This window comes from Sorex araneus, chromosome 7, assembly GCF_027595985.1.
Source record: "Sorex araneus isolate mSorAra2 chromosome 7, mSorAra2.pri, whole genome shotgun sequence".
In the NCBI taxonomy this organism is placed as follows: domain Eukaryota; kingdom Metazoa; phylum Chordata; class Mammalia; order Eulipotyphla; family Soricidae; genus Sorex; species Sorex araneus.
The window spans coordinates 75909167-76041637 of record NC_073308.1 but is presented as its reverse complement, the minus strand read 5'-3'; the positions used below and the strand labels follow the sequence as shown (position 1 = coordinate 76041637).

The following is a 132471-nucleotide window of genomic DNA, read 5'->3' as shown; positions in this document are numbered from 1 at the left end:
CGACGGTGAGTCCGGCCCGGGGACCCGGCAGGGCCCCGTCCCGCTGGCCACGTCGCCAGGTCCCCGGTGCAGGCCGCAGTGCCTCCACGCGTGGTGTCCAGGACGGGTGCAGGGCTCTGGTCACTGGGACTCGGGAGCGCGTGGGCCTGGGAAGTGCCACCCAGGTCTCTCTCGGCAGAGCAGGGGGAAGGGCTGGCGGAACCCGCACTTGTGTGAGGCGAACTCGGGCTGCCCAGACCCTCCTGCCTCCGCATCCCCGAGTCTGGTCCCCCGGGGGCTGCAGACGGGGCGAGCGCACACCCTGTGGGCCCGTGCCCCCGCCACTGTCACTCAGACTCTGCCCGCCTTGGGCCCTTCACGCGTCCAGGGTGCCGTGAGGTCAGAGGGTCCCCAGGGGCCGCCCGGGGCACTGTGAGGTCAGGGGTCCATGCACCCCGGGGGCGTCCCCGCGGCCCTCACAGCCACCGTGCCTCCCGCAGGGCACCCCTCCCGCAGCTGCGGAGCATGGCGGAGGCGGCAGTGCGGACCCTGCGATTCATGTTCGGCTCCCTGGAGAGGTGAGGGACCCACCCACCCGAGGAGGGCAGCGGGCCTCGGGCTGACCCTGGAGAGGCGAGGGACCCACCCACCCGAGGAGGGCAGCGGGCCTCGGGCTGACCCTGGAGAGGCGAGGGACCCCCGAGAGGGCAGCGGGCCTCGGGCTGACCCCTGGAGAGGTGCGGGACCCCCGCGAGGGCAGCGGGCCTCGGGCTGACCCCTGGAGAGGTGCGGGACCCCCGCGAGGGCAGCGGGCCTCGGGCTGACCCCTGGAGAGGTGCGGGACCCCCGCGAGGGCAGCGGGCCTCGGGCTGACCCCTGGCTCTCGTCGCGCAGTGCCTTTGCCCAGGCTGAGAACGCCGCGCACCTGGACCACCTCTTCGCCCTGTTCTTCCAGAGGGCGCTCCAGCCCGAGGCGCAGCGCTGCGGGGCCGTGCTTCTGGACACGCTCCCCGGGGCCCACTGGCTGCCCCTCCCTCAGGACATCAAGGTGACCCCACGGTGCACGGCCTACCCGTCGTGTCCCGTCCCCGCCTGCCCTTCTGCTTTCCGCTCGGGGTCCGAGGGGCGTCTGGCTGGGGGGCCAGGAGGCCCGCAGCCGTGAGCTCAGGGGCTTCTCGGGCTGTGCCGGGGTCTGGGCCGTGTCCAGCCAGCGGTGTGCACCTGACCGCGTGGGGCTAAAGCCCAGCGGGGGCCCGTGGGTGCTGGACTGCCACTCAGGGTCTCACACGCGACGTGATCTCTCGCTTGCGCGCCCCTTAGCCCAGAAACCGCCTCTGGGGTCCGCCCTCAGATTTAGCTTCGCCCGCACTCGGGACACTCTCCGGAAATCATTATTAGTTGCTGTGTGTGCTTTGCTTTTGAGACTTGGCGACTTTGACCTCGTCACACAAGGGGTTTCACGATTGTGCTTCCAGTTAGGCTGCAGGCCTGCAGAATGACGGACAGCATTCTCGAGGGGCGCGGGGAAGGGCAGTCTGGGCGTCTGCAGGGCTCGGGGTCCCTGTGGCTCCAGGGGTCAAGCTGGACTGGCCTCACGCAGGGCCAGCAGTGTAGCCCCTGCATCCTCAGCTGTGTATCGCTGAGACACACGCCCGTGCTGGCAAATTCTCCCTTGGAGCGAGCGTGAGAGCTGCCCTGTCCCTCCGGGCTCAGGTGGTCTCCGCGGTGGGTCTGGACTGTCCCCTCCCCCAGCTGCCTGCTGCCCTCCAGCCTTCCCTGCCGAGTGGCGCAGTGGCAGCCAGCTCCTTGACACGACCCTCCTGGTCTGGAGCTGCTCCTCACCCCCGTCCCCACCAGGCGGGGCTCGAAGCCACCTGTGGGCAAAGCTGGCTGGGCTGTTTCCTGCGTGGACAGCCCGGGCCCCGAGTGGTCCCCTGGAGCCAGGAGCAAACCTGAGCAGAGCCGGGTGTGCTTCAGACCAGAAGGCAAAGCCGCGTGTCTCGTGACTAGATCTCCTACTGGAATTTCCCGGGATTTCACGCCCAGGGAACTCGGGTTCCGCAGAGCCCTCGAGAGGGACTGGAGGCGCCTCTGTTCTGGGGGGGGACATGGTTCCTCCCCGGCCCTGCCTGCTGAGCTCTCTGCCCTGCCCTTCCTGAGGGCCGAGAACTGTCTTTCCGGGGCCTGGAGAGATGGTGTGGTGGGGAAGGGCTTGCCTTGGCCGTGCCTGGCGCGGAGTCAATCCCCGGCCTCCCATACGGTCCCTCAAGTACCACCAGGAGTGGTACTGAGTGCAGAGCACCTGGGCACCGCTAAGCGTAGCCACCACCCCCAAAACACAGTCGCCTTATTCCATGCTCTCTGGGTCACTTTCCTGGGCACACTGGGGTAAGGCAGAGAACAGGCACGTTCCTTCCTCTGAGAAATGCAGAGTCTGTTGTTGTTGCTGGGAACGGGGCTCGTTAAACAGCCCGAGACTGGCGGTTGTAAGAGACTGGCGGTTGTAAGGGGGCTGTCGGTGCTTTTCACAAGAAGCCGTAGCCACACAAGGAGGGCCTAGGGGGTTGGCACGGTGAGTGAAGAGCCCCGAGCCGCAGAGCGCAGCAGGCGTCTCTGTGAGCCCCCGGTGAGCCCGCACGGCCAAGAGCAGAACAAAGCTGCGGGTTCTTGCCCACGAACAGCGTGTGTGCGCCAAGCGTTGCTGGCAGAGTGGCACTGTCGGGGCATCCAGACTACTCTGCCCCTCATGGGTTTCTGTTTGCAAGTTCTGAATGCTTCAGGGCTGAATGAGTGCGGGGGGGGGGGGGGGGGGGGGGGGAAGCGTTTGATTTCCATAGAAACAAAAGCGAATTTGAAGCGAGAGATTTTCCTAGCACCTCTGCAGGGAGGCTGCCCCCTGCGGTTCTGGGCTTGCTGCCTTCCCACTTTTAAGCCCAATGAAGCTGCAGAGGCAATGAACACACACCCCGGGGGGCGAGGAAGGGCAGAGGCGGGAGCTTTCCAAGAGTGCAGTGCAGAAATATGCCCTGTACAGACGTGACTCAAAGTACAGCGCATGCAGTCAGATGGCGTTCACACGCGAAGAATTTGAATAAGTTTAAAGGCTTTTCTCAATACTGGAAAGTAGTTTTAACCTCGTTAGAGAGAAGTCAGTTTGGCAATTCTGGAAACTGCATTTTTAAAAACCTTTACATTAAAAAAAAAAAGTTCTGATGTAACTGCAAAGCTTAAAACAAGATGTTCCATTTCAAGACTTGCCTTAAGTAACACGAAGGTGAGCAGTGGCTGTTCCAGCCCGTCTCCCCTGGAACACACCTCGCTCACCTCTGCCTATTCACGGGAGGAGCCCATGACACGTAGCTCCTTCTCTCCCCACAGGTCTAAGTAAGTTTCAACAAAAACGCTCTTGCATCACACACACAAAGATACATGCCTGTTCCAGTCATAAAGTGATTTATATATAAGTGCTTTTACACACCAGTATTCAAAAGTTGGCAGTGTGCTTCAAATGTTGACGTGACTTTTGTTCTTTCACAGGTGGAATTAGACGCTGTATTAAGTGACTTGGAAGCTGCAGATTTTGCAGAATTGGTGAGCAGAGGGGTGAAGCTGTCTTGAGTTCTTATTTTGAAAATTATTCATTGTTCTAAATAGTTTTAAGATAGACATACCTTAGATCTCCACTTCCACCAACAATCTACTTTGCTTGCCTTCAGATTTTGTTCTACATTGAACATATTTGTTTCATAATGGGCATTTGAAATTATATTTAGTATATATTTGGTATTATATGTACATAACAGGTGATACATATAATTGACATAATGAGAAATGCATGACATTCATAACACATATTCATGTAGAATGAAACTTCAGACATAGGACGTATGTGTACCACTAAGTAAAAGACCTGGCTGGGGCCATAGTACAGCAGGTATGGCACTTGCCTTGCACACAGCTGACCTGGGTTCCTTCCCCAACACTTCGTTCGTCAAGTGCCACCAGGAGTGATACCTGAGTGCAGAGTCGGGAGTTAGGAAGAACAACACATGTGTATTCCATCGCTTAAATACCATGCACTGGCCCGAATCACCTGTTGCGATTTGTGCCTTCAGAAATAGTGTGGTAGCAGTGTTTCATGTGAAGAGAAGAGAGGCTCCTGCCTGACTCGATTTGTCTCGCTCTTGGAAAACAAGTTGTGTGTTCTCTACCCTGCAATGCCTCTGGCCAGCCTTCTAAGGATCACAAGTAGGGGCCGCAGCCAGAGCACAGCGGGGCGGGCACTTGACTTGCATGCGACCAGCTGGATCCAGCCCTGGCACCACACGTGGTTGAGCCCACCAGCAGAAAGTTTATGGAAAGTCTATGAAGTTCCATCCTGAAGAACTGTTGACTCCTTTCTGGCGGCTGTGCCCAGCTGGTCCCTGAGGAAGCGAATGCGTGTACGTGTTTGTATGCACACATGCACCCTGTGATTCTCTCCACAGTCCGAGGATGAGTGTGACATGAGGCGGCTCTACACAATTGTGGGGACTTCACTATTTTACAAGGTGGGTTGAATTCTTTAATATTGTTCTGTCTGTGTTTTAGGTACATCAGCCTGCTGTCCCATCAGGCTGAAAGCAGACCTTCCCCACACTCAGAGCCCGGCAAATCACTCAAGCCAGAACCACAGTACAGCAGAGGCACCTGCCTTGCATGCAGCTGACCCTGGTTCAATACCTGGCACCCCTTATGGTCTCTGAGCACTCAAGAGTGAGCCCTGAACACAGAGCCCTGAATGGGGTCCAGCCCTCTCCCGCAGACAGGCATTCATTCGGGTGGGGGGCTCCTCCCTACGTGCTGCCAGGAGGAAACAGCTTATTTATTCGGATGGAAGTGGAATGTCTGGGCTGACACTCTGCCTTGGCCCTCAGTGAACTGAGCTCTGCCTCTGCCCAGGGTCACCTTCTCTGCAGCCACCTGCCCAGGGACCACCTCCTGGAGGTCACCGGCTACTGCCACCACGTGGGGCTGCTGCCTCTGGCCGCAAAGCGGAGGGTCGGCCAGCTGGTGGTCTGGAGAGAAGTCTTCCCCGGGCGTCACCTGCAGCCCGCCACGGACACTGAGGCCGACTCGCCCCGGGAGCCCGATGGCAGGAGCTTCCTGCTGGTCGTCGGCCTGGTACGTTCCCTCCGCTGCTTTCTGGGAGTTGATTGATTGCACCATTTGCTGACCAATTAAGCAAACTTTTAAAAAGGAACACAATCATTTCAAATGGTTGTCAGAGAGCAGACTCAGGCACTGGCGTGTTGGGCCAAGGAGCACTCGGGGGCAAGTGCCTTGTGAGCACCTGGGGCCAGGTGTCACTCCGAGCTCTGCCTTCCCAGCCCTGGTGGTCCCCATGCGCGGCAGGCGGTGTCTACTCAAGGGAAGAATCCCCCCGGTTTCTCCTCGTGGGGGAGTGTTCACAAACACAGGCCCAGACTTTAGCAGGTGCTTGAGAGCTCCCGTTCCCACCTGCCTGGAGAAACACATGGAGAGAGCATCGGGCAGGGTGAAGAATGGGGGGATGAGAAGGCACCCGCTCCCGGGGCCCCACGGCTGCGTGTCCACACCAGCCAGTAGCTCGGCCGGGCCCCATGGGTGCCTCCGAAGAGGCCAGGCCAGAGGGAGTGCCAGGGCCGGGGACTGTGCGTGTGCCATGGCTGCCCCAGAGACATGTCCAGGGCCAGCTCCTCTGTCCTCTCCTGCAGGGTCATTGCTTGCTCTCGGTGCTTCTGGAGGCCGGCGGCTGTGCATCCCCGGCCGTGGACAGCCCTGGCCCCGACTGTGTCTACGTGGACCAGGCCCGCGCCACGCTGCGCCAGCTGGAGGCACTGGAGGCCCGCATCAGCCAGCAGCTGGCAGCCATGCCCGGCCCGGCCTTGTCCTGCGCAGACTGGCTCCTGGCCGGGCCCCATGAGAGTGCCACCCTGACCCCAGGGGCCGCCAGGGCCGCCGCGTCACCCACGTGCCGAAGGACGCTCTTCGGGGACTGCTCGGCCAAGACGCGGAGCAGCGCGGGTGCAGAGTGGGCGGACCCGAGCCCCCAGCCCACACCGGAGGCAGAGGAAAGCGGGACTTTGCCCCAGGTGCGTCCCGGGGCCAGGGCAGGGGCCTCTGGGCAGTCTGCCAGCCCCGCCGGCCCACAGATGGCCGAGAGGGAACAGAGGGAATGCCGCATGACTCCACCCAACCGGGTATCCTCTGGGCCCACCGTGTCACAGCGCACCTGCGCCCCACTGGACAGGTCAGCTCTCCATCACGCAGGAGAGCTGCGTGATGGGCACTCAGGGTTTTTCCAGGTCTTGGCTGTGGTGCTAAGTGCAGAGATGGACACAGGTGTGCACTGGACTTCGCCAGGGAAGGTTGTGTGCTTTGGGGTCAGATGTCCAGAGTGGTATGGCTGGGTACACAGAACCAGGTGCACGCGACACCACCACTAGCAGCACTGTAAATCACACACGGCCTGGGTCAACCTTGGCACCCCCAAGAGTGATTCTTGAGTGCGGAGTCAGGAGTAAGCCCCGAGCACTGCCAGGTGCAGCCCCAAGTCAAAAACTGAGTGAGTGGGGCGGGAGTGATGCAGCACCACTGGCAGGACTCTTGCCTTGCATGTGCCGACCCGGGCAGCCCACCTACCCCCGGAGTACCGCCAGGAGTGACCCCCAAGCATTGCCATGCGGTGCCAGCGGGCATACAGGTGTCTGCCTGTACCTCTGGGTGTTTGCGCTGCCTCCAGCAGGGGGCAGTCGGGAAGTGCCAGCCCTGCAGCCTGTTTGCCACGCAGTGAATGTGGCCCGATTCTGTGGCAGAGCTTCGGGTGGGGGTCGGTGCCAGGATGAGGGATGAATCGTCACCGAGGCCAGCTTTCCCGCCCGCAGGGGTGATGCATGCCGTGGGCAGGGCAGCTGGGTGCCGTGAGCAAGGCCCAGGAGCGTGGGGGCTGTGGCAGCGACTCGCTCTGCCGTGGGCTCCCCTTTGTGGCTGCACCGCGGCCGACGGCCGATGCCGCTGTGTTTCTCAGGCCCCGAGGAAGAAGCCCGCCCTCCTGAGCCCATTTCAGCTCGGGCCCTTGAAGAAGGACCCCTCGGAGAAGGCCCCGGGACTGGACAGCGCCCTGAAGTAAGCCCGTCCGTCCTGCTCTGGGGGCCGGGAGTCAGTGTGGCTGCAGGCGGCCGACATCCCGGCCCTCGCTCCTCCTGCCCCTCGCTCTCTCCCAGGCTGACCTCGGGCCCCGAGAACACCCTTTTCCACTACGTCGCCTTGGAGACTGTGCAGGGAGTCTTCGTCACCCCCACCCACGAGCAGGTCGCCCAGCTCGGCGGCGCCGTGCACCCCCAGCTCCTCCGGAACTTCCACCGCTGCTGCCTGGCTATCAGGGCCGTGTTCCAGCAGGCACAGGCAGAGGTGAGTGGCCGCCGCTGGCCTCAGGGTGGCCGGTACGGCCAGTGCTGGCCTTTGTTTTCTTGCTTTTTTGATTTCTTGGGGGTGTTCGGGGCTGACTCCTGGCTCTGCGCTCAGGGCTCGAACCCAGGTCAGCCACATGCAAGGCCTGCCCCTCGCCCCATCTCTTGGCCGGCTCTTCCTCCCGCCCTCACCTGCCAGGTCTCTGCTGCTGCTGCTGTGTGTTCCCCTGGCGGGGGTGCCCCGGCTCCACTCCAGGACACGCCAGGCCTGTGCTTCCCCGACAGGACAGTCGCCCGCGTGTTTGGGTTCGGTACCTGCCTGGAAAGTGACGTCTTCCGGTTGGCACCAGCAGCCCTTCCTGCCTGGCCTCTGTGCTGGGTACTCGGAGCCAGCTGGCCTGGGGCACCACAGGGGCACAGACATGAGACATGTGGAGCTCAGAGGGGAGTCCTGGGGTGCTGTGGCCAGCTCTGTGCCGGCCGGGCTGGTCCAGGGCAGCACGAGGGTGCTGGCGCTGAAGGGGCCCAGTGCCGCCTCATGAGGGTCCCCTGAAGCCACACCCCTCAGGGACACACCCGCAGTGGCTACATCATGCCTGTGACACGTACCAGGAGCCTGGCCTGGGCAGCTGGATCCTGAGTGCCAGGAAGCCTGGGTCCCTGCAGGCCTCTCGGCATGCCCACGTCCACCCCCACGGCTCCTGGAACCCTGTTCCCATGGATGTGATGGAAATTCTGTAAGGGCCTATCCCACACAGGAGCTGAGCACCACCAGGAGTCAGCCCCGAGCTCAGCTGGGAGTCAGCTCTGACCCTGAGCACAGAGCCGGGAGTCAGCCCGAGCACTGACGAGGAAGCAGTGTCCTCCCACGTGGCCCCTTGGTGGGGCAGATGGGAACGCGGGGGGCCCGCGGGGCAGGTGCTGAGCTGTGGGGAGACACGTGTGACTCTGCAGGAGAGGAGAGCGTCAGCTGGAGGCGGCCCCCTGGCCACAGCCCCCCGGAGCCCCTGGCCGCACCCCGTGAAGGAGCACGGCCTGCTGTTCGAGTGCCCCCCAGAGGACGGGCTGCACCCCAGGAAGGACCCCCCGGCGCTTGCGTACTGGGTGGTGGGGTAAGTAAGGGGCCGGGGGGTTTCCTGCCATTTGCTTCTCCCGTCCCTTGTCTCGTGCATCACCCCGGGGCTCTGGGACCTGCTACTGACCTTCGCCCCTTGTGGGGTCCGCGGGCCACTGTGGCCTCTGCCCCTCAGGAGCTCCCGCCGGCGTCTCCAACGGCATCAGCCTGAGGTCAGGGGCTGCCTGTTGGGTGGCTGCGATGCGGCCACTGTCCAGCACATGGTCACTGCCAGATGCACAGCAGTGTGACCAGAGGCTGGCAAGGGTTCGGGGCGCGGGCAAGTGGACGTGGGTCAGAGGCAGCCCCAGTGTCCGTCAGCCGGCCAAGGCAGCAGCCTCCCGCAGGGACCCTGGATGAAGGCTGTGACTGAGGGGGGGAGGGGCGTGGACAGATCCAGGCTGGGCAGTGGGAGACATTAAGCCCAGATCAGAGGGCTCGGAGATACCAAGGTGGAACATTCTAGAAAAGGGTGGCACGACAGAGACCCGCCCCCCAAAGAAAGGGACCACGAGAGCCAGCCGGGTGGCTTCTGGTCTGCCGACACAGGGACCGGCCTCCAGACAGCAGAGCAGCTCCAAAGGACCCAGGCTCCTGGGGGGCGGGGGGACGGGGAGTCGCCCCGTACTCACCTTCCCTGAGGAGCGTCACGCCCAGCACCACAGAGCCCCGTACTCAGCTCAGCTTCCCTGAGGAGGCGACGCCCGGCACCACAGACAGATGCCCTAGCGACCAGCACGCGCCCCGCGGCGCCCGGTCACGACGGTCCTGAGGAGGGGGCCGCGCGCCTGCGCTCGGGGCCCGGGGTGTGGTCGGAGAGACCCTCCTTGCTCGGCCCTGAGCCGCCCGTTCCCCCGCAGGAGGCGCCTGCTCCAGCCCGAGCCGCGCGAGCTGTACGTGTGCTTCCACGACTCGGTCGCGGAGGTCGCCGTGGAGATGGCCTTCAAGCTGTTCTTCGCGCTCGCCCTGTAGCCGCCCGCCGCGCCCGTCTCTGCCCGGGAGGCTTCCTGTCTCTCCCGGATAAACGCGGGCGCACGCCCTCCCTAACGCGTTGTTCTGTGCCTGCGCTTCGTCTCTCCTCAGGGGCGTGGGGAGGGGCGGGCACACCCGCAGGCTCGGGGCTGGCTCCCGGCTCCGTGCTCGGAGATCACGCCCGGTGGGGTCTGCGAGCGTCTGTGGTGCCAGGCGCGTGACGGCCGGTGCCTTCGCCGTCCCGCTGGACTGTCCTTACGGCCGCAGCGGCCCTCGCGGATGGCCCGGGCCTGCCCCTGCCCACCGCCCTCGCGCACTCCGGGGTGAGCCCGGCACCTGTTGCGAGCCCTGCAGCCGTGTGGCTGAAGGCGCAGCGGCCCCGGCACTGAGTGCTCAGCCCTGCCGGCCCCGAGCACTGCTGGGCCCCGAAACCCCGGCCCGGCCGGGCGGCGCGACGGCCTGGCGGCTGCCCGCGAGACACCAACTCGGCCCTCCCGAGCGGCCCGTGCCGGCTCCCCGGTGGGAGGCGCGGAAGCGGCGACTCTCGGCCGGGACTGCGGGAGGCCGCCTCGGCGCTGGGCTCCTCGGGCAGCGCGAGCCCGCCAGGGCCGGGCACGTGGCCTCACAGCACGGGGGGACACGGCCGGCCGCTCCGGGCCGCGGGCCTGCTCCTGGCGGGGCGGGGCGCGCCGGGCTCGGTCCCTTCCGCCCGACTCCGCGGCTGCGCCTGGCCCGCCCCCTCCTGAGGCGCGAGGCGCGGGGAGACCCGGCCCGGCCTCCCGCGCCCTCGGCACACGGCGCCGCGCGGCTGCTCCGGGCTGTCGCGAGCGGGCCTGGGCGTCCCGGGGCCCTCCTGGGACCCCCGCGCGGCTCTGCCTCAGGGCTGAGGGCGCCGCCGGAGCCTGCCCGAGCCCGTGGGCCACGCGGCCGCCTGCCCGCCGGCGACCGTCAGCGAGGCCCGTAGTCTAGACGGCAGGTCCCGCGCCTCAGGGCACAGAACCGGCACCGAGATGGCGGCGGGCCGCGCGGGCGGGGGAGAGACAGCGCCCGCCACAGGGCACGCGGCCGGCCGCGGGGAGGGGCGTCTGCGGTGGGCAGAGCCCGCAGCTCCCCGCCCTCCCGGGCCCGAGGGCGACCCTCGCTGCGCCCCCGCGGGCAGCCCCCGGACGGCCGGAGCCGCGGGAGGGACCCCGGCGGGGAGGGCGGGGGCGGGCGCCCGGCCGCCCACGTGGCGCCCCCCGCGGGAGCTCTGGAGGGGCGCCGCGGGACAGACGGACAGAAGGCCCTCCCGGACCAGCGACGCCCGCAGCACGCGGGGAAGGCGCGGGCCAGGGGTCACGTGGTGCCGGGAGGGCGGGGAGGCGCCTGCGCAGCGCCGGCCCAGCGGCGCCCACGCTCTCGCGGCGTCTCCCCCACAGTCTCGCGGCGTCTCCACGGTCTCGCGCCATCGCTCCCATCGTCTCGCGTTGTCGTCCACGATCCCACGTTACTTCCCTCCGGTCTCGCGGCATCTCCCCACCGCGGCCTCGCCTTGTCTCCCACGGTCTCGCGCTGTCCCCGCGGTCTCGCGGCACCTCCCCCGAGTCTCGCGCGGTCTCGGGCGCCTTTCCCGCCGGCCTGAGGCGGTTTGTGGCGCGGCGGCCATGCAGCACGACCCCCCGAAGCGGCGGCCCGAGGCGCGCCTGCTGGACGTGTCGTCCTTCGCCAGGGACCTGCTGGCGGGCGGCGTGGCGGCCGCCGTGTCCAAGACGGCCGTGGCGCCCGTGGAGCGCGTGAAGCTGCTGCTGCAGGTGCAGGCGTCGTCGCGGCAGATCCGGCCCGAGGAGCGCTACAAGGGCATGCTGGACTGCCTGCTGCGGATCCCGCGCGAGCAGGGTGGGCGCCGCGGGGACCCCCGGGAAGGGCAGGGCGGGTAGGGGCGAGGGGGCGGGAGCGCCGGCCCGCAGGGGCCCTGCGTCCCCGGCGTCCCCGGCGCCCCCGCGGGCCGCGGTCAGCGCTCCCACCGGCCGGGCCCCGCCCCTCCGACTCCGGACACTGCGCGCCGTGTTCGGCTCGATGCAGGAGAAGCAGCGGTGGAACCTCGGGCCGAGCTCCTGCGGAGACACATGTGCGCCTCACTCACCCGGCGGTGCTCAGGGGTCACTCCTGGCCCTGCACTCAGGAATCACCCCCGGCGCTGCTCAGCGGACCCTGTGGGATGCTGGGATTCGAACCCGGGTCGGCCGCGTGCAAGGCAAACGCCCTCCCCGCTGTGCTATGGCTCCAGCCCCACTGTGGGTTATTCTGATGGGCTCAGAGGTCTTTGGGTGCAACTTCTAGGGGGTAAAGTGAGGCGCTCTGATGCCTCCTTGCTTTTTTTTCCTTTTCCTTTTTTTTGTTTTTTTAAAATTTTATTGAATCACCAGGGCTGGAGCGATAGCACAGCGGTTGGGCATTCACCTTTCACAAGGCCAACCCGAGTTTGATTCCTCCGCCCCTCTCGGAGAGCCCGGCAAGCTACTGAGAGTATCGCACCCTCAGGGCAGAGCCTGGCAAGCTACCCGTGGTGTATTGGATATGCCAAAAACAGTAACAACAAGTCTCACAATGAGAGACGTTACTGGTGCCCACTCGAACAAATTGATGAGCAACGGGGTGACAGTGACATTGAATCACCATGACAACAGTTACAAAGCTTTCAGGCTTAAGTCTCAGTCATATAATGATCAAACACCCATCCCTTCACCAGTGCCCCTGCCCCTGTTCCCCCACCAAGAACCCCAATATAGCCCCCTCTCACCCCATCCTGCAACTGAGTGGCCAATGATCTTCACTTTATTCTGTCTGTACTTTGGATACATTCAATATTTCAACAGAGAACTCACTATTATTATTATTTGGAATTTTCCCCCAACAACCAAACCTGTTGAAAAGGCATCATTTGATAGCTTGTTTTCCATTCCTGAGAATGAAGATTATAGGAGCTCGCTTTGGATTTCTTTGTTTTAGCTCAGTTTACAGCTTTGGATTTCTGTTGTTTTAGCTCAGCTCATAGTCTAGATGCATTTCTGTAAGTCTCTGGGTGCCAAGATGGGTTAGTAGGCCTCCCAGATCATAGTCTTTAAGGAGCAGAGGGGCCGTGTCGTGCGCAGCGGCTCCGGATCTCATCTGGGCCGAGGGCGTGCCGCTAACACCCCCATCCCGTGATCTCTTGCACGCCACGTCACTACAAGCAAGTACCTCTGGGTTGTGAGTCCTAGAAAATGGCGGACGCCACGTGGACGCTGGTGCTGCTGCCGCTGCTGTCTTCCCCATAGAAAGAAAGCGTTGGGAGAGAGAATCCTTCCCCCTCCCCGGCGGCAAGCGGTCGTAGCTCAGCTCACAGTCTAGATGCATTTCTATAAGTCTCTGGGCGCCAAAATGGGTCAGTAGCCCTCCAGATCATAGTCTTTAAGGAGCAGAGGGGCCGTGTCATGCACGGCTGCTCTGGATCTCATCTGGGCCGAGGGCGGCCTCCTTGCTTTCAAGAGACTCCGTGCCTGGCGGGGTTTTCCGAGATCCACCTCTCTCCTGCTGTCAGGCGCCCCCCAGCCTTTCCTGGTCCCTGCATCCTGGCCTCTCCCCGATCCCCTCTGCTCCACTGACTCATCTCAGGATTCAGTGCCCTTTTATTTGGGAGAGTCTGCTCTCAGCAGCAAGTCAAAGGCTTGGCTGTTCGCTGTTGGCAGAGAGAGACGCTGGCCTCTGTTTCACTCCTGAGCCTGTGAGGAGGCGTTTGCCTCACTCGTCAGCCTTTGTTTGATTCTCACCAGAGAGTCTCCCTTTGTCCCCAGAGGCTGTGGCTCACCAGCTCTGGACATGCAGTCATCCTCGTCCGTGTGACCTGGAGCAACCCTCTTCATCCCCTCCTAGCCTCAGTTCCCAGGAAAAGATTGAGAAACTGGGGCCAGAGTTCCCAGTCAGCACACCGGGACAGTGAGACAGAGAAAGCCACGGTGCACATACTAATCCACGTGGACATACTAGGCATATATTATGTTGTTATGATGTTTTCCATAGGTCTTTGGACATTCAAAGGTTTGGGGGGATTAACATAATTGAGATGTTCATAATGCTTTTTTTTTTTTTGTCTTCAGTGGAAACATAAACTTAATTTTTTTCATGGAGGAAAAACAACACTTTAGACCTATCAAATAGCTAAATCTTCGAAAACTGTTTGGATTGTTTTAACAATAAAATGTGGGGGGCTGGAGTAAGCACGTACCTTGCTTGAAGCTGCCAGCCCAGCTTCAGCACCGTGTGTCTCTGAGTACACCAGATGCAGCCCTGAAGACCCTGTGAGCTACTGCCAGTGCCCATGAGTCCCTCACCCCAGCAGCTGGGGTCCACCCAGTGCCTGGGCACCCCATACCCCAGGGCCCACCCAGCCTCCCAGGGCACAAGCGTTTCAGCATCATATGAAACCGCTGGCCTGATTGAGAACCACTGGGAGACGCCCCCCTGCCAAATGGTAAAGTAGAAATTTAAGTTTATAATGTTTCCTTTGTAGGTTTCTTCAGTTACTGGCGTGGCAATTTGGCAAATGTTATTCGGTATTTTCCCACACAAGCTTTAAACTTTGCTTTTAAGGACAAATACAAACAAATTTTTATGTCTGGAGTTAACAAGGAGAAACAGGTACGTGCATTTTACTCTGACTGGGTCGCGTCGTGCATTTTACTCTGACTGGGTCGCGTCGGCTTTGGCGCTGTGTTGGCGGGAGTTACTGAGGCAGCACAGGAGTCCTCATCCCGACCCTGGCTGTGACCACAGGCCCAGGGTGCTCAGAGTCAGGGTCACCCTCTGTCACTCAGGCGTGGGCACGGCACAGTGCAGATGCTTTTCTCCAGGTGATCACTCGGGCTCTGACAGTCCAATCCTGGCCACCTCTGGCAGAGGTGGGCAAGTTTGTGAGTCTCTTCCCCGCTTCCATTTCCGTCCTCTGCAGAGCGGGTTTGTCAGTGAGCCCACGTGTCCCGAGACCAGCAGGGCGTCTGTGCAGGCCACCACAGCCTGTGGCCTCTCCCGAGTGGCCCGGGAAAAGTGTGGACAGGTGCTGCTCCAAGCCTGCTGTCCAGGGTCGTGTGGGCCAGGGCTGCGGGGGAGCCCAGGCCCGCAGCCCTCAGAGCGACCCTGCCGGCCCTGAGCACCACAGGGGAGCCCCAAGCGAGCAGATGGAAAGCAGAAAGGAAGAGCAGGAAGGAAGAGTCCCGGCCAGGAGAGAACAGTGTCCCCGCCCCTGAGGCCCAGCGCAGACGGCCGACTCCCGGGAAGACCTGACTGGCCCCCCACAGCCGTGCCGGACTCCAGTGCCTCCACCCCCTCCCCTGAGCGGCAGAGAAGAGCGTGGACCCTACGGCTGCTGCCCGGTCCATTCCTGCCCCTTTCGCATCAGTACTGAACGGGTGATCTTTGGGTTGTTTAAGTCGATTCCTATTAGAGCAATGGAGAAACGTGAAAGTATGGCTTCCCCACTCCAAACAGGCACGACTGGCCTCCATAAGCTTTAGTCCAGACTAACTCCTGTTGGGGCTGGCGCGATTGGACAGTGCGGAGGGCACTTGTCCTGCCAGCCTGTACCATGCTCAGTCCCAGGGCCCTGCCAGGAGTGACCCTGGGCGCAGAGCCAGGTCAGAACCAGTAACTTTGAGTGCTGCCAGGTGCCGCCCCAAAACAAAACCCCAGCATTTTGTTATTCAAAAATAAATGCAAACCGATGGTTACTTTGTACTCCCTCCTAACATGGCCTACTCTTCATGGGCCTGAACTAGGGCTTTTACATTTTTTCCATTTGCAATTCTTTTTGCCCAAGAAATTTGTGTGTGGTAGATATAGGTATGCAAATTAAACATCTACTGATAATCATAAATGTATTTTAGAACTAACCTCCTGCAGCCCCACGTTCAGTAGAGCCCACAGTTCAGAACGAGAATGGAAACTGCCAGAGAGGCTCAGGCAGCCAGAGCCCTGCCAGTGCCGGGAGAGCCTGTCCTTCGTGCCTGGCAGAAACCGTTGGCGCATCTGACATAACAGTATCTCAGATGGTGCCCGCCTAGGAACCGTGTTCGTGTTGTTTCAGTTCTGGAGGTGGTTTCTGGCTAACCTGGCTTCTGGTGGTGCTGCCGGAGCAACATCCTTGTGTGTGGTCTATCCCCTGGACTTCGCCCGGACCCGCCTGGGAGTGGACGTCGGGAAAGGTATGGGGCTCAGGGTACTGGCTCTTCTCTCCCTGTGTGGATGGTGTGCCGTGTCTTGAAGAGTTAAGCTGGGTTAAATGTTTGGGACAGTCTGGGTAGTCAGAATGGTAAGAGTTATGGACTCAGAGACGACTCACCTTTCCCTTAAAAAGAAGGCAGGGTTATGGGGCCAGAGCGATAGTACAGCGGGGAGGGCGTTTGCCTTGCGCACGGCCTACCAGAGTTCAGTCCCCAGTTTTCCATATGGTCGCCTGAGCATTGGCAGGAGTAATTCCTGAGTGCAGAGCCAGGAATAACTCCTGAGCAGTGCCGGTGTGACCCAAAAAGTCAAAAACTTAAAGAAAAGAGAACTAGGCTAAGAATGTGGCTTTCTGGACTGGCCTTCCTGACAGACTTGTGAGAACGGGAGTGATGGACCATGAGTGGTTAGCTAAAAGTGCCATGGAAAAATCTGCATAATCTGTCATTTTGGATGCCTGATCAGGGAGAGTATGAAGGGGGCAGTAGTGAGAGCAGGGAGAAACAGACATTGGGCCAGTCGTGTAACTGGAGTCTAGGTTTCCTCATTACTGCCAAGAAGGTGAAACTGACTCTTGGAATTATCTTGACGGGCTGGTAAGAGTTTTTTGGCAGGGTGCTAGGAAGAGCCTGGCAGTCAGGTGCTTGCCTTCTAGATGGCTGAGTCCAGTTTGGTTTCCCCAGCATCACACATCCAGGAATGACCCCTGAGCACAGAGCCAGGCGTAAGCTCTGTACACAGCTGGATGTGACCCAAGAGCAAAACTATTTTTGCAATATGTCAAGGAGTTCTAGGTCAGGAGAAAATAAGACTAAAACCAACACAGAGGAATGCTACCTCATCTGAATTGTTAATGATCCTTTAAGTCACAGGCTTCACTGTATCGCGTCCCACCAGGCTGTGTCTTTTACAAGACGCTCCACCCTCAGAAGATTGCAACTCACGGCAGGGTGCTGGCCTGCATGTTTTAGCAATTGAGTCTTTTTAAGTTATGTATTTGGTTTCCTAGACAGGTCGCTGTCTGAAGCTCCAGCGGCGAGCAGACCCCCAGGCCGCGAGTGCGGGCGGCATAAGCTTAGCTCTCAGTGCAGGGAAGCCTTCGCGGGGACCCAGAGCCACTGTCACGTGCTCTGAGGCAGCTTTCCGTCTTCAGCTCTGTTTACTGGAGCAAACTGTGGACACTTGAATTCCAAAGCACTTTCCAATTTCACCACGTAACTTCCATTGACTTCATTACGTTGTATAATCCAGTCAGATTACTTTTTAAAATTTTTTTTCAAATACTACCTGAGAATTCGTAATTCTTTAAAGGAATTTTGTTTGTAATCCTTTTAGTTAGAAATATTTTTACATGTCAGTTTTTATATTTGAATCTGTAGAATTTTGTTTAATGTACCTTGAACTAATATGTAATATCGCTGATCAGTTTTTAATGGCTTTGTTGTAGGGCCTGAGGAGCGACAGTTCAAGGGTCTCGGGGACTGCATCCTGAAAATAGCAAGATCAGACGGCATTGGGGGCCTGTACCGGGGCTTTGGGGTCTCGGTTCAGGGCATCATTGTGTATCGAGCCTCTTACTTTGGAGCTTATGACACAATTAAGGTGATTTGGAACTTGAGTGGGTCGTGAGTGGGACGGGGCTGTTTCCGTAATCGGTCAAGTGCCCAGCCTCCGTGTGTGCTGCATCATGGAACACAGACTAGATGGTGGAAGGGCAGGTTTCCCAGCTCAGAGACAGAGACACACGGTTCATTCTGCTGCAGGTGAAAGGCAGACTCCTCACTCACGGTCCACAAGAAGGCCGCGCTTTCACTCGGGTGTGGGAACGAGCAGGAGGCCAGGCCTTCGCCAGTGTGTGGACAGCTGCACTAGCTGCCCAGCCCTGCTGTTCGCGATGAGTGCACTGGCCATGCTGGCGTGGGGCAGAAGGATACTCCTGGCTCAGTGCTCAGAGGACAGTTCAGTACCAAGGGTCAAACTGGGCCTGGCCATGTGTGAGGAGACGCCTTAACCCTCCACACTCTCTCTCCAACCCCCAAAAGAAAAAACTTAAATAACACTCCTATAAGTAAGGAGAGATTGCCGTGATGGCCCTGCTCCTACCCTGCAGTCCTCGGGACCTTCCTGCGTGCTTTCTACCTCCCGAGTACTCGGGCAGCTTTGAGTCGCTGCTCTGAAGAGGCCTCCTCGGGCCCGTTCTGGGCCGTGCGCCGGGACGCCACTGTGTCCTCCAGAGAGCTTGAGGCTGACGTCAGTGTCACTAAGATCAGGCTTGAGGGAGGAGAGGAGGGTCCATTCGTGGAGTGGGTCTGGTGGTCCCGTGCACACTGAGCACCGCCAGGTGCGCCCCCTCCCTCAGGCCTACACAAAGGGAGGAAAATGCCCTGGCCTGCGTATCCTGCACCTGGAACCCCGTCTCTGGCACACAGGTGGCACACTCTGACGCTGCACCCACAACTCTCGTCTCTGGCGTGTTTGAGGCTGAGTGAATAAAGTCAGCGCGTTTCTTCCCCCATGCCCCTGCCCGACTGTGTTCCATGGCAGGGGCCACCTGGCCAGAAGCTGCTCCCAGCAGGCAGTCTGCCATCCCCCAGCTCTGAGGGGGAGCCGTCGCTGCCCCCGCCACTGTCACAGCACACAGGTCCTTCGAGCAGCGCCTTGCATGTCCTCCTCGCTCAAGGCTGTGCAGTGTCTCCATCTTCCACAGTGGGTCGCTGCTTCCAGTTGGAGCGTAAGGGCTTGAGCCCTTGGGCCATGTTTGCCCAAGGGCATCTCCTCTGATGTTTAGGAGAGTCTGAAAGCTTAGATGCTTACTTGGTACCTTCTTCTCTTCCAGGGCGTACTGTTCTTATCCAAGGAAACCCCCTTTCTGGTCTCCTTTCTTATTGCTCAAGTTGTGACCACATGCTCCGGGATACTCTCTTATCCCTTTGACACAGTGAGACGACGCATGATGATGCAGGTATTTCACCAAATTGGGTTTTGTTATTTTTGTTTGGGGAGCACGCCCGGCTCTGCGATCAGCGATCAGGGGGCCACGCGTGGTGCCGGGGAAGCCCCTACCCACCGTGCTGTCACTCGGGCCCTTGATTCTCTGTCAGCGGAAGTGAGGTTCCCAGCAGCCCTGGCGTTCGGGTTGGGAGGACTCGGAGGCCCGGGGCTGGCCTGACAGCCCTCTGCAGATCAGGCCTTCCTAGGGTCCTTTTTGCCACTCACGCCTGCGTGGCGTGTGCTGGGGCGTGGAGGCCGTGACGGCACAGGGCAGGACTGAGCGCACCCGTGGCCCGGCTCTGCACGGGCTGTGCCGGAGCGCCAGGAGTGCAGTGCTGGCTGGCTCTGGCACGGCCTCCAGCACGAGCGGGCACCGCATAGGCCCCAGCGGGCACCGCACAGGCCCCAGCGCTTGCTGGGGAGTCGCCCCAGCCCAGGTGACACGTTCTCCAGAGGCAAGTAGAAACCCCGCCAGGGTTCTCAGCCTGGAATCCGCCTCTGGTGACCATGTCACTGTCTGCCCATTCCGCTCTCCGTGTGGTGCTGGAGAGTCCCGCTCTCTCCCGCCTCGCTCGCCTCTGTGGACGGGCCCTGGGCGAAGCCACTGCACTCGGGCTTCTCCAGCCGGTCAGTTCCTCGGGCCCGTGGACTAAGGCCGCACCTGAAGGGCCCTTCCCCATTGGCCTGTGTGTGACCTGCACTTTTCACTGCCTCCCTCCCTCCCTCCCTTGCTCCTTTCTCACTGGCTCTAGTTTAACGCAGAAACATTTTTGTGGGGGGTGGGGTGGGTCTGGGTTGTACCTGGCCATCGTAAGTACTCCTTGCTCTGCTCAGAGGGCCGTAAGCCGTGCTCGGAGTGCAAACTGGGGTGTGGTGCAGGCAGACACCGCACCCCACAGACAGTCTCTCCACCCCCTCCATTGAAAACCTTTGAATGGAAGATTTCAATTTGCGTATAGGATGGATTTCGCAGATGGTACTGAAGTATATTAAATTTCTGGTTTTGATCACTGTTCTTTGGCTATAAGGAAATACTCGTGTTCTAGACCATCACACTTGTATTTTAAGACAAAATGTGGTATCTGCAGCGTGCGTCAGAGTAAGTGAGAAAGTGTCATGTGGGCCTGCGGGCTTTCACGCGCAGGTGTGCAGGGCGGCCAGTGGAGTCTGAGGCACCCCCCACCCCCCGCTGGCTCCCCTGGCTGGAGCGCAGTCGCCATGCCTGGGCTTGGCTCTCAGTTCCCTTCTGAGCAGATGCCCGCGCGGGGTGGGGGCCTCCAGGTACAGCTCAGGGCTTCGAGAGGAGCCTGTGGGCGCCCTGCTGAGCCCCCCGGCACCTTGGGATCTCCCTGTGCTGTCTGTGCAGCCTGTGACCCCACCAGACCCGATTCCAGACGCGGCCTGCGCTACACACTGAAGGGCTTGGTGGTGCTCGCAGTGCCTCCTGCCTACGGGACAGTGCTCAGTGCGCTGAGCTCCCTCGCCGGACAGGGAGTCCTCAGGAAGTAACAGCGTCTCCCCGCCCCCTGCTCTTCGTCAGTGCTTTACGTTTCCTTCTCCTGCCTTTCTGCATGAGCCATTTTCTTGTGTTGTAGTGAGTGTAGGAACGTCCTGCTTTGTGCCTTTCCTTACGAGGAATGCCTTGAACGTTACACCATGTAGTCTGAGCTGTGGGGTCTCGCAGTAATCCCCTAATAGCGTTGTCTCTCTCTGCTCCCCCACCCCACCAGCTTTATTGATTTGTTTCTAATCGGTAAAGTGTTACAGCATTTCAGAGGTATGGCAGCACGTTCTGTGTGCCAACATCGAAGTTCCAGGGCCAGCCCAGCACGGAAAGACCCTCTGCCAGTTCCTCTCATTCACCCACGGCAGCCTTTCGCTGAGTCTCGGAGTCGTGGGGGGCTGGGTAGTTTGTTTCCTTTCTTGTTTTGGAACCACACTCCATGGTGCTCTGGGCTGACTCCTGGCAAGCTCAGGGGACCATAGTGGGGGCCAGGAAGGAACCAGTTTGGGCAGAGTCAAGGTACATGCTCGCCCTGCTGTACTCTCGCTCCTGTCCCTTGACTTTGGGTAGTTTGCTTGAGTTCTTACACACTTCACACCCAGACAGTTCCTGTGGCTTCAGTGACAGTGGCTGGTGATTTCCCTCCACGGCCCTCTGGGACTCCTGTCACAGGCACAGTCTCCTATAGCATGATGTTGAGTCATCCTGCTTTCTCTTTCTCTAGCATATTGTCATATGGAACTAAATGTTTATTGGATGTTTAGTAGAACTCACCTAAAGAAGCCATAGAGAAGTGTAGTTTTCTTTGAGATCATAAATGATGGATTGATTTTCTTTAACGAATGTAGTATTTCCATTTTTCGTAGGCTTTTTGTAAATTATACCTTATGTAATTTTTCAGTTCCAATTTTTAAAAATAATTTGATGTTTTGACTTTTGTTCTTCCTGTTGTGCTATAATTCTATTTTAAAAGTTTGCTCCCTATAAGTGGGTTGCTCATTACTTGCAGCCTTTTCTTTCTGACATTTCCTGATTACTATTCTTCACCACGCAAAGAAAATCTTAGAAATTTATTAAGGGACCCTCAAGCAAAAATACAGTGGATAGGTTGCTTGCATTGTATGTGGCCAACCCAGGTTTGATCCCCAGCATCCCTTATGGTCTCCCTAGCACCACTAGAAGTAATTCCTGAGCCTAGAGCCAGGATTAACCCGAGCATTGCTGGGTGGGAGGGGGAACTTAAGGACTTGTGGTTATCCTTAGGTTTTTAATATTTCTCTGAGGTGTATTTTTATGTAAGCGATTATCTTTTTCAAATTGCTTTTTTGCTACTGTTTCAGCATAGTAAGGCACCATAGTCTGATGCCATCCTCTGGAATGTGTCAGTATGGTCCGTTTTCACTGGACCTTAAAACTAGGAATACTCGGGACTGGAGAGCGAGGACAGTGGGTAAGGCACTTGCCTTGCCTGTCATAGACCCACATCCCAAGCTGTGCCAGCAGTGATCCCTGAGCACAGAGTCAGAAGTAAACTGTGAGCCATCCCGGGTGTGTCCCAAAGGTGTTACAGCAGTCAGTGTAGCCCATTGTCTCCAGAGCTTTAATTCAGGGTCAGGCGTGTCCATCCTAGGGCTTTTCTGTTTGAGCAGCGAGATGCTGAGGCAAGCATGTGTTTGTGTTTCTGCAGAGCGGAGAGGCTGAGCGGCAGTACAGAGGCACCCTGGACTGCTTTGTGAAGATGTACCAGCAGGAGGGTTTCGTTGCATTTTTCCGGGGGGCCTTCTCCAATATCCTTCGTGGTACAGGAGGTGCTTTGGTATTAGTGCTATATGATAAAATTAAAGAATTTCTTCATATTGATACTGGGGGTAGCTCATCAGGAGAATAAATTGAGAAATGCATAAATTTAACTTGAAGAACAGCAAATCACATAGCTGCTGTTTGTATACATTTTGATGTAGTGTTATTACTATCAGCATTTATGCAAAGTGATAATTCTGAAATCGGATTTTTGTCAAGAATTTAAATACTGAAAATTAGAAAAATGTGGACTTTCTACTGTTACTTTAATGAGACGTTTTGCTTATAGGTAGTAATGTGTTCTGTTCACTTAATATCCTTCTCTTTGTGATAAAAATTTAAATGTGCATTAAACTTAAATAAAAGTTTTACAATACTGTTCTTTTAACACGTCTGTTTTGGTAATTAAATGACTTTAGATCAAATGGACAAAGTGTATGTATATATGTATGTTCACACTACGTGTTCTTTTCTGTGTACTTGGAACTAGCTCAGGGTGAGGCCATTGAGGGGATGTGCATTGCGTCACTGAATACAATAGCCAGTATAGGGAAACAACCCAGAGGTCCAGTGATGAATGAAGAAAGGAGTTGTATGTGGAATACTATGCAGCCATAAGAAAAGGTGAAGCCATGCAGTGCACTGCAACCTGGTCAGAACTGGAGGGGTCCTGTGAGCAACAGGGCTGGAGCACGTGGTCCCATCCCTGGCGCAGCACAGCCTCTGAGCACAGCTGGGAGAGCCCTGAAGGCCCCCGTCCCCCTGCACCTCTGGCCCTAGCACGGAACCAGGCAGCAACGTGGACTGAACACACGCCTGAACACTGGGCAGTCTAGAAGGAAGTGGACACTGGATGTCGTCCTAGACCCATCAGCCTCCCTGGAGTAAGTAGGGAAGAAACAGGAACTCTGAACGGCTGTCACTGAGAGTGAGGAAACAGGCACCGTCGTAGAAAGCCTCCCCCAGAAGAAAGTGCCCGGCCCGGTCACGTTGCTAGTGAAGTGTACAAAACATTTCAGGGGCGATAAGACCCAGCCTTCACGGCGTCCCCCAGAGTTGGCGGAGGGGCAGCAGCAACACCCTCAGTCATTTAGGAGGCCAGCCTAGAGTGCGTCAGCCAGTGCGGTTGGCACACGCCAGAGCCAGCGCCGCAGCAGGTCCGCCGAGAGACACGGGCTGCGGCCAGCATCAGGGTGGCAAGACGCAGTCCTGGCTCTCACGGGACAGAAACAAAACCAGTGGGACGAATGACAAACTAAGAGTTAGGGAAGAGAACTGTACTGGCCCCTGCAACCTCTCCCCGCTCGCTCCCTCTCTCTCCCTCTCCCTCTCCCTCTCTCTCTCTCTCTCTCTCTCTCTCGCCCTCTCTCTCTCTCTCTCTCTCTCTCGCCCTCTCTCTCTCTCTCTCTCGCCCTCTCTCTCTCTCCCTCTCTCTCTCTCTCTCTCTCGCCCTCTCTCTCACCCTCTCTCTCTCTCTCTCCCTCTCTCTCTCCCTCTCTCTCTCTCCCTCCCTCTCTCTCTCCTAACAAATTCCTTTAAAAACTATTTTTGCTTCCCTTCAAAATTAAATGAGGGGGCGGGGGCCACCAGGCACTGGGGATGGCCCGCATTGGCCCGCTGCTACCAGACCTGACCTCCCTGCTCTCCCTCGAACCACCCCCACCCCCACCCACGGGGGAAAGGTGTTAAGCCCCAAGCTGTGTTTGGAACCTGCCAGCAGCCCAGCTTCTTCCCTCTTCGGTACCTTGCAGGTTCCAAGTGCCGTGCCCAGGCTCCTGGTTTTACGGGTCAAACTCCCCAAGCAAGTTGGAATGGATGCCAGTGCACCTTACTCGAGAGCTAACATTTTGTTTTTGGTTTAATCAGTCTCTTTACCGGCACCCCCACCGCCAAACACGTCACCTTGATTGGAAGACGAAAAAAACCAACAAAGATCCTGTTGGAGACAATTTGGTACAATGACCCTACTGGCATAAGTATAGAGGATGATATAAATGGAGCAATTGAGATAAAGGAAGTATATCGAGGAACCCTCACTTTTACATCAGTATATCAATCAGTTTTGTTCTATTTAGTTCTTTCTATATTCTGATTAGACCCTCATCAGATAAAATGATAATACAATTTCACAATGTACAAAAGATTTGAGTCAGCACTTCTCCAAAGAAGATAAACCCATGGGCAAATAAACATTAATAGATGTTCAAAAAAAAGATGTCAACAAAAAATTAAATGAGAAGACAACTATATGCTAACAAATGTTGAGAACCCAGGTGAAATAATGCTGTAGCACAGCGGGTAGGGGATTTGCCTTGCACTCGGCCGACCCAGGTTTGATTGCTCTGTCCCTCTCAGAGAGCCCGGCAAGCTACCGAGAGTATCCCACCCACACGGCAGAGCCTGGCAAGATACCCATGGCATATGCGAAATGCCAAAAGCAGTAACAACAAGTCTCACAAGAGACATTACTGGTGCCCACTTGAGCAAATCAATGAACGGGATGATAGTGACAGTGCTAAAATATATATTAAAATGTAAATCAAGCCTGGGAACTGAAGACCCTGAATTTGGCACCCAAATGACTCCCAGACCATTGCCAGGCATAGTCTGTTAGTCCCCAAGCACAGAAGGTATCCTCAAATACGGCTGGGGCACCCCATCACTACGTATGTATGTATATGCATATACATATATATCCATATTGACTAAAGAAATCATAGAAAAAGACTATACCAAACACACAACCAGTGCTCATGAATCTACACAGAAGCTCCAGGGGCTGGCGGGATAGTGCAGTGGGTATGGCACTTGCCTTCACCTGGCAAGCCGGGTCCCTGAGCCAGCCGTGGTGATCCCTGAGCACCTGCAAAAGGAGGATATGTATACTCAGAAGCTCCAGCCAAGATGTTTGAGGTGCTTCTTGCAAAACTTTGCCAGCGGGAAGCTAAAGGGAAACCTCAGCCTCAATGAGACTAGCAAAACCTTCCCACGTTAGTTGAATCATCGATTCAGTTTCAAACCAGTTCGGATGCATACATGGTAAATTAAATAATCATCCGTGGATTCCACTGCCTCTCAGGCTCGTCGGGCCAGCCTCGTCCACCCGGCACGCGGGCGACAGGAGGGCTCTGGAGACCCGCACATGCCAGCTGGGGAGGGCTTGGCCATGTGGGTTAGAGGGTGGCTCTAACTGAGGTCGTGAGCAGCGCCTCCGTGCTGCATCTCAGCCCCCCACTGCTCCTGCGGGCGTGGGCAGCGCGGGGCCCAGGGAAACACGGCCCTCCCCGCGCTGCCTGGTGCTCGGGCAGAGCCTCGGGGCCCGGCTGCAGCTCGTACCCCCGCTGTCTTGGGCAGCGCCCTCCGTGGCCGTCCTGGGCCCGTCCCGAGCGCTCCTGCTGGCCAGGCGCAGCCGGGCCCGGACACAGTGGGGGGAGGTCTGGATCCACTGTGGAAGTTGTTCGGGCATTTGGGGCTTCTTGTTGTCCACCCCCAGAGTGCTCGGGGCTCAGTCCTGGCACAGGGCCCACCGCGTGCACGGTCGGCGCCTCCCCCTGCCCGGCCAGAAGGCCCCCGCGTGCCCCACCGGCCGGTGCTTAGGAACCAGCGAGCAGGAGGGTGGCCCCCGGCTCTGGGCAGCGGTGGGCGCGGCCCGAGGGGTCGCCAGGGTTCGGCCCTGCCCCCCCCCCCGCCCGGCGCAGGGTTCTGAGGGGTCCTCGGCCCTGGCGACGGGCAGTGCCCGGGAACGCGGTGCCCGCGCCCGCCGCGCCCGCCGGGCCATGAACCTCCTCCTCCTGCTGGCCGCGGCGGGCGCGCTGGCCACCGTGGCCGCGGCGGCGCTGGCCACGCTCATGGCCCTGGCCGTGCTGCGCTCGCGGGGCCAGGGCCGCGCCGGGAAGGGCGCCACGGCGGCGCGCTGGGGCCGCCTTAGGGCGCCAGCGACGGAGGGCGGCAGGGGGCGGCGGCCCGCCGCGTGGGGGACCCCCGAGAGGCGCCCCCCGGAGCCGGGGACCCCCGAGAGGAGCCCCCCGGAGCCGGGGACCCCCGACAGGAGCCCGTCGGAGCCGGGGACCCCCGAGACGCCACCCTCGGAGCTGGAGCCCCAGAAGAGGCCCCCCACGGAGCCCGAGCCCCCCAAGGGGCGCCCCCCGAAGCCCGAGCCCCCCAAGGGGCGCCCCCCGGAGCCCGAGCCCCCCAGGGCGCCGGGCCCGCCGCGCCCGCAGCGGCCCCCGGCGTGAGTGCAGCGGGCGCCGAGTCACAATGAGCCCGTCCGCGGGCCGAGGCCGGGAGGGTCCCGGGCAGGGCGGGGCAGGGCGGGGCAGGGCCGGGCGCGACCCTCGGGGGCCGGTAAGGAGGCACTCCGGGCGGGGTCCCGGGGTCTGTCCTATGACGAGTCCGGGGGGACCCCAAGACTGCGGACCGAGCGGGAGTTGCCCGACTCGCAGCGGCCCCCAGAGGAATGGAGCCCGCGGGCCTGCGTACCCTAACGCGTTCCCCCAGACGACCCCCGCCCCGCCCACCGCGGGCGAGGGGACCCGCTGGCCAGAGCTTTGGGGCCTCGGGCGGCGTTGCGGGGGCCTAGAGGTGGGAAGGGCGGGGCCTGGAGGGCAGGCGGGGCGGGGCTTGGAGGACAGACGGGGCGGGGCCTGGAGGGCAGGCGGGGCGGGGCCTGGGGCGGGGTGGGGCCTGACTGACCGGAGTGAGGCCTGGCGGGTAGACAGGGTGGGACCTGAGGGCTAGGCGGGGGCGGGGCTTTGCGGGTGGAGGGGCGGGGCCTGGCGGGGAGGGCGGGGCCGGCGGGCCGCGGGGCGGGGCCGGCGGGGGCTCGCGGGGCCGCGCGCAGGCGCAGGGCGCAGTAACCGCCGCGTCGGGAGGGCGCAGCGGCCGGCCAGCCTGTCCCCGGCTCTCGCAGGAGTCGCCGGCCCCGGGGCCGCAGCGCGGGAGCGGACGCGGGCCCGGCGGCCCGACCTGCGGGCGGCGGCATGTCGGTGGTGGGCATCGACCTGGGCTTCCTCAACTGCTACATCGCGGTGGCGCGCAGCGGCGGCATCGAGACCATCGCCAACGAGTACAGCGACAGGTGCACCCCGTAAGTGCGGGCCCGCCGCCCGCCCCCGCACGCGCCCGCACGCGCCCCGCAGGGGTGAGGGGAGCGGGGAGACGGGCCGCCGCAGGCGTGCAGGGGAGCGGGGAGATGGGCCATCGCAGGGGTGTAGGGGAGCGGTGAGACGGCCGCCGCAGGGGTACAGGGGAGTGGGGAGACGGGCTGCCGCAGGGGTGCAGGGGAGCGGGGAGATGGGCCGTCGCAGGGATGTAGGGGAGCGGTGAGACGGCCGCCGCAGGCGTGCAGGGGAGCGGGGAGATGGCCCGCTGCAGGGGAGCAGGGAGATGGCCCACTGTAGGGGAGCAGGGAGACTGGCCGCCACAGGGGTGCAGGGGAGCGGGGAGATGGGGCCGCCACAGGGGCGTGGGGGAGAGAGGAAATGGGCCGCCGCAGGGGTTCAGGAAAGTGGGGAGATGGGGCCTGTTGAAGACGTGCAGGGGAGCAGGGAGACAGTGCCCAGTGCAGGGGTACGGGAAACGGTGCCCGGTATAGGGCAGACAGGAAGACAGTGCCGGCTGCGGGGGTGCGGGGAGACAGTGCCCGGTGCAGGACAGTGGGGTACAGGGAGACAGTGTCTGGTGCAGGGGAGATGGGGAGATGGTGCCTGGTGCAGGGTGTGAGGAGGCGGTGCAGGGTGTGAGGAGGCGGTGCCGAGTGTAGGGGTGCAGGGAGAGGGTGTTCAGGGCAGGCATGCTGGGGTGCGGGGAGATGGTGCCTGGTGCAGGCGGTCTGGGGTGCCCGACTCACAGCTCTCACCTCGGGCCCGCTGCAGCCTGGGGCCCGCCTTCCCCTCTGCCCTGATGCCAGGCCCAACAGGGGCAGTTCGGTGGGGAAGGGTCTCCGGGCGCAGGGCAGCGGCCGGCGCGCCTGAGAAGCAGCCCTTGGGGAGCGTCTCGCCCTCTGCCCAGCAGCCGCACAGACCCTCCTGCCTGCGAGAGCGGGTGCCCTGGAGGGCGGAAGCCAGCGGGCACTGCCTGCAGCTCAGCGCTCTGCTGGGGGGGGCGGAGGGCGAGTTCTCACTCCCTGCAAGGGGGGCTGCCAGGTCAGGAGCTCGCCCACATGCCAGCCTGTGCACCGGCCAGCACTGGTACTCGGGCTCGCCCGCTGGGCCCGCCGGCCCGGCCCCACAGGAGGCACCTTTGCTCTCACGTCCCTCGCGGACGTCGAGCCCTGGCGGTTGGTGCCAGGTTCTCAGACGCAGTGTGTGACTTACACCTGCTCTAGCACGGAGGGAAGCTTCCGGCTGAGGGGCACACAGGAGGCGCGGGGAGTGGACGCTTCTGAAGGGACCATCTGGGCCGGAGGGAAACGGCCATGCTCTTGGCAGATGTCCTGGTGCTGTTATTTGTTGTTGTTGTGTCTCACTCTGACTTTACCTTCACTGTGATTTAATCTTGGGGCGGGGCAGGGGGCGCAGCCCTTTGAGCTATATCTCAGTCCAGATTTTTTTTTTCTTTTTGGGTCACACCCGGTGATGCACAGGGGTTACTCCGGGCTCAAGCACTCAGGAATTACTCCTGGTGGTGCTCAGGGGACCACATGGATGCTGGGAATCGAACCCAGGTTGGCCGCGTGCAGGGCAAATGCCTCCTCGCTGTGCTATCGCTCCAGCCCCTCAGGTTCAGATTTTAAGTGACTTGAACGCTGAAGAACCTCAGACCACGTGCCCGTCCCCCGAGTGTGTGCTGGGCACCACGGGAAGCATCTCTCCTGCCGGTGATCGGGGGGTGTGGAGGCAGGGAAGTCCGTGCACGCTCCTGGCCACCTGTCCTCGAGTGGCCTTTGAGTGCACATCAGTGCAGTGCAGACGAAGGGACACAGCCGCGTTCTTTTTTTTTTTCTTTTTTAAAAATTTTATTTTTATATTGGGGGCTGGAGTGATAGCACAGCGGGGAGGGCGTTTGCCTTGCACACGGCCGACCCGTTCGATTCCCAGCATCCCACATGGTCCCCTGAGCACTGCCAGGGGTAGTTCCTGAGTGCAGAGCCAGGAGTAACCCCTGTACATTGCTGGGTGTGGCCCAAAAACCAAAAAAAAAATTATTTTTATAAAGTTGTTCACAATAATTTATTACACTCACTATTTCAACACCAATCCCACCACCATTATTTTGCGTTTTCCCACCACCACCCAAGCCTGCCCAGAAGGCAGATGCTAAGTAATTTATTTTGTATCACTTGTTATGAATAATCCACTAAAAAATTATCAAAAAGGTTATTTTAGGAGCTGGAGCAATAGCACAGCAGGTAGGGCATTTGCCTTGCATGTGGCTGACCCAGGTTCAATCCCCAGCATCCCACATGGTCCCCTGAGCACTGCCAGGAGTAATTCCTGAGTGCATTAGCCCGGAGTAAACCCTGTGCATCGCTGGGTGTGACCGAAAACGCAAAAAAAAAAAAAAGGAAGAAGAAAGTGTATGGAAATTGTTGTATCTCACCTTGGGGCCATTAAGCCCCTGTATAAGAGATCATTAATATGTTGTTACAGGATGAGCCTGGTGTTATATAAGTCAAGATCGGTTCCCTACTTTGCCCCCCATCAGATGTGTGCTGCCCTCGGTGTATCAGTGGCATGAAGTACGAGATGTCGCTCCGGGAATTCTACGATTTTCAGTAGGGTAGCTGGAGTTAAATTTTCAACTGGATGGTGATTTGGGGTGTGAGTCTCTGGACCATGGCCATTAATGAGCTGACACGGTGTCCAGAGGCAGTTCCTGGGCGTGGCTGCCAGGCCAGCGGGGCACAGGGAGGCGGGGGAGGGCACCCATTCCAGACTCCTGTGAGCCTGGAGGTTTCAGTCACAAAACTCGCATACTTGGGTTTTTCAGCAGATTACTTTCATGCGTGGGGGCTCGTCCTGAGCTGGTGGAGATGGGACATGGGCATGGCGGCAGTGGGGCTCAGGGGTTTGCGGCTGCTGGGGTCCTGGCGGAACATCTGGTGGTCCCCGGATGAAGTCAGCTGGGTGAGGAGGCGTCTCTGTGCATTTTGCTCTCTTCAGAGATTTATTTGTGAGTCTACAGCTATGCTGTGACGGAGCTCCACTCACAGTGACCGCGGTGACCATCCTGTCCTGGCGGGCCTGGGCTCAGCCTCAGGAACTGTGCACCGAACTCTGGTGACATTTAGGGCCAGTCAGCATGTTGGGAGTATTTAAGAGCCACGCTCATAGTGAAGCGACGCCCGGGCGGCCGAGAGCAGTGGGCGGGGCTGGCCGGCGTGTTGCTGCCCTGGCTCCGTCCCAGGCTTGGGCCCCGAGTGCAGGGCCAGGGGTGCCCCCAAAATGAATAGAATCATGTCTAATAACGTAGCTGGTCAGCTTTTAAGATACTGTGTTGGGGCGTGTTTGGCCACACGTGGTGGGGCTCAGGCTTCCCCCAGCTCTGGGCTCAGGTGCTCTCCAGGCGGGCTCAGGGGTGGGACTGGCCCGCAGCAGGCGGGGCCAGCGCCTAAGGCCTGCTCTGCGGCCTGGCCCCGCCCACGTCAGTAATGTGTGTTTCTATCAGTGCTTCAAGGTGTGAACTGATTTTAATTTGATTTATAGCACTTACTATGAGCATTTGGAAATCTTGTTTTGGGCCACACCTGACAGTGCTCAGAGCTTATTCCTGTTGTTTTTTATTTTTTAATTGAATCACCAGGAGATGCAGTTACAAGATGGTTCATGGTTGGGTTTCAGTCATACAGTGTTCCAGTACCCATCCTGCCTCTCGATGGCAGGCACTTTTCTTGTCTCCTCCCTCCCTCCCTCTCTGCCTCTTTCCCTCTCTCTGCCTCTCTCTCTCTTCCTCTCTCTCTCACTGCCTCTTTGGACATATGGTCTGCAGTACAGGTACTGAAAGGTTTATTTTTTAATCCTACTTTCAGCACTCGGTTCTTGTCCAGAGATTTCACTTCTTGAGACAATAGCCTAAACTTATGGCAGATCAGTTTTTTCACAACCTTGGTCCCGAGATGCTGGAGCCGGCCAGAAGCAGGGCGGCAACCCACCGGGCTGACGCACCCCCTCGGGAGTACCCTGGAGGCCTCAACCATCACCCAGTGTTCAAAGACTCTTGGCAGCTGGTTGATCTCTTGAGATTTACTTATGAGTCTCTAGAGCAGGGTCAGTAGCTGAGCTCTCGACGGGCTGACATGGCGCTAACGAGCTTTACGTGGAGGTAGGTGGCTTACGTGGAGGTAGGTGGGCTTACATGGAGGTAGGTGGGCTTACGTGGAGGTAGGTGGGCTTACGTGGAGGTAGGTGGCTTACGTGGAGGTAGATGGGCTTACGTGGAGGTAGGTGGCTTATGTGGAGGTAGGTGGCTTACGTGGAGGTAGGTGGGCTTACGTGGAGGTAGGTGGGCTTACGTGGAGGTAGGTGGGCTTACGTGGAGGTAGGTGGGCTTACGTGGAGGTAGGTGGGCTTACGTGGAGGTAGGTGGCTTACGTGGAGGTAGGTGGGCTTACGTGGAGGTAGGTGGGCTTACGTGGAGGTAGGTGGGCTTACGTGGAGGTAGGTGGCTTACGTGGAGGTAGGTGGGCTTACGTGGAGGTAGGTGGGCTTACGTGGAGGTAGGTGGGCTTACGTGGAGGTAGATGGGCTTACGTGGAGGTAGGTGGGCTTACGTGGAGGTAGGTGGGCTTACGTGGAGGTAGGTGGGCTTACGTGGAGGTAGGTGGGCTTACGTGGAGGTAGGTGGGCTTACGTGGAGGTAGGTGGGCTTACGTGGAGGTAGGTGGCTCACGTGGAGGTAGGCGGCTTATGTGGAGGTAGGTGGCTTACTTGGCATGCTGGAGGTGGTCCGTTTATTCCTGGTTCTTGCGTGAGGATTATTCCTGACATGCTTGAGGGACCACGTGACGGTGATTGAACTGAAGTTGGCCAAGTAGCAGCCAGGAACCTGAAATACCCTGGTACTATCTCTCCAACCTGCATTTGGAAATTTTTTTTTCTTTTTGGGTCACACCCGGCAATGCATAGGGGTCTCTCCTGGCTCTGCACTCAGGAACTACCCCTGGCAGTGCTCAGGGGACCCAATGGATGCTGGGAATCGAACCCGAGTCGGCCGTGTGCAAGGCAAATGCCCTCCCCTCTGTGCTTTCGCTCCAGCCCCAGCATTTGGAAATTCTTAAGGAAATTTTATTCCATGTTAAATATTATGTGAATCCTTTATTTATTACCCATATTGAAAAATTAGAAAGTTCTTATTCATCATTTTTCTAAGTGGTAAATGAAAGCAGAAAGCAACGAAGTACTTTTACGAACATTCCACCCGACTGTTAGGTCTGGAAAACAATAAGCAGAGCTGTGGGGTCCCTCCGTCTGTTCAGACACCGAAGCACTCTGGGAGTTTCCCCACACACTTGACCGCCACGGGGTCTCCTCCAGACTGGCGGGGCATGTCCCGGCCCCCCTCCGCCCAGCTGACACTGGAGAGCCAGGCGGAGTCGGCCCGCTGCCACTGGCTTGTCTGACTTCCCTGAGGTCCGGCCTATCAGGGTTCTCGTGCTGCTCACACCTCCAGGGCGCTTGCGCCTTGCATTTGTGAGGCCCGGGTTCGAGTTCCCTCTGGGTCCTGTAGGAAATAGCCTGTGGAGGTCTCATTTAAGTGGACTGTGCGCCGCGCCCCTTGACTAGACTACTGAGAGTCTTCCCTGCCGGGCGGGGTTTCTCAGCACGTGCCGCTCATGTTCTGGAGCGGTTGGCAGAGAGCTCAGGGCAGGGAGTTTCTTGCACTCCTTGAGCTACGTGGAAGGTTTTCCTGGGTACTTTGGAAGTCGCCTGCTCCCAGCGTCTGAGAGCTCCCGAGGAGCGGCCCCTCGGCGCGTGGGGCTAGCCAGGGAGTCTCTGCACTCCGGGAAGGTAGCGGGTCTGAAAGATGAGAAGCATCCGGAGCTGTTCAGATAATGGAGGTGAGAGGTGGATCTCGAGCTGCAGAGCTGGGGGCTGGGACCACCCAGCAGCTGGGGCGACTTGCCCGCCCCCAGCACAGGAGGCCCAGAGGCCAGATTTATCTGGGACTTACTCAGCACCACTCATCAGATTAGTCCTAAATTGTACCTTCTTTTTTCTTTTTTGAATCACACCTGGTGATGCTCAGGGGTCACTCCTGGCTCTGCACTCAGGAATTACTCCTGGCGGTGCTTGGGGGACCATATGGGATGCCGGGGATCGAACCCAGGTCAGCCATGTGCAAGGCAAATAAATGCCCTACCCACTGGGGTATCGCACCGGCCCCGAGTTGTAACTTTTTTAAAAGCCAATTTTTTATTCCCGTGAAAGGTTTGAAAAGCACAGAATTCTGATGTTCAATCATCCGTTTTCAAAACGACATGCGTGCATGCGTGCGTGCGTACGTGTGTGCGTGCATGCCGGCAGCCTGTGCCGGAGTGAGGCGTGGCTGGGGTCACCCCGAGCACAGAGCCAGCCAGCCCCAGGCCGTGGCTCCCCATTCCCCATCCCCCCTTGGGATGGGGGGGGGGCGCAGAGACCACCATCCCTGAGACGGGCCGTGCCCTGTGTTGTCCCTCTGTCTCTCTGTAGGGCCTGCATCTCTCTGGGGTCCAGAACTCGAGCCATCGGGAATGCAGCAAAGAGCCAGGTAGGCTGGGGCGCCCGAGGGGCTCGGTCTCCCCGTGAGCACTGAGCCCTCTGCTGGGTGGCCTGCAGGGGCGGGCGGGCCTCTCTGGACGCATTCTCCTCTCTGCACTGGACTTTGGTCCCCAAGTACATGCTGCATTTGTGCCAAAATAGCCTCCCTCCCCAGCCGGAGTCCGCCTTGCTGGTGGGACTGGCCTCTGCACGGGTCAGACACCCATGTCTATAGCAATGTCCAGTGGCTGCACACAGCCCGATCAGCTCCTGACCGAGGCCTGTGGCCCTTTCAGGCCGTTTGCAGGACATGGTCCAGCCTGAGAAAGCGCTCGAAAAGGGCTGCCCTTTGCGGCCTGCACGAGCAGCGTCCAGGGATCCGGAGGGGGCGGGGGCGGGGGCGGGGGAGGGCAGTGAACGCTGCTTCAGCTAAGGCGGGGCAGAAAGGAGCAGAGATGCAGCCCAGCCGGGTAGTACGGGAGGCAGAGACCCTGGAGACGGGTCTCGTTCCCTTTGGGGGGCGGGCTAGGGGCCAAGAGTAAGATGGGCCCGTCCTTCCTGTACAGTTTGACTCTGCGGCGTTCCCGCGCAGGGGAGGGACTTGGTGGTCCCTAAGCGCTAGGAGGGCCCACTCGGCGGGTTCCAGTGGCTAACCCAGAGCCTTGCTCCGACAGATAGTCACGAACGTGCGAAATACCCTCCATGGCTTCAAGAAGCTGCACGGGCGCTCCTTCGACGACCCCATCGTGCAGACTGAGAGGGTCCGGCTCCCCTACGAGCTGCAGCGCATGCCGAACGGCAGCGCGGGCGTGAAGGTGAGCCTGAGCCGCCTCTGCTGCGGCTCCGGGAGGCGGAGGGCCGGCCGTTCAGTGACCTCAGCGGGAGGGTCTCACCAAGCGACACCCTCAGGCCCGGGAGGACTCGGCCTAAACACTCGCGCCTTACGGGCGAGCTGCCCCGGCTCTGGGCCCAGGCGTGTGAGACCCTGCGCGGGGCCCCCACTCTGTGCAAGGGCCTCCGAGCGGCGTCTGAGCACTGCGGGCCACATCGAGGCGGGATCAGCGATTGCAGAAAACTCTGGGGCTGGGGCGACGGCCCAGCGGGGAGGGCACAGCCGGCCTGGACTCAGTCCCCGGCGTCCCCTGGAGTGAAGAGTCAGGAGTAACTCCAGCATCCCTGGGTGTGACCCAAAACACAAACAAAAAAATTTTTCAAAGTCTTTTCCAGTAGCTCAGCACAGAGAGCAGCTTAGGGTTTGTGGCCGGGACACTGAGGCAGGCCTGGCGCCAGTGCCCGTGTCCCTGCCAGCTTAGGGTGTGTGGCCGGGACACTGAGGCAGGCCTGGCGCCAGTGCCCGTGTCCCTGCTGAGGACACCTGCTGCTTCCGCTGGGGGACACAGAAGTTTCCTTCTTCCCTAATGTCCAGTCCCTCTTCCCAAAATTGTGTGGTGGAAGCATTTTGACCCCAGGCGGAGTTTGGGCCTTGAAGAGAGACGGTGGCTCGTCCCGCCCCTCCCCTGGGCAGAGCCGGGCCCGCGGGAAGGAGGGGCTGCCGCCGGGCTGAGAGCGCTCGGTCACTGCCCTCTCGGCTCCAGGTGCGGTACCTAGAGGAAGAGCGGCCCTTCGCCATCGAGCAGGTGACGGGGATGCTGCTGGCCAAGCTGAAGGAGACGTCGGAGAACGCCCTGAAGAAGCCGGTGGCCGACTGCGTGATCTCGGTCAGCCTCCCCCGCCCAGGAGCCAGCTCGCTCCGTCTCTCCTTGGGCCGTGTCTGGCCAAGGAGAGAAATCACCGTACTTGGTGGGACGTGGAGTGTGATAAGTTATTGGACCAGAATAACAGGTCGGGCTGGAGCGATCGCACAGCAGGGGGGGGGGGGCACAGACCCCTCTGCGCCCCACTCCTGTGGCCTCCCAGACAGGAGCACCGCGAGGGTGCTCAAGGGCCCGCCCCCGACACTGCTGGGGTGCCAGACCCCTGTGAGGGCAGGTAGGGGCAGGCCCAGGAGACCTTCCAGCCTGTGAGTCGCCCCCGACACAAACATACGCCTGGAGAGTGCTGGACACTTCAGTGCACTGACCACAGCAGTGGTGGAGTAGAGCAGTGCGGCCAGCCCACAGCCAGAACTGCCAGGACCCCCACTGGAGCTCTTTCTCTCGCCCCAGGGGCTCACGGGGCGGGGAGCGCGGGATGGAGCACACCGCAGCCCCTCCAGGAGGGCTCCCCGAGCACTGCTGGGGGCCCGAAGCCAGGATGAAATAAGTTTCAGCGAGATGAAGTTTTGTTCATTCAACTGCTTAAGTTGGGCCAGAGAGACAGCACAGGGACCGATACCGCGGCCAAACCTTACCTGGAGGGAACCCTGAGCACAGCTGACCGTGGGGCGGATTCCGCAGGAGAGTTCTCCCCGGAACGACCCCAGGTCATTTTGTATGAGTCCATTTAGCCCCGTGTGACCCCACACACTCTGGGTTCCTTAAAGATGTCCCTCAGGGGGCTGGAGCGATAGCATAGCGGGTAGGGCGTTTGCCTTGCACGCGGCCGACCAGGGTTCGATTCCCAGCATCCCATATGGTCCCCTGAGCATGGCCAGGAGTGACTCCTGAGTGTAGAGCCAGGAGTAACCCCTGTGCATCGCTGGGTGTGACCCAAAAAGAAAAAAATCGTCTCGAGGGCTGCCTTAGAAACGACTGTCAGCTTCGTGGCCCTGGTGCTTCTCTGAGCTTACTTCACTGTGCTGTCTGTGTGGGGACTCGTACCCAGGGCTTCACGCACACAAGGCCACGTCCCCACGGGCCCACATGCCTCCCAGCCGCGTCCCAGGCCCAGAGTCTTAGTCTCTTGCTGCTTTTGTGAGATTTTAAAGGAAATGTGGCCGTTATAAACACTCCAGAGGCTCTTCGAGGGCCAAGTGGCACCAAAAGCAAAGGCAGCTGTGCGGGAAAGACCGCGCGCCGTGAAAGTGGCCGTTGGCACGTCTGGCCGCGCTGTTTCAGTCACATGTTCAGCCTCTCGTCGTGAGGGAGGAGCACATGCACTTCCTCCTAGGCCAGGCCAAGGCAGTCCCCGCATAGTCTGTGCTGGGAATCCTGTGGTACGGTTCCGTCTTAGTGGCCAGCTGGTGCCTAAGCCTGCGCCCCGAGGGAAAGGCGTCCTGGGTGGAGGTCGTCCCTCCGGGGGGCCGCAGCGGGCGCGGGCTCGGTCAGTAGCGCCAGGAGTGACCCTCCTGCCCTCAGCTGTCTGCTTGCTTCAGTGCCACGTCGAGAGCGTCTTCGGGTCGCTGAGGCCCTGACCCCCCCCCCCCGCCCCTGGTCCCAACGGCAGGTCCCGAGCTTCTTCACGGACGCAGAGAGGAGGTCGGTGATGGCTGCTGCTCAGGTGGCGGGGCTGAACTGCCTGAGGCTGATGAACGAGACCACCGCAGGTGAGTGAGGCGTGTGCCCTCGGGGCCCTGGGTCCCAGCCGCCGCCGCGCATGGCCAGGGCCCAACTGCGCTGGCCCCTTCTCGGCTGCCCCTGTGGGAACGCTGTCCAGGGCCTACGCTGCTTGGTTTTTGAGTCAGAAACATGCGGGCAGGCTGGAGCAATAGCACAGTGGGGAGGGTCTTTGCCTCGCACACGGCCAACCCGGGTTCGATCCCCAACATCCCAAATGGCCCCCAGAACACTGCCAGGAGTAATTCCTGAGTGTAGAGCCAGGAGTGACCCCTGTGCTTCTCCAGGTGTGACCCAAAAAGAAGAAACACCCACACACATACTGGCAGAGTCAAGCCGAGCCCTAACGGGCTACCAGAACTGTTCATTTCATAGCGGTGTAGACGGACGGAGAGAAGTCAGACTCGGAACATTAGCCCAGATCAGCAAAAATCACCCTGCCCCTACAGTAGCGATTGGTGCCGTCGCGCCCATGCCCGACCCTGGCGACCCATCTCCCCTCTGCCGTCCGTCCTGGGACCCCGGCGGGCGGTGACCTGCCCTCTGCCCTCCCACAGTGGCGCTGGCCTACGGGATCTACAAACAGGACCTTCCGTCGATCGATGAGAAGCCGCGGAACATCATCTTTGTCGACATGGGCCACTCTGCCTACCAGGTCTCCGTCTGCGCGTTCAACAAAGGGAAACTCAAGGTGAGTCGAGACGGCTCGGCCGGGGATGGTCGGCAGGGGCGGGGGCGAGCCCCGAGCACCCCCGGCCACATCCCGGCTCCCTGCGCACCAGACAGGGCCGAGGGCCGGGTCAGCTCTGGTCACCCACAGCTCTGGGAGCTGCCGTCTTCTCAGAGCCTTCCTGGGGACTGGGCCCAGGCGGGCATGGCTGCCCCGCACGCACGCCCACCTCAACAGCTGGCCAGGCAGACGCCGCTGACCCCATAGCAGCTCTCTGGCTCCTGTTTCCTGCTTCCCCTGACTCGGTCTTGGCAGACGGGATGGTGCTAAGCCCTGAGCCACTTCTTCCAGGCTGTCCAGTCCCGTGAGCGAGTCCCCCTCCAGCGCCTGGGCATGAGAAGGCGGGCAGGGACGAGGTGGGTGGACACCGCCCTAGAATAAAAGCCCCGCCCAGGCTTCTGGCAAGTTCTGCCGAAGCTGCAAAGAAGACTCGGTCCCACACACCTGGTGCCTGGACCGGAGAGGAGGGAACCTTCCCGACGGCACTCCCCAGTCAGGGGCAGACGGCTGGCACCAGGAACATCCCCACACACTGGCACGAAGATCCCCGACGAAACCTCAGCAGACCCAGTTACAAAGCAAAGTGCTCGCACACGCTGGCCAGGTGGGGCTCGGCCAGGAACGCAGACGGTTCCTGACACAAACGAGTCCACATCGCGCCTGTCCCTGCCAGAGGGAAGGTCAGCGCCGTGGTCGTGTCTGTCATGCAGGGAAAACCTGTCAGAATCATCACCCGCTCGTGATAAAAACGCTCGCTTGCCTCGGCACAGTAAGGGCCAGCGCAGACCCACGGCCCACCCGCGTCGGCGGGCTGCTCCCGCGGGCGGTCCCTGCGGCTGCAGAAGGCCCGCTCCGGCTTAGACAAGGGAAGGCAATCGGCGGGACCCAGATCCGAGTACTCTCAGAGGTCACCGTTCTCAACCCCAGAGGGTCCTGAAGGTCCTGAAGACCGCCCTGGAGAGCTCTTCGTAGTTCTGTGACTGTAGAAGTGACTTCACTGTTATAGACTGTGATGCCCCAAGTGAAAACAGACTTAAAATCAGTGACTCAGAAGCAGTCGGTAGAGCAAAAGTAGCAGACGACAAAATCAACGCACAAAAGTCTGTTGCCTTTGTACGTGCAAATAACCAAATAGAAGTTCTTTAAAACCTGCCCCACCCAGCCCTCTGCCTCCTGAGGTGGCTGGTGGTGGGACGGCGAAGCACCTTGAGGGGTCGCGGGTGGCTGGTGAAGGAAACGGCGAGCTGCCCACCACGTCCTCACGCGCCTTCTGTGGTGAGACCAAGATGAAGACACGGGCCGCGTACCTGGTGCTGTGGCTCCCGCAGGAAGCCACGGGGTGGGGGGGTCTGAGAGGGGGCCCCGTTTAGGGGACACAAGTGATAGCACAGCGGGTAGGGCGTTTGCCTTCATGGGACTGACTCGGGTTCGATCCCCGGCATCCCATATGGTCCCTGAGCACCTCCAGGAGTAATTCCTAAGTGCATGAGCCAGGAGTAACCCCTGAGCATCGCCGGGTGTGACCCAAAATCAAAAGAAAGCTTTCCAGGATATGGATGTTGGGGGTGTCTTCAGTGATTTGACTTCATGGGCAAAGAAAACCAAAGCAAACAAATGGGGCCTCATCAAATTAAATAAAAAGATTTTGCATGGGAAAAGAAAGGCTAAAATAATGACACCCTGCGTGGTGGTAAAAAATAATAAGCCCCCCAGAAAATGGAAAGAGATGAACAGACAGTGCCCCTGGAACAGATGGGTGCCCCATAGGCACGTGAGGGAAATGCACAGGAGGATGCCGGACCCCCAGCTTACAGGTCGGAGTGGCGTGGGTCGAGTGGACACTGGGGGCCAGAGCGATAGTCCAGCGGGTAGGGCATTTGCCTTGCACGCTGCCAACCCAGGTCCAATCCCCAGCATCCCATATGGTCCCCCAAGCACTGTCAGGCGTAACTCCTGAGTGCAGAGCCAGGAGTCACCCCTGAACATCGCTGGGTGTGACCCAAAAAGCAAAACCAAAAGAAACTGACAGTAGGGCGGGCCGAGAAGGGGCCTCACTCCCTGCTGCAGGAAGGCCGTCTGCTTCGGCCCTGGGGAACGAGGTGGAGATTTCTCAGGAAAGGATCAAGGGCGAGCTGGTGCGGCGCGGAGGCACTGCCTCGCACAGGGCAGCCGGGTGTTTCCCCTGCCCATCAGGACCGGTTCCCGGACGCAGAGCCAGGATAAGCCCCGAGCCGGGCATCCCCCACCCCGTCCCAGCCCCCCCAAAAAAGAAAAAAAAGAATTGTGCTCCGGTCAGGCGATACCATTTCTCGGCTTTTACCCTCAAAACACAAAAGCGGAGGCCAGAGAGCTGGTGTGGGGCCAGTGGCGTCTGCCTGGCCAGCTGTCGGACCCCAGCACCGTGAGTGGTCTCCCGGACATGGCCAGTGACCACGTTCATTGCCGCAATCACCAGCCGGACGTGGAGACCGCCCCCATGCCTGGCTGCAGATGAGTGACCAGGTCGTGGCGCACATACAGGCGAGGGGAAACTGCCAACAGGAACGGCGAACTCTGGCAGTGTCTGCAGCTTGGACGGAACTGGAGAGTCAGGCAAAATGAGTCAGAAGGAGAAAGACAAACACTGCACACTCTCCTGTGGGGCTCTCCGGCCGGGAGGCCACAGACGCTTGGCCTTGGCTTAGAGCTGAGGCCTCCGAGCCAGGGGCCCGTGGGGCGGGCGGCCAGAGGGCCGCTGTGGAGGGGCCCAGGCGTTGCTGCTGGGGGGTCGGGAGCCGCATCGGGCCCTCAGGCATGTCACTCAGTGACTGACGCCAGCCCGGCCCTGCTCTGTGAGCCGGTCTCGGTATCCAGCTCTGGCTGCTGGGCGAGGGCCCCTGTCATTACCTGCTCGGGTTGCTTTCCTGCTCCCTTGGGCTTGGTTCTGATAACACCTCGGGTAGGGCACTTGCCTTGCAGGCAGCCAAACTCGGTTCAATCCCCGGCACCCCACATGGTCCCTCGAGCCTCCCAGGAGCGATCCCTGAGCACAGAGCCGGGAGTCAGCAGGTGTGACCGCAGGCCCGAGTGCAGAGGCGTGCTCCTGGCTGAGCTTCCTTTCTTTGCGTGGTGGGGTGAGGCGACGGTGTTGTCGTGTGAGTCCGTGTCTCTGCTCCAGCTCCTCTCTGGGCTGCAGTGCGGACTGCCCAGAGCTCTCCCCCCGGACTGACACAGTGACTCCAGGCTTCGCACCCGGCCTCTGGGACGTGCTCTCGACTGAGTTTTCACTTGCAAACTGTACTGGGCCGATTTCTGAGTGTTTCTGAGAGGCCCCTGCTGCTCGCACCCAGGTCCTGGCCACCACCTTCGACCCCTATTTGGGCGGCAGGAACTTCGACGAGGCTTTAGTGGACTACTTCTGTGATGAGTTCAAGGCCAAGTACAAGCTCGGCGTGAGGGAGAACTCGCGGGCGCTGCTGCGCCTGTACCAGGAGTGCGAGAAGCTGAAGAAGCTGATGAGCGCCAACGCCTCGGACCTGCCGCTGCACATCGAGTGCTTCATGAACGACCTCGACGTGTCCAGCAAGATGAACAGGTGCGGCCGCTGGTCTGGAGACGCGCCTGGCAGGGCGGCGGGGAGGGCTGGCCTGCGGGGAGCCGCAGGAACGGTCCCTCCGCTCCCTCCCAGGGCCCAGTTTGAGCAGCTGTGCGCGTCCCTCCTGGCGAGAGTCGAGCCGCCGCTGAAGGCAGTGCTGGAACAGGCCAGTAAGTGGGAGTCGGGCAGGGCTGGGGGCCCGGGCGCCGGGGGCGCTGCCAGCCTTCCCGTCCCCGAGGGTGGCTCCCCCTCTCCCGCCGGCCAGCCAGGCCTCCCCAGCGCCACCTGTCCCCCAGGCCTGCAGCGAGAAGACATAAGCAGCGTGGAGATCGTGGGGGGCGCCACGCGGATCCCCGCCGTGAAGGAGCACGTCGCCAGGTTCTTCGGGAAGGACGTGAGCACCACCCTGAACGCCGACGAGGCCGTGGCCAGAGGCTGCGCCCTGCAGGTCCGTGCTGCCCCGTCCCTCAGAGGCCCCGTGTCCCCGCGCCTCGGTGGGCAGCTCCGTGGGCAGACCCGTGGGCAGCCCCGGGCTCGGTCCCAGCACGTGGGAGCAGGTGCAGCTCTGGGTGGGGGTCAGCCGGAGGTCACGGCCGGGCCAGCCTGCCACCGCCTGCCTCTTTGTGAGGGCCGCACCCAGCAGTGCTCGGGGCCGCTCCTGGGAGGGAGCCGGGCCCGCGCGAGGCTGAGCCCTGCCGCTTGCCTTCCAGTGCGCCATCCTCTCGCCCGCCTTCAAGGTGCGCGAGTTCTCCATCACCGACCTGGTCCCCTACTCCATCACCCTCCGCTGGAAGACGTCTTCCGAAGACGGGGCCGGGTAGGTCGTCCGCAGTGACGGGTTTCCGTTCCTCCGCGGACTCACAGAGGGCGACGGTCTGCAGACCACAGAGCGTATCTTAATGCCTGTCGCTTAGTATAGATTGATTAATTTATTTAGTTTTAGTTTTGGGCCGGAGCGGTAGCACGGCAGGTAGGGCGTTTGCCTTATACGCAGCTGACCTGGATTCGATTCCTCCACCCCTCTCGGAGAGCCTGGCAAGCTCCCCGTGGCGTATTTGATATGCCAAAAACAGTAACAACAAGTCTCATAATGGAGACGTTACTGGTGCCCACTCGAGCGAATCAATGAGCAACGGGATGACAGTGACAGTGACAGTTTTGGCCCACACCCGGCGATGCTCAGGGGTTACTCCTGGCTCTGCACTCAGGAACTACTCCTGGCGGTGCTCAGGGGACCATATGGGATGCTGGGGATCGAACCCGGGTTGGCCGCGTGCAAGGCAGATGCCCTCCCGCTGTGCTCTCTGCCCTCATGTAGATCTGTTTGAGACAGAGGCCAGTGTGGGGACATGAACCCTGCGGCCCTGCACTGCTTCCCCTGGTCCACGGGCCTGAGCACTGCCGGGCGCGTGCTTGGTCGCCATCATCTCCCTTCTCGTCGAAGACTTGGGCGGGGTGGGGTGCACACCCAGCTGCGCGTGGGGCTCCTGGCGGGGCTGGGGGGACCATATGCGATACCGGGAACCAACCCAGGTCGGTCTCGGGCCAGGCAGGCGCCTCCCTGCTGTGCTCTGGCTCTCAGGAACAGACTCGCTGCAGCTTCCGTGGCGGGAGCGAGACTGGGCCGGCGGCGAGAGTACGGCAGGGAAGCCTATGCCTTCCTCACACCTGGCCTGTGTGTGGACCACATACGGTCTCCCGAGCCCACCAGGAGTGAGCCCCGAGCACAGAGCGGGAGTCAGCCCTGAGCACAGAGCCGGGAGTGAGCCCTGAGCACAGAGCCGGGAGTGAGCCCCGAGCACAGAGCGGGAGTCAGCCCTGAGCACAGAGCCGGGAGTGAGCCCCGAGCACAGAGCCGGGAGTGAGCCCTGAGCACAGAGCCGGGAGTAAGCCCTGAGCACAGAGCCGGGAGTCAGCCCTGAGCACAGAGCCGGGAGTGAGCCCTGAGCACAGAGCCGGGAGTCAGCCCTGAGCACAGAGCCGGGAGTGAGCCCCGAGCACAGAGCCAGGAGTGAGCCCTGAACACAGAGCCGGGAGTGAGCCCCGAGCACAGAGCCGGGAGTCAGCCCTGAGCACAGAACCGGGAGTCAGCCCTGAGCACAGAGCTGGGAGTCAGCCCTGAGCACAGAACCGGGAGTCAGCCCTGAGCACAGAGCTGGGAGTCAGCCCTGAGGACGCTGGCACTCAGGAGGAGCCAGGGGTGGGTGGTATTTCTGGGCACACAGCAGCCAGGGTCTGTGCCCACGTGGGCCGCCGGGGGGCGGGCATGTGCCAGGCTCGTCCTGGCCCAGTTCTGCACGTCATGTCCACATGTGCAGAGGCTGCGCTGCCCCAGCCCCCGTCCACAGCAGAGGCCGCGCCCCCCCTTGTGTGTACCCAGCAGTGGGTGCGTGTGAGCAGGTGCCGAGTCGGGGTCCTCACCGGCTTCTCGCCCGCCGCAGGGAGTGCGAGGTCTTCAACAAGAACCACCCGGCCCCGTTCTCGAAGGTCATCACTTTCCACAAGAAGGAGCCCTTTGAGCTGGAGGCCTTGTACACGCACCTGCACGAGGTGCCCTACCCGGACCCCAGGATCGGTGAGTGCCCCACGCCCAGTGCTCCCCGGCAGTGCTCAGGTGTGCGCACGCGCCCGTGTCCCCGCTGTCACACTGCCAGAAGGAAGCGACCCCCGTCCCTCTCCTGGGCTGCCGCTGCTGCTGGCCTGAGGCGGGACGGCATGGGCGGGCACTGCCCCAGGCACTCCCTGGGGCCTGTGTGGCCGGAGCCCCTCCGGCCGGGGGACTGGCCGGGCTCCTGCGTGTGCGGCTCGCAGCCGGGCCGGCCGCCCAGGCCTCAGCGCTGCTCTCTGCGGGCCTCTTTCTGCCCCACGAGTTTTTGAGAAACAAAACATACAGGTTTCTGGGAGTGAGACTGGCCTCTAGGCAGTTAGGGGCTGGGAATGAGTGATGTTTCTAGGCGGTTAGGGGCTGGGAATGAGTTGATGTTTCTAGGAGGGTAGGGGCTGGGAATGAGTGATGTTTCTAGGCGGTTAGGGGCTGGGAATGAGTGATGTTTCTAGGCGGTTAGGGGCTGGGAATGAGTTGATGTTTCTAGGAGGGTAGGGGCTGGGAATGAGTGATGTTTCTAGGCGGTTAGGGGCTGGGAATGAGTGATGTTTCTAGGCGGTTAGGGGCTGGGAATGAGTTGATGTTTCTAGGAGGGTAGGGGCTGGGAATGAGTGATGTTTCTAGGCGGTTAGGGGCTGGGAATGAGTGATGTTTCTAGGAGGGTAGGGGCTGGGAATGAGTGGTGTTTCTAGGCGGTTAGGGGCTGGGAATGAGTGATGTTTCTAGGAGGGTAGGGGCTGGGAATGAGTGATGTTTCTAGGCGGTTAGGGGCTGTGAATGAGTGATGTTTCTGGGCGGTTAGGGGCTGGGAATGAGTGATGTTTCTCGGGTGAAGCCAGGGTATGTCGTCAGTGCTTTGTGTCTGGTCTGCCAGGAAAGTGCTTTTTATAAAGCTGAAGATGAAAGGGTCCTGGGCTGAGAAGTGGGGCCGAGGGGCACTTGCCCACGCTCAGTGCTCACGGGCTCCATATCCGACACCGCCTGTTGTCCCGCACGACCCCCAGGAGTGGCCCCTGAACACAGACCCGGGGGAAAGCAGACCAAAGGGGGTGCTGTTTGTGTCCAGACCCAGACCTTGCTACCTCGGTTTTGGAGGAGAAACATTTTAAAGTACTTGAAAGTTAGGTCCAAAGCTGGAGAGACATTTCTGCCTGCTGAGGGCCCTCCAGAGAGCACAGGTCGCCGAGTACCCCCAGGGAGCACGGGCTCTGACCCCCAGGGAGCACGGGCCCTGACCTCCAGAGAGCACAGCCCTGACCCCCAGGGAGCACAGTCTCTGACTCCCAGGGAGCCCAGGCTCTGACCCCCAGGGAGCACAGCCCTGACCCCCAGGGAGCACAGCCCCTGACCCCCAGGGAGCACAGCCCTACCCCCAGGGAGCATGGGCTCTGACCCCCAGGGAGCATGGCCCTGACCCCCAGGGAGCATGGGCTCTGACCCCCAGGGAGCACTGCCCTGACCCCCAGGGAGCACAGCCCTGACCCCCAGGGACCACGGCCCTGACCCCCAGAATGCAGGCCTCAAGGTGGCGGGAAGGGGTGGCTGTGCTCGGGAGGGCCGGCAGTGAGGAGACCCCCGTGAAGGCTGCGGCCCAGGCCGTCCCGGGCTGGGTATGGTCCCGCCCACTCCTCGTCCCCAGGCAGCGCTGGGCGGGTGGGGCTCTGTCTTCTCTGACGCCGGGGCGTCCCGAGGTCCCACACTGACAGAAGCTCTTTCTTCCCGAAGGGAGCTTCACTATTCAGAATGTCTTTCCACAGTCTGACGGCGACAGCTCCAAGGTGAAGGTCAAGGTGCGCGTCAACATCCACGGCGTCTTCAGCGTGGCCAGCGCATCCGTCGTCGAGAAGCAGATTGTGGAAGGGGACCACAGCGACGTCACCATGGAGACGGAGGGCGCCTGCAAGGGCGACAAGGAGGACGCGGTACGTGGACACGTGGACACTTCGCTCGAGAGCGCCGCTGGCCTGGCGCCTCGGCTGTGCCCCCGGGCACCCGCTGTCCAGTGCTCACGCCCGCAGCCCTCGGGGCCACCAGCTCCGATCCCAGGCCGCTGGGGGGCGTGGCAGGACTCAGGGCAGCGGTGGGCAGAGGGGCGGGACCAGCCCCGGCCCTGGCCACTCGCCTGCACACCCTGCCCCCGCGCTCGCACTTGCGGCCCGAGTGCGGCCCGAGCAGTCACTCCCGTGCCCGGTCCTGCTGGCCCGGGTGCCCCATGACATTGAAGACCCACCGTCACCCCGTCTGTCCTGCCCCGGCCCGAGGCGAGGCTCTGACCCTGTGCGGTGGGCAGGTTGCTGACCCGTTGGCCCGACACCGGGCAGCGCCGTTCCTGGCCGTGACTCGGGGACTCAGGGGGACTCGGCAGGGCTCGGGGGTCTGTGGAGCAGAGACCCTGCAGTCCCGATGCTGCCCCCCCCCCCCCGAGGCCCCCGGCAGTCTGTGTGGGGAGTGGGTGAGGGGCGAGGCAGCGTCCTGCCGCTCTGCCCCTCAGGCGGGTGGAGCCCGACCCGGGAGGGAGAAGCACCTGGTGGGCAGCAGGGTGGCAGCACCTCACCCCTGCCCCCCCCCCCCCGCCTGCCTGCTCTGCTTCCAGGATAAAATGCAGATGGAGCAGGAGGAGGGCGCGCAGCTGAGGGGCCACGCGGAGCACGCGGAGGAGGGCGCGGCCCACGCGGGCGCCCCAGTGAAGGTGGGCCTGGGCTGGTGTCCGGGCGGGGCCGGGGGCGGGGGGTGCCTGATGCTGGCCCTCAGCCCCGCCAGGAGCCCTTCGCCTTGTCCACAGCGGGCCGTTTCCGTCCCCGCGTCCCATATGGTCCCCGGAGCCCTCGAGTGATCCCCGAGCACTGCCGGGTGTGACCCTAACCCGGGGCGAACAGAAACAAAGCCTGAAGCTAAGATCCCTGAGGCGGCGCCCGGGGCCTCGAGGTCAGCCCGCAGCTCCTCGGCCGGGTGCCCGCCACCCCCTGGAAGCCCCTCCTGCTGGCAGGCCCCCAGCCGAGCTCAGCCCCGCGCAGCCCCACTGCCCAGCCCCCCTGCACACAGCCCTCAGCACTCGCTGCCACGGCAGGGCTGCCTGGGGCCCTCGCCCACGGGTGTCTGTGTGGCCGGGCTGCCGGCCGTGAGCCCCGGGACTGGACGCAGCCTCGGGGCTTTCCAAGCTAGCGCTGGACTCCGCCCCCCCCCCCCCCCCCCCGCCATACCCCGACCTACTCGTCCCGCCCTTCCAGAGCGCAGGTATCTCACTGGGGTCTGGTCGTGCCTTTCCGGCGTGACGAGAGTCAGGGCTAGGCCTGTTCAGGCCGCAGTGGGCGGCCGCAGCTCTACACGCTGTGATTCCACTGAAGCCATCTTTAGGTCTCCGGGCAGGGGCTGGGGCGACCGCACAGCGGGGAGGGCGTTTGCCTTGCACGCGGCCAACCTGAGTTCAATCCCCGGCGTCCCATATGGTCCCCCGAGTACCACCAGGGGTAATCCCTGAGTGCGAGCTGGGAGGAACCCCGTGCATCGCGGGGTGTGACCCGAAAAGCAAGCCAGATCTCCGTGTCCGCTGCGCTGGGGCTCACGGCTTCTCCCTCCACAGTCGGCCTCGGCGGACAGGCAGGAGCGCGCGGCCCCGACGGCCAAGAAGGGGAAGGGGAGGAGCATCGACCTGCCCATCCAGAGCAGACTGTGCGGGCAGCTGGGCCAGGACCTGCTCAACAGCTACATCGAGAACGAGGTCGGCCCCTCGTGCCCCTGGGCTCCCCGTTCTCCCAGGAGGGTCAGCTGCGGCAGGCGGGGCCGGGAGCCCTGGGGGTCCTGGACACAGTCGAGTCTGTCAGACGGAAGCCCCCCGGCACCTCGCCAGCCGCTGCTCTGTGCCCTGTGCTGCCGCCTCAGCCCCCGGGCTGCCCGAGCTGTGGGGGCCGCGTCCCCAAGGGAGCGGGCGCAGGCAGCCCCAGTCACCCGGGCAGCTGCTGTGGCCTTGCCCAGGACCTCCGTCTGCTCCTGGGGGACACGGGCATCCAGGCAGGGGTGCGGCCCATCCCCCGCTCACAGCGGGGCCAGGGGCAGGGGTCAGTGCCGCCTAGCTGCTCTCGGGTCTGAGCTAAGATGAGGGTGGCGGGGGAGCCTGGGGCTGCCAGGGGCCAGGGCCACGTGTGTCCCGAGAGCCCCGTGCGTCCAGCCCTTTCTGCCCCTTCGTCAGCAGCCGGCGTCCCTTCCTCCTCCCCACCCCCGTGGGCCTGGAGCCTGTGACCAGGCCAGACTCGGTTTCTCTCGCCGTGGCGCGGGGCCATGGCCGGCCTTGCCAGCCGTGCAGGTGCTGTGTGCACACGAGGCCTGCTTCCGGCCTCGCGGAGTGTTGGGCGCTGCCGCCATTCCTTGTTTGCTCTCTGCGGAATGGCGGGGCCGGGGCGGCCTTGGGTGCCGGTTTGGGTTTCCATCTCCCTGACCCAGCACCCTTAATGGCAGCTCATGTGGCACTTTCGGGACAGGGCAAGATGATAATGCAAGACAAGTTGGAGAAGGAGAGAAACGATGCCAAGAACGCCGTGGAGGAGTACGTGTATGACTTCAGGGACAAGCTGGGCACCGTGTACGAGCCGTTTGTCACTCCTGAGGTGAGTGTGTGGGTGTGACGGGGAAGCAGCTGGCCTCACTGAGACGCACCGGGTCCAGGAAGGCATCAGTCTCCTGAGGGCAGTGAGAGAGGGAGAGGGAGAGAGTGGGGGGGGGGGGGGGGAGAGAGAGAGAGAGAGAGAGAGAGTCAGAGAGAGTCAGAGAGAGAGAGAGAGAGAATCAGAGAAGAGAGAGAATCAGAGAGAGAATCAGAGAGAGAGAGTCAGAGAGAGAGAACGGGTGTGGAGTGGATGGCCTCACACACTGTCTCTCCCGAGGGCACTGTGAATATGTATGTGGATGTACATGTATGCATGTGTGCATGTGTGTGTGTATGTGTGTGTGAGAGAGAGCGAAAGCATGACAGGAGGAAGCTTACGGCCTCACAGGCTGCCTGGCGCTGGTGCAGGAGGGTCATCAGTGCTGAGGGGACAGAGAGCAAGGTCAGTTCTGTAGTGTAGTGGCTGCATCTGATCAGCTTTAGAAAGGCGAGATTTATTATGAACGTAAATGTACCAAATACAGTATCTCCGTCATTCTTCGTCAGCACACTGGGTTTGAAGGGTTCATAATTTTAAAGCTTCTAAACTGCAGTAGGATGGCGAAAGTGTGTTTATGAGTAAAAAGTCAGAAAAATCTTAAGTAGTCTGAAAAACCTGGAATTTAATCTTTTACACTGGTGAAATATTGTCTTTCATGACTTTTGACACTAAGCAGAGTATTTTTTAATTAATCTCTCTTAACTGTGTCTTTAGGATGTAAATAAGCTGTCTGCTGTGTTAGAAGACACAGAAAATTGGCTTTATGAAGAGGGAGAGGATCAGCCTAAACAAGTGTATGTGGACAAGCTCCAGGAGCTGAAGGTAGGACGCCTGGGCCCGTCAGACAGACCCTCGGGCGCCCGGGAAGGCCTTTCGGAAGGCGCCCTGCTGTCACCGACTGCACACGCCACAGGTGCTTCCGGGGGCCCAGCTGACAGACACACACACACACACACACACACACACACACACACAGAGGCACACACACGGACACACCCACAGATACACACACCACACACACAGACACACAGAGTCAAACACACCACAATACACAGACATACACACACGCACAAACCCACACACAGACACACAGATACACAAACACACCACACACAGACACAACATAGACACAGACACACATACAGATACACACTCCCACAGCCTCACACCGACAGGAGCTCTGGGGCTGCCATGAACCGCGAGCGGCCGCTCCTGAGCACTGGAGCCGAGCGTGGGGAGTGCGTGTCTGTGCGTGTCTCCCAGGGAGGACACAGCTGGGCCAGGCCCTGCCTCCGCCCAAGCCTCTGGCTCTGCCGCAGCTGCTCGGGGCCAGGGAAGCCGCTCCCCCTCCTCACGCCCCCTCTGCCGACAGAAATACGGGCAGCCCATCGAGGCGCGGCACGCGGAGCACGCGGAGAGGCCTCGGGCGCTGAACGACCTGGGGAAGAAGATCCAGCTGGCCATGAAAGTGCTGGAGATGCACAGAAACAAGGTGCGCGCCTCGCGGCCGGGCCTGTGGCGGCGCCGGCTCAGGCCCCGGCCGGTGGAGACTCAGTTCCCTTTTCTGATAGGATGAGAGATACGATCACCTGGATCCTGCTGAGGTGGAAAAGGTTGAAAAGTACATTAGCGAGGCCATGAGCTGGCTGAACAGCAAGATGAGCGCGCAGAACAAGCTGGGTCTCACGCAGGACCCCGTGGTGAGAGTCTCGGAGATAGTCGCCAAGTCAAAGGTGAGAGGAGCCAACGGGAGGCACTCGCCGTGCACGCGGCTCAGCCGGGCTCAGTCCCCGGCGCCCCATCAGGTCCCCACGCCAGCCACGAGTGATCCTGAGCACATTCGGGTGTGACCCCCTCTCCTGCCCCCAAAAAAAAAAATAAAGATAAAATGACCTATTCATGGGTTTAGGCAGTAGAGTTTATTCATGGCAACCATAATCTGAGACATAGTCAACTTCCAGAAGAACTTAGGCAAAAACAAAACTGTGAAGATAATCTCCCAGAGATTTCAAGCAGGATCTTGCAGACTGGAAGGACCTGAGCAGGCTGAAGCTCCTGTCAAGGCTCGGGGCTGGAGCGACAGCACAGCGGGGAGGGCGTTTGCCTTGCACACGGCCAACCCAGGTTCGATTCCCAGCATCCCATATGGTCCCCTGAGCACCGCCGGGGGTAATTCCTGAGTGCATGAGCCAGGAGTAACCCCTGTGTATTGCTGCATGTGACCCAAAAAGCAAAAAAAAAAAAAAAGTAATAATTCCAGGCTCTGGGCCACGTGGCTGCATTTGCGGCCACGTGACAGCTCGTACCTGATACCACTCGTACTCCAAGAGCACCGCACCTTTGATGGTGTTTAAAGTCAGAAGCAACCAAACTTAGAGGAAAATATACATTTTATTTTTTACAGATATACATATAAAAGCACACAGGCTTAACTTTCAACAACATGTTAGTGATCTCATAGAGAGGCTTAATGACCCTGGGTGAAATACAACAATCTTCATACTTAGTCCTCTAAGGAAACTTTTTTGTAGCATTTTCATCGGTTTTTCATAAAAAAACAATACAAAATAAATTATGTCAGCTCTGCTTTGGAACACAGATTGGGATTACGATGGAAACATCTGAAATATGGTGGTGGGAAGGTGTGATGGTGGTGGGACTCGTGTTTGAATATTAAACGTAATCAAATATTGTTAACAACTTTATAAAATAAAAATTAAAAAAAAAAAAGAATTCTAGGCTCGGGGCCGGAGCAGTTGGACGGTAGGCAGCGTGTGCCCCGCCCGCAGCCCCGCCACGAGGGATACCTCAGTGCAGGGCCAGGGGGAGCCCCTGAACATCGCTGGCTGGGACCCAAAAAAAGCCAAAAAAATAAGAATTGCAGGCTCGAGCCGAGAGGGGGCACCAAGGAGGGCGCTTGCCTTGCGCATGGCCCACCCGGGTCCCAGCTCCGGCCCCACGTGTCCTCCCCTGAGCCCCCGAGAGTGATCCCTGCGCAGCCCAGAGTCAGCCCCGAGCACCCCCCGGGGTGTCCCTAAAACAGAACAGCCAACAAGATTACAACGGCTGAAGACTGATGGAGCCCCCGCCCCAGGCACAGGCGTCAGCTGTAGCGGGAGCGTGGGACAGTTGCTCCCGCCTGCGGGAGTGCGGGTTGCTCGCTCTGCCCTCACACTGTCCTCTGTGTCTGTAGGAGCTGGACGATTTCTGCAACCCCGTCATCTACAAACCCAAACCCAAAGTGGAATTTGCCGACGACAAGTCCAAAGGTCCCGGTGAGCACAACGGGCCGACCGACGGGCAGAGTGGGGCCGAGGGCAGAGCGGAGCCCTCGCGGGACAGCGCCCAGCATGGCAAGGGCACAGGCGAGATGGAAGTGGACTAGCGGCCCCCCGACCTCCGACCACCCGCCGCCTTAGTTCGTGGAGTAGTTCTGGAAAGCGTTTTCTCCTGGTGCACCTCTGCCCACGGCCCTTGCTGCTCTGGCGCTTCCGCCGCTGTGTCCAAGCCTGTGTCGGCCCCATCCCGTTCTCGTCAGACTCCCCGCCGCCTCGCCCCCAGCCCAGCCCCTCCGTTCCGGGAAGAACACTGCTCGCGGGCGCGGTGGCCGGGCACCCTGTTGCTGTTGTTGTATTGTTAGGGTTAAGCATTAAAGCTCGTCAGAGTCCTGGCACTGTCCATCTCGTGGGTGCCCGTGAGGACCGCAGGGCCGGGGCCTCCAGGTGGGGGCAGTCGGAGCGCCTGGGGGATGTTTCAGGCGAAGCTGCTCCACCCCCGCTGTGGCGCTGCTCCCGTTCCCGTGCTGGCTGCTCGGTTCTTCCTGCTCGTCCTGACTCGGGACGCAAGGCAGGGAGAGATGGCACACGCGTGCGTTCTACCCGTTATCCCCGGCTTCACGTTAAGAGAGAGATCAGCACCCGGAGTGAGCGTGGTGCTCGAGAATAAGCACTGAGGCCCTAGGCTCAGGAAATAGTGCTCTGTGGGGTGCCCGTGTCTCTCCCGGGGGGCTCTAGGGCCCTGTGGGGTGCCTGTGTCTCTCCCGGGGAGCTCTAGGGCCCTGTGGGGTGCCCGTGTCTCTCCCGGGGGGCTCTGAGGGCCTATGGGGTGCCCGTGTCTCTCCCGGGGGGCTCTCAGGGCCTGTGGGGTGCCCGTGTCTCTCCCGGGGGGCTCTCAGGGCCTGTGTGGTGCCCGGTTCTCTCCCGGGGGGCTCTCAGGGCCTGTGGGGTGCCCGGGTCTCTCCCGGGGGGCTCTCAGGGCCTGTGGGGTGCCCGGTTCTCTCCCGGGGGGCTCTCAGGGCCTGTGGGGTGCCCGTGTCTCTCCCGGGGGGCTCTCAGGGCCTGTGGGGTGCCCGGTTCTCTCCCGGGGGGCTCTCAGGGCCTGTGGGGTGCCCGTGTCTCTCCCGGGGGGCTCTCAGGGCCTGTGTGGTGCCCGGTTCTCTCCCGGGGGGCTCTCAGGGCCTGTGGGGTGCCCATTTCTCTCCCAGGCACACTCGAGGTGCGTGTGCTGTGGCCTGAGTCTCGGGTGGTGGTCCTGGCCCCTGTGTTGGAGGGAGTGTCCCCTTTCCCGGCCTTAATGTCTCCTGCCTTTAGACAGTGTGAGTTCCCGAACTACATTCGCTCCTACTCATTGAGCAATGACATTTCTGGTTTTGGTTTTTTTTTTTTTTTGCTTTTTGGGTCACACCCAGCGATGCTCAGGGGTTACTCCTGGCTTTGCACTCAGGAATTGCTCCTGGCAGTGCTTGGGGGACATATGGGATGCCGGGGATCAAACCCAGGTTGGCCGCGTGCAAGGCAAACGCTCTACCCGCTGTGCTATCGCTCCGGCCCCAAGCAACGACATTTCTGAAACACGTTCAGTCACCCTGTTTGTAGGCCGAATAGACAGATTTGTTTCAGGGGAGCATCCAGGAAGTTACGGGAACGGGTCTGCAGAGGAGCAGCGGGAGCCCATGGCTGCTTCTCGAGTCAGCAGGAAGCACCAGAGCTGTGCCTCGAAACGTCCCAGGGTACATGGGGGCGGCCCTGGGAGTCTGAACTGCTGCCAGACCCCGGTGTCTCGCGCCCTCCAGGCCTGTGGGTGTGACTCAGGGACAGTCCAGATCCCAGTGTCTCTCGCCCTCTGGGTCCTGGTACATGATTTTCCCCGGGGACAGATAAGGTAACGCAGCCCTCTGTAACTCGTTCAAGAAGGGGCATGCACCAACTTCCATATTGCTTAAAAACCCTTTGTCCTTATATTGGAGTGATTCATCAAATGCACTGGAGAGAGTTTGTTCTCCTTAATGCAGCTTTGCTGAAAAGTATGGTTCAATAACATTTTAATCTGCACTAAAGTGTGCAGTGCTGGTGCAAGAAAGTAAAGATTATTTAGCCTAAACACTATCTCAGAAGTTATTTTTTAAATATCAGAATAGGGGCCGGAGCGATAGCACAATGGGTAGGGCGTTTGCCTTGCACGCGGCCGACCTGGGTTCAATCCCCGGCATCCCATATGTCCCCCAAGCACTGCCAGGAGCAATTCCTGAGTGCAAAGCCAGGAGTAACCCCTGAGCATCGCTGGGTGTGACCCAAAAAGCAAAAAAATAAAAATAATAAAAATAAATAAATATCAGAATAGAGTTTTTTCTATAGCAATAAGCAATAGAACTAGGTATGTAGGAACTATCCAGAGGGATTAATAGACTGTCCTCTGACTTTATAGAAAGGCATAAATGACCTGTTACTATAACCAACTCCTGATATCCACCCTTATTCTGATTATAAAAAAAGATTGCAGTGAATGAACCCAGGGCTAAGGACAGCTGAACCTCATAAAGATTTATGTCAAAAGAAGGAAAAACAAAGATCGCTCAACATTCAAAGCATGTGGTACTTGGAGATGGATTAACAGTTCAGTGGGTTGAGGGCATGCAAACTATGCTTTGCCTGGCAAGGCCCAGGTTCGATCCCCAGAACCACCTGAGTGAGCCTGCACAGAAGCAAGGTGGAAGCCACGAATGCCCCAAACCACTCCCCCACCCCCCCCACACACAAAAGTCGACTTACAGAGCCACTGTGATTTGTGTCACTTTTAATAGTTGGTATTAGATACTTCGTAATAATTAAAGCCATGACATTTTATAGGTCACAGATTTAGAACTGATCATTAAATGGATAAAAATATACAGCTTCACTTTCTAACCTGTAAGCATTTTACAACAAAATCCTTAATTCTAAAATAATCATTACTTTGTGGTTAAATTTGGAAATTTGGAGTTACAAGGTCAAATTCGTTTTTGTGACATTTGATTCTGTAAAACTTAAGAGGCATATCTAACTACTTTGATACAATTAAAGTTTAGAATCTGATCACATTGATTTTTCAAATGACATCAGCTGGGATGCTTGTAAGTTGGTTGTTGTTGTTTGTTTTTGTTTTTGTTTTTTGCTTTTTGGGTCACACCCAGCGATGTTCAGGGGTTACTCCTGGCTTTGCACTCAGGAATTACTCCTGGATGGGGCTGGAGCAATAGCACAGCGGGTAGGGCATTTGCCTTGCACGCGGCCGACCCGGGTTCGATTCCCAGCATCCCATATGGTCCCCTGAGCAACGCCAGGAGTAACTCCTGAGTGCAAAGCCAGGAGGTAACCCCTGTACATTGCCGGGTGTGACCCAAAAAAGCAAAAAAAAAGGAATTACTCCTGGTGGTGGTGTTTCGGGGACCAGAAGGGATGTCAGAGATTGAACGCGCGTCGGCCGCATGCAAGGCAAATGCCCTACCTGCTGTGCTATCGCTCCGGCCCCAAGGTTTGGTTTTCAAAGACATCACTCTCCCTACAGTGTGTCCAAGTCCCACTCATCACAAGTCAGTCCCTTTTAATCTGGTGCAGAGAGGCTCACCGGCTGGCCGGGCCCGCTGGGTGGTACAGACGGGGGGTGGGGGGGTCCGAGTGTGCAGCCCTGCATGCCAGCCCGGGCCCTTTCTGGTCAAAAGGAAAACTGGTTTAAACCTACCTTACTTGGGGACTGGAGTGACAGTACAGCGGGTGGAGCTCTTGCCTTGCATGTGGCCAACCCGGATTCGATCCCTGGCATCCCACATAGTCCCCCGAGCACTGCCACGGGTAATTCATGAGAGCAGAGCATGAGTAATCTCTGAGCATCACCCTGTGTGACCCCAAAAGCCAAGTCAAACAAAAAAATACCTACCTTGCTTTATGTCCATCTGATTAATCTAAGATATAATTTCAACTTAAATCCCAGAGGAACATAATCTTTGGGATAAAAAGGAGCAACATTTAATGCAGCTCGCAGGGAGTTTTCTCCTGTGCTGGAGTCAGCCCCGGGCCCAGGGGTGTGAGTCCAGACCTCAAGCAGGTGCCAGACAGGCGTTCTCGCCGCTGCACGGCTCCCCTGGCCCGGGGAGCTGTACGGCGTCATGCGCAGGTGTCTCGGAGGGGCGCCTGGTGACACGGGACAGCTCTGGGGACCCGTCTGCTGGGGGTCTCCTGTCCCCCCGGAACAGGCCGGCTGGAGGGAGGCCTCGCCACACCCCGGAGACATCAGTCTGATTCCACATCTTCCACGCAGCCCTCATTTCCTCAAGTGCATTTTACCTTGTACTGTTGTTTCGGGCTTTTGTCTCATGTTCTTTTTAAAGCCATCACATGGCGACCCTGTCACCTTTTTTTTTGGGTCACACCCAGCGATTCTCAGGGGTTACTCCTGGCTCTGCACTCAGGAATTACCCGGCGGTGCTCGGGGGACCATATGGGATGCTGGGAATCGAAACCGGGTCGGCCACATGCAAGGCAAACGCCCTACCCGCTGTGCTATTGCTTCAGCCCCGACCCTGTCACCTTGATAGCAAATCTCATGGGCTTTGTTTCCTGGACATCAGATCTTTGTATTTTAATGCCCACAGCGCTGCCAGACACTCGGCACTGCACGGGCCTGACCTGCCGGTTGGTCGTGGCCGCTGGAGGCCCCTGAGGACTGCTTGGGGGCTCCGATAAATTTTGCATTCATGCTTGGAAAGCCACATTATAACAAGCCTCCACATAAAGTATCTTCAGTAACTTTTTTTTTTTTAATTTTCTGATCTCAGTACTTAAAGCATTCTGGACCAAAAAAGGGTTTTCTTTTTTGTTGTTCATTTTGTTGCTTTTTTGGGTCACACCTGGTGATGCTCAGGGGTTACTCCTGGCTCTGCACTCAAATTACTCCTGGCGATGCTCGGGGGACCTTATGGGATACTGGGAATAGAACCCAGGTCAGCCACGTGCAAGGCAAACTCCTTATCGGCTGTTCTATCGCTCCAGCCCCCAAAAGAGGTTTTTAAAAATTATTTTGCATATGCCAAGATCCCTCGTTTTTTTTGTTTTTGTTTTTTTTGCTTTTGGGTCATACCCAGCAATGCACAGGGGTCACTCCTGGCTCATGCACTCAGCAATTACCCCTGGTGGTGCTCAGGGGACCATATGGGATGCTGGGATTTGAACCCAGGTCAGCCGCGTGCAAGGCAAACGCCCTACCCGCTGTGCTATCACTCCAGCCCCAAGATCCCTTGTTTTTTAATAAAAATAACAAGGGCCTGAAATTGAAAATAGCTGTAATTCTTTGCTAGAATTCTTTCTGGTTACATAAAAGTATTATGCTGCATCTTTGTTTCGATTCGGGGCCACACCTGGCAGTGCTCAGGGCTTACTCCTGGCTCTGTGCTCAGGAATGATTTGACTCCTGGTGGTACTCGGTAGTTGGGGGACCATATGGGATGCCAGGGATTGAACCTGGGTCAGCCACATGCAAGGCAAATGGCTACTCACTGTACTATTGTTTCAGCCCCAATTTTTTTAAAATTTTATTAGCAAATCACCTTGAGTTACAAACGTGTGAACTTTCATGTTTGCATTTTGCTTATATCCCTCCACCAGTGCCCAGTCCCCTCCACCAATGTTCCCAGTATCCCTCCCACCCTCTCACCCCATCCCTCCCCACTGCACCCCACCTCTGTGGCAGGACAGCCCCCAACTTTTTTTAAAGCATTTCCTCAACTTTGCTTTCCAGACCTAGAGTTTATGAAGTGCTCCTGCAATCACCTGGCCTATCCCTGAGTGCAGAGGTTACATTGTACTGGCAATGGGAACTGGCTCAGGACACTATATAACCTTTCGGGATTCTTCCCCTGGAAGAAATTTCCTTTGCTTGGAGTCTCGGAAGGAAGCACACCTGAGAAGCGCCCTGTCCGTGTTCGGTGGAATGACGCCTTTGTGCGTGCCACAGTACATAGACCCTCTGATGAAATCACCATTGTAAAATCAACAATATGGCATCAAGCCATTTTTTCCTTTCTCCATAATTAAAAGAATTTTTGCGGGGCCGGAGCGATAGCACAGTGGGTAGGTCATTTGCCTTGGACGCGGCCGACCCGGGTTCGATCCCCGGCATCCATATGGTCCTCCAAGCACCGCCAGGAGTAATTCCTGAGTGCAAAGCCAGGAGTGACCCCTGAGCATCACTGGGTGTGACCCAAAAAGAAAAAAAAAACACAAAAGAATTTTTGTACGTGCAGCTCTGACTGTCACTGTTGGCAGCTGGAATCCGACCAGCCCATTCTCCTTGTGCTAGGGGGCCGGGCGCTGCTGGGCTGCTGCGGTCAGGGTCCAGCACGCACCGTGGGGCGCAGGCAACAGCTCCGGCACTGAAGCACGTGCTCCATGCATGGGCCACCGGGTGCGGCACAAAGCAAAACCAGGACAAATTAGACTCGACTTGATTTCCCCACTCCCCAGGGAGACTGGCCAGTGCAGTGCAGTGAGTATGCTGCCGCAAAGGGCATGGCCCCAAGTGCCCCCCCCCCAAGTTGTGCGTGAGATGCCTGCTTCCCGTGATCCTCTCTGGTGCCCCAGAGCCCCTCCCCGGACAGAAGGTGCCCCGGGTGCTAAGTTCCTCAGAGCCCAGAAGAGACGGTCTGGACCCTGGGACGTGAAAACGGGGCTCAGCTGTCAGGACACAGCACAGACCCCCTCTGGGTCACAACAGGCAAATAAAGCTAGAGTAGGAGAGAAAAAGGGATCAGAAGAGGCTGAGGGGGAGGTAGCCATGGTAAACCCACAGGGGACAGCCCGATGGCGGCTGAAGAAGAGCCGCCTGGAAGCCAAAAGGAAAGGCCGTTGGACCACAGAGAGGGCAAGTTCAAGGTGCCCGGTCCAGTTAGATGAATGCCAGCACTCTCTGCCAATGCGCACAAATGGAAGTGGACAGCGCTTCCAGGGCCCACGACTGGAACGCAGGGGCCCGGGCTTGACTCCCACCAGCCCGTGGTCCCCTGAATACCGGGAGCACTGCCTGTGACCCCAAAGTAACATCCAAAGAATACATTTATATACACTGTTACCCATCCAGGAAAAGGAAAATCTCTTTACAACACCATAGTGATTTATGCAAGGAGTTGAAATACTTGTCTACAAAAAAATTGCGGAGGTGGGGGGGAGAGCTGGAGCGATAGCAGAGTGTGTGTGTGGGGGGGTACGGCGTTTGCCTTGCACGCGGCTGACCCGGGTTCGATTCCCAGCATCCCATATGGTCCCCCCAGCACCACCAGGAGTAATTCCTGAATGCACGAGCCAGGAGTGACCCAAAAAAGAAAAAAGAAAGAGGCGCTTTAGAGGCGCTTTCCGAGCGGGCTGGAGCACTGCACGCGGGGCAGGGCGGCTACCTGTCCCTGAGCACTGCCGGCGGCCCCGCTCAGGGAAAACACGTCTCCGGGTGAGAAAATGCAAGCGACGGGCGGCAGGGAAAGGCGGTCCCAGTGTGCGTGGGGAGGCCCACGGTGTCACGGCCTTGGTACCGGTACCAGGGGTCCGAACAGGCCCAGTCCCAGGGCACTTCCCTCGGAAACAGGAAGCAGCAACCCGTAAGGTTCGGAGCCACAGGGACGCAGAGGGGCTCGGAGATCTTAGGGCCTGGGGGCCCCCGGCTGCAGGGGGGCCGAACCCAACAGCATCGCAGGCCCGGGTAGGGCCAGAGGTCGCGGGCAGGGCCGGGGGAGCAGGGCAGGAACAGGGGTCGGGGGTCGCGGGCAGGACCGGGGGAGCAGGGCAGGAACAGGGGTCGGGGGTCGCGGGCAGGGCCGGGGGAGCAGGGCAGGAACAGGGGTCGGGGGTCGCGGGCAGGACCGGGGGAGCGGGGCAGGCCCGGGGGAGCGGGGCAGGGCCCGGGGTCGCGGGGCAGGCCCGGGGGTCGCGGGCAGGCCCGGGGGAGCGGGGCAGGGCCGGGGAAGCGGGGCAGGGCCGGGAGAGCAGGGCAGGCCCGGGGGAGCGGGGCAGGCCCGGGGGTCGCGGGGAAGGGTCGGGGGTCGGGGGAGCGGGGCAGGCCCGGGGGTCGCGGGGAAGGGTCGGGGGTCGGGGGAGCGGGGCAGGGCCGGGGTTCGCGGGCAGGCCCGGGGGAGCGGGGCAGGCCCGAGGGAGTGGGGCAGGGCCGGGGGAGCGGGGCAGGGCCGGGGGTCGCGGGGAAGGGTCGGGGGCCGGGGGAGCGGGGCAGGGCCGGGGAAGCGGGGCAGGGCCGGGGGTCGCGGGGAAGGGTCGGGGACCGGGGGAGCGGGGCAGGCCCGGGGGAGCGGGGCAGGCGGGGTCGGGAGGCCCGAGGGCGGCGGGGAGGCGGGGCGGGCCGGGCGGGACCCCGGGAGGCGGGCAGGCTCGGGGCCGAGCGGGGGCTCCAGCGGGTCCCGGTCGCCGCGGCGCGGGCGCGAGCCGGGTCGGCCCGGAAAGAGGCAGGCGAGCGAACAGCGCCGCCTCCGGCCGCCCCGCCCCTTCCGGTCCCGCCCCTCCGCTTCCGGCGCGGCCAGCGCTTCCGGCGCGGCGCGGTGACGTCGGCGCCCGCGCCCGGCGGGAGTTTTTCGAAATGGGAGCGCGGCGGCGCCGGCCCGGGCTCGGGGGGCGTCGGGGCCGCGGCGGGGCGGCCGGGCGGGCCTAGCGCGGGCGATGGGCGCGCAGGGGCTGCGGGACGGGCCGGCATGGCGGCCTGCGTCGGGGACGCGGTGGAGGTGAGGCGCGGGGCGGGGCGTCCGGCGGCGGGCGGCGGTTAGGCGGGCGGGAGCCGCGGCGGGCCGGGTCCTGGGGGCGGGGGCCGGGGCCAGGGGGCGGGGGCGGGCCGGGCGGTCAGTGCGGGCCGGGCGGTCAGCGCGGACGGTGCGGTCAGCGCCCCCGGACATGCCGGCCGCGCCGCCCGCGCCCCGCTCACCGCCGCCCGCGCCCGCCCCGCAGGACTTCAGGGTCGGACAGCTGCTGGGCAAGGGCTCCTTCGCCGGCGTCTACAGGGCCGTGTCGCTGCACACCGGCCTGGAGGTGGCCATCAAGATGGTAAGAAGGGGTCCCCGCCCCCTCCCCGCTCTGGCGGCCCTGCCCGGGGCGCAGCGCTCGGGGCGGGAGGCCCTGGCCGGTGCCCGGCCGTGGACACCGCTAGGGGAAGGTGAGGTGTGTCCACCCAGCCGGGCCGGGCGTTGTCCCTGGAGGTGCGGGTGCTGCCCGCGCCCCCCGCCGGGCAGGCCGGGCCACCGGGTCTCTCCTGCTGTCTCTGTAGATAGACAAGAAAGCCATGTACAAAGCGGGCATGGTGCAGAGGGTCCAGAATGAGGTGAAGATACACTGCCAGCTGAAGCATCCTTCTATCCTGGAGGTGAGGTCCGAGTGGCAGGAGTGGCCGGGGAGCCCGGGCTGCTGCGTGGTGTCCTTTGTAGTTGGCCTGTTGTGATTCACCGTGCTGTTTGGCGTTTCAGCTCTATAACTATTTTGAAGACAGCAATTACGTCTACTTGGTCCTAGAGATGTGCCACAATGGAGAAATGAACAGGTATCTGAAAAACAGAATGAAGCCCTTTTCAGAAAATGAAGGTAAGCTACTTTGTTTCATTGTTGCTTGGTAGAGAAACGTTTGCCTTTTGTCCGGTTTGGGCCACCCGCGCCCAGTGTTTGGCGTCGCCCCTGGCAACGGTGAGCCCAGCTCCCAGGTCTCCTGTAGCCGGGCAGCCGGTCCTGCTCCCGCCCGTCAGGGTGCCTAAGTGAAGGTGTGAAGAATGTGCTGCTTCGGGATATTTAATGTTTCCTGTCACTTTGGGCAACAGAAGAGGGAACCCTGGCCCCAGGATTATAAAAGCCATTTATTCCTGTAATTGAAGCATTACAGAAATAAGGTAAAAGGATAAGCTTCTTAACCGCCTTTCCCGGGAACATTCTGTTTTGGAGCCACGCCTGGTGGAGCTCAGGTCTCACTGCGGGCTGGGCCTCCTGCGTGCACAGCCCATACTCCCTCTCAGGAGTATTCCAGGCCACTCGGGGACTCATCACAGAACGGTGCACATCCTTTCACATTTAGAGACCCACTTTGCAGAATGCTACTGCTGGTTATAAAGCTTGTAAATCAAGCATGAATGCCTTTTTTTTTTCATTTTGGGTCACACCCGGCAGTGCACAGGGGTTACTCCTGGCTTTGCACTCAGGAATTACTCCTGGTGGTGCTCAGGGGACCATATGGGATGCTGGGAATCGAACCCCGCTTGGCCGCGTGCAAGGCAAACACCCTACCCTCTGTGCTATCGCTCCAGCCCCATAGCATGAATGCCTGTTGAAGCCACTTAATTTAGGGAAGGCCGGACATCTGAACAGAGCATTTGAGTTGTTTCAAGAGTGCCTAGTGAACCCTAGTGAACCCCAGCGTTCCACGCTCAGCTCGCACTCAGGTTGTTCTGTCTGCCCTCCTTATTCCCCAATTCCCACGATGGTTTGAAGCAAACCATAGTCCTCTCCTTTAAGTGCTCGGCAGCTGCTCTGGTCACCTCCACTTTCTAGTGAAAGTAGCTTCTTTCACTGGAGGTGGAACCGGTGGAGGGGACAGAACAAGCCCAGAAGGAGCGCCTGGTGGTCTTCAAGGGAATTCCCGGCGCCCAGCGCTGGGTGGCGTAGCCGACCGGCGTGTCTCCTTGGGTCCAGCTGTCCTCCAGAGCCTGAGCCGAGTGTCTCCGTGCCTGCCTCCCCACAGCTCGGCTCTTCATGCGCCAGATCATCGCCGGCCTGCTCTACCTGCACTCCCACGGCATCCTGCACCGAGACCTCACGCTCTCCAACCTCCTGCTCACGCGGAACATGAACGTCAAGATCGCCGACTTCGGGCTGGCCACGCAGCTGCGGCTGCCGCACGAGAAGCACTACACGCTCTGCGGCACCCCCAACTACATCTCGCCTGAGATCGCCACCCGGAGCGCCCACGGCCTCGAGTCCGATGTCTGGTCCCTGGGCTGCATGTTCTACACGCTGCTCACTGGGCGGCCGCCCTTTGACACGGACACCGTCAAGAACACGCTGAACAAGGTCGTGCTGGCCGACTACGAAGTGCCAGCGTTCCTGTCGCGAGAGGCCAAGGACCTCATCCGCCAGCTGCTGCGACGCAACCCCGCGGACCGCCTGAGTCTGTCTTCGGTCCTGGACCATCCCTTCATGTCCCGGCACGCTTCCCCGCAGAGCAGGGACGTGGCCACCGTGGAGGACTCTATCGACAGTGGCCACGCCACCATCTCTACTGCAGTCACGGCTTCCAGCGCCAGCATGAGCGGGAGTTTTTCTGGCAGAAAAAGACTGCTGGTGGGTCAGCCGCTCCCGAGTAAAATGACTGTCTTTCCCGAGAAGAACTCGAGTGCCATCTCTTCCTCGGGGGATGGGAGCAGTTTCTTTCCTCAGTGGGGACATGCAGACCCTGAGAGCAGCAGCGGCCGGCGGGGGAGAGGTGTGCAGGACGCAGAGGAGAGGCCGCGGTCTCGCTACCTCCGGAGAGCCCATTCTTCGGAGCGCTCGGGCCCGGCTGACGGCCGCCCTCGAGCCAGGACCCACCCCATGGAGCGGTGCCACTCGGCCGAAATGCTCACTCGGTCCAGGGGATCCGGAGGAGACGCCGGGGCGGACATGCACTTGCCCCCAGACGGCCATGCCCGCGTGTTCCCCTCCAGAGAACAGACGGCCAGCAGTTCCGGGTGTTTCGAGGAGCCTGGAGACAGCCGTGCTCAGTAAGAGTGTCTCGTGGGAAGCACCTGACTGGTGAAATTGGGGTAGCACAGGCGTCAAGCAGGAGCCCGGGCGGGGCACTGTCCCTGGCTTTGCCCGGCGCCTCCGAGACCGCAGTGCTCCTTGGGAGTGCTGCTCGCGCACAGCGGCCCAGAGACAGGCCGTGGCTCGCGAGCGCGTCCTCGTCAGCTGCTCCACACGTGGAGCCTGTCCCCCGCCTGTCCTCGGCTCTGTGCTGCAGTCGCGCGGGGCCCTGGCCTGTGAGACGCCGTCTCCCTGGACACTGGCGTATGTGTCCACTGCCGGGAGACAATTTGAGATGGAAATTTTGGTTTCTGTCCGTGTTCTAGCACGTGTCGGTATTCAGGAGGCGCCATCCTTTTTAGTGCCTCAGAGGGTTTTGACCTGATGCTTTTTTTTATTAGTTTAAGGGAATTTTAATTTTCTTTGTTTAGCTCCAGTCATCTTTGTCCAGGAAAAACTCCATTTTCGTTTCCACACCAGACTTCTCAGACTGAAATGGTGCCCCAGTGGTTTGGGAATCTGCAAATAAGTGGTGAGTAGTTGGTGAAGAACTAGGGCCTGTCCACTCAGCAAACACTGCGGTTTTCTCTAGGGATTTTCTTAGGAAAGATGTACATTTTCATGGCACACAGAGCGAATTGAACAGGGTGTGGTTTGCATGGCGGAGGCCAGGTTTGATCCTCCGGCTGCCCGTGGCCCGCAACCAGGACAGGAAGGAAGTGGGCGTCGGGGCCTGTTGGGACAGAGCAGCGGGAGCCAGGCTGAGCATGGAACCAGCCGTTCCCTTCAGTGCTCCGAGTGGGCTGTTGTGGGAATGCACGGGGCCCCCACAGGAGCCCAGCACGGGGCAGGGAGGGGGCCCCCCGTGGCTGAGAGGCCCCGGTCCCCTGTGGTCCCCCCCCCCTGCCGGGGCCTGCTGGACAGGGACAGGCAGACGTTTCTCAGTAAAGGACCCGCCCTGGGCACAGACAGGCCGTTGGAAATAATGACGCGAAGGCGGCATATGGAGAGGAGGCTCACGGGTGTCGCGTTACCCTCGCCTGGTCTCCACGCTGATCCAGGCCCGGGGGGCTTGGCACGTGTCAGCTGGAAAGTGGTCACTCAAGCTTGTTTTTGACTACAGAGCTGTCCCGTGTCTAATCTTGTACCTTGCTTTCCGCAGACACTCGTGTTTGATCGCGCGTGTGTCTGGGGTAAAGCAAAGTCTTTCAGTAAGAGCCTGAGGTGCCGCTGAGGTGACTCTAGCCTAGGCCTCGCTCACACGCTGCCGGGCCCCAACCCAGGCGACCCCAGCGGGAGTGGGGGAGGGGAAGGCACTGAGGTCACTTAGAAAAATAAGAGATGTTGCAGCTATTGAGAGATTTGCAGTTGAAAAATCAGATGACAGTACTGTAGATGGTCTGGTCATTATAAAGGCTTTTAAACAGTGTTTCCCGGTGAATTCTAAATCATAGTGAGTAAGATTCAACAGAAGCTTTTCTTGAGATGTGATGCAGATAACTCTAGTATTGAACAATGAGTCTGACAGTCGCTCGGTATACGGTGCCGTGTTGAGTCAAGATTGACTAGCCTCTCCTTGGGAGAAAACTCACAAAGCACCTGAATGTCTGCCCGCGCCCTGAGTCTGCACTCGCTGGCCTGCAGCGCATTCTCGGCACCGGTGGGGACGGTGCTAGCCTTGCGTGCGGGTGATCCGGGATGGATCCAACCCTGAGCCAGGCCAGGCAGAGCCCAGAAACCAAGGAGAGAGCAAAGTGGATGAGGGGCTGTGCCTGTGTGCAGGGGTCGCGCAGGCCTGGGCAGGAGCCTGCACCGCAGCCGCTTTGCTCCTTACTGACACTTAGTCTCTCGGGGTCCTCGAGCACTGAGGGCGTTCCTATGCAGTCTGACCCGCCACATCACAGCCACCCTTCGAGCTGTCTGGTGGAGCTGCTTCCGGGGGCCTCGTGCCAGGGATGGCGGGCGCTGTCCAGCCCTGAGGGCACGCTGGCCATTCCTGCTTTAAGCTCCAGTGGGTGGAAGGAATCGGGCTCCCTTTCACCGTCGGCTTTGTTCCTCGGAAGCTTCACTCGCTAGCAGGATGCTGTCTCACGCAGACCCCAGCGCCTGGGAGAAGGCCGAGGCTCCTGCTGACGCGCCCCCCGCCCGGCCACTGCACTCCGGGAAGTGCCCGACGGTGTTTCCTGGCCAGCCCGAGGCGCCGCTCAGGGGGTCCCCGCCCGGCCCCCAGAGAAGCTCGCTGCATAGCGTGGCATGCCCGCTGACGGCGCACAGGCTGAAGCCCATCCGACAGAAGACCAAGAAGGCTGTGGTAGGTGCTCCGGTCCCACCTGTCCCCGGCTGTCCCTCACCAGTTAGTGCTTGAGATGAAAAGATTTTGAATAGTGATAGTTACTGAGTATTTTATTCACCATTCCAATCACTGATGTTTAATACTGCCCATGCATTTATTTCTATGTTTTATCCAATCTCAAATCAGAAAGGCAAAGTAGTTTTTTTGTTGTTGTTTGTTTTACGTCAAAGCTTATTTAAAAGTATGTGTACAAAGTCAAGTTTCGAGTTTTAAACTGTGTGAGTTGTGGGCCAGGCACAGTGCGGCAGGTGGGCGCCTGCTCTGCACACGGCAGGTCCAGGGGTCCCAGCCCCGCCACAGGCAGGAGTAAGCCCCCCCAGGCCCCCCTCCCGCCCTCCCCAGGGGTTACTGAGATCCTCCCTTCCCGCTTTCTCTTGTCGCCTGGCCTTTGTTTGCCTGCCATTGTCCTGCCCGCCCCGGCCCGCCCCTCCTTCTGCTCCCCTTCTGCTCACCTGCTCTGGCCCCGCCCTCCTCACCTGACAGCCCCCTCCGCCGGCACCTTCGGGGCCAGTCCCTCGGTCGTCCCTCGGTCAGTCAGGGCCCTGGGCTGGACGGTCAGGCGAGCTGCTCGGGTTTCGCTGCTGGCTTTGCTGCTGCCATGGTGAGGTGCCCTCTGGGCTCGGGAGCCTGCGGGCGGCCGGCGAGCTGCTGACGCCTGTGTGCTTCCAGGTGAGCATCCTGGACTCGGAGGAGGTGTGTGTGGAGCTCCTGAAGGAGTCGGCGGGGCAGGAGTACGTGAAGGAGGTGCTGCAGATCTCCAGTGACGGCGCCAGGGTACGTGCTCGGGGCGCTCTTGCTGCTGCGCCTGCCTCCCCCGACGGTGTCTCTGGCACTCAAAAGCGGACGTGGTTGGTACAGTTGTTCAGTCAGCGAGTGTGAGTTTAGGAATAACGTGACTAATAGCAAGTGTATGTTAGAGGCATGAATTTAAGAGACTGATTAGAGAATCTATAGTGCTTGCAGCAAGTATTTAGCATCATATGTGAACGTGTAACTTAACAGGGTGTGGTGCTGTCATTTTTGGCACATAATTAGAATTCTTCAATATTTGTCAGATCACGATTTACTACCCAAATGACGGGAGAGGCTTTCCCCTGACTGACAGACCACCCTCACCTCCTGCCAACACCAGCAGTTTCCACTTTGACAGCCTTCCAGGTACGTGGGCACCCAGACCCGAGACCTACTTCACGTGCACGCGTGAAGCCCAGTTCCCTGATGGCTGGGGGGCACCAGCTCAGACGCTGTGGCTCAGAGAAGCCGGCCCCGTTCTGGGGCACTCTCCTGGGGTGTTTGTGTCTGTGAGGCGCGAGCCAGCGCTTGTTTGTTTCGTGCTTGGGTCCCATCCGTGCCGGCCGCCCTTGCTCCTGACTGCAGGATCGGAGGGCCACAGCTGATGCCGGGGAGCCAAACCTGGGTTGGTCGTGTGTAAGACAGGCTCCCTCCCCGCTGTCCAAGCTTATGTCCCTGTAAATTTGAATTTTTGAGGAAAATGGAAATAAACAGTAAGTGTTCCTGAAATTACATGTCAAATATCACTACTTAAATTTGGTGACTTTCTCTTCTAGAAAAATACTGGCGAAAATACCAATATGCTTCCAGATTTGTACAGCTTGTCAGATCTAAATCTCCCAAAATTACTTACTTCACAAGATATGCCAAATGCATCTTGATGGAGAATTCTCCCGGTGCCGACTTTGAGGTTTGGTTTTATGACGGTGAGTAGCATTTTCAAATGGGACTTTTAGCTTCTCAGGTAACCGTTGCAGGATTCTTCTGTTTTATCTGAGCAAGGTGTTTTGGTCTGGGCTAGGGGCTGTACCTGGCAGGACTCAGGCCACTCCTGACTGCTTAGTGATCACGCCTGGGGACTCGGGGGACCGTGGGTGCAGGGGTTGGCAGCGTGCCAGGCAGTGCCCTAAGCCCCTGTCCAGAGCAGCTGTCCAGACTGTCCGCGGGACACTGCGTGTGCACACAGACACTGTCTGTATTCTCATGCCCCGCTGGATACAAGGCTCGTGAAGTAGAGTCTCAGCACAGCAGATCTGAGGAGCACCGAGAGCCCGTCCCAGCTGTGCAGCCTGGACAACCCCCCTGCCCGCCTGTTACTGCAGGGACAGTGGGCCCTGGAGAGACCCCCTCTCCTGCAGGGATGGAGAGGCCTGGAGAGACCCCCTCTCCTGCAGGGACGGAGAGGCCCGGAGAGACCCCCTCTCCTGCAGGGACAGAGAGGCCTGGAGAGACCCCTTCTCCTGCAGGGATGGAGAGGCCCGGAGAGACCCTCTCTCCTGCAGGGACAGTGGGCCCTGGAGAGACCCCCTCTCCTGCAGGGATGGAGAGGCCTGGAGAGACCCCCTCTCCTGCAGGGACGGAGAGGCCCGGAGAGACCCCCTCTCCTGCAGGGACAGAGAGGCCCGGAGAGACCCCTTCTCCTGCAGGGACGGAGAGGCCCGGAGAGACCCCCTCTCCTGCAGGGACAGAGAGGCCTGGAGAGACCCCCTCTCCTGCAGGGACGGAGAGGCCTGGAGAGACCCCCTCTCCTGCAGGGACGGAGAGGCCCGGAGAGACCCCCTCTCCTGCAGGGACAGAGAGGCCTGGAGAGACCCCCCTCTCCTGCAGGGACGGAGAGGCCCGGAGAGACCCCCTCTACTGCAGGGACAGAGAGGCCTGGAGAGATCCCTCTCCTGCAGGGACAGAGAGGCCTGGAGAGACCCCCTCTCCTGCAGGGACAGCAGGCCCCAGAGAGACCCCCTCTCCTGCAGGGACGGAGAGGCCCGGAGAGACCCCCTCTCCTGCAGGGACAGAGAGGCCTGGAGAGATCCCTCTCCTGCAGGGACGGAGAGGCCTGGAGAGACCCCCCCCCCCCTCCTGTAGGGGGCTCCGGGGCTCTACCTGGCTGTGCTGGACGGAACCCAGGTCAGGGGGTGAGCCTTCACCTGACACCTTTGAGAAGGCAGACCCCGGGCTGTGCCTAGGCCATCGGCTGACGGTCACTAGGCCCGGGGCCCGTGCCTCTGGGACTGAAGTGTCGGTGTCTGTGGAGGCTGAAAGAGTCACCCGGTGGCTTGTACTCAGGAGCCAAGATCCACAAGAAGGAAGCTGTGGTCCAGGTGACGGAGAAGACGGGCAGCACCCACAGCCTGCCGGGCGGGTGCGCACCCCACGGCCTGCCGGAGGGCCTGCGGAGCTACCTGGAGCACGCCAACGAGGTGGGTGCCGCAGCCGGCCTTGGGCAGCGCCGGGCCGGGCCGGCTGTGTGCTGACAACACCTTCTCCCCCAGAGCCACCGGCTGTGTTTGGCCCTGGAAGCTGCCATCTCGGAAGAGGAGAGGACCAGTGGGGGGGCCTCCTTCTTCCCCATCATCGTGGGCAGGTCAGGGGGGCAACTTCCCCGTCAGCGTGGGCGGGTCGGGGGGCCCTACCTGCCGCTGGGGGCGTGAGGTGGACATCTGGGCAGAGCGTGAAGGCCGTCTCTCTGTAGGAGGCCGGGCAGTGCCAGCTCACCGCAGGCCGCGTCCCCACCGCTCCCCCCCGTGCAGCCGGCCGGCCCTGGGCGAGGCAGCGGAGCCCCTGCTGGGACGCAGGCCACAGCGCCCCGCCCCCCGGTGAGTACAGCGGCTCTCACACGCGTCGCATGTCGCATTGTCAGCAGTCTGGAGACGCACAGTCGTGACCAGGACCCCGGGTGCAGGGCCAGCAGTGGCAGGAGGGTGGCTGGAAAGGCACGGGGGCCGGAGGAAACTCCTCCTGCTGGGGGTGACCTCGCAGGTGCCAGGAGCCGCCATGTCTCCCTGCAGGCTCTCAGAGATGAGGCCCCTGGCCTCAGGGCTGCGGCTTCTGGGACAGACACCTCTTCCCCCGCACCTGCGCAGCTGCTGAAATCTGTCTTTGTGGAGAATGTCGGCTGGGCTACACAGGTGAGCATTCCTTAGGAAACTGGTTTCCACGGTGGTTAGGTAATTACCAAGAACTGTGTGCTAGTTGGAAGTCTCGTCTCAGCAAGAACGTTTTCACACTGCTCTAGCATTCAGATCTGGAATACGGTCTGCACAGAAGCGGAAACCCTAGGCATGACCTACGAGTCTCCGCTAGTGCGTGGGCCGCCAGAGCCCGGTGGCCTGGCAGAAGGGGATCTGCGTTGGGGCCACGTCTGAGTCTGACCTGACTCGTGGCGGATGTGGAGGCGTCTAGCCCAGAGCCCGGGACAGCCCTGGCCAGGTTGACGCGAGGCCGTGGGACACCCAGGTCCCCTCTGCTCATGGACAAGGCTCATAGCCCTGGCCAGGTTGAGGTGCCCCAGGTCACTGCCATGGGGGCTGCCCACGGGAGGCAGGAGCCACTCGTGACCAGGGAGGAGGCTCCGTGCAGGTTGGGGCAGGTGGGCACTAGAAGGCTTGCCCCCGACTCCCCGGGGGCCGTGTGTGTTGGCAGGGTGCTGGGTGCGGGCATTGCCTCATGTCTGCTCCTTGTAGCTGGCGAGCGGCGCTGTGTGGGTGCAGTTCAATGACGGCTCTCAGCTCCTGGCGCAGGCGGGCGTCTCCTCCGTCAGCTACACCTCCCCCAGCGGCCAGACCACCAGGTATGCCCAGCCCCACCCCGCTCACAGCCGCGCTGACCGTCACACTCCAGGGGAGGGGGCCGTCTGTCCAGGGTCAGGGCAACCGGTGCAGATGGCCACTCCAGCCTGGGGCTCCTGACCGTGTGAGGAACGGGGGAGGAAGCCATGGCCTGGCAGAAGCTGGTCTCTGCCCGTTACCGCGTGGAGACTGGGCCCAGTGCCCGCCCGGCCCTGTGCAGATGCTGCTCCCCTGTGGAGTCTTGGCGCTGCCGCGAACGCCCCCCAGAGGCTCCCGGTCTTGGTCCGTGTGTCCGAGAGGAAGCCCCGGTGTGACGGACGCAGTGCTGAGAAGCTGCTCGCCCTGCACCGGGGCTGGGCCGGCCACGGCTCCGTCCCCTAGGGACCTCAGCCTCAGAAAGCCTGGAGCAGACTCAAGCTCCTCGCCGCGGGGTTTTAGTCACGCTTGCTGGGAACACGCTGGGCCTCCGCGGGCCTGTCCGCCTCCACCTCCACCTCCGCTGGGTGTGGCCCTGACCAGGGGTGGCCTGGGCTGGCCTGGCCAGCGTGCTGGACACTGGCACTGGCCGGACCGGCAGGGCGACTCAGGGCGAGAGTGTGGCCCCCGCAGGGCTGCCCCTGCCGCACTCGGGCGGGAGGAGGGCACATTTCTCTGAGGTGCCACCACTACTGAGAACCCTGATGTGCCCTCTGGCCCTCAAACCAAGTAATCCCACGTTTTGGTCTTTGTTCCCTCTTAGGTATGGGGAAAACGAAAGGTTGCCGGAATGTATCAGACAGAAGCTACAGTGCCTGTCCTCCATCCTCCTGATGTTTTCTGGCCCCGCTCCTGGGGCTCTCTGACTAAAGGTCTCTTTCGATATCTAACTTGAATAAATAGCCTCGTGAGCTTCCAAGTCAAGTGCCTTTCCTTACTGGAAATCGCAGGCCTCGTGCAGGCCGAGTCCCACTGTGCCTCCCGGCTTCCCAGACTTGGATTCTGCAGACAGGAGTGCTGGGCGGACTGCTGCCCATCTCCACAGGCTCACGAGCGTGGGCGGAGCGTTTGGGTTTTTGAACCTGTAAATATGTATTTATGTCATGAATATGTATTTTTTGTAATTATTTTTGTAGCACCAATTTCTGAAAGAACATTTCCACGAATGCATTTTATAAGGAAAAATATAGTGATAAGTGACTTGATTTATTTAAACACTTTAAAACATGTTACTAGTAAATGTTTCCGTGTTTTTGTTTCCTGTTTATTTAGGAGTCAGTTTAATCTGAAAGTTCTTTCAGTTGGTAAATAAATAATCTGCCTTTGGAAGCGCCTGCCCTGTTGCTCGGATTCTTCCCCTCGCTGCGGTCGGGATCTCCCAGAAAGCTCCGGTCAGCACCGAGCTGGCCCCCTGCTCGCCAGCCAGGGTGGGGGTCTGTGAGGTGGGGTGTTACATGGTGCCAGGGGCCGACTCAGACCCCCGTGTGCTTTTCATGTGCCCCGCCAGTCCAGAGCCGTCGTCGGCCGTTTGTAACCGGAGATGATATGAGTGAGCCCACTGATCACGTGGGCACCTGCCACAAGCCTGGGCCCCAACGCCCGGTGGGCACGGGGCTTTGGCGGTTCTGCTGACCCTTCTCTGGGGTACCCACCAGACAGTGGCTGGAAGCGGGCCCTCAGCTCTGTCCAAAGGCTGGTGCTTAAGGCTGAAGGTGACGCATTATGTCACAGGTCAGTCGCCCACACGTCCAGAGGACGCTCCTGGCCTGGGCAAGGGCATCTGCCATGGGCCACCGCCACCCGACTCCCGCGCCCTTGGCCTGCTGTGGGAGGGGGTCTGGGCGGGCTGCAGACAGGAGGTCAAAGGCGTGTGGCCCGCCCGTGTGGGCCCGCACCTCGGGAGCCGCGCAGGAACCCACGGCAGCAGGGAAGGCGCCTGTCTGCCACGCCCCGAGGGGTGCCAGGGGCAGTGTCCAGGGCAGCAGCGGGGCCGCAGGCCTGCTGGCCTGTCACGCGGCCTGGCACTGGCCCTTCTCGCCCGTGTGCGGGCCGTCAGAGGGCAGCTGGGTGAAGGGCACCAGCCTGCGGTAGACAGCGGCCAGCAGGGCCAGAGTGAGCAGCAGCAGCCCGCACACCAGCCCGAAGGCCCAGCGCGGGCCCCACGCACTGTACACCTGGCTGATGAACACCGGGCCCAGGATGCGCGCGCCGCTCCCCGACGCTGTCAGCCAGCCCATGTAGACGCCCTGCAGGGAAAGGGGGGGGCGAGAAACTACTAAGGCCCGTTCCCCATGAACCAACTCTCTGGACGCCAAATGTTCCAGACTTACATTCACGCCGTGAGGTTTCCCTCTGAAGCTACCACGGCTGGAGGACCAGGCACCATGCCCTTGCCCAGGCCAGGAGCTTCCCCTGGACGTGTGACTGCGCTGTCAGGTCACCTGCTGTGGGTCAGACTGTGCTTTCAGGTCACCTGCTGTGGGTCTGACTGTGCTGTCAGTCATCTGCTGTGGGTCTGACTGTGCTGTCAGTCACCTGCTGTGGGTCTGACTGTGCTGTCAGTCACCTGCTGTGGGTCTGACTGTCAGGTCACCTGCTGTGGGTCTGACTGTGCTGTCAGTCACCTGCTGTGGGTCTGACTGTGCTGTCAGTCACCTGCTGTGGATCTGACTGTGCTGTCAGGTGACCTGTTCTGGGGTCTGACTGTGCTGTCAGTCACCTGCTGTGGGTCTGACTGTGCTGTCAGTCACCTGCTGTGGGTCTGACTGTGCTGTCAGTCACCTGCTGTGGATCTGACTGTGCTGTCAGGTGACCTGTTCTGGGGTCTGACTGTGCTGTCAGTCACCTGCTGTGGGTCTGACTGTGCTGTCAGTCACCTGCTGTGGGTCTGTCAGGTCACCTGCTGTGGGTCTGACTATGCTGTCAGTCACCTGCTGTGGGTCTGACTGTGCTCCAGGTCAGGCTGCTGTTGCTGGGACACTGACACCCTGGACCCAGCCCTGAGAAGGGCCCGGTAGTGGTGACGGCTGAACCCAGCTGCATTGTGGCAGGGACCCCCTGCCAAGGGTCGGCGCTCACCTGTGGCTCGGGCCCGAGCACCTGGGAGTAGAGTGAGTAGGACATGACGTTGCAGGCCGGGTAGCCCACCCCGACGAGCGCGGTGGCCGTGAGGAACTGGGCCAGGTGGATGGCGGGGACGGTCAGGCACCAGGCCTGCTGCACCGGGCACCCCGTCGGCTCCTGCTCTCCTGGCGCGTACCAGCGGGCAGCGCTGGGGACCCGGGCCGTGGCGTTGGGGATGGAGGTGTTCTGCAAGTCTGCAAGGCAGGGGAGCGGAGGCTCAGGGACCGCCCGGGCGTGGCCGTGAGGGCGCAGAAGGGGCCACTCTACCTTGCCACTGGATCCTGGGAAACTGGCTCCCCCACGGCAGCAGGATGAAGAAGCCGGCCCAGATGGCCACGAGGCCGCCCAGCAGGACCGTCCGCTCGCCGACCCTGCGGGGTGAAGGCGCATCACGGCACAGCGCCACGGGGCGTTCCCCCACCCCCTGCCAAGCACCCAGGCCAGAGAACCCGAACCACCCAAAGGTGCTGCGCACGCGGGGGCACTCCAGGAGCGGCCCCGGCAGCTGGAAACCGTCGGGGACTCGGCACATGGAGCCTTTTAGGCACGGCCGGCTCCCGAGACCCGACCAACGTGCTGCCCGGGTTCATCACTGAAGGGTTGTTTGGGGACCGGAGCTGGTGGCGCTCGGGGTTACTCCTGGCGGTGCTCAGGGGACCAGAGGGAAGGCAGGACAGAACCATGCGAGGCAAACGCCCTCCCCGCGGCGCCATCACTCCGACCCCTGAGGTCAGTCCTCTATGAGCCACTGCCCCCGGAATAAGATCTCTGCTGTGGGACTGTCTAGAACACTGGCCGAAAGGACCCTGGGCTGGAGAGCACAACAGGTGGGCACTTGCTCGGCACATGGCCAACCCGGGTCTACTCCCCGGCCAGCACACACACACATACGGGCCCCTGAGCACCGCCCGGGCTGACTCCTGAGCACAGCCAGGGTACACCCCAACACGTGTACTCTAGGGGGCAGAGTACCAGTACAGAGGTGAGGGCACTGCTTTGCACATGGCCAACGCAAGTTCAATCCTGGGCTCCCCATAGGGTCCCCCAAGAACCACTAGGAGTGACCCCTGAGAGCAGGGCCAGGAGTAGCCCCCGAGCACCACCCAGTGTGCCCTAAAGCCAGGGGACCCCAAACCCCGTCAGCAAGGTCCCCAGTCACTGAGAAATGCTGCAGAGAGGCGGCGTGGGCAGTCAGAGGCCGGGAGAGGCTGGGAGAGGCCGAGCACACAGGGCCCAGGCTCGCTCCCTCGCAAGGCAGCAGGGCAGGGAGCGGGAGCAGCCCAAGGCCGTGAGCCACCGCAGCTCCCGTCCACGGCTCCCTCGGCGAAGCCACAGCCCCGGGACTCACTTTCGGGAGAGGAACTTGACCCCCATGAAGACCACGACCGCCTCAACGCCCAGCGCCGCCAGGATGACGCCGTCATACAGCACAGCCTGCTCCCGCGTCCAGGCATACATGTCCATCGTCAGCGGCGTGAAGATGCTGAGGACAGAGCACAGGTCAGTCTCCTGCTGTCACTGCCCCACTGAGAGTGCACCCACTGCACTGTGCCTGTCACTGCACCCAGTCACTGCACCTGTCACTGCACCTGTCACTGCACCCAGTCACTGCACTGGTCATTGCACTCAGTCACTGCACCTGTCACTGCACCTGTTACTGCACCTGTCACTGCACCCACTGTCACTGCACCTGCTATCACTGCACCTGTCACTGCACCCAAAGTCACTGCACCTATCACTGCACCCAATGTCACTGCACCTACTATCACTGCACCTGCTATCACTGCACCCACTGTCACTGCACCCAATGTCACTGCACCTGTCATTGCACCCACTGCCACTGCACCTGCTATCACTGCACCCAGTCACTGCACTATACCCACTGTCACTGCACCTGTCACTGCACCCACAGTCACTGCACCCACTGTCACTGCACCTGTCACTGCACCTGCTGTGGGGCAGAAAGAACCAGCCCCACATCTCTTACAAACCCAAAGGACTGACCCCAGAGTCGGTGGGAGAAGGTTGTCCCTTCCCTGCTGTCCCTTCTCTGGAGGCACCTGCACATCCACCTGCGGCGTGTCCCGCTGCCCCCACTCCCCACCTCACCCGGAAGCCTCCTGCTTGCTGCTGCTGAACGGGACGGAAGGACCCTTCCTGCACCCACTTTTCCCTGGAACCCCATTTTGCAGGGTACAGATAGGACACGACTGTGGTTGCACACAGGCTTTCCAGGGCAGAATCAGCCTCCTGGGGCCGGGGCGCAGCCCAGCAGCACCAGCAGCACTGACCCGCTGGCTCCATGCCCAGTGCTGCTCAGGGCTGACTCCTGGCTCTGTGCTCAGGGGTCCCTCCAGGCGGAGCTCTGGGACCGTATCAGGTGCTGGGTCTGGAAGCCAGGAGGGAGGGCTGTGTGAAGGCCAGCGCCCTCCCCGCTGTGCTATCCCCAGCCTGTGCTGTGAGGGTGGGCCGCGAGGCTGGGGAGCCACTCGGCAGCGCCAGGGCCGCACTGAGACACAGTCCCCGGTGCCACCGGAAGATGCCGGAGCAAGACTCACGATTCGAAAAGGGCAAAGATGAACAGGACCACGAAGAACAGCACGTTGGAGGCCACAACGGCAACAAGGTCGATGCGTCCACGGGGCCCCGGGCCCTCCCCCGCAGCTGCTGCGGGAGCAGAGGAGTCCAGGGTCACGCCGTCCACCCGGGTGCCGCCCCCCATGCAAAGGCTGGCCCTGCCCCACAGCAGCCTCAGAGCACCAGGGCCGCGGGCGGCGCCATTCGGCAGCGCAGACACAGCCCGCGGGCAGAGCCGGGCGGGAAGCCGCATCCGCCGCAGCGGGAGGGGGCGCAGCAGGAGCCGCCCACCGAGGGTCTCCACAGCGTCCTCCCGGGAGCAGTGTCCACACCCCGCGGCCGTCCAAGAGGCACTGCCCGGGCCCACGCAGCCCTCCCGCAGACAGCCGAGCGCCCCCGGTACCTTCCTCGGCGTTCACGCTCCCACACTGCCGCCCCAGGTCATCCACGCGGTGCTCCCTGGAAAAGAAGGCGGGACGGCGCGGCCATGAGGCTGGGCGCACCCAGGCACCGGGAGCTGCCAATCGCGTCTCCCCGTGCACGCCCGCCAGTACACCGCCGCTCTCCCGCCACCTCGGGGCAACCCCAGTGCCAGCACCAGATGCGACTGCTGCGCTGGGCCCGACTCCCGGCCCGCACGCTGCGCGGCTGGGCCACACGAGACACTCCAGCCCCGGGCGGCCCGGAGCTGGTCACGGCACTGCCTCACACCAAGCAGGCCACGCCCAGAACACAGAGCCCCGCAGCGCCAGCGGACACGTGCCCTCACGGCAGCCCACAGCCCTGCCCGCGCGTCACCGGAGCACGGCCAGGATGAGCAGCACGTTGAGCAGCCCCAGCAGGGCGGCCAGCAGCACGGGCGCCGTGTACATGTTGAGCTGCAGCCGCAGGCCCGCCCACGTCACGCCCTTCTCTCCGATGAGCGCGAAGCAAGTCTGGAAAACTGAGAACAGGGCCCGAGTTGGTGGGGGAGGCGCGAGCAGAGGGGCCCTGGAGGCCGCATCGGGCTGACTCCCAGCTCTGTGCTCGGGGCTGACTTCTGATTCTGTGGTCAGGCTGACTCCTGCTCTGTGCTCGGGGCTGACTCCTGAGTCTGTGGTCGGGCTGACTCCTGCTCTGTGCTCGGGGCTGACTCCTGAGTCTGTGGTCGGGCTGACTCCTGCTCTGTGCTCGGGGCTGACTCCTGAGTCTGTGGTCGGGCTGACTCCTGCTCTGTGCTCGGGGCTGACTCCTGAGTCTGTGGTCGGGCTGACTCCTGCTCTGTGCTCGGGGCTGACTCCTGAGTCTGTGGTCGGGCTGACTCCTGCTCTGTGCTCGGGGCTGACTCCTGCTCTGTGCTCGGGGCTGACTCCTGATTCTGTGGTCGGGCTGACTCCTGCTCTGTGCTCGGGGCTGACTCCTGAGTCTGTGGTCGGGCTGACTCCCAGCTCTGTGCTCGGGGCTGACTTCTGATTCTGTGGTCGGGCTGACTCCTGCTCTGTGCTCGGGGCTGACTCCTGGTGGGCTGTGTGGAGCCAGGGTCAGCTGCACACAAAGCAAGTTTCCTACCCGCTGTCCGACCTCTCCAGCCCAGAGCAAGAATTCTCGCTGTGGGGGGGCAGCAGAGCCCCCGAGGGGACAGACCACTCCCAGTACAAGGGCCCTCTCTGCTGGAGTCAGGCCGCGCCCACGGCCTCAGGGGCCCTGGACACTAGTGTCCTCGCCCGACTCGCCCTCAGAAACTGCCCCCCCCCCCTGCACCCCAGGCTGGGCACCGATGTCAGCTCCTCCCGGTGGGGCCCCGGGGCGGGAGGGGGTGCCTACCTGGGCCCAGGATGAAGCCCAGCGCTTGGCAGGCGCTGGTGTTGGCCATGGCCCCGGTCCTCTCCCGCAGAGAGGTGGCCCCGGCGATGTAGGAGCGGACCACGGCCACGTTTCCTGAGGGGAGACACGCGCCCTGGAGAGAGTCGGCCAGCTCGGCGCCGCCTGCAGGCGCAGGCCTTTCTAGAAGGCTCCAGTGTGTCCCGGGCGGGCGGGGGCGGGGCGGGGTCAAGGGCCCTACCTGCCCCGAAGCCCACGAGCCCGCGCGCGGCCAGCATGTAGTACTTGTTGTGGGCCGCGGGCAGGTGCACGTAGGCGTACAGGCAGTTGGCCGCCACCGACACGGAGATGGAGGCCACGAGCGGCTCGGCCCGCGGCCGGTGGTTGGACCACAGCCCGAAGAGCGGGGACGCCAGCATCTGGCCCAGGCTGTAGGCGGCGATGACCCAGCCCACGAAGCTCATGTCGGCCGTGGGGTCGATCTGCAGAGAAGAGCGTGGCGAGCAGTGGGCACACACGCCCCGGGCCCGGTCCCCAGCCCCGAGCGGCCGCAGGACCTACCTTCTGCAGGTAGGGCCACACGGACATGACGACGATGGAGAAGCCTGCGGGGCACAGCGGTCAGCCGAGGCCGGCGCCACGGCCCCGCCCCGGGCACCCGCTTCCTCCCCGCCTGCCACGGCGAGGAGGGTCCGGGGGGTCTGCACGGAGGAGGAGGCCACAGCCGGGGCTGCCCTGTCTGGAGAGGCATTCAGGGGGGTCGCGGGGCCACGGGCGAGCAGCGTGTCGGGGCAAGCCCAGGACCGGACAGCAGCTGCCCACCACCCCCACGCAGGTGACCGTCCCCTCCGAGGCAGCCCCGCAGCCCCCGGGGGCCTCCCTTCTGCTGGGAGCCGCGATGGATCTTCCTGAGAAGCGGCCCCTTGCCCTGCCCTCGTCTGCCCGAGCTCACGGCGCCCCCTTCTCCCCGCCAAGCCGCTCCCGCGCTCGCAGCACAGGCCAACAGCTGCGGGCAGGGGGCCGGCTCAGGAGCAGACGGGGCAGCACGGCTCGGGGGCACAGGCCAGGGGCGGGCCCCATGCTGCAGGGCCAGCGGGCGCGAGGCGCAGGCACGAGGACCAGAACCCCAGCCACAGCCCCCACGCCCCTGGGCCTGGGCCCCACAGCAATTAAGAAGCACTGGGGGTGGGGGAGGCGTCTGCCTTGCACATGCCGACCGAGGTGGATCCCCGGCATCCCATATGGTCCCCCAACACCGCCAGGAGTAACCCCTGAGCATTGCTGGGTGTGACCCCCCAAAAACAAAAAAGGTTAAAATGATTTTTATGGTTTTTTTCACTGCCGCACTGTAGCACTGTCATCCCATAGTTTATTGATTCGCTCGAGCGGGCACCAGTAACGTCTCCATTGTGAGACTTGTTACTGTTTTTGGCATATGGAATACACCACAGGCAGCTTGCCAGGCTCTGCCGTGCAGGCAAGAAACTCTCGGTAGCTTGCCGGGCTCTCCGAGAGGGGCAGAGGAATCGAACCCGGGTCGGCCGCGTGCAAGGCAAACGCCCTACCGCTGTGCTATTGCTCCAGCAATAGGTTTATTCACAATAAAAATCAGCGAAACCCTCTGCCGGGGCGGGAGCACCCCGCGGCCGATACTCGCCTACGCTGCTGAGGAACATGGTGAGGTACAGGACGCGGATGGACCGCCAGCGGCTCCTGCAGTGCTCCGCGCTCTCCACCACCTCCCAGTCCCTGTGGCGGAGGGAAGGCGGGGCTGAGTCCCGGACACGCCACGACACACGCTCGACTTCCCGTGAGCGGCTCATGCCACGTTTCCGGCCCCCGTGAGTGCATGTCTGCATCACCCCTCGAGACGGGGCAGCGGGAAGGGCGGGCTGCTTCACGGGGGAGTGAGGGCGCAGCAGGCTCCGCGGCGAGTGTCAGACTGGGTCAGATCACAGGAGCCCGTCCCAGACTGTCCCGGGGGCAGCGTGGCTCGTGCCCGCTTAGTGGTCGGCACCTCCAGCAGGACCAACACCCAGGGGCTGGAGCAACAGGCACAGTGACCCCGGGACCCCACACGGTCCCCCACGCCCGCCAGGAGTGATCCCTGAGGAAGCACTGCTGGGTGTGGCCCAGGGAATGAAACATCAGTGGCCCGGGAAGGGCTGCGGCTCCTGGAACCGGCTCGGTGAGTGGGTGAGCAGAGCTGCTGCCCCGGCTCCTTCTCCGGGGACAGGAGAGGACGGGCCCCGGTGGCCTCCCAGCCAGGGGACACGTCCACCCAAGAGGCACAGAAGGGGCCAGCAGCTGCGGTTCTCCCCACGCGCTGCCAGCCAGACCAAGGGCACTGAGACAGGCCTCAACCATCACCCTCAAGCAGGTGCGACGCCAACCCAAGAGGTGACCGACGTGCCCTCCGGACGGCGGCCTGGGGACAGAGTGCCCAGGAAAAGGCCACACCTGCCCAGTGCTGCCCGATCTGAATCTGTCTGGGACACGACCCGGGCCCAGAGGAGCAGCGGGAGGAAGAGAAATCCAGGCGTTCGCCTGGAGGCAGCTGGGCAGCCTGGCACCCCACAGGGTCCCCTGAGCCAGCCCGGAGGGGTCCCCGAGCACCCTGGGTATGGCCCCCAAAGGAAAACAAACCGTGTGGACAAGGGCCCAGGGACCAATCTGCAGGAGCCCAGCCCTCCAGGGGCCCCTGACACGGGATTGCTGGCGGCTGGGCCCCTCCAGGTGCAGGGGTGCGGGGGAGCGGGCTGCTGCAGGGGTGCGGGGGTGCGGGCTGGTGGACTACTGCTGAGGGATGCAAGGGTGCGGACTGGCGGGCTGCTGCAGGGGTGCAGGCTGGCGGGCTGCTGCAGGGGTGCGGGGTAGCGGGCTGCTGCAGAGGGTGCAGGGGTGCGGGCTGGTGGACTACTGCTGAGGGATGCAAGGGTGCGGACTGGCGGGCTGCTGCAGGGGTGCAGGCTGGCGGGCTGCTGCAGGGGTGCGGGGGAGCGGGCTGCTGCAGAGGGTGCAGGGGTGCGGGCTGGTGGACTACTGCTGAGGGATGCAAGGGTGCGGACAGGCGGGCTGCTGCAGGGGTGCAGGGGTGCGGAGGGAGAACTGCTGTAGGGGGTGCAGGGGTGTCACCGGGGACAGAGAAGCGCTCGGGGCAGGGGGCGGCGAAGAGGGCCGTGGGGACGGAGGCGCGGCCCGCTGGGCCCGCCTGGGCTCGCCTAAGCCCGCCTGGGCCCGCCTGGGCTCGCCCGAGGGGGCGCTCGCGCGGGCAGGGGGCAGCGCGCAGGCGCTGTGGCCGCGCTCGGCGCGTTCTCGCGGGGGCGCCGGGTCTCGCGCGACCAGCCGCGGCGCGGGAGGGGCGAGCGGGGTCTGCCCGACATCCGCTCACCTGTTCCCGGAGGCGCGGGCGCCCAAGAGCGGCTCCCGCTCGGCGTCGCCGGCCCGGCCCGCCATAGCGCACGGACCGCGGGAGGCCCGACGCGGCTCTCGCGACACCTGCCGCCCCCGCCCGCTCCCGGCAGCCTCGGCGGCCCGACCGCAGGGCGCGTGCGCGAAGGCGGCGCGGGGCGGGGCCTGCTCGGGGGCGGGGCCCTCTCGGGGGCGGGGCCGGTGCTCGGGGGGCGGGGCCGGGCCCGAGGAATGATAGGCGCTTCGCTCCTAGCGAGACTCCCTGCGGCGGGAAGGGCGGGGCGCGGCGGGCCAGGGAGGGGCGTGGCCACCGTGGCCCCGCCCCGGCCCCGCCCCGGCCGACCTGAGCCCGCCCCGCGCGCGGGTTCCTGGAGAGGCGCTGGCGGCGCGACCGGACGAGGACGCGGCGGGTCCCCGAGCCCGGAGTCTCGGCGCCCGGCGCGGTCCAGGCCGCGGGAAGCTCGGTGGCTGGACGGAGGCGCCCGCGGAGCGCCGGTGAGCGAGTGGCCGCCCGGCTGCGCTTTGCGCGCGCGAGCGTCCGTGCCGGGGCGCGGGGACGGGGACAGGGACGGGGACGGCGGGGACGGGGACAGGGACGGGGACGACGGGGACGGGGACAGGCACGGCGGGGACAGTGGGGCCGGGGACGGGGACGGCGGGGACAGCGGGGCCGGGGCCGGGGACGGGGACGGCGGGGACAGTGGGGCCGGGGACGGGGACGGCGGGGACAGCAGGGCCGGGGCCGGGGACGGGGACGGCGGGGACAGCGGGGCCAGGGACGGGGACGGCGGGGACAGCGGGGCCGGGGCCGGGGACGGCGGGCGCGGGGCGGCAGCCGCTCCCGGAGGCGCGCCCGAGGGTCCCGCGCCCACCGCGCGGGGAAGCGGGCCCGGCGGGAGGCCCTGGCGCTGCCCCTGTCCCTGCCCCTGTCCCGAGCGGGCGCGCGCGTGCCCCCCTGTGCGCCCCCGCGCCCGGTGGCCGGGTCCCGGTCCCTGTGCCTGGCCCGGGTCCCCGCGCCCCTGGCCCTGCGCCCGTTGCTGCCGCGCTGCCCGCGGGTCCCGCGCTGGGTACGGGGGCCTCCCCCGACAGCGCTGCCGGGCGCGGGGCTTCCGCCTGGGCCCGCGGCTCAAGGTCAGCTGGGGCCGCCCGGCCCGCGGCCGCCTCCGAGGGACGGGGTCGCCCCGGCCCGCGCCCCTGCACACGACCCCCGACACAGCCCTCGCACGCCGCGCGGCGCCCCTCCCGCACGGTGGATTCCGCGTGGCTCCGGGGCGGCGGAGCACTGGGCCACGGGCCACACAGCCCCTTGCCTGGGGTCAGAGCCTGAGGCCATCCCTGGGGGTGCTGGGGAGGGGTCCTCAGGCCTCTGCCAGGACAGTCGTGTGTGGGGGGAGACAGTCGTGTGTATGTGGGGGGACAGTCGCATGCAGGGACAGTCGTGTGGGGGGAGACAGTCATGTGTATGTGGGGGGACAGTCGCGTGGGGGGGGACAGTCGTGTGCAGGGACAGTCCTGTGGGGGGGAGACAGTCGTGTGTATGTGGGGGGACAGTCGCGTGCAGGGACAGTCGCATGTGCGGGGACAGTCGTGTGTATGTGGGGACAGTCGTGTGCAGGGACAGTCGCGAGTGCACACCCCACTGGTGTGCCCGCTGTGAGTGGCCCTGGCCCGGCCTGCGAGTACGTGCAGAGGAGACACGGCCGCCTGGCTGGGGATAAAAATACGGGCTGGCCTCATCGACCGACGCCGCCCCAGGGAGCCTCTCCAGCAAGGAGGCCCTTCTAGGAAAGCCGCGCCTGGCCGCCAGGCGTCTGTGACTCACCCCGGCTGTCCTCGGGCCTGGCGGGCCACGGGCTCCCTCCGAGAGTCGCCCTGGGCTGCGGGCGGTCGGACGGTGCCCGCAGCCCTCCACCCCCAGGTCCTCTCCCCTGGATGCACGGCCCAGGCTGGAAGGGGCGCCGGGCCCACAGGGGCACGCTCACGTGCTTGCCAAGCGTGTGTGCACAGGCTGCATGTAACAAAATGTGTCTGCGTGTGCTTAGGTGAGAATGAATGTGTACGTGGGTGCAAGCATGTGGTGCATGTGAGTGTGTATGGAGTGAGCACACTGTGGTTGCCTGTGTTGTGTGTGAGAGTGTGTGAGTGAATGTTCATGTGCACTGTGGGTGTGTGTATCGTGTGTGCGTGAATGTACGTGAGTGCATGTGTGTGCATGTGTGAGGGTACGTGTGCATACCTCTTAAGGGTACCGTGTCTGTACATGTGCGTGAGAGTGAATGTATGTGAGTGCATGTTTATATGTGTGAGTGTGTACATGAGTGCATGTATGCTTAAATGTGTGTGTTGTGTACACATGTGAGTGAGAACATATGTGGGTGAATGTGTGTGAGAATGTATAAGTGAAATGTGGGTGAATGTGTGAGAATGCGTGTGAGCAGGAGTGAAGCGTGCATGTGTGTGCGTGTGCATGCATGTTCTCAGAATGGCTTCCAGCAGCCCCCAGCAGGGCTGCGTGGTTGAGCCACGGCTGTTGCTGACTGCAGGGGCCGGGCTGTGAGAGTCCCAGGCGGGAGCAGGCCTGCTGGGGGGTGCCCGAGGGCGCCCAGGCCGGGACTGGCGGCCGACGGCTGGTTCCTCCTGGCCCGGCACTGCCTTCCCGGTCCTGGGGTAGGTGGTGGCCACTGCGTGGCATTCATGCCTGACTGGCGTGTGATGGGAAGTTGCTGAGAGAACTTTTTCACTTTAGGTGCTTGTTTGGTTGGGGGTCACCCTCACGCAGGGTTGCTCCTGGTGGTGCTGGAGACGGGACCCGGGTGGCCACGTGCGAGGCTATAACACAGCTCCGCCCCAACTTGTATCTGATATTTAAACAGATGGTTAGAAAACTGACCGACTGTCTAAAAATAATTTTCTCCTTTTCGTTTCTATTTTTCCAGTAACTTAAAAAGTCACCTTAAGGGGGCTGGAGCGATAGCACAGCAGGGAGGGCGTTTGCCTTGCATGCGGCTGGACCCAGGTTCTATTCCCAGCATCCCATATGGTCCCCCGAGCACCACCAGGAGTCATTCCTGAGTACAGAGCCAGGAGTTACCCCTGAGCATCACCGGGTGTGACCCAAAAAGCAGAAAAAAAGAAAAGTCACCTTAAATGTTGTCTTACAGGTGTTTCTTTGCCACTCATGGGTGTGAGCAAGTTAGATGTTCTGTACCGGAAACTTCTCCTCACAAAGCTTTTTATCAGAGGATGGGGAAGGCCGGAGGATCTCAAAAGGTGAGTGTTTTCCAAGAACTGTAGAAATAAGTACCAGGAGGTTGACTCCATGGCTTGGAGGCTGGCCTCACATTCTGGGGAAAGGGCAACTCAGAGAAGGGATCACCAACTATATTGTAGTCGAAGGCCATGAGGGAGAAGGGAGTTGCGGGCTGAATGAGGGCTAGAGACTGAGCACAGTGGCCACTCAACACCTTTATTGCAAACCACAACAGCTAATTAGAGAGAGAGAACAGAAGGGAATGCCCTGCCACAGTGGCAGGGTGGGGTGGGGGGGATGGGATTGGGGAGGGTGGGAGGGATGCTGGGTTTACTGGTGGTGGAGAATGGGCACTGGTGAAGGGATGGGGTCCCGAACTTTGTATGAGGGAAGTATAAGCACAAAAGTGTATAAATCTGTAACTGTACCCTCACGGTGATTCTCTAATTAAAAATAAATAAATTAAAAAAATATATTTAGAAAAAAAAAAACATAGGCAGAACTCTCCAGGAATTTGACCTCAGAGGTATTGTCAATAATTTTACTCCACGGTCAAAAACAACAAAACAAAATAAACAAATGAACTATGGACTGCATCATCTTTAGCTTTTTTTCACTTTATAACTTGTGACCATTTACAAATCAATTTGATATTTGGAAGGAATGTGTGAACTCCATTGGGCATAACGTCTGAATGTGTGGTCTCATTTAAATCCCATTTTATCCTCAAGCATTTGTCTCTTTGATCTTTGCTCTCTAAGAAGTTGCTTTAATTTTCTTGCTTAATACTGTTTGCTTAAGTTTCTATTATGTTTGCCATTAGCATTGTTTTCTCTATATTTCTGCTTGTCTGTTATCTTTCCTGACCTTATGTTTTAATTCCTTCCATGACGTTTGAAATACACTCACTTCTATAAAAACGGTTGGATTTATGCAATTAATCTTAGAGTGTCTGTATGCCTCTCTATTTTTGTTCACAATGATATAAGAATGGAATTAAAGACAATTGTTTTTTTTTTTAAAAAAAAAGGTGAGTGTTTTTCCTGAACGCTTGCTCCGAATTTTGTATTTAAAATTTTTTGTGTGTGATAAAAATCCTTACTAAAGGATTTTTCACGAATCACGAAATCCCTTTGTCGAATTTCTCGAGCGGGCTCAATAACCTCTCCATTCGTCCTAGCCCTGAGATTTCAGAAGCCTCTCTCTACTCGGCCTTCCCAGTGATGCCGCATTGGAGGCTCCTTCAGGGTCAGGGGAATGAGACCCAGCTGGTTACGGCTTTGGCATATGGATACACCATGGGAAGCTTGCGAGGCTGTCCCATGTGGGCAGGAAACTCTCAATAGCTCGCCAGTTTCTCCCAGAGGGAGAAGGATTTTTACTAAAGCTAAAATCATTATTAAGCCATTTTAGGTGAAATTATTTCCTATTCTCTTTTAAGTTCTTTCTCCTGAGTGTCACTCCTGTGACCACCAGTGCCTGTTGCGGAGTAGTGTGGGTGTTTGGAAGGGGGCCGGGCAGGGCAGAGGTGGGCTCACCGTCCAGCCTGCTCTCGGGAAGCGCATTGGCTTCATTCTTCTTCCTTCTTCATTCTTCTTCCTTCTTCTTTCTTCTTCTTTCTTCATTCTTCTTTCTTCATTCTTCTTTCTTCATTCATTCTTCTTCATCATCCTCCTCCTCTTCCTCCTCCCCCTCCTCCTCCCCCTCCTCCCCCTTCCCCCCCTTCTTCTTCTTCTTAGGTACCGTGATTTGCAATATTGATAACACAGAGTTTCATGCCAAAAACTCCCAATTTTTTCTTGTTTGGTGAGGGGCCACACCTGGCAGTGCTCAGGGATCACGCGTGGTGGTGCTCGGTACCGTATGTGGATTGAACCCAAGGGGGGCCACGTGCAAGACAGATGCTGTCCCCACTGTTCTGTCTCCCAGCCGCACGTCCGGTTTTTCCCTCGTGGGTAACACTCCGCGGGGTCCGGCACTGCCTTGTACGCTGCCGGTGCACCGGGAGCCCGGCACCGCCCCAGGCCCCCGACGCCCTCGGCGGGTGAGGGAGTCTGTCTTCTCGAACCACGTTTCCTGGGCCACGTGAATGTGCCAATGGGCCGTGGTCTCGGGAGACTGCGGCAGGCAGTACCGGACCTTCGTGCCTTTCATCAGAGCTGAGAGGGCCTTCGAGCTGCCCGTCCACTCTGGGTCACCTGGCGGCCCCTCCCGCCCCGCCCTGCAGTGGCGGCCACTGAGCGGCACACGCAGCGGGGGGTCTTCCATTCCCTAAACACTGTTATTTCTCTTACGAGATTTTTTTTTTTTTTAATTTTGGCCACGCCTGGTGGTGCTCAGGGCTTACTCCTGGGTCCCAGGGTCGCTCCTGGTGGGGCTCAGGGGCCTTCTGTGGTGCCGGGGGTGGAGCCTGCACGGCCCCGGGCCAGCCCAGGGCGCTCGCACACCCGGCTCTCCCCCAGCTCTCGCCTTGACGGGCTTTTTGGTTTTTGTTTGTTTGTTCCCGAAAGTGGAAAAATGGCTAGAATTAAACTTGAGCATAGTGAGTGCCACTTGCTAGTTTTTAATCATGTCAGCGTATGGGCATGGTCAATATTTTCGAGCCGTGTGTTGGTTATCTCCCTTCTTTTTATCTCTCCCCCCACAGGCTCTTTGAATTCAGAAAGAAGATTGGAAATCGGGAAAGCGGCAAAAACCTGGTTTCCAGAGACTACCCAGTGTATATCGATAAGGTATCAGTGAAGGCAGGCAGTGTAGACGTCCTGCCGCAGGCCCACACAGGGTGTGAGTGGGCAGAGAGACACGAGGGTCCTGTCGCTCGTCCCTGTAGCGCTGTGCCAGGCCCGCCGGGACCCCCCTGAGCCTTCACACCATCTCCCTGGTCCTTGGTAATGTTTGTGTTTGTTTGGGGGCCGCAGCCAGTGCTGCTCAGGGCTGACTCCTGGCTCTGTGCTCAAGGATCACTACTGGCAGGGCTCCGGGGACCAAATGGGGTGCTAGGAATCGAACCCGGGCCTGCCTCCTGTAAGGCAAGTGCCCTGCATGCCGTACTGTCACGCCGGCCCTCACTAGTACTTTTGAGATGCTGTTTGTGTCCTCGCTGGGTGCTTATCATGGTTCTATCCACGTGCATTCGGAAGTGTATGTTTAGTACTTGGAGGCTCATTTTGTGTCTTCGGGTACCGGGGAGTGACAGTAGGGCTGGGACAGTGTGCCTCCGTGGCAGTTTCCTCACAGGTCCCCCAAACACAGGGGAAAAACATCCAGTATTTCATAAGAATTTGAAATAATACAGGAACACCCCGTGCGTGAGAAGTTACCCGCAAGATGTCTTGAATAACATCAAGAAAACGTCATCTGGGCTGGAGCAATAGCACAGCGGGTAGGGCGTTTGCCTTGCACACGGCCAACCCGGGTTCAATTCCCAGCATCCCATATGGTCCCCTGAGCACCTCCAGGAGTGGTTCCTGAGTGCAGAGCCAGGAGTAACCCCTGCGCATCGCCGGGTGTGACCCAAAAAGCCAAAAAGAAAAAAAAAAGAAAACGTCACGGGATCCAGCTGAGCCCTGAGAACGGAAGGGAGAAATGACCACAGTGGGGAGGAGAAGGAAGTACGTGTGGAGCGAGTTGTCTGTGCTTGCAAGCGTCCCCTTCTGCGGGGTGTCTGGGCCGATGGCGCGGAGGGGAAGGTTCCGCCCGGCCTGTCTGTCCCCAGCACATTCCCTCTGTGTCCTTCCACGATGCCCAGCCGGAGAGACAGTGAGGGGCCTGCGACTCGAGCCTGCACACGGCCAGCCTGGCCCGTCCCCGGCCCTGACTAGCCCCACCAGGAGTGAGCCCTGCACCCCCTCAGACCCCGACAGTTCAGATTTCCGCCCTTCAGGAGTCCCCAGAAGCGGGTGGTGTCCAGAGGCACTGTGGAAGACTCCGCATTGTCAAGGGTTTTGCTCCAGGACAAGATTCCGCTGAAAATCCCTGTCTTCCCTGCATCGCCGCCTCCTGTAGTCTGTCTCTGCGTTCAGGGAGCTCGTGCCCGGCCACAGAAAGGCCTGGCGATGACAGACTTCAGGACGTCCCTGTAGACCCCCCTTCCCTCTCCCCGCCCTGTGTAGAGGCCCAGGGGCCAGGCCCAGTACCACGTGGCCCACAGACAAGTGAAAGGGAGAGGCGGGAGGGGCCTCTGGGCAAGAGTATGCTGGAGGCCTGCCTGGTGGTGGCACAGGTTCGCATGCTTGGGCCCAGGGCCCCAGCCCCGTCACAGGCCTCTCCCAGGAAAGACTGGCGGGAGAAATTCCTCGGCAGTGGGGACATGCGAGTGCCCGGAGGCTCGGCCCCTGCAGGGATAGGCCACAGTGCAGCCCCAGGTGCTGTCGGCACCAGCTGCATGGTCGTGCTTCCCAGCACTGTGGTCTGGGTGCCGGGCTGGAGGGCGCCCAGGGAGGGCTGTGAGCACTGTGGGCTGAGTTTCGGGGAGGGCGCCCAGGACACGTGCACACAGCGGAGACGGAGCCAGCGGCTGGGCGTCTCTTTCAGGTTGAGGAGCGCTCAGACTGCCGGATCCTGGACGGGCACTTCGTCTCGCCCATGGCCCACTACGTGCCCGACATCCTGCCCGCGGAGTCCGTGATCGCCAGGTGAGACGCGTGTGTCCGAGTTGGAGGCTCTGCCTTTCCCGACCCGGTGCAGGGACAGGGACCGGGGCCCAGAGTGAGGGCAGACGTGACCCGAGTCTTCCAGAAAGGCCTCTGTCCCAGGGGAGGGGGAGAGGGGAAGAGGGGCAGGGGCGGGGTGCGGCTGGGAGCAGAGCACGGAGCTCGGCCAGGGCCTGGAGCCGGTGTTCCCGGAAAGGCTTTGGGTGGCAGTCACACACAGGTGCCGGTTTTGGGGCAGCCCCCTCCAGGGCAGCACACGGGCTCTGCGGGGGCCGGGCTGCTGAGACCCCTCGAGCCGGGGTGAGGGAGCAGGCCCGGGCAGGACACGCCAGGCCCGCGTGCAGAAGAGGGTCTGCTGGCGGGGAGAGGCTCGTCCCGAACTGGTGTGCGGGATCTGTGTGAGGAGACAGTCTGTAGGCGGAGGCAGGAGAGGGCCTGATGGCGAGGGCTCGCGGGCGGGGGCCCCACCAAGGAGTCGGGACACTCCCGCACCCCGAGCCCTGAGAGACGAGACGGTGGGGCCCAGAGTCCAGCAGGCAGACGGAGCCGGGCCTGCAAGGGGCCACTCTCGGTGGGCACCGTCCAGCAGGCCCGAGAGCACCCGCGTGAGGAGGGAGGCGCAGCCCTGGGGCCGTGGGGCGAGGAGAAGGGAGGAGCCGCCCGAGGGGAGAGCGTGTCCGGGGATCTGACTCCCAGGGGTGTCACCGGGACGGGGCCGAGGCCGCCCTGAAGCGTTCCTAATCGTTGCACAACACGGGCAGTGCCCGAGGTCCCGGGGTGGGGTCCATCCTCCCGGCGGGCGGCTAACTGGGCAGGGCAGTGCGCGAGGGCGCAGGCCAGCAGAGCTCAGGGGTCTGGGGCGGAGCCGTGGGACAGTGGGACCCCACCCAGGCTCAGCCCCGGCACCACCCACTGCGGCCCCCAGACAGAAAAGCACCAACAGGGGCTGGAGCGATAGCACAGAGGGTAGGGCGTTTGCCTTGCACGAGGCCGACCCGGGTTCGATCCCCGGCATCCCATATGGTCCCCCAAGCACTGCCAGGGGTAATTCCTGAGTGCAAAAGCCAGGAGTGACCCCTGAGCATCGCCGGGTGTGACCCAAAAAGCAAAAAAAAGAAAAGCACAAATAGCTTCATTCCCGGTTTGGAGTTTCTGTCACGTGCCGGTGTTGCCTCTTACAGGGGAAGACGAGTCTGAGGAGGGGCCGGGGAAAGGGGCTGCCCAGAGCACGGCCCGCAGGAGTAGTGAGGCGGCGGGAGCCGGAGTCCCTGGCTTCCGGGCCCCGACGTTCCAGCTGGGCGCCAGGGAGAGGCCCAGAGGCCCAGAGCACAGCCCTGGGTGGCTGGGAGACCCCCGAGCACTGCAGGGTGTGCCCCCAAAACCTAAAATGCCGCTGGTCCTGACACAGGTCACATGCCACTTTCATTGCTTTTAATTCATGATCTGTGTTGAATTACAAGTAGGTTTTTCCATGATTTTCTACTTCATGCTCTATCTAATTTTGTTTACTTGAAAGGAACAAGATACTTTACTTTTTTCTCTGCATTGTTGGTTACAAACCATTTGCTGCTTCTGGTAAGTGGTTTTTCTTCTTAAGGGTTTGTTTGCAATAAAAGTGATAACACAGATAGCTGCCTCTTGTGTGCATGAAAAGCCTTTCAGGGAGCACTCCAGTGCTTCAGTGGAAGTGCGATTACCCGCCCGCCAGGTGTGGTCAGCAGCGCTGCACGGCCTGGGCTCTGGCGGGAAGGCAGGCAGTGTCCTGAGGGCAGGATCAGGACTTTGGAATGAGGCTGTGTGGGCTGAACCCTGGCCCCTCCCCTTAACTGACATAATTTAATCTCTGGACCCAACTTCATAAAGCAGGAATAACGACCTTCTCCCCTGGGGTGGCTCAGAGGCGCTGTTGGGGCCGGGACACTGCTCCATGGCAGGTGCTAACCTAGTCTGGGCGGGCCTGGGTCTGCCTCCGCACTGCAGACAGACAGACAGACAGATAGGGCCTGGGTCTGCCTCCCCACTGCAGACAGACAGACAGACAGATAGGACCTGGGTCTGCCTCCACACTGCAGACAGACAGACAGACAGGGCCTGGGTCGGCCTCCACACTGCAGACAGACAGACAGACAGATAGGGCCTGGGTCTGCCTCCGCACTGCAAACAGACAGACAGACAGACAGGGCCTGGGTCGGCCTCCACACTGCAGACAGACAGACAGACAGATAGGGCCTGGGTCGGCCTCCACACTGCAAACAGACAGACAGACAGATAGGGCCTGGGTCTGCCTCCGCACTGCAAACAGACAGACAGACATATAGGGCCTGGGTCTGCCTCCGCACTGCAAACAGACAGACAGACAGATAGGGCCTGGGTCTGCCTCCCCACTGCAGACAGACAGACAGACAGACAGGGCCTGGGTCTGCCTCCGCACTGCAGACAGACAGACAGACAGACCGTCCCGCAGTGTCCCGATTCTCCGGGCCCCGGCCCTGGCCCTGCCTGCATGGCGGAGGCGGCCGTGGCGCCTCCTCGGCCCGCGCTGCACCCTGGTGCCGTCTCTTCTCCCACCTGTCAGCAGTGGTCGGCGGTCACTCCCCGCCCTGCCCCCCGCAGCCTGGGCAGTGTTGAGTGACCTTATGTCGAACATGCATAAAACCATGTTCATATTAACAATAAAATTTAGTTCCCCTGAAGTTTGTGACCGAGCCCGCGCGGCCGCCCAGCTGGCTGTGGCCCAGCGAAAGGACCAGAAGTTAGGCAAGAGTCGTGCCTATTTGCTGGTAAATATTTGTCACTCTGGGGGCCAGAGAGGCAGTGCCACAGGCGGGGCCCTGGCCTTGTGCACGGCCGCCCCCGCCTCCTCCCAGAGGCCCCTGAGCTGTGGCCCTCGAGACCCGCAGTGCCCCGCCCTCTCCCGGCCCCTGGCCTCGGGGTCTCTGCCCCTCTCGGCCTCCACCGCGTGCTGCCAGCCTCGAGAAACGGGATGCCGTGGGGGTGTGGGTGAAGGGGGCGGGGTTGGGGGCCCGAAGCTGCTGGGGCTCTGGCCGGCGGGAGACGGGGAGCGGGGCAGAGGGCAGCGGCACCTTCCAGCGGGTATTCGGCTCTTGGCAGCAGGGGTGTGCCCTGGCCCTGCCAGCCCCAGGCTCCGGGCTCCTCACGTCCGCTCTCCCCGGGCAGGGAGACAGCAGGATGCAGCGGGCGCGGCGGAAGGGCCCACAGTGACGGGCACTCGGGCAGGGGCGCTCCCCAGGGAGCACCACGGCAGGGCAGGCTCTCTCCGGGGAGCACCACGGCAGTGCACGCTCTCTCTGGGGAGCACCGCGGCAGGGCACGCTCTCTCCAGGAGCACCACGGCAGGGCAGGCTCTCTGGGGAGCACCACAGCAGGGCACGCTCTCTCCGGGGAGCACCACGGCAGGGCACGCTCTCCAGGGAGGACTCATGGCAGGGCACAATCTTCCTCGGGGGCAGAGTAATCTGTTCCCTCCATGTGGTTCTGAACACATGTGCAGGGCATGGAGCGTTCTGAGGGCTGGAGAGAGTACAGGCCGTGGGCTCTTGCCTGGGCCCCAGCTGGCCTCAGTTCGGCCCCTGGCACCTGAGCACTGCCAGGGGCCACCCCGGAGTATCGCCTCCCCGATGAAAAGATGGAGCCACTGTAAATTCCATTCAGAGGAGAGCCCGGTGCGCAGTTTGTCTTTTTCTTTATGTCAAGGAAAGAGATACCGGGCCGGAGCGACAGTACGGTGGGGAGGGTGTTTGCCTTAAACGACCAACAGGGGTTCAGTCCCTGGCCCCCCACGTGATCCCCCAAGCCCTGCCAGGAGTGACCCCTGAGCATCACCGGAAGAGCAGAACAGAAGCCGTTCGTGCGTGCTCAGGCCACCCGCTGTGGAGGGAGCTAGCGCGAGTCGCCTGCGGGGCGGGTTCTTGCCTCTGTCTTTCTGCTGGGTGCTCAGGGTCTGCTCCTGGCTCTGCACAGCCAGCAGTGCTCGGAGTGGGGCGTCGGGTTCGGCCCAGGGCCGTCCGCACCCACTGTCCGGCTGTTGGGCTTCATTCCAGGGGGTGCTGAGTGCTCGCTGCAGTGCCGAGTGTGGACGCGGGAGTGGTGGGGGAGGGGCAGGCAGCCTGGAGCCCGGTGCCGCCACACGGGTGCAGGGGGCGGGCGTGGCGGCTCTGCGGCCAGGCGTCACGTGAAGGGCCGAAGCAAGTCCCTGATACCTAGCCCCACGCACCACTCGTCTGGGGGCTGGGTCCCCGAGCACTGCAGCAGGGCAGCTGGGCAGAGCCCCAGCACAGAAGACCAAATCGTTCAGATAAGGAATGACTCCCTTGTTCTGTCAGTGACGCTGACCTCACGCTGACAGCGGGAGGGCCTGTCACGCTGTCGCCGGCTGGCCATCCGGGGAAGCTTGCCCCGCTCTGACCCCAGCCTCGCCCTGTCACGCACCCCAAGTCCAGGGACTTAGGAAGGGGGGCTGTGTGAGACCCACATCCAGGAGGGCCAGGAGGTCTCTGAGACAGCCGTGGCTCCCGATGGCGCCACCATAAAGGAATGTTTCGGGGCCAGAGGCCCCAAGGGCTGAGCCGGCCGCACTTGCAAGAGGCACCTCCGGGAGGGAACCCGCGCGTCCCGGGGTGGCCCCAGAAACAGTCGGGAAGGGTTTGATATTCAGTCGTCCCGTCGCGGTACTGAGCTCGGGAAGGTGATGGCGACTGTGTGTCAACCACCTTTCGTAGTACGTGGGGGGGGCGTCTCCCGAGGGGACCCACAGTGCTGCGGCCCCTGCGTGCACCTGCCCTGGGCCCGGCCCTGGGCAGTGGGGCGGGCAGAGCGTTCACGCGTGTGCTTTGTCTGGAACAGGTTCCAGTTCATCGTGCCCAAGGAGTGGACCAGCCAGCACCGGCCCGTGTGCATCCACCTGGCGGGCACAGGAGACCACGTACGGACCCGCGGCGGGGAGGGGCGGGCGCGCGGGAGCCCCGCTGACGCTCCCTCCCTCTGCAGCACTACTGGCGACGGCGGACCCTGATGGCGCGGCCCATGATCCGGGAAGCCGGGATGGCGTCGCTGCTGCTCGAGAACCCCTACTATATCCTGGGCCGGCCCGGGCGCCCGCGGGTCTGTCGGGCCAGCGCCTGCTCTGCGGGGAGCCGCGTGTGGGAACTGCCTTCTCGCCGCCCTCCGCGGGCTAGAGCAGTCTGTCTCGCGGGGGCCCCCCCGTGCCAGGGCTCCCTCCCTCTGCCGTGCCGACTCCGCCCCGGGACGGGCTCGGTGGGGCACACCCCATGTGCTCAGGGCTCGTTCTGGTGGGGCCTAGGGGTCTCTGGGGTGCCGGGGATGGGCCCCTGTCTGCCATGTGCAGGGCAGACCCCCTAGAGCAGTTCTTAACTGAACCTTGAAGGTGCTGTGAGGCTGTCCCGGGAGAAGAGGCGAGACGCAGGTGTGAGGACCAGCCGGTGTGCTGGGCGGAGAGAGGCCGGGGCGGGGCCTGTCTGCACAGGACAGGCCGGGGCGTTGAGCCTTGGCGCTGGGCTACTGGGAACGGTGCCTCAGACCCACCAGGGCTGTGTTGGGGCGGCGCGTGTAATCCCTGTACGACTTTCTCTTTGACCCGCGCTCTCACACGGCTGCAGGAAGCCCAGGGACCAGATGTGAGTAAACGGAACCGCCCTGCTGCGTTCTCGGCCGCATTTTCACCAGGGAGAGTTGGTAGCAGGGCCAGAGCCATGACACAGCGGGGAGGGTGCTTGCCTCGCATGCACCTGGCCCGGGTTCGATCCCCCGTCATCCCTTACGGTCTCCCGAGCCCAGAAATGGTCCCTGAGCAGAGCCCCGAGCCGCTGTCATTGGCGTGACACAAAAACAAAAGCAAAAAAGGGTCTTTGACTTGAATACCCGGGGGGGGGGGTTGGGGTGTTCCGAAGCTGTGGGTGCGGACAGAAGCTTTATCCAGCTCCTTGCTTGGCGGTGCTCAGCAGAGCAGGGGTGAGTGGGTGCGGGAGCCCGTCTCCTGCCGTGCTCAGTGCCCACCCCTGCGTGCTCAGTGCCGCCCCTGCCTGCCCCTGCCCTGCTGGGCCGATCCCGCCCCCCACTTGCAGAGCTCTCACATCCTAAGGAGCAGGGGCAAGTGGGGGAGGGAGCTGGTCGGGGCTGGTCTCCAGCAGCTTGGGCTAGAGGCACCCCCGCAGGGGTGCTGACCCGTCTCTCCCGCGTGAGGCAGAAGGTCCAGCCTGAGGAACGTGTCGGACCTGTTCGTGATGGGCGGCGCCCTGATCCTGGAGTCGGCGGCCCTGCTGCACTGGCTGGAGAGGGAGGGCTACGGGCCACTGGGCATGACCGGCATCTCCATGGGCGGACACGTGAGCCTCCTGCGCGACTCCAGAACATGCCCCCGACGGCCCAGCAACAGACGGTCTCCGCAGTCAGATGGCAGAGGCCCTTAGGGGCTCCACAGTCAGATGGCAGAGGCAGAGGCCCTTAGAGGCTCCACAGTCAGATGGCAGAGGCCCTTAGGGGCTCCACAGTCAGCTGGCAGAGGCCCTTAGAGGCTCCACGGTCAGATGGCAGAAGCCCTTAGAGGCTCCACAGTTGGATGGCAGGGGCAGAAGCCCTTAGAGGCTCCATAGTCAGGTGGCAGAAGCCCTTCAGGCTCCACAGTCTGATGGCAGAGGCAGAGCCTCAGCGGCTGCAGGTAACAACTTCTGGAACTTAGAGCCAGGGTTCTGCTGTGTCCCCGAGCTCGGTGCCCACCCCTGTGTGAGTAGAGCCCCACCTACCATGAGCAGCAGCTGCCCCGCCCCCTCCTCAGCCCAGCCTGGCCGCCTCCTGCCTCTGCCCCTCCGAGACCCCAGCGTTCTTGCCCGCCCCCACGGCCAGGCCACTCATTCAGGCCGGCTGCTGCCCGCAGGGACCCCAGCACTGACCGCCGCTCTCCCCAGCAGATGGCGTCCTTGGCCGTGTCCAACTGGCCGAAGCCCGTGCCGCTAGTGCCCTGCCTGTCCTGGTCCACGGCGTCGGCCGTCTTCACCACGGTGAGGCCCTGCGCGGGCGGAGAGGGGACAGCGCCCGGTGTCCTCTCGAGAGGTCACAGCCAGCCTGGGGCAGAGCCCAGGGATGCTGGCACCCCGCCCGGCCTACCCCCTGCAGCGCAGCGAGGTGGAGAGTGCACGGCCCCTCGGCCAGGCTGAGGAGTGGCCAGAGCCCCCTCACAGCACACGCCCATCTGTCCGGGCCCAGAGAGGAAGCAAGTGAGGGACAGCACGCCGGTGGCCCTGGAAGCCGGGGAGGGCGGGGGAAGGAAGGAGGGACGGAGAGAAGGAAGGACAGAGAGGGAAGAAAGGAAGGATGGAGGGAGAGAGGGAGGGAAGGAAGGACGGAGGGAGGGGGAGGGGCAGACGCTTGGCGCTGCTGGGCAGGGTGGGCAGCAGTGGCCCGACTCCTGTCCTTTCGGGCGAGTCCATTCCATTCTTGCTCTTGAGTCACGGCAGGGTGTGCAGGGCTTGGGCGGCCCTGCCGGGTTCCGGGCCCCGTGCCAAGGAAGCGCCTCCCCCGCCCTGCTGTTGTGAGGGTCAGGGCAGCTCCCTGGCCGGCACGTGACAGCTCCGTCTGTCCAGGGTGTCCTCAGCAAGGCCGTGAACTGGCGGGAGCTGGAGAAGCAGTACTACACGCAGGCCGTGTACGAGGAGGAGATCGCCCAGCTGCTGGAGTACTGCGGGGTGAGCCCGGGCCCGCCTGCTGCCTCCTCTGCTCTGGGCTCTGGAGTCTCCGCTGGCCGGGCAGAGCTGGGGGGGAAGGCGTCTCCTGCCCTCAGCCCCGTGGGCCGTGCTGTCGTGGGCTGGGTCGGGTTCTAGGATTGGAGCACGTGGGGGTCCCACACTCAGGACTCGGGGACACTCCTGGTGGGCTCGGGGGGCCCTGGGGGACTGCGGCATCAAACTGGAGGCCAGCTTTCTCCCTGCTGTGTGTCGCGTTGGCCCACTTGTGGCCCTGGGCATTCCGAACACTCCGAGTCTCTGGTACATAGAAGGTGCTAGAAGGCCTGTGTCTGCGTCCTGTCAGTTGTGCTAGATTTCTCCCAGCCAGCATTCTTTTGATGCTTCTGTGTTTAACGTTTTACGTGTTTGCTTGCTTGCTTGCACACTCTCTAGCCTTGCGTCTTGGTACATGTCTCTGGAAGAATACGTGGTTTTGGTTTGCGGCCACACGCAGCCGTGCCCAGTGTGTCGCTCCTTACTCTGCACCCGGGGGTCTCTCCCAGTGCTCGGGACCACGTGGGATGCTGAGGCTCGAACCAGGGTCAGTCGAGGGCTAGGCAAGCGCCCTGCCTACCACGCTACCACTCCGGCCCCACGTTTTTGAAATTTGGGGGCAGCATTTTTGCCTTGACAGTTTCAGGCTGTTTGGCTCTGCCGTGAGGGTCTGCGTCACTGCCGGCCGTAACTGGGAGCGCCGAGGTCACGGCTCTCGGGGATTCCTGGGCCCCGCCACAGGGCGAGACCAAGACAGTGGGCGCGTCGCTGGCGGCCAGGCGCGGGCCGGTCTCAGTCCGGTGAAGTGCTGGCCTCTTCCCGCCTGGCGCCTGAGCCCGTGTGCGGGCCGGGGATGCTCGAGGCCACAGGTGTTTGCTCTGGCCGAAACCGCCAGGCGGTCGGCGGGGCCCGTGCAGAACGGCCCTCCTCTCTCGCCAGGCCGACTCGTTCAGAGTGGGGCGCGTGAAGCCCACCCCTGACGGCACAGGCAGGTCCCTGGACCCGGATCTGGCTCCTCGGACTCTGCGTCTGGACGTGTCGGACCCAAAGCCTGCCGAGCGCCCCGTCACAGCCGCCCCCGAGGGCATCCTGCGGCAGGAGGGCACCAGGAACGAGCCGCTCGCCCAGACCCTCCCAACCAAGCCCCGGCCGGAGCCCCTCCCGCCCCGCAGCGAAGAGCGGAGGCCGCGCCGCGTCCAGAAGGAGCCTCTGACCTTCATGAAGGGCGTCATGGACGAGTGCACACACGTGGCCAACTTCTCAGGTACCAGCTCTGCAGGGGCAGGTCCGGCCTGGTCCCCACGGCCCACACGTGGGGGTCCCACACCCAGGGCGTCCACCCACCCGCACGGCTGCTCCAGCAGAAGCAAAGTAACTCCCCAAACCAAACCAGAGTAGGATCGCTGCTGCTGAGGAAGGTTCTCTGTTGTTGTCGTCTGTGGGCGCTCGCTCCCAAGGTGCTCGGGACCGTAGGGGGTGCCGGGGAGGCAGGCTCTGCCCACGGTGCTGTCTCTCGGCCCCAGAGAGGAATCCTCCCAAGGGCTGTTTCCTCAGCCGGCAGGCAGGGGGCGTGCTTATCACCTGGCCTGTCCCCGGCTGATCCTGCCACACACTCGGCAGCCAGTGTGTCGCCCTTGGGCCAGGAGACTCATCACTTAAGAGCAGGGTGGCTCACAGGGTGGCTCACGGGGCGGAGAGAGGTGCCCGGGTCTCCGCCCACCCACGCTGGTGTGTTCAGGCACCCCCAGGCGGTGAGAGCGAGGGGGTGCTGCCCTGCAGGTCTCAGTGCCCCTTTCCTTCCCGTGCCCAGTGCCCGTGGACCCCAGCCTCATCATAGCGGTCCAGGCCAAAGAGGACGCGTACATCCCGCGGACGGGCGTGCGGAGCCTGCAGGAGATCTGGCCGGGCTGCGAGGTCCGCTACCTGGAGGGCGGCCACATCAGCGCCTACCTCTTCAAGCAGGGGCTCTTCAGGCAAGGCACGGGCGCGGGCGCGAGGGCTGAGCCCAAGGACGCAGTCAGGCGCATGCACTGTCCCCGCCGTGTCTGCTGAACATGGGGACACTCTGAATACTGTGTGTTTTACGTGTGTGCGCGTGTGTGTGTTGTATGAATTCTAAGACCTGGGCCATTGCCCAGAGCAAGATGGTGCTTCTGCAGTCCCATAGTCAACAGTTCCCGGGGGTCCCCGGGTGGGACGTGCCTCTCAGAGGACCTGAGCCCCCTCTCTGTTGTCCCTGCAGAAGGGCCATCTACGACGCCTTTGACCGCTTCCTGCAGAAGTATGCCAAGTGACGCCACACCGAGGCCCCGAGCTCATGCTACGTGGCGCCCCGTCGCCAACCCTGAGTCCAGGGACCGTGTTCTGGAACAGTCCGCTGTGGCCTCAGCGCATTGGAGCAGCGATCAGCCAGTACTTGGATGAAATATGTGTGTTACTGTTCGTGGGAATCACGTACGTTCCCAGGATCGATATTTTCTCAGTATCCAATCTGCCGTCACTGTTTCTGAAAACTTTACATTTTAAATTATGAGTGATTTGCTAACTTAAAGTAAATTTATTCATAGAAACCCTGTTGGCTTCTAACAGGACTAAGGAAGGAGGCAGTTGGTCACACATCAGCACCTATTATAGGTCCTTAGATTTCTGTTGGGGCAACAGTGGAAGCAGATTTATCTCGTTTTTTGATTCTAGGGTAAATTTAAACTGTTGTTGTTGTTCTGTTGTTGTTTCTTTGCTTTCTTAATTCCCGCCTTTTGTGAGGGAAGCGAGGGCCTACCCTGCAGTGCTCAGGGCTCACTCCTGGCCGTCCTGGGGGGCCAAAAGTGGTGCCAGGGATCAGTTGTGTTTTTATTTTTACTTTATTGTTTCTTTTAACATTTTTTGAAATGAAATATTATTTTCATATCCAATTTTCTGCCACGAAAATACAATGTGAAATCAGTGTTAACTTTAAACTCCAAAAATCCTGATAGCTTTCTAAGTAGGTGTTTTTTCAGTAAGACAAAAAATTAAAATGAGTGTGGGAATGCAGATTAGATTTTTAAGACTTGACTGTACTTTACAACTTTACCAATTGTTAGTCAGAAAAAACTGCCAGACCATTTCCCCCACTTACAACTGTCAGTTCTAAAAACCAGAACAGGCAGTGGTGGCATCGCAGGTAGGGCGTTTGCCTTGCACGCGGCTCACCCAGGCTCGATCCCCGGAACCCGTATGGCCCTTCCAGCATCACAGGAGCGACCCCGAGTGCAGAGCCAGGAGGAAGCCCTGAGCACCGCCGGGTGTGGTCCCCAGGAAAAGCATCAGAGCTGGGGACAGTACGTTGTGCCCTGGGCGAGACGCTGTGTCCCCGTGTCAGTCTGGGCCGAGGCCGGGCCTCCTCCGGGCCTGCGCTGTCCTGAAATGTCTGTTTGACAGAGAAAGTTCAGGAAGTTTAGAGCTTGACGTGTAACATGGAGGCCCACGTGTCTGGGCTGGAGCTCTCGAGGTTCTCGCACTGAGGGTCAAGTGTTTTCCTTCCTGGCCAGTAGAGCCTAGTCCGGTGGTGTGGAGAGGCAAGAGTGCCGCTGCCCGGCGTCGTCTCCCCGCCTGGCGGGGTGTCCCCTGGCGATGGGCCCGGCAGCCGCTTCCCAGCAGGCCGGTGCCCAGGGTGTGGTGTGCGGCCGTGCGGGCGGGCCAGCCCGTGGGAAGGCCAGGGTGGGATTCACCATCCGGGTCCCCGATCCCCGACACCCCGGTGGCCCCCAGCCCCTAAGAGTGACCCCTGAGCCAGGAGTAAGCCCCGAGCACTCCCGGGGTATGCGCCCCGCCCCCGCCAAAATGTCACTGACCCCCAGAGTGGGGGGAGACTCCTGGAGCGCGCCCCTCGGGGTGCAGGTGCCAAATGCCTTTCCTTGCCCTCCTGCTTCCCCCAGAGGCGGCGTCAGCGGCGCGTTTGTGTGCACGTGTGCTTGTGTGCACATTCATGTGCGTGTGTGCGTGTTCGTGTGTGTACGCGTGTGTGCGTGCATGTGGGCACTGGTGTGCGTGCTGCGCGGTGGTGGCGTGGGGCCAGCCGTGGCTGAGGGCTCCCACTCCCCTCGGACCCGTGGCCCCTCTGGGTCAGGCTCGCAGAGCAGCTGGCATTGCTCTCGAGTCATTCCCGAGCGTCTTACGAATGTGGCCTTCCCACGCGGTGCTTTCCCGGAGCAGGTGGATGCTGGCACTGTCACTGAAGTTTTCTAAATTGTTTCTGGATGTTTTCTATGTCACAATAAAAGCCTTTAAACACTCACGTGCTGTGCTCGAGGTCTTTTCTGAAGACGGGAAACACGTGTTGCCTTTGACGTTTTTCTTTGGCTTTTTGTCTGTCTGGGGGACACCTGACGTGCTCAGGGCCCACTCCTGGCCCTGCACTCGGGGTCACTCCTGCCGGGCTCAAGGGACCATCTGGGATGCCAGGAATGAACCCAGGTCGGCGGCCTGCAAGGCCCACACCCGACCCGCTGGGCTGTCGTTCTGGCCCCAATTTTTGCTTTTGAGGGCTGGGACTAGGGATTGAACCCAGGCCTCACCTGCACACACATTTGGTTAATGGGTTCAAGTGTGAGCCTCCGAACCAGCCACCAGCCCTCCACTGCCCTCCCATGTGTGTGCACGCACACACACAGACACACAGACACACATATACATCCATACACGCATGCACACACACATACACACACACACACACACACACACACACGGAAGCGCGCGCCCCCACAGGCTGAGCCCCCCCAGCGACTTCACTGCCTTCCCATGTCTCCTCCGCCTGCTGTAAGACAGTGGCCGTCAGTCTGTCCTCCCCGTGACTCTCACCTGTGCCCGGGGCGGTGAGCTGCAGGGTTCCTCCCCCCGCCCGACGTCCAGCCCAGTCTCTCCGCCCACCCCTGTGCCCGCCACCGGCTGTTGGCAGGTGCCAGGATCTTTGGACAGTTTTGGGCTCCGGGTGCCCAGAATTGCTGACTTCCACAGAAACTCCTCTCCATCCTTCCCCGGAAGCTGAGCCGGACAGCGTCCCCGCCAGCACTGGACGCGAGTCCTCACCGCGTGCCCGGCGCTGGCTCTCCCCCTCCTGGCTGGAGGCCCGCCCTGCTGTCTGGGTTTGCAGTTCCCTGGTGATCGGCGGTGACGAGACTCCTCCAGGTTCCCACTGGCCATCTGTACGTCTTTACTTCTCTGGAGTGGGGTTGGCTGGTCCACAGCGCGCAGTGCTCAGCGCTTCTGGGCTCCGGGCACTGTGTCCCGGGTCAGCCCTGCCCGCTGCACTGACCGGGGTCCTGCATGGGCCTCACTCAGGAGCTCCCTCCCCGGGGACACAGCCTGTGGGCAAGTCCCCACACTTGCTGGGGGAGCCCAGGAGCACGGCACACGGGAAAGGCCAGGTAAGAGCACCAGCGTCCACGCGGCCCCTCGTCCTGAGAGCATCAGCGTCCACACGTGTCCTGCATCCTGAGAGCACCAGCGTCCACACGTGTCCTGCGTCCTGAGAGCACATCAGCGTCCACACGTGTCCTGCGTCCTGAGAGCACATCAGCGTCCACGCGGCCCTGCGTCCTGAGAGCACATCAGCGTCCACACGTGTCCTGTGTCCTGAGAGCACATCAGTGTCCACACGTGTCCTGCGTCCTGAGAGCACATCAGCGTCCACACGTGTCCTGCGTCCTGAGAGCATCAGCGTCCACACGTGTCCTGCGTCCTGAGAGCACATCAGCGTCCACGCGGCCCTGCGTCCTGAGAGCACATCAGCGTCCACACGTGTCCTGTGTCCTGAGAGCACATCAGCGTCCACACGTGTCCTGCGTCCTGAGAGCACATCAGCGTCCACACGTGTCCTGCGTCCTGAGAGCATCAGTGTCCACACGTGTCCTGCGTCCTGAGAGTACCAGCGTCCACGCGGCCCTGCGTCCTGAGAGCTGCCTGAGGCCACTCTCCCTGCTCCTCGTCCGTGTTCTGTGATCCAGATGGCCGGGCTGCGCCTCCCCGCGAGCTTCTCAGCCCACACCGTCCTGCCCGCAGAGCAGCCCCGAGAGCCGGCGCCGAGGCCTGGCGTTCAGAACTCCCGGGGCAGCCACTGACGAGGGGAGGGCGGGCGGGTTCCAACAGAGTGGACTCTGGTGTGGCCACGCATGTGGGGCTGAGTCAGACATGTGGGAGCAGGGTCCGTGGTTCTCCCACGGACAAACATGCATCCCCGTTGATGCGGCCTCGTCCCGAAACGACGCGCCAGAGGAAAGAGAACCCCAGCAGGGAAGCAGAAGAGAGGAGGAGGAGGAGGAGGAGGGGAGGAGGAAGACCTGGGGAGGGGAGGGGGCAGGGACCCAGGCACTAGGGCTGGGGTCTCACCGGGGGCTGCTTGCCTGCTTGCTCTGGGCACCATGTGTCCTCAGGGGCCGACCTGCGCCCCTGCAGGGCTGGCTGCGTGCCAGGCGAGCGCCCTGCCCTTGTGCTATCTCTCCAGGCAGTTGTGAGTTTTATGAGGGAGGGACTGTTGTGTTTTGTGACCCAGAAGGTTAAAATGCTAAAGGGTCAGAAGTGAGGCTAGCGGGTGGCTCGCTCTTCAATTGCTCTTCAAGCCCGTCGCCCCGAGGAAACGATCTCTCACCCCCGTTCCTTCGCCGCCTAGTCCTGCTCTGGAGACGGCCTTTCTCACTTTTATTTGTTATTTTTGTTCTGGGCCACACCTGGCGGTGTCTGGGGTTCCTCCCGGCGGTTCCCCGGGGACCATACGGGACAGCGCCTGCCCTGGCCACTCTGCTCTCTCTGGGCCCCTCTATTCTCTCTTTAAACTTTCTTCTTTCTTTTTCCTCCTGTGCGTTCTCTTGAACACACACTTCTCCCCTTTTTCTCCCGTAGCATGTGCAGGGCGGGGGGCGGGGGTGAGTGCAGTGTGGGGTTAAGGCAGTGCCTTGCACACAGCTGTCCAGGTTTGGTCAGGGGCCCCGCCAGGAGTGACTCTGAGCACAAAGCCGGGAGTAAGCCCTGAGCACTGCTGAGTATGGGCAAAACTAAGCCTCCAAAATTAATGTTTAAGTTATAGTTTGGGTTGTTCCAATAGCACTGGATCCTGTGTCACTGCACCACCCGTGAGTGCCCTGTGACCTTTCACCAGTGCTCCTCCCGCCCTCCAGCCCGAGTCTGTCCCGTGTCAGGGAATCTGCTGGGCGCCCGGCCCGGGGTTCTGCTGGGGACTGTTGAGCTCAGCCAGCAGCCTGGAGGCGGGGCAGGTGCTCGCCAGGGCTCTGCGGGCGGGAGGCGTTTCGGGGCCACCGGGTGGTCTCCAAGCACAAACAAACAAAGGAGCTGCACCACCTGGAGAGCGAGATCATCTCTCTGCCCTGCCTTCTTATCTCTGTCTCTGCTTCCCGCAGCTCCCAGTCCGACTCCCGGGGGAGACCAAAGCAGAGCCCCGCCTCCGGCCCCGCCTCTGGCCCGCACGCCGGCGGCACCCGCGGCCCATCTGGCAGCCGCAGAAACACGTGCTCTCGTGCTCTCGCAAATGCCGGGACCGGGGTGGGACGGAACTCGGGGGCGTGCAGCCTTCTCCCTCTGGACCCCGAGAACCCCGATTCCTGCGTGGGGCCTGCGGCCAGAGGGCCGGCCTTGGTGTGGGAGCCCGGCTCGGTCACCGAGCACTGCCGGGAGCGACCCCGGAACCAGAGCGGAGAACCCCGACAAACACCGCCAGCACCGCAGCTATTTTGCAGGGCGGCTTTTAGCAAAGGGCAGGGCGTCTGCAGGACGGGCTCCAAGCTCGGACACGTCCTGACGGATGCCAGGTGCCACCTCGCACTGTCTCCGTGTCCCCGCAAACGGAGGTTGTGGGGGCTGAAGCGACAGAGCAGCAGGGAGGACGCTGGCCTTGCACGCGGCTGACCCTGGAGATCCCCCAGGCCGCAGACGATGCCCTGATCTGCCCAGACTCCCGAGAGCAGGGCAGGGCAACCCCGGGGCTCCACTGGGTGTGGCCCGAAACAGAAGGAGCCCTGGGCTGTTTGTTTGTTTGGGGCCGCGCCCAGCAATCCCAGCATGCTCAGGCTTCTCCTGGCTCTGCACTCTTACTGCTGGTGGGGCTCGGGGGCCACACGGGGGACCTCGTGGGCTGCCCGACGGCCCAGGCGCAAGGCAAGTGCCCTCCCCACTCCGGTCCAGCCCAGGTTTATCTGTTTGCTCTGAGAAGTAAAGAGTTAACAGGGGTGGCCACCGGATTAGCTGACCCTGGCTCTCTGGGGTCCCTCACGCCTGGAGCTGAGCAAGGTGCAGGCCAGGCGTGGCCGGACCAAAGAAAGCGGCCAGGGAAGGAGCTGGCTCTTGTGAGAAACTCAGAAACTGTGGGTGGAAGTCGGCTGGTGCCCGGATTTTTTTTTTTTACCTTTTTGGGTCACACCTGGCGATGCACAGGGGTTACTCCTGGCTCTGCGCTCAGGAATGACTCCTGGTGGTGCTTGGGGGACCCTACGGGATGCTGGGAATCGAACCCAGGTTGACCGTGTGCAAGGCAAATGCCCTACCCACTTTGCTATCGCTCCAGCCCCGGGTGGTTTTGGAGGGGCCACCCCGGCTGATGCTGGGGAGAGGGTCCCTGCCAGCCGAAAAGGCCTCTGCATCCCGTTCTGCCGCTGGAGGTGCTGGTGGCCTGGCCCCTCAGCCACGGCGGTGAAGGCAACACACACACTGAAGTGTCTGGGGCCAAGCTGGGGCGATCTGAAATGTTCCGGAGAAAAGAGAACCGGAAAAAGCGAGTGTCTGACAGCAGACGCAGAAGGCAGATGGAAGGGCCCCAGTTCTTGGAACCTGCGGACTCGCCCTGCCAGTCCACATGGGGACGGCCCTGGGTGGGGGGTAGCAGGCGGGGGGGGGGGGGGGCCCAGGGCCGTCCCTGGCACCAAGGGCTTCCACGCGGTGGGCTTCCATGTCTCACTTTGGGGTCCCAGGAGAGAACCCCAAGACAGAGCGAAGGCCTCCCTGCAGGAAGCTCAGGTCGGCCCAGCGCCGGGGAGCGTGGATTCACCCAGAGGGTGTCCACCTGGCGAAGCTGTGGGCGCGGGGTGCTAGGTCCCAGAGTCTGCCCCGCGAGGGTGCTTTAGGCCCCTGGCTGGTTCTTCCTAGTCGGGGGGCGGGGGGGGGGCGCTTTCAGGCACATCAGCCCGAGCTGCTGGCTAATCGCACTGCGGAGCGTCTGGCTGGGCAGGAAGGCGGCACCCGAGATAAAGGGGCCCAGACGTGGCCCCGTGGGGGAAGGAGCCGAGCACGGGCGGCTGCTGAAGCGGGTGCAGGGCGCACAGCAGACCTGGGCTGGCCCGAGCATCTCTGCCGGGCCCTGAGCACCGCGGGGTGTGGCCTCCCCTAAACTGGGCTCTTTATTTTGGAGGGGGGGGCTGCCGTGCCCGTGCTTACTCTCCACGCGGCCCCCCAGAAGGCAGCTCTGGGCGGCACCACCCACGCAGAAGCACTGTCGGGGCTGGGGGTATCACAGGCCCTCGGGGAGAGCTTATTTGGGGGCTGGTTGGGGCTGCGCCTGACAGTGCTCTGGGCTCATCCTGGTTCTGCACTCAGCGGTCACCCCTCACGGGTCTCTGAAGACCATGTGAGGTCCTAGGGCTCGAACCCGGGGTCTGCAAGGCAAGCACCTCCCCTCCGTCACCAACTTCTCCTTCCTTCCCAGGTCCTTGGCTTGGTTTGGTTTCGGGGCCCTGCGACGCCCTGCTGTGCTATCGCTCGTACCCCGGAGCTCAGGGGCCACACAGCCGTGAGCAAGCCCGGTGCCGGACCTGCTGCGGGATGGCCCTTCTCTGGTATCTGCCAGGTCCTGCCCGTGCAGGCCAGTCGGTCCTGGGTACTGCAGCATGTCCTAATGGCTGGGGACACTGCCGGGAGTGGCCCTGAACCCTGAGCACCCCCCCAAGAGAGAACTGGAGCCCAGCCATGCCCCCATCCCTGTGATTCCGAATCCCCCTAGAGGGAGAAGCTGCAGCTGCGAAGTCCAGGTGCTGCGGCAGCACCCCCCCACACCCCACCCCCCAGGTCAGTCTGGCTCCAAGCAGGAGGCCCACGGAGGCCAGGAGCCTGGATCCCGGGGCGGGAGTGGGGGTCTGCACCCCAGCACGGTGGGTGTGACTGCACCCGAGCAGCCCTGAGCTGGCCAGGTGTGGTGCAAACCCAGGAACAGGCAAGTGGAAAGCGGCCGCGCCTGGAGGGAGCGGGGAAAGGGGGCGTTTCCCACCCAGGCTGGGGGGCGGGGGCGGTGCACAAGCAAGGCCCCAGGCCCCACAGGGCACTGCTGGGCACCGCTGGGGGCGGCAGGACAAAACCCAAAGGGCTGACCCCGCAGTACTGCCGAGAAAACTGCCAGGGTCCAGCCCCTCCGACTCGCCGAAAAGGAGAAAGGGCAAAGACCCCCCGAAGCCGACCTGGATGCCCCGCCCCATTGCCCCTAAACCCACCCAGACGTGGGGCGCTGGGAGAGGAGGGAGGGGCCGGCGGCCGCCCTGGGCGGGACTCTGGCGGCCGGAGCGCGGGGCCGCCGGGGTTCCAAGGGCCCGGGCGGGCTGCAGTTTGGAGATGAAGGGAACAATGAGTGGCGCCGAGCGATAGCACAGCGGGCAGGGGCGCAAGGGGCCCACCGGGTCCCCCGCACCGCCAGAGTGCAGAGCCGGGAGGAACCCCGGGCATCTCTGAGTGGCCGGTGGCCCCCAAATAGACAAGAAAAGAGAAAACGAAAAGCAAGCGCTGGCTGCGGCTGGGGGCCGCGCGGAGGGCGGGGCGCCTGCCAAGCCGGGAGGACCCCCGCACCCCCTGGGGCCCCGGAGCCCTGAGGGAGCCCTGGGCACAGTCGGGGGTGGCCACAAGAAGAATCAAAACGAAAAAAACAATAGCTTGGGGCAGACGCAGGCACCCAACGGTTTAGAACACCCTCGGAGAGCCCGTGCCCGGGGCTCCACCTGGACCAAAGGGCCCGTCAGCCGGGACCCTCCGGGAGCGGGGAGCGGGCGGGGGAGGGGCGCAACAGGTGGGACTGGCCCCCAGCCCCCGCGAGCGCTCCGACAGCGGGCCTGCCAGGGTCCCACAGGAGGGGGTCTGCACCCACCCCGGCGCCCCTCCCGCGCGCAGGCCTGCACGTCTCCGCCGGGACGGGGCGGAGGGGGACGCGCGGGCAGACGGGTGGCCAGACACAGCCCGAGACCCGGGGGAAGTGGGCTGGGGCACCGCCCTGCCAGGGTCCCCAGCACCCACACGGTCCCCCGAGCGCCGTCGGGTGTGGCCCCCAAGGAAGACAAAGCCCCTCCCACCCCGGCCGGGGCGCACGCCGTCCTTCCCCGACGGGAGGCGCGGGGACCGGTGCCTGGGAAAGGCGCGCGCGGGGCCCAGGGCGCCCCCGGCACCGCAGGGCCACGCCGGGGCGCGGGGACACGGCCGCGGCGAGGGACGGACCCCGGGCCGGAGACGCCGCTCGCTCCACGTGCTGCCGGCGCCCGCCGACCCGCCCGGCCGGGGGCACGCGCGCGGGGGGACAGTCCCCGACCCCACTCGCGGGCCCCGCCGCCGGGCCCCCAGGGCGCGAGGCCCCGCGCCAGCCCGCGGTCCCGAGACGCCGCCGCCGCGCGGGTGGCCCCGACTGCGCGGCGGGCCGGGAGGAGGCGGGGCCGACGGCGCCCGGGACCGGCCACCTCGGAGCGGCCGCAGCGCGGGTCCGGGCGCGCGGCAGGGCAGAGGGAGGCCCCGGGCCCGCGCTGTGGCCCCGGCCAGGGCGGCCCGCCCCGCCCCGCCCCGCCCCGCCGACCCGCCCCGCCCCGCCGCCCCGGCCGCCCCGGCCGCCCGCGGGGTCAGCCCCGGGTCCCCGCGCCGCCCCGCCCTCTCCCGCGCCACGTGCGCCGCGCCGCGCCCCGCCCACGTGACCCGGCCCCGCCCCGCGGACACGCCCACCGGCCCCGCCCCCTCGGCGCGTCCCGGGGCGGGGCGCGGAGGGCGCGGCGGCCGGGGCCTCGCGGGGAGGCGCCACGTCATCCGGCCCCGCCCGCCCCCCGCCCGCCCGCCGCGAGCGGTTACCGGCCCCCGGCGCGCGCTCCCAGGTCTCGGGCCGCGCTCCCGACGCAGGTGAGGCCGCGCGGGTCGGGCCGGGCCGGGCCGGGGGCGCGGGCGGTTGGGCCCCGTTGGACGCGCGCAGGGCGGACGCGGTGGCGGCGGCCGGGCTGTCGGGTTCGCTGCCCCGGGCCGGAGCCCGTCGGTGCCCGGGCGGAGAGACGCGCGGCCGGGCGCCCTGGCCCCGCGGCGCCCCGGGGCCCATGTCCGCTCGCGCCCCGGGCCCCGCCGCGCCCGGCCGCGCCCCGCCGGCCCCGGCCGCCCGGGAGGCCCCGCCGGCCGCCGCCACGAGCGCCGGGGCGCGGGGGGAGCCGTCGCCGGCGCCGGTGCGGGGCCACAGCGTGCCGCAGGCGGCCGTGCCCGTGCGGCCCCTGGCGCTGCCCCTGGCCTACCGGCCGCGCGGCCCGTCGCCCCCGCCGCCCGCGCCGCCCGCGCCGGCCCCCGGCCCCGCCGAGCCGCCGGCGCGCAAGGACAACCCCTGGAGCCGGGGCCCGCCGGCCGCGCCCCCCGCGCCCCACGCAGGTCTGTGCCGCGGGCCGGGCGCCCACGTGCGCGGCGCGCCCCGCCGGCCCGGCCCGGCCCGCTCCCGGCCCGCCGTCCGACCCGGCCCGGCCCGTGCGCCCGGGGCCGGCCGGCAGGTGCGTGCGGGCGCCGGGCCGGCCGCGCCGACAGCTGTGGCCGCTGCCCCCTCCCCGCCGACACCTGGCGGCGCGCGGACCGCTCGGGGGGCCGGGCTCGGCCCCGGACGGGTCCAGGGTTCCGCTGGGCTCGGCCGTGCCGCGGGGCGCACCTGGCGGGGCTCGGAGGCCGCAGGGGTGGGCGGCGGCCGGGGGCGCGGGGGTGGGCGCGGGGCCCCGGGCGACCCCGGGCCGCTGTGCCGCGCGCACCTGGGCAGAGGCCCCGCCGGCAGGGCGCCCGGGTGCCGGTGCCGGCGGCCCCTGCTCGCGCGGTGGCGCCGGGGACGCACGTGGCTGGCCGGCGAGCCGCAGCTGCGATGACACTGGTGCCCGCGGAAAGCCGCTGTCCCCCGTGGTTTCCACTCCGCGCGTAGATGCGGCGCGTGAGCCGGTGGTTCTCTCGGTTGAATTGCTTCCGTACTAGTTAGGGGACGTGGTCGCAGTGGTGTTGAGGGACAAAGTTGCCGCACCTTTTCCTGCAGTGGCGGGGCGCACTTTATCTTTGTCACTGAAAGTTTTGTTACTTACTTGCATGCACACATACGCACATGTAACCATTTTATTGAGGCGCCGAGATGCCCAGTTGTATCACTCCCGTTTTCCTGTGCACACCTCGCCAGCGAGCATGCGCCTCACCTTCGGGGGGCCCTCCCACACTCCCCCCTTGGGAGGGAGGAAAAATCTCGGGTTGACCGATTGTGTTCCCTTACTGTGTTTCTTTCTTATCTGACGTTCCGAGAGGCTCGTTCTCTCCTCTCCTGTCTCTCTCTCTCTCTGTCCCTCTCTGTCTCTCTGTCCCTCTCTCCCCCTTTCCTCTCCCCCCACTCAGTCTCCCTCCAGGTGGTACTCAGGGGTTCTTCCCGGCTGTGCAGGAATTGCTCCTGGCCGTCTCGGGGGACCATATGGAATGCCAGGGATCCAGCCGGGTCAGCAAGTGCCCTCTCTGCTGTCCTGGTGCTCGGGCCCAGAGGTTCCTTTGCTTGTGAGATGACGGAGCCTACACACTCAGGCAGCAGCCAGCCGCCTGCGTCACCTCTGCTGGTGTCCTGCCCGGAGCCCTCCGCCCCGGCTGTCAGCTACTCTTCCCCGCTGGCCACTCAGTGCACAGGACCCCGCGCGCGGGCAGATGACCCTAACTTCTGGCCAGAGTCTAACGCGGAGGAGTGCTGGCCATGCCTCGTCCACTTTTGTTAGCGGGGTCCAGCCTCTCCCACCTAAAGCCCTGCTGGGGGTCCAGAATGGTCCCTCCGTGGCCGACGGTTATTGGTGGAGCTTGGCTTCTGTCCCTGTGCCAGGTGGTCGGAGGAAGCGAGTTGTCGGGGCCCAGGTGGGAGGGCAGGTGGCCGGGCCGGAGGAGGCTGGTGTGCTTTGGGGAGGCGCCGGCAGCTGTATGCAGAGGGCGTTTCGCTGGAGCTTCTCACGGAGTGAAGCTAGGTGAGGTACTGACGCCGAGCCATGTCTTTAAGCAGAAGCTGCTTTAGGGAGCCTGAGGGCAGGAAGGACAGATCCTCGCAGCAGAGGAGGGGCTCATGCCCCCCGCGAGTGGAGGGGCGCAGCCCTCGGGCTGGAGCAGGGCATCGCTTTTCAAAACCAAGAGAAACAGTTTTTTTATGTGAGCATGACTGTCCCTTGTTACAGATTTTGGTCTTAGTAGCCAGACTTTTATTTATTAAACTATTTTTCATAGACAAGCTTTTAAAGTGAATTGCTTATTTAGAAATACATTAGTCTCCAGGGTTAAAGAATAGCCCACTTTTGATCCCAGCACGGCCAAAGGAGCACCAAATAAGTGATTCGTGAGGGTGCCTGCCCTGCGTGTCCCCGGCATCCCATATGGTTCCCTGAGCACAGAGCCAGGAGTTAGCCCTGGGTGCTGACGGGTGCGGCCCAGAACCAAGATACACACAGAGAGAAGCAGTTGGTTGGGTTTGTGCCGCTGGCAGAGGCTGCTCTCCGAGGGCCGTCCTGCAGGGAGGGGTGCTGTGGCCGGCGGGCCGGCCCCTGCTCCGTGCAGCACTCTGCACAGCCAGGAGCAGAGCATCTGCGGGTGTGGTCCAGACTCCAGCCCCCCGAAATAGCACGTTCCCTCTCGGTGACAGCTGGCCCGCGAGAGGGCGTGCGCGCCCGCGGCCTCCTCTGGCCCTGAGAGCGCCCGTGTCCGAGGCCTGCGGGGAGTCTGCGGGCCGCGGGCAGGCGCTGGCCCGGGAGGGACGGGGCCGAGCAGCTGTTCCCAGAACGGCTCCTCCTGGAAAAGTCAATGAACCCGAAGGGCCGCTTGGCAAACAGTCGTTGTGAAATCGCTTTTCCTTTGCTCGGCCCGCCCCCTCCCCGAGCCTGCCCGCCCCCTCCCCAGCCTGCCCGCCCCCTCCCCAGCCTGCCCGCCCCCTCCCCGAGCGCCCGAGCCTGAGCGGCCGAGTTGCCTTCCTGCCCAGGGAGAAGCGCGTCCTTTTAATTTCCAGCCTGTGAGGGGACAAAGTTCAGGCAGCCGCTCCCCAGCTGCCAGGCTCAGAGGTGCCGTCTCTCCGAGGGGTTGGTTGGTGGGGGGCGACTCCGGCCCCGGGCCAGGGTCGGACTGGGGTCGTGTGGTAAGGCAGGTGCCTTCGGCTCTTGCTGTCTGTCCGGCCCGTATTGATTTCTAAGTCGGCAGATTAAGTTAATTTTTAAAAGGACCGATTACGATTATTAGCTTGGATACGTTTGAATTTGTTTCTTCAGTTAATGATTTAATTGTGTCGTCTTGAAGTCAGAGTTGTCTCGTGGGGCCAGAGTGTCTTGGGGCGGGTGGGGCCGGGCCCTCGGCTGCTGCACTGCGCCCGGCTGGCCCCGGCCTGCCGCGGCCCCTCTCCCGCCTCGTGGCCCCGTGCTGTGGTGGGTGCTCCCGGCCGACCTGGCGCTGTGCTGTGCTTCGCTCCTGGGCTCTGGTGTGTCAGCTGGACCGAGGGGCCAGGGAGGGAGTGTCGCCTGCGGAGGAGCCCTGCAGAGGCAGGAAACTCCGGGGCGTGTTGGCGGTGCGGCTCGGTGTCCTGGGCACTGCGCTTTCCTGTGCATCCCCGCGTGTGTGTGCGCCGGGTCGGGGGCCCCAAAGGACATCACAGGCACAGAGGCAGCTGCGTGTCAGGACCCTGCACACGCCTGCACGCCTGTCCTTGCTGTCACTGCAGGGCGCTCAGGTACTGCACTGTCACCAGCCCATGTCCTCTGGTCACACATGCCAGGGCTCAGTCCAGTTTCTGTGCTCGGGGCTGACTCACGGCTCTGTGCTCAGGGCTGACTCCCAGCTCTGTGCTCGGAGCTAACTCCTGGCTCTGTGCTCAGGGCTGACTCCCGGCTCTGTGCTCAGGGCTGACTCCTGGCTCTGTGCTTGGGGCTGACTCCCGGCACTGTGCTTGGGGCTGACTCCTGGCTCTGTGCTTGGGGCTGACTCCTGGCTCTGTGCTCAGGGCTCACTGGGAATGCTACTCAGGGTAGCACAAGTGGTTGGTGACTCGACATAGTTCTGCCCGGACAGACCTGTGGTCTGTCACAGTTTGTCTGTGGTGTGTCTTGTTGAGAATGGCTCAACAAGGCTTTTTGCTCGGGGCCACGCCTGGCTCTGTGCTCCAGCTCCCTCCCGGCAGCCTTCACTGGACCAGCCGTGGTGCTGGGGGTGTGCAGGGCCGGCTCCTTCCGCCCACCCCACCCTTAAACTCTTCAGTTCCTCCCTGGTGCTCCAGCTGCAGGGAGCCGCCCTGCGCCGGCTCTGTCTCCCGTGTGCCCAGGGGGTCTCTGGCAGTGAAGGGCCCATCTGCTGTGGGCCACACCCAGTGGTGGTCAGCTCACGGTGGGCCTGGGGCCCTGCGGCGTGCGGGGATGGAGCCCACCAACCTCCCTCCGGCCCGTCTCAGCACAGCCGGTTCCCGCTCCCTGGTCAGGGCCCGTCCGACTCCTTGGCGTGCAGCCAATTTCTCAGCAGCGACTCGGGCCTCAGAACTTAGGGTCTGGCCGGGAGTTCTGTTACGCTGATGTTGGGAGAACAATTACTGCGTTTGGCCTGCGAGATAAGACAAAGGTTAAGGCACTTGCCTTGCATGTGACTGACCCTGGCTGCGTTCTTGGCACTGCCATGTGTGACCCCTGAGCACAGAGCCAGAAATAGCCCCCCCGAGCACTGCCAAGGCGAGGCCGCAGCACAGGCGGTGGCGGGAAGGGTCGTGAGAGTGGGTCTGTGTTTTCCTTCCAGAGCTCGGTTCCCCCAAAACCATAAAGGCCGGGAAGCTCAAGACCAAGAAAGCCACCAAGGTGCGTCCCGCAGGCTGGCTCGGGAGAGGGGCCGGGTGCTGCTGCCCCTTGTGGCAGGTGCTCTCAGGCAGAGTGGTGCGCGGTGCTCACGGGGCCTGTCACCCCGCAGGCCAGTGACTTCAGCGACATGGCGAACTGGCCCACCCCGAGCGAGCTCGCCAGCACCGGGGTGAGTATGTCTCGCCCTGCGGGAGCCGTGGGGCTTCCCTGGAAACCGCCTTACCATGGCCTGGTGGGGCTCGCCCAGTGGTGCTCCTGGCGGGCTCGGGGGGACCCGTGCTGGGTCGGAGCGGGTCAGCTGTGCTGGGGCGAGCGCCCTCCTGTGGGCAGAGAGCTGATCGCTCTCCAGTGCCTGCTGTTGGGGCGTGAGGGCCCAGGCCACACTGGAGGTCAGTGCAGTGCTGCCCAGGGCTGTGGACACTGGCGGGTCAGCCCTGCAGCCGGGCTGGGGGGAGGGACACTCAGTGGACACACGTGTGGGCTGTGGGGCCCCTCTGTCACCGGCTCACACAGCCCTGGCCAACGGGGGGCCCGGGGGTGGGCACGCGGGCTCAGTCTGGGAGGTCACTGCCGCCCACTGCCCCCACAGCCCCTCTCCGTCATGTCCCCGCCCGCCCCGGCCCTGCTCAGTAACCGTGCTCGGCTGTCACGGAGCCGGGGCGGGGGCGGGGAGGCTGGGGTGTCCCGCGCCTGCCAGAGCCCGGGGTGCGGGGCCACTCTGAGCCCGGTGACTCCGCAGTGCCAGAGCGCCGTCAGCCACGGCGGCAGGAAGCCGCAGGGCCGCAAGGACAGAGACGACAAGGCGGAGAAGCGCAGCGAGAGCAAGGAGACGCGGGAGGCCCGGCCCGAGGGGCCCGCGGAGAACGTCAGCGAGGACGAGGCGCAGGCCAGCGGGCAGCGCAAGAGAGGTCAGTGGGGTGGACGCAGCCCGGCACGGCGAGACTGCGCGGACAGACCCGCCCTGCTGCTTCTCCGGGGAGTGCGGGTGGCCAGACTCCCTGCTGCCCACCACACCTGCCGGCGGCCCCGCCGGGCCTGTCCTTCCCGCAGCCAGCAAACACAGGTGGGTGCCGCTGCCCCTGGACACCGTGCCCGACAGCCAGGAGCGCCCCGGGTCCCGCAACAGCTCGCGCTGCCAGCCGGACGCCAGCAGGGCCCCGCACGGCGGCCGCAGGAACGAGGCGCGGAGTGAGTGGCCGGGCCGCCCCAGCTGCGTGTTGGGGGTCTCAGTTTTGTCTGGGGGCCGCTCCTAGCCATGCTTGGGGCAGTGGTGGGCGGGCATGACTGCTGGCATGGGAACCGTTGTCTCTGACCGTGCCTTAGCCACCGCGCGCCCAGCCCTGGGCGGCATTCGGGGTTGGGAGCCTCGTCTTCCTTCCTGTTTTGGCTTAAGGGGCCAGACGCGTTCCGGGCTCTGCCTGTGGGGAAGCCGTGTCCGTGTTGGCGGGTAAGGAGGACGCGGGGCCTCCAGCAGGACCCACGGGCACGGCCGTCCTGATTCCTCTCGAGTCAGCTCGGAGGCCGGCGGGGCAACAGGAGGGGCAGCAGGACGCCCCCGCGTGGCTCTGCACATGGTGGGCGCTGGCCGGGGCTCGTCGTTGTTGGGGCAGAGGCTCCCCCGCACACTCGCACGTGCACATGCACACTCAGGTGCTCTGCTCTGCCGGGGGCCGGGCGGGGCAGTGCCGGCCACGCTCAGTGTCTGTCAGCTGGGTGCGAGCTTGAAGCGCCGGGTGGCCGGGGCTGCAGGACGCCCCCTGCTCGGTGCCCGTGTGCGTGGGGACGTCTGCATCTGTCTGAGTGTGTGTCTGTGTGTGTGTGTGTCAGTGTGAGAATGACTGTGTGTCAGAGTGTGATAATATGTGAGGTGTCAATGTGTGAGTGTGAGCATGAATGTTTGAGTGTGTCTGATTGTGTGTCTGAATGCCTGTGAGTTTGTATGAGTGTTTCTGAGTGTATCTGAGAGTGTCTGAGACAGTGTGTGTCTGAATGTGAATGTGTGTGAGTGTGGGTGTGACAGCGTGAGTATGAGTGGGATTGTGTGTCTGAGTGTGAGAGTGTGTGAGTGTGAGTGTGTGAGAGTGTGTGTGAGTGTGTCTGAGCATGTGTGTCTGGTGTGTGTGGCCATGCCCTGGTCCGCACGGCCTGGGTCGTGCTGTGGCTGCCGGGTCGTGGCCCTTCCGTGTCCTCGTGTCTGGGCCGGGGGGCGGGGGCGGGCTGTCCCGTGCCCGAGCGTCTCTGTTCCCAGGTTGGAGGCGTGAGAAGAGAGACGAGCAGGACGAGGTCTCCAGTGTCAGGAGCGAGGGCGGCAACGTGCGCGGCTCCTTCAGGGGCCGGGGCCGAGGCCGGGGTCGGGGCCGGGGCCGCGGCCGTGGCAGCGCCCGAGGTGCGAGCCCTGTCCTCCGTGGGGGGCGGCGAGGCGGTGGGGCCCGGCCGCCTCAGCTGTGTCCTCCCCGCAGTGAGCCTGGACTACGCGTGCGTGCGCGCCGAGGCGCCCTTCCCCGCCGAGCTGCACAGCAGCATGATGTACTACTACGACGACGGCACGGGGCTGCGGCTCTACCCCGTGGAGGAGGCGCTGCTCAAGGAGTACATCAAGCGCCAGATGTGAGTGGCCCCGGCCCGCCCGCCCGCCCGCCCCGTGCTGACGCTGGCGCGCGAGCGCGGGTGACAAGGGCCTGTGGCCGGCGCGGTGCCTGGCTCTGCGTGCCCCCCACGCTGTCGGGTGCTCGGGACCTGGGCCCACGTGCAGGGACGGCCCTGCGGGGCCCCTTTGCCCCCGAGGCACGTTGGCGTCGCCCCGCGTGGCTGGCGAGTGAGGCCGTCCCTCTCGTCCCCAGCGAGTACTACTTCAGCACGGAGAACCTGGAGCGCGACTTCTTCCTGCGCAGGAAGATGGACGAGCAGGGCTTCCTGCCCATCTCGCTCATCGCCGGCTTCCACCGCGTGCAGGCGCTCACCACCAACCTCGGCCTCATCCTCGAAGTGAGTCGCGCCCGAGCGCGGGCCCCCCACCCCCCCGCCCGCCCTGCCTGGCACCCAGGGGCCTTTGCTCCCTGTTCGCAGGCACTGAAAGACAGCACGGAAGTGGAGATCGTGGATGAGAAGATGAGGAAAAGGATCGAACCTGAGAAGTGGCCCATCCCCGGCCCGCCCGCCCGCGCGGCCCCGCAGACCGACTTCTCTCAGCTCATCGACTGCCCCGAGTTCGTCCCGGGCCAGACCTTCTGCTCCCACTCAGGTAACGCCCGCTGCGCCCCGTGTGTGTGGACACGCGGCCCTGCGGGGCGGCCAGGGAGGCGAGCGCCCGTCCGGAGCCCACTGCTTCCCCTTCTTGCAGTCAGGGTGAGGATCTACTGAGGCTCGAGACGCTCCGAGCAGCTGCTGCAGAGGACCTGGAGCCCAGTCATGGGGACACTGGACTGACCGCCACGGCCACCTTGGCGGCGCCGGCCTGGAGGGGGAGATGGCCGCCCCCGGCAGATAGGACTGCGGGCTTGTGGGAGGCCCCTCGGCCCGGGGCTTGCGGGGCCCCTCCCGCGCAGCCTCCCGACGCCTCGACCGTGCTGGCGGCCGGGGGCGCGGGCGGGCGGCTGCCCCCCGTTAGCTCCTGCCACGAGCGTCCCCAGGCCCGGCCGCCGACCCGGGGGCTGCCCGGCCTCCCTGCCCCCGCCTTGGGCAGGTGTTTTAAAAGTTGAAGCAAAGTGACATTTTTTAGGATTGTAAAAAAGATGTAATGTCTGTATATTTAAGTTAGATAATTTATTCTATAGCCCTTCCCCGTCACGCGTTGGAGGAGTCGGGCTCCCCGGGCTCTGGGGGGCCGGCGGGCTCTGGCGCCTGTTCCTGTGCCATTTATGCATTCTTAATAAATTACAGCCGGAAAGCCGGTGTCCGTGCGGCTCGAGCCTTCCTGTCCTGGCCTCGCCTCAGCCCGGCTGGCTGCTCGGGCCTCACACTCGCAGCCCTTTGCACCTGAGAAGCAACACGCCCGGCAGTGCTCGGGCCGGCTCTGAGCAAGGCTGAGGGGCCGTGGATGGTGCCAGAGATGGAGCCCAGGTCGGCAGAGGGCAAGAAAGGGCTTTGGCCTCCGGCCTCCTCCGCCTCCCAGCGTCCTGGCAGGGGACGGTGTGCGCGGTCACCGTGCTGGTGCTGGAGAGACCGGGCACGGCAGCCCCGAGAAACGCTCATAGGGCCACGAACCATCGCCTGAGCAGCCAGCTTCCGACCGAGGGTGGACAGGCCAGGGCAGGCCTCAGGACAGGCCCGCGGGCCCGCCTCCCTCCGCCAGTGGCCTCCTGAGCTCGGAATGTGAAGTGCTGCCGAGGGACTCGACTGCCCGTCTGGGCCGAGGAGAGGGGACCTCTCTTCCTCCGCTCTGCCTCCACACGAGAGACACGGGACGGTCATGTGTCGGACTTCTCAGCGCCCGGGACACTTGGAACACGTTGCGTGGTTTTGGTTCCGTTAAAGTGTTTGTTTTTCCTGTGTGAAGGCAGCGGGGGCGGCGAGACGCCCGTCTGACAGGAGCCTCGCCCTCCCGTGGGCTTTGTCCTGACGGGGCCAGAGCGGCAGGACAGCGCGCAGGGTGTTGGCCTTGCGTGCGGCCAGCCCAGTTCCATCCCTGGTGCCCAGCTGGCCCCACGCCTGCCAGGAGTGACCCCAGAGCACTGCCGGTGAAGCCCCAAAACCAAGAGAAAAAAAAAAGTTCTCAGCACCAAGTTCAAAGGCATATAATGACTGTGTTGGTTTCCTAAATGTTGAACGTGTCCAGGACCGGTGGTCACCGACTGTGGCTCTCCCGGGGGAGTCCAGCTGCAGGAGACCCCGGACTGTTTGCCCTGAAGGCTGGGATCCATTCCTTTTTTCCTGTTCTGGTTTTGGGGCTACACCTTGTGATCGTGGCCCGCTCCTGACTGGGAGGCCGGGATCGGGCCCTGGGCCCGTGCCAGGCCAGGGCTTTCCTGCTGCCGCTGGCCCCTGTCTTGGCCCCCGTCCTTCCAAACGGCCACCAGAGCAGAAGTCCGGAGCGTGCCAACACTCGGAGCAGGTGTTCATCTTCCTGACCTGGGGAAATCTCGGGGCACTGATCTGGGTTTGATTTTTTGGACGGGAAGTGTGAAGAAAGGCCTCCCTGGTCCCGGCAGACACGGGGGCTGGAGCTGCCCACCTCTCCCACGGCCGGGCCCTGCCTCTCCGCCGCCTCGGAGAACCTCAGCTCACTGGCCGAGTCTGACCTGGTCCCGGAGCCCGGGAGGGTCTCGCGTCCCGTCCTGCCAGCCAGCACCAGGGCCCGGCACTGACGCAGACACGCGGTCAGCCTGGGGACCCCCAGGGCAGCTGGGGCACGTGACCGGGCCTCAGTGGAGACAGGCGACGTGCTCACTGTCTGAACTCCTCTCCAGCTGTGGCGCTGACGGCCTGCAGCTGCCCCCCGCTCCCCGAGAAGGGCAGAGCAGCGGCCAGGGGCTCGCGGCCGAGAGACACCGGGCAGCCCCGAGGTGAGTGGCCGGCCCCGGGGCGCGTGGAGAGAGGAGTGAGGCACCCGCCCACGAGAGCTCCTTCCCTCCTCCCAGCTCCCCACAGGCAGGGGCCGGTGGGGTCAGGGGCCCTGCTGGCTGCTCTGCTGCCTGAGAGCACTGCCCGGAGGGACAGCTGGCCCCACTGCCCGGGCAGTCCTGGGTCCGGGAGCCGTGGCCAGCTGTAGAACCAGCTGCTGCCGTGGGGCAAGAAGGTGGAGGGTTGGGTCAGCCAGTGGCTCCCGGGGGACAGAATGGCGAAGGGGCTCTGGCCTGCGGGCCTGCGGCAGACACCTGTTCTTGGGAAAAGCCTGGAATTTGAGGATAAGGAGCCAGAGAAGTGTATTCTAGCTGAAACGAAAATGGGAATATGGTTACTGGGTGCGGAGTAAGTTTATGAGGCGATACTTTGGACATTCAGATAAGGAGAGATTCCTGGAAAGCATACGGTGTCCTGGAAAGGCTGAGGAGAGGCGGCAGCGCTGTGGCCGCCTAACGGGGTGTCGCGAGGAAGGGCGGACAGGGCACTACCTGGTGTCACACGCGCACAAACATGCACATTCACACGCATGCATGCGTGCCTCCCCACCCTGCGGGCTTCCTGCAGGGGCCCAGGCCCTGCCCCAGGTCCCCACTGCTTTCTCCCCTGCCCCAGCCGGGACAGCCTGGAGGTTCTGCGCTCCTCTCCTGCATGGGTCTCAGCAATGTCCCGCTGGCCCTCAGCCGCCGCCCGCCCTGGCCCTCCTGTGTGGACGGCCCCGTGCTGCCCCATGTCCAGCGCCAGTTAAGCAGGAAGCTGCAGGTGCGTGGATGTGCCTCTGTTCTGGCCAGTGAGGGGCCAGAGTGACGTGGCAGGTGGGCGCTGGCCTGGCCCCCGCCTTGACCCCCCCGCACCCTATGCGGCTGCCTGAGCCCACCAGGAGTGACTCCTGAGCAGAGCTGGGTGTTGGGGAGAAGACCCTCGGGACCCGGCTCCCGGGTGCCCACCTGCTTCCCCCTCAGTGGTGGTGGTTTCGGCCATTCGTTTGTTTTGTTTTGAGGCCACACCCAGCAGTGCTCAGAACTGGTGGCTTGGGGGCCCCAGGGGGGGCTGGGAGTTGAAGCTGGGGTGGCCACGTGCAAAGCAAGTGCCCCCCTTTCTGCACTACTGCTGTGGCCGTGCTATTCAGGTTCTTTGTACTTGCCTTTACTGTCACGTGGGCCCCTGGGGTCACCAAGTGTGAGGAACTGACACCTGGTGATGGGGGTTCGGGTTGGGCTGCCGACCTGTGCCCCCCAGCAGGAAGGCTGGCTGGCCCGGGCAGAAGCTGGGGCTGAGTGCTAGCAGGGCGGGAGGGCGCTCCCCTGCAGCTGGCTGACTGGGGCCAATCCCCGGTACCCCGTGTGCTCCCCCAAGGCCGTCACGAGTCAGCCCAGAGCACCGCCAGGTGTGGCCCCAAACAACCCCCGAAATGTTGCCTGGCAACCCCGGCGTGCATTGGCAGCCCGGGCGGTCTCCCCCCGCACGGGCGGCTTCTGGCCCTGTGCGCCCCACTGTGCCCTCTCCCCGGCACCCCGACAGCGCTGGGAGCATGGAGACATCTCTGGGTGGCTTCCCAGGCTGGCTGGTTTCTCTGTGCTCAGGGCTTCCTCCCGCAGAGGTTTGGGGACCTTGTGGGATGCCGGGAATGGAGCCTGGGTCAGCCGCGCTCCCGCCCAGAAACTACTTGCAAAGAGCTCATGGCCGGCCGGCGGGTCTTGTACTGGCGACGCCCTGGGCTGGATCCCCAGCCCAGGATCGAAAGCGATCACGGCGCCCTGAAGGAGCTCTAGCTTATTCCCGGCAGGCGCCGGCGCGCGGTCTGGTCGTGTCCACTAGGTGGCAGCACGGACCACAGGCCCTCTCGCTCCCCAGAATGCGCCCAGGGCTGTGAAGACCCCCGTGCCTCCCTCCCCCCGCCTCCGGAGACAGGCTGCTGGCGCTGGCCCAGGCCGGAGCTTGCAGGGTCTGTGGTCTGCTGTCCCTGCGCTGTGGCCGTGTGTTCGGAGCTGGGCCCTCCTTAGCCCGGCCACACTGCCTGGGGGTGCGATGAGCAGGCGGCCCCAGGCCAAGCTTCAGGATGGAGGGAGCCTGGGGGCGGCGGCGTAGGTGCAGGCCAGGGTCTCCAGCCGGCTCACACAGCACCACACGGCATCATACCGTCGGGCCTGGCGCCGGCGAGAACTGCAGCGGAGGCTCCAAGCCGAGTGCTCGCCAGGCAGTCGGGTGTGAGCCGCGAGCACTGTCAGGAGTGGAAGCCGAGACCCGTGCACACTCGTGTCTGTGCGGCTGGCCTGGTGGGAACGCGGGGGACGGGAGCCGCGGCCGTCTATGCGAGATGCCCGGCCCCTCCACGGGGACGCCTGGCCCTGACCACCGGAGCCTGCCGGACACACGAGCCCTAGGGACCAGGCTGAGCCCTTTGTGCGCCCACCCGGCGGTGCTGGGACCCCCCCACACCCCCGCACCGTGCTCTCCCGAGCCTCCAGGGCATGGGGGCTGGGCCCGGCAGCTCTGTCCCTCCCCGCGTTGTGCTCGCCTGCGGTCACTGCTGTGGCGGCCCTGGCCTGGCTTTGCTCCCAGAGATAGCCGCGTGCTGACCTCTGTCCCACAGCCGGCCGGCCCCTTCACCCAGCCCCGCTGCATCAGCCCTGCGGCCCGAGTCGCCCACAGGGACCTGCTGTCCACGTCCCGCCCCCAACTCCGTCCATGCAGCTGGGACAAGGAGCTGTTTCGGGGCCCCAGGACCACCTTCCCTCGGGCCTTCCAAGAACCCTGGAAAAGGCAACTGTCCTCTCTGGGGGCTGGGGCCACACCCGGCGATGTCAGGGCGCCACATGGGACCCGGTCGGCAGGTTCCCTCCCCAGACTTTGCTCCGTGAATCCCACCCCGCTGGCCCCAGGCCCGAAGGCTCTAAACTCGGCCTTTGGGAACAGCCCTGAGGCCTGCGCAAGCTGCAAGCCGGGGCAGGAGCCCTGCCCCCTCACCCCCGCAGCAAGTGCAAGAGCCGTCCCCAGCTGTCCCCGCGGCACAGCTGGCGTTCCCTGTTCGCTGGTCAGAGGGCTGCAGAGGCTGGGAACCGGCTGTCCCCAGCACCCGGCCAGTCCAGGTGCCCATCAGCCCACACGGGACAGCACTCGGGAGTGGGCGCTTCCCTGGGAACTCGTCCATGGTGGGGAGGCCGCAGTGGACATGGGCTGGGCACGGCCTTTGCATGGGCCAGTTTAGCGCCTGACTCCACAAACTAGGGAACAGATCTGAAGGAAACGGACTACTTGGGGGCTGCTTTTATTGTCTTGGGCCACGCTGTATGGGGCTCGAACCCGGGGCCCTGTGTGCCAGACACGGCCTGCAGCCCTCCGAGCCACGGGACCAGAAACCAACCGCAGGACTCGCGGGGAGGGAGAAGCCGTCCCAGCTCCGCGAGAAGATGGCAGGCGGTGAGCGGTGGGGCGGGCCAGGGTGGCCTCTGCTCCATGCCCGGGTCCCGCTGCAGGTACCCAAATAGGCCAGCCGGGGTGACTGGCCACAGACAACACCTGCTGCCTCTGTGGAGTCTCTCCTGGGCGCCCTCGGAGCCTCGGGCTGACCGAGAGAGGCCGCGGCCTGGGATGGCTGCCCATGAGGCGTGACGCCTTCTGGCTGTCACTGTCCCCAGCCTGCAGCTGGGGCTGAGATGACCAGGTGCCAGGCAGCAAGGGCCGGGGTCGGGACGAGCGCCAGTGCGTTTCAAGCGCCCGCAGGCGTGCAGACCGCGGGGAGCGCACATGGTGGCCGGGTGGGTCCGAGTGAGGGCGGCGTGCTCTGGGCTACGTGCATGCTTTATTCAGACGGTCCTGGTATGTACAGTACCCGCAGGCCTCCCCAGGCGCACACACGCTCACACACAGCCACACGCCACCCACGCCACACCCTAAGTCAGGCAGCCGTCGGGGATGGATTGTTGGTTGGTTTCTCGGTTTTTCTGAAAAGAGAAAAGCATGGGGGATGCATTTGGCCTTCCAACGCGAGTTAGGTTCGTGTACACGGACATACGTGGCAGGTAACACTGAATACTCCTTTGACGTTCTAGAGACAGGCTGACACGGAGATGCTGCAGCCAGGACACCCTCCTCAGGGCTGCTTGTAGTGACTTCCGAATTCACAGAGGGGCTTTCCCTAAAGTAATTCAAGTCTAAGTACGCGGAATAAGGCACAATGAGTATCGGTCTGCTGAGGGAGAGGAGGGCACTACGTTAGCGCGTCTTACGGGGGGTAGCTTGGACTCAGTCACCCGGAACCTGCTCTCAGCCCGAAGGGCTCCTTGGAAAGAAAGGTTGTGTTTTCCCTGACGAGCCCGGAAGGAAAAGAGGGAGCGCCCACCGTCTGGCTCTGACCCACTGCCCGCCCAGACGGCCCCCCGACCCCAGGACACCGGGCCAGGCGCGCCACAGGGCCTTGCACGCTTGAGTAGCAAATACGTATCTGGTTGTCTTTGATTAAAAAAAAGGAAGGAAGGAACCTCATGCTTTCTTGCTCGCCCACCACTCCTGAGCGCCGCAGCCGGCAGCCGCACACGGCGCAGGAGCGGGCGGCCACGGGCGCGCTGGGCACAGTCTGTCGAGGGTTCTCTGCAGCAGCGGAGCCAGGCCACAGATGCGGGCCGTCCCGTGAGGAGCAAGAGTCGCAGTTCTGAAGGCCCCGGCTTTGGTTGTTTACAAGTTCAATCCTGTTTAGTGTGATCCTTGGTGTCCTCCTCGTCTGTGTACTCTGACGGTTCTTCCCCCGGCTTTAGCAGTCTGCCCACATAATCGTACTTTTCTGGAAGATACAGCAACACCGGTCAGAGCTGTCAGCGCCCAGCAGACCCCTCCGCCCACCCGGCTGCTACCTGGGCCCCGCCCCGCCTACAACAGCCAACCCAAGCTGCTGCCCGGGAGCCCCGCCCCGGGGCCACACCCACCCCACAGCCAACCCAAGCTGCTGCCCGGAAGCCCCGCCCACCCCAGTCCTGGAGGTGGGGGGGTCTTGCCACTCGAAGCAGGGGGTTGGCACCACGAAGGTGCTACCCTACGGCGGGTGGGGCTCAGTGGCAATGAGGAGGAAGACCCTGTGGAGGCTCTGGTGTGGCGAGCACAGGGCCCCTTTCCGGGGCTGGCAGGAGGTGGTCAGTCTTGGAAGGGCCCAGAAGGCTGCCTCCGGGCTTCCTAGGGAGTGGGCAGCGCCCCCGGCACCCACTGATGCCCAGCTGAGTCTTCCTGGGCACACGGATACACCCAGAGGGCAAGGCTGGAGGCAGGCCTCGACCCCAGAGCCTGTCCCCGGCTGTCTGGAGACGTGGCAGTCCCAGCCAGCGCTGCCCAGAGGGATGGCTCAAGGGTAAGGCCAGGAAGATGGTTCTGGAACAGTGGTGCCTGTTTCCCAGTCTGCCTGAGCAGCTGCACGCGTCCCCAGGCCCCAGAAGCGCCGTACCTCTGAACTGCATCTCCCACTCGCGCACACTCTCCATCTGCACCGCGTTCAGGTCCGAGAGATCGTCATACTCCTCTCTGAGTGCGTCCTTGTCCAGGCAGAAGGTGGCCAGGCCCCGGGAAGCATCCCTGCCGGCAAATATCCCATAGGGGCCAGCTGGGGAAAGGAGCAGGCGTCAGTGCAGAAGGGACCCCCGCGCCCCCCGTGAGCGGGCTGCAGGCAGGCTCACTCCCAAAGGCACCCCCAGCTCACAGGGGCCGAGGAAGCTGGTTCTCGTCCAGCCCACCTTCGGGGAAAGAGCACAGCTCCACGCACGGCCCTTCCCAGGCCCCGCCAGCTGCAGGTGGCAAAGCCAGGAGGGCACAGGCAGAGGACAAGGCTGAGGGCAGGATCCCCTGCCAGGTACGTGGCATCCGAGCCCGGAGGAAGGCCCGAGCCCTAGCAAGTGGTGAGCCCGCCAGGCTCCCTCCGCGCCCGCGGCCACCAGCCAGCAGGCGGTCCTCCACACCGGGAGCTGACGCCCGTCACGGGCACGGAGGATGAGCGGGTGCCTGCCCTGCCCAGCCGTCCCTCCTCGGACCTGCACTGACCTTCCCCCAGTCTCAGGGCGACCCCAGTGTCAGACAGGTCAGACATACTCTGCCACTCCATCACTAGCTGAAACGCAGAGCAGGTACAAACCGACTCAGATGCCAGCGGGCGACTTCTCGGGGAGTGACGGTGCAGCCGTGCTGCAGGGCAGTGGCTTGCAGCCTCTTCCCAGCTGCGGGCCCGGCTGGGACCACTGTTCTAGACATCTGGGTGCCAGGGATCAAACCCAGGTCTCCCGCACTCGGGCCTGCGGTCTGCTCTGGGCCACACAAGCACCCTCGCGTGGCCACAGATCAGACACACGCCAACGTGCACCGGCCCAATGCAGTTCAGTCTTTAGAAGTAACACGGCGTGGCAGAGTTCACAGCTTCGAGACCAACACATCTACCAGTGGACCCCGGAACCGCTTCGGTACAGGCAGAGCCTGGAGGGACAGAGGTAATCACTGTTCTGCTGTCACCTGACTCTAGGGGGGCCGTCCAGCCCTGGGCCACATGGGGTGAAAGGCATCGGTGATCACAGTTCATCAGTTTGAAAGAACTACAGAGCAGAAAACTTCAGGGAAAATGAAAAAATAAAAATCAAAGAATCCTCCAGTATATAACAGGGTAATTCTGATTATTAGCCTGACTATGAAGCCACTTTTTTGGGGCCACTCCTGGCTCAGGAATCACTCCCGGCAGTGCCCGGGGACCATGTGGGACGCCGCGGCCTGAAGGACTGGCCTGCGCCGTACTCTCCCTGAGGATGCCTGCCCGCTGTGTGCCCTCTCTGGCCAGGGGGCCCCAGTTCTTATGTGCAAAGAGGAGACAGAGGAATGTTTCGGCTACTTCCACGACAAAGAACCAGACCCCCAGAGAGAGATTTCAACTCGTCTGTTTATGAATCATCCATTTTCTGCTCTGGTAAGTCTCAGAGCAGCCCAAGAGCAGAGGCTGAGGGAAGCCCTGGTGGGGACGGGGACGGAGCAGGGAGACCCCGGCACACGCCAGGCCCCGGCCTCCCCTCCAGGCCTGCTCCTGGTCTCTGCCCGACAAGGGCGCAGGGTGTCGTCCCGGGTCCCGCATGACCCCGGGGCAGTCACATGCTGGCACTTGCTCTGGAATGCTCAGACTGGCTCCCTGCGCCCGCCCGCCCACTGAGGGGAGTGTGCGGTGCCTCCGGGAAGAGAGCGACTTTCTCTCAGCACCTCCGGCAGCAGGAGCACGTCGGACCTGTTCCTGGGCCGCCAAGAGGCTGCCGGGAAACACCTTCACCTAGACAGGGAAGCCTGCGCACGCACCAGGAGCCGCACCAGACGGTCACACAGACGGGGCCGGGCACGGGCAGATAGGGACGGGCACGGGCAGACGGGCACAGGCATGGACAGACGGGGACAGATGCACAGACAGACGGGGATGGGCACACTCAGTGATGGGCACTGATGTCACAGACAGATGGTGACAGGCAGAGACGGTGACAGTGACAGGAACAGACTGTGATGGTACATGGGCACAGATCGTCAAGGTCACCAAGTCACAGACAGACGTGGTCAGACAGGCAGAGCTACGCACACAGATGGTCACGGCCAGTCCTGGGCACAGACAGTCACAAGCACAATCACAGGCACAGATCAGCAAGGTAGTGAACAGTCACATGGTCACGGTCAGACAGGCAGAGACAGACACACAGACGGTCACGGTCAGACAGGCAGAGACAGTCACACAGACGGTCACGGTCAGACAGGCAGACAGTCACACACAGACGGTCACGGTCAGACTGACACAGGTTGTGATGGTCAGACAGGCAGAGTCACACACAGTCAGTCAGACAGGCAGACAGTCACACACAGACATCACACACAGTCACAGTCAGACAGGCAGAGACAGTCAGACACAGACGGTCAGTCTGAGAGTCACAGTCAGTCACACACACAGACGGTCACGGTCAGACAGGCACGAACAGTCACGCACAGTCACACACAGACAGTCACGGTCTGACAGGCACAGACAGTCACACAAATGGTCACAGTCTGATAGGCACAGGCACACACAGAACGTCACGGTCTGACAGGCACAGACAGAGGGTCACCTCCAGTCATGGTCAGAGACGGCCCCCTGGGAACAGGACGGGCAGCAATGCTCAGAGCTTTCAGGACCCGAGAGCTGGGACAGGACAGGACCCGGGCAGGGCAAGAGAGGCTGCACGAGTTCGGGAAGAGGCGGCCAGGGCAGAATCTTCCCAGCATGGGACACCGCCAGCTGCTCCTCCAAATGAGGCTGAAAGTCCAAAGAGCAGACGCCAGGCGGGGCAGGCCCGGGACGGACACCCACACTGGACAGAGTCGAGCAGGGGCGGCAGGAGGCCACCAACGCGGTCAGCAATGCCTGAGGGCCCTTGCGGGTCTGAGGCAGCGGCTTCTCACAGCCCTGCCCTCGGGAGAGACTGACCGCAGAGGGCACTCAGGACACAGAAGGGGCGGTGGTGGTCCCGGAGCGGGAAGCAGGGCTGGCCACAGCAAGGCAGAGCTGTGCCACGGCCGTGGGCAGCAAGAGGACAGCCGCAGAGCCCAGACGCACTGTGGTCACGCGGTGGAAAGGCACTGAGGGCACCTCGGACTGGTCAGGGCCAAGCCGGGTCCTCGCTCACAGTCCCCATCCCTGTCCCACACGAACCAGGCGTCCATCTGGCACTGCCCTGAACAGGACTGGGCAGCCCGCACACCTCTGGCCAGTGGCCGCGTGTCCTGAGCAGGACCCTGAGCCCGCACGTGTCTGGTCAGTGGCCCTGTCCTGAGCAGGGCCGTGAGCCCGCACGTGTCTAGATGGTCAGTGGCCGTGTCCTGAGCAGGGCTGAGAGCCCGCACGTGTCTGGTCAGTGGCCGTGAGCCCACACGTGTCTGGTCAGTGGCCGTGAGCCCGCGCATGTCTGGTCAGTGGCCGTGTCCTGAGCAGGGCCGAGAGCCCGTGCGTGTCTGGTCAGTGGCCCTGTCCTGAGCAGGGCCGTGAGCCCACGCATGTCTGGTCTCTTCCCAGCTTACGACTCAACACAGAGCCCCAAGATGAACTCAGTGCGGCCCCTGCAGGAGAGGCGGCGGCCGGTGCGACCCAGGGAGCCAGGTGGGGGCCTCAGGGCCTGCCAGGGGGTGGGCAGGTGCGAGCTCAGGGCACACGGCAGAGTGGGGGCAGCCAGGGTACAGGTCAGGCGGGCCTCCAGGTGACGCAACTTTGCTGTGCTGCAATCCTGGACAGTAAAGAGGTGACTGAGCATTTCCAGAGGAGCCGAGACGGGCCGTCCCCACCCAGCTCAGGGGGCGGCGCACACCGACCGCTCTCCCCTCCTTTCGGGCAGAAGTGATGAGGCAGGGAGGAGAGGCGGCCAGACATGGTGCTCAGGACAGGGACAGGAAGGTCAAGAGCGACGTCCTGCCCGCCAGGTCCCGGGAGAGCCCGCAGGGAGCCCGCTCTGCCGTGGCCCAGGGGGACGCGCTCACAAGCCTCTCCTGGCCAGGGCTCGCCGGACGGCTCCCGCCCGGCTGGGGAGAGGGCCCCTCTCCACTTCACCTGGTACTGGACACTCGCATCGCTCAGCCCCACACAAGCCCGGGAAGGGCTTCCTCTGACGCTGCGGGGCCCAGCAATCACACGCACAGGGCCGGGCACGCGCCCTGCAGGCCGTCACCCCGGTTCGGTCCCAGCGCTGCCAGGAGTGATCCTGAGACAGAACAGCCCCGAGCACTCCAAAGCCCAGAAGTCCAGGAAAAGTCCCCCCAAGCAGACGGTGCTGGGGCCAGGCCTGCGTGCAGACCCTGATCCGGGCAGGGGTGCAACCAGGGCGCGCCTGTCACGCCACCCCACTGTACCTCACTGACCCCTTTCTTTCCTCACTCGCTGGACCCGCGCCTGCACTGTTACCAAATCTAATACCCACGAAAGTAGTAGCTGGCGCCAACTGTTGGCTAACAAGCGCTTACTCCACTAAATTAAAATGTCAATATTTCAGTGTCTAAAAACCTAAATTGAAAAATTGTTAAGTCCAAAGCAAAGGTCCTTCAAGGGCTGAAGAGAGCTGGGGGGGGGCTGGAGTGATAGCACAGCGGGTAGGGCGTTTGCCTTGCACGCGGCCAACCCGGGTTCGAATCCCAGCATCCCATATGGTCCCCTGAGCACTGCCAGAGGTAATTCCTGAGTGCAGAGCCAGGAGTAACCCCTGTGCATCGCCAGGTGTGACCCAAAAAGCAAAAAAAAAAAAAAGAGAGCTGGGGGGAGGGGGTGGTGCGGTGGGGGGCAGGGCAGGTGCCTGGGGTTCAGCCCCCAGCAGTGCCCTGGGCCCGAGCCTGGGGGTAGTAAGCTCTGAGCACCTGCGCGGCCCTCCCACCCCGGGCAAGCAAGGCCTGCCCTGGGGAAACGGGTCCCAGGCTGGCCGCGGCACGGGCGGACCCTCGGGGAGGAGAGGGACCGGGAAGACCCAAACTCAAAGGGCCTGGGAGGTGCCACACGCTCCGCGCGCGAGCTGGTCTCCAAGGTCCCCGTCTGGGCAGGTGCAGGGCCCGGCTCGGGAAGGGCGCGCACCCAGACCCTTATCTGCGCTCCCGCGGCTGCCAACCCGCGATGCCCTTGCTCCTGGCCCTCTGCAGATAGCTGGGGGCCGACACCGGCGGACCCTGCGCCGGGAACGACCGTTTACTTTGGTCCACCCGGGAAGGCTGTCCTGGTCCCTGCCCTCGGGTCGCCCACGCGCCCCCCAGTACTCAGAGGGCACTGCGCACCCTGCGGGGTCCGGGCAGGCAGCATCTGCTCCCGTGACTTGCTGTCCAGGAGCAGGTACCCGTGCGCTCGGCCGGCTGGGGTCGCGCGGCGCCTCCCCCTCTCCGCGCCGGCACGGCGGGCACGGCGGGCACAGCGGGCACAGGCCGCGCCCACCCTGCGCCCCCGGCCCGCGATCAGCGGCGCTCGGCAGGGCTGGGCGCACCAACAGGTGTGCGGGCTCCGGGGGCGCCCCAGGGCGTGCTGGGACCCCCGGGGGCAGCGCTGGGCCGCCCGCCCGCCGGCAGGACCCCGAGCGCCGGGAGACGCCGGCCGCCGGGACCCGGGGGCAGGGGACAAGGGGCAAGGGGCAGCGCGGGGGGCGCGACCCCGCGGGACGACCCGGCCGCCCCCGCCGCGCTCACCCGGGCCGTAGAACTTGCTGCCCTTGCTCACGTCGAAGACGCGCCCATTGACGGCCAGCAGGATGCGCGGCTGGCGCGCGCCGTCGAACTGGCGCAGCTGCTCCAGGCTGAAGTCGCGCCGCTTCATGCGGGGCAGCGCGGCGGGGCTGGGCTGGGCCTCCGCCGCGCCCGCGCCCCCCGCCCGGCGCCGCCAGCGCCGCCACAGCCGGAAGGCGCCGAGCAGCAGCAGCGCCAGCAGCGCCGCGCTCAGCAGCGTCTCGCCCGCGCCCGCCGCCAGCGCCGCCGCCCAGCCGCCGCCCGGGCCGCCGCCGCCGCCCGCACCCGCGGAGCCCGGCCGCGCGTCCCCCGCCGCCGCCGCCATCGCCGCCGCCCGGCCCCGCCCCGCGCGCCGCCCCGCCCCCCGGACGCGCGGCCAATCGCGGCGCGGGGGGCGGGGCCGCGCCGCTCCCCATTGGGCGCCGGCGCGCCGGCGTCGCCGGGCCCCGCCCCCCGCCCCGAGCCGCCGGCGCGCGGCCGCGCTCGTCGCGACGCCCCGCCCCCCGCATCCCTCGCGCGGCCTCGCCCGGGGGCGGGGCCCGCCCGGCCGCGCCGGCCGCCGCGCGCGCGGGGCGGGGCGGACACAGTGCGCGTGCGCGGACTCGGAGCGCCACGCGCTCCCTGTCTTCCGCCTCCGCGCATGCGCGGCGCGAAGGGCGCCGCGGGGTCCCGCTGCCCGCCATCCCCAGTGTCGCCGGCTTCGATTGTCACCGCCCCCGAGTGTCATCGTCCCCAGTGTCACCGCTAGGTCCTGAGTGTCACCTTCACTGAGTGTCACCGTCCTGACTCTCACCACCCCGAGTGTCGCTGCCCCCGGGTGTCACATTCTCGAGTGTCACCGCCTCAAGTGTCGCTGTCCCCGAGTGTCACTGCGGGGTCCTGAGTGTCACCAACCCAAGTGTCACCACGGAATCCCCAAGTGTCACCGTTCCCAAGTGTCGCTGTCCCGGAATGTCACCATCCCCGAGTGTCACCATCCAGAGTGTCGCTGTCCCAAGTGTCACCGTCCCAGATTGTCACCGCAGGATCCCCAAGTGTCACCATCCCCAAGTGTCGCCGTCCCTGAGTGTCAACCCCAGGTCCCGAGTGTTACTGCCCCTGAATGTCACTGTGGGGTCCCTGAGTGTCACTGCCTCGAGTGTCACCGTGGCTGCGTGTGGCACCTCCTGGATGTCCTTAGCGCATCCCAGCATCAGGAGACCCCTAAGGCACCCTCTGAGGCTGGCGAGAACCCCAGGGTGGTGGGGATTTTCCTGGCGCCCATGGGGATAGCTCCTGGGTGCTCGCAGCCCGGAGGCCCCTCTCTGCGAGTGCTCCCGAGGCTGGGGGGAGGGGGTCCCCGGGTCCTTTTCCCCCTCCTCTTCCTCCTGTGCCCAAGGTTCTCTCCAGCCTAGACTCTGCATCTTCCCCTGTGGCCATTTCCCGTGCTTGGGGGTGGGGGC

General features: G+C 62.6%; 9 protein-coding genes across 15 annotated transcripts in view; 7 read left to right on the top strand and 2 right to left on the bottom strand.

Moving 5' to 3' along the window:
- The window catches only part of INTU (inturned planar cell polarity protein), a 13567-nt gene extending 3669 nt beyond the window's left edge, over positions 1-9898 (top strand). For 2 of the 4 annotated variants that reach the window (XM_055144817.1, XM_055144816.1), the window contains exons 7-17: positions 1-5; positions 480-557; positions 874-1027; positions 3517-3570; positions 4467-4529; positions 4921-5142; positions 5715-6092; positions 7028-7125; positions 7224-7410; positions 8364-8521; positions 9384-9898. The exon at positions 1-5 is cut by the window's left edge and continues 85 nt beyond it. In XM_055144817.1, the coding sequence (XP_055000792.1) occupies positions 1-5; positions 480-557; positions 874-1027; positions 3517-3570; positions 4467-4529; positions 4921-5142; positions 5715-6092; positions 7028-7125; positions 7224-7410; positions 8364-8521; positions 9384-9495 (1509 nt within the window). In that variant the 3' untranslated portion in view covers positions 9496-9898. The remainder of the gene's footprint in view (positions 6-479; positions 558-873; positions 1028-3516; positions 3571-4466; positions 4530-4920; positions 5143-5714; positions 6093-7027; positions 7126-7223; positions 7411-8363; positions 8522-9383) is intronic. The other 2 variants (XM_055144815.1, XM_055144814.1) reach the window with 1 other exon arrangement.
- A 732-nt stretch (positions 9899-10630) lies between these two features.
- SLC25A31 (solute carrier family 25 member 31) lies at positions 10631-22318 on the top strand. The gene is made up of 6 exons (XM_055144818.1): positions 10631-11370; positions 14024-14151; positions 15593-15710; positions 17177-17331; positions 18566-18691; positions 21912-22318. The coding sequence occupies exons 1-6, from the start codon at positions 11139-11141 to the stop codon at positions 22110-22112; spliced, it is 960 nt and encodes a 319-aa protein (XP_055000793.1). The 5' UTR covers positions 10631-11138; the 3' UTR covers positions 22113-22318.
- Positions 22319-25800: 3482 nt separating this feature from the next.
- LOC129406462 (acidic proline-rich protein PRP25-like) lies at positions 25801-26259 on the top strand. The gene has a single exon (XM_055144246.1). It carries the CDS (start codon positions 25801-25803, stop codon positions 26257-26259), a length of 459 nt encoding a protein of 152 aa, XP_055000221.1.
- A 604-nt stretch (positions 26260-26863) lies between these two features.
- Positions 26864-52352, top strand: HSPA4L (heat shock protein family A (Hsp70) member 4 like). Its single transcript, XM_055144644.1, has 19 exons — positions 26864-27110; positions 33652-33709; positions 34374-34514; positions 35295-35417; positions 37024-37123; positions 37691-37824; positions 41193-41437; positions 41531-41607; positions 41734-41885; positions 42148-42254; positions 43879-44012; positions 45768-45964; positions 46636-46731; positions 47623-47760; positions 48518-48643; positions 49397-49504; positions 50055-50174; positions 50254-50415; positions 51876-52352. The coding sequence occupies exons 1-19, from the start codon at positions 27004-27006 to the stop codon at positions 52065-52067; spliced, it is 2517 nt and encodes an 838-aa protein (XP_055000619.1). The 5' UTR covers positions 26864-27003; the 3' UTR covers positions 52068-52352.
- Positions 52353-60579: 8227 nt separating this feature from the next.
- PLK4 (polo like kinase 4) lies at positions 60580-71683 on the top strand. The gene is made up of 16 exons (XM_055144646.1): positions 60580-60707; positions 60928-61023; positions 61244-61339; positions 61440-61554; positions 62699-63716; positions 64170-64270; positions 65835-66049; positions 66761-66865; positions 67147-67249; positions 67660-67809; positions 69167-69300; positions 69373-69464; positions 69573-69696; positions 69889-70008; positions 70564-70670; positions 71408-71683. The coding sequence occupies exons 1-16, from the start codon at positions 60678-60680 to the stop codon at positions 71508-71510; spliced, it is 2709 nt and encodes a 902-aa protein (XP_055000621.1). The 5' UTR covers positions 60580-60677; the 3' UTR covers positions 71511-71683.
- A 214-nt stretch (positions 71684-71897) lies between these two features.
- On the bottom strand, positions 71898-81692 carry MFSD8 (major facilitator superfamily domain containing 8). 2 transcript variants are annotated; one of them, XM_055144648.1, is made up of 12 exons: positions 81536-81692; positions 79802-79893; positions 78706-78749; positions 78386-78626; positions 78148-78261; positions 77143-77287; positions 76748-76803; positions 76326-76431; positions 75116-75250; positions 74035-74138; positions 73723-73961; positions 71898-72890 (listed from the first exon to the last, which is right to left on the bottom strand). In XM_055144648.1, the coding sequence occupies exons 1-12, from the start codon at positions 81598-81600 to the stop codon at positions 72654-72656; spliced, it is 1578 nt and encodes a 525-aa protein (XP_055000623.1). In that variant the 5' UTR covers positions 81601-81692; the 3' UTR covers positions 71898-72653. The 2 variants fall into 2 exon arrangements, with proteins under 2 accessions (XP_055000623.1, XP_055000622.1); XM_055144647.1 differs by having other exon boundaries at positions 71900-72890; positions 76326-76434.
- A 120-nt stretch (positions 81693-81812) lies between these two features.
- Positions 81813-101484, top strand: ABHD18 (abhydrolase domain containing 18). Its single transcript, XM_055144578.1, has 13 exons — positions 81813-82050; positions 84717-84825; positions 87453-87537; positions 89339-89439; positions 94321-94399; positions 94465-94550; positions 95085-95111; positions 95681-95819; positions 96402-96491; positions 97074-97175; positions 98148-98472; positions 99019-99181; positions 99451-101484. Exons 2-13 carry the CDS (start codon positions 84734-84736, stop codon positions 99500-99502), a joined length of 1341 nt encoding a protein of 446 aa, XP_055000553.1. The 5' UTR covers positions 81813-82050; positions 84717-84733; the 3' UTR covers positions 99503-101484.
- A 7722-nt stretch (positions 101485-109206) lies between these two features.
- Positions 109207-118161, top strand: LARP1B (La ribonucleoprotein 1B). Of its 3 annotated transcripts, none has more exons than XM_055144968.1 (10): positions 109211-109322; positions 114204-114262; positions 114372-114431; positions 115002-115170; positions 115313-115450; positions 116511-116648; positions 116722-116869; positions 117103-117247; positions 117329-117503; positions 117607-118161. In XM_055144968.1, exons 3-10 carry the CDS (start codon positions 114390-114392, stop codon positions 117609-117611), a joined length of 960 nt encoding a protein of 319 aa, XP_055000943.1. In that variant the 5' UTR covers positions 109211-109322; positions 114204-114262; positions 114372-114389; the 3' UTR covers positions 117612-118161. The 3 variants fall into 3 exon arrangements, with proteins under 3 accessions (XP_055000944.1, XP_055000943.1, XP_055000942.1); XM_055144967.1 differs by having other exon boundaries at positions 109212-109322; positions 117603-118161; XM_055144969.1 differs by lacking the exon at positions 116511-116648 and having other exon boundaries at positions 109207-109322; positions 117603-118161.
- Positions 118162-123604: 5443 nt separating this feature from the next.
- On the bottom strand, positions 123605-131354 carry PGRMC2 (progesterone receptor membrane component 2). Its single transcript, XM_004606277.2, has 3 exons — positions 130994-131354; positions 125253-125408; positions 123605-124601 (listed from the first exon to the last, which is right to left on the bottom strand). The coding sequence occupies exons 1-3, from the start codon at positions 131352-131354 to the stop codon at positions 124504-124506; spliced, it is 615 nt and encodes a 204-aa protein (XP_004606334.2). The 3' UTR covers positions 123605-124503.
- Positions 131355-132471: the final 1117 nt, after the last annotated feature.

What these genes read in the sequence shown, in the direction of transcription:
- SLC25A31 (XM_055144818.1), top strand. Translation starts at nt 11,139, where the DNA reads ATGCAGCACGACCCCCCGAAGCGGCGGCCCGAGGCGCGCCTGCTGGAC. An exon ending in GAGTTAACAAGGAGAAACAG is followed by an intron (nt 14,152 to 15,592) that starts GTACGTGCATTT and finishes GTGTTGTTTCAG; the next exon opens with TTCTGGAGGTGGTTTCTGGC. An exon ending in GAGCTTATGACACAATTAAG is followed by an intron (nt 17,332 to 18,565) that starts GTGATTTGGAAC and finishes CTTCTCTTCCAG; the next exon opens with GGCGTACTGTTCTTATCCAA.
- LOC129406462 (XM_055144246.1), top strand. Translation starts at nt 25,801, where the DNA reads ATGAACCTCCTCCTCCTGCTGGCCGCGGCGGGCGCGCTGGCCACCGTG.
- HSPA4L (XM_055144644.1), top strand. Translation starts at nt 27,004, where the DNA reads ATGTCGGTGGTGGGCATCGACCTGGGCTTCCTCAACTGCTACATCGCG. An exon ending in ACAGCTACATCGAGAACGAG is followed by an intron (nt 47,761 to 48,517) that starts GTCGGCCCCTCG and finishes CTTTCGGGACAG; the next exon opens with GGCAAGATGATAATGCAAGA. An exon ending in AGCCGTTTGTCACTCCTGAG is followed by an intron (nt 48,644 to 49,396) that starts GTGAGTGTGTGG and finishes CTGTGTCTTTAG; the next exon opens with GATGTAAATAAGCTGTCTGC.
- PLK4 (XM_055144646.1), top strand. Translation starts at nt 60,678, where the DNA reads ATGGCGGCCTGCGTCGGGGACGCGGTGGAG. An exon ending in TGGAGGTGGCCATCAAGATG is followed by an intron (nt 61,024 to 61,243) that starts GTAAGAAGGGGT and finishes CTGTCTCTGTAG; the next exon opens with ATAGACAAGAAAGCCATGTA. An exon ending in ACCTGGAGCACGCCAACGAG is followed by an intron (nt 69,301 to 69,372) that starts GTGGGTGCCGCA and finishes CTTCTCCCCCAG; the next exon opens with AGCCACCGGCTGTGTTTGGC.
- MFSD8 (XM_055144647.1), bottom strand. Translation starts at nt 81,600, where the DNA reads ATGGCGGGCCGGGCCGGCGACGCCGAGCGGGAGCCGCTCTTGGGCGCC. An exon ending in GCCCGCGCCTCCGGGAACAG is followed by an intron (nt 79,894 to 81,535) that starts GTGAGCGGATGT and finishes CCTCCGCCACAG; the next exon opens with GGACTGGGAGGTGGTGGAGA. An exon ending in TCCCAGGATCCAGTGGCAAG is followed by an intron (nt 73,962 to 74,034) that starts GTAGAGTGGCCC and finishes CCTGCCTTGCAG; the next exon opens with ACTTGCAGAACACCTCCATC.
- ABHD18 (XM_055144578.1), top strand. Translation starts at nt 84,734, where the DNA reads ATGGGTGTGAGCAAGTTAGATGTTCTGTACCGGAAACTTCTCCTCACA. An exon ending in GCATCTCCATGGGCGGACAC is followed by an intron (nt 95,820 to 96,401) that starts GTGAGCCTCCTG and finishes TCTCCCCAGCAG; the next exon opens with ATGGCGTCCTTGGCCGTGTC. An exon ending in ACACGTGGCCAACTTCTCAG is followed by an intron (nt 98,473 to 99,018) that starts GTACCAGCTCTG and finishes TCCCGTGCCCAG; the next exon opens with TGCCCGTGGACCCCAGCCTC.
- LARP1B (XM_055144967.1), top strand. Translation starts at nt 114,390, where the DNA reads ATGGCGAACTGGCCCACCCCGAGCGAGCTCGCCAGCACCGGG. An exon ending in ACCTCGGCCTCATCCTCGAA is followed by an intron (nt 117,248 to 117,328) that starts GTGAGTCGCGCC and finishes CCCTGTTCGCAG; the next exon opens with GCACTGAAAGACAGCACGGA. An exon ending in GACCTTCTGCTCCCACTCAG is followed by an intron (nt 117,504 to 117,602) that starts GTAACGCCCGCT and finishes CCCTTCTTGCAG; the next exon opens with TCAGGGTGAGGATCTACTGA.
- PGRMC2 (XM_004606277.2), bottom strand. Translation starts at nt 131,354, where the DNA reads ATGGCGGCGGCGGCGGGGGACGCGCGGCCGGGCTCCGCGGGTGCGGGC. An exon ending in CAGCAAGTTCTACGGCCCGG is followed by an intron (nt 125,409 to 130,993) that starts GTGAGCGCGGCG and finishes TCCTTTCCCCAG; the next exon opens with CTGGCCCCTATGGGATATTT. An exon ending in GTGGGAGATGCAGTTCAGAG is followed by an intron (nt 124,602 to 125,252) that starts GTACGGCGCTTC and finishes TGTATCTTCCAG; the next exon opens with AAAAGTACGATTATGTGGGC.